Source organism: Vipera berus, assembly GCF_964194415.1.
Source record: "Vipera berus genome assembly, chromosome: 6".
NCBI classification, from domain to species: domain Eukaryota; kingdom Metazoa; phylum Chordata; class Lepidosauria; order Squamata; family Viperidae; genus Vipera; species Vipera berus.
The window spans coordinates 1,841,812-1,948,604 of NC_138208.1; the positions used below are offsets into that span (position 1 = coordinate 1,841,812).

Here is a 106,793-nt window from a genome sequence, read left to right on the forward strand (position 1 = left end):
TTAGTGCCTGGTGTACAGCATGTTGTCTTGGCTCATGAATTTTTTTTTAGAAAAAGTATACAATCAATACTAGTGAATTAACAGTCAATAATAATTAATTTTTACATTTCCATAATTAGTATATCAATTGATAATATATTTCCTTGACCTTCTCTTCTCCCAGCAGTATTCCCCTTCTTCAGCATTAAACAAATATGATTTTTGATATTTTCCATATATAAATGATTAAATAAAAACACTGGCTTCTATATTTATACCAACAGTAATAGCCTCCGTATATAGCTTTTTTTTCCTTTTCTTATCAACTTATGTTATTATTCGTAAAAGTCACCTTACTGATTCGCCATATATCTTATTTTCGTAAATCTTGTTTAAGTTCCATTTCTCCATGTCCAACCTTTTCTTGATTGGACGGAGCACCCAGCGATGGAGGCAAGCTTTTCCGTTGGTTAATCGCTCTCACTCTCAGGTTGCTTCTCTCTTTAACAAGTGTCCATCGCTTTGGAGGTGCTTTGGAGAATAAATCAATCTCCTGATGTTTGAGACAGTCCCTCGAGAACTGGAAGATCACTATCCGGTCACTTCCAATCCTTCTCTTCATTAGGCTGGACATACCTGGTTCCTTTAAAAGGGACGCGGTGGCTCAGTGGGTTAGGACGCTGAGCTTGTCGATCAGAAGGTTGGCAGTTTGGCGGGTCAAATCCCAAGTGCCGCGTAGCAGAGTGAGCGCCTGTTACTTGTCCCAGCTTCTGCCAACCTAGCAGTTGAAAGCACGTAAAAATGCAAGCAGAAAAATAGGGACCGCTACGGTGGGAAGGTAACAGCGTTCCGTGTGCCTTTGGCGTCTAGTCATGCCGGCCACATGACCATGAAGACGTCCTCGGACAAGCGCCGGCTCTTCGGCTTTGAAACAGAGATGAGCACTGGCCCCTAGAGTCGGAAACGACTAGCAGGCATGTGCGGGGAAACCTTTACCTTTACCTGGTTTCTTTAACCATTCCTCATATGGTTTGGCCTCTTATCATTTTTGCTGCTCTTCTTTGCACTCTTTCTAGGCTCTCAGCTTCTTCTTCTTCTTTTAATATCGTGGCAATTAGACCTGGGTGCAACATTCCACTTGTGGTTCCACGAATGTGGTATAAAGCGGCACTATCCCTTCTCCTGATCTTGATGCTGTCCCTCTGTTGAGGTGGCCTAGGTCCTCACTGAGTTTCTTTTTTTGGTAGCTGTTATTTTGGGTTCTTTGGCAGTTAGCTATTAATTTCAGAGATAGAAGGGAATAGTAGAGAGGGAGGGAGGGAGGAAGGAAGTAAAGAAAAAGAAGGAAGGAAGGGAAGGAGGGAGGGAGGAAGGGTGGATGGAAGGAAGTAAGGAAGGAAAGAAAAAAGGGAGGGAGGAAGGAAGGAAGGAAAGGAGCGAGCGAGGAAGGAAGGAAGGATGGAAAGAAAAAAGGGAGGGAGGGAGGGAGGAAGGAAAGGAGGGAGCGAGCAAGGAAGGAAGGATGGAAAGAAAAAAGGAAGGAAGGAAAGAAAAAAGGGAGGGAGGGAGGAAGGAAGGAAAGGAGGGAGCGAGCAAGGAAGGAAGGATGGAAAGAAAAAAGGAAGGAAGGAAAGAAAAAAGGGAGGAAGGAAGGAAGGAAGGAAAGAAAAAAGGAAGGAAGGAAAGAAAGGAGGGAGGGAAAGAAAGCATTATACTAAAAGCATTTAAATAACCCCCTTTCCTTCATTTTTTCCCATCCTTCCTTCTCCTTTGGATATATTTCGACTCATTTAAACTTTATTATTAATTTAAAACAATTGAAATGTCTGTAACATTAACAGCTATGGTGAGCCTTGTGTGACTCAAGATCTATTTCCTACAAACTTTGGGCAGGAAGGCAGAGAACTCCTGTTAGTTAAGCTTGTCGTGAGCCATCCAGAGGCACCCGTGTGTGAGAGTTGGGTGACCGTATAAATTTGTTTAATAAATAAATAGTAAACCTTTCTTTGTGTGGGGAGAACAGGGGAGGAACTCCTTGATCTACAGGAGGCTCTGGGATCGTACCTGGTGTACCGCTAGCAGGGCCCAATCCAAAAGAGGTCAGCTGCCAATGGCTTGCCCGTACCTTCTGCCGGGCCCCTTCCCCAGGTGCTCAGCTCCACCTGCACCCCAGAGGTGCCGCAGGAAAGCCAGGATGACGAGTCTCAGTAGGACTCCATGCGGGTTGTGAGGCTGGAGTTTTATGGTGCCTAAACACATCACTATTTGGGGGTAACTTAATTTTGTGGGCACTCAAATTTTCACCAGGTGTGCGAGTTTTTTTTTTATGTACGGTGAGTAATGGATGCACCTACAAGGGCACACCTCAGAGGGAGCACAGAATCAGAGGGGTAAAAAAGAAAAGAATGTGAGAAAAGAAAGAGAGAGAGAGAGAGAGAGAGAGAGAGAGAGAGAGAGAGAGAGAGAGAGAGAGAGAGAGAGAGAGAGAGAGAGAGAGAGAGAGAGAGAGAGAGAGAGAGAGAGAGAAAGCAACCAAGATGATCAGGGGACTGGAGGCCGAAACATATAAGGAACGGTTGTTGGAATTGGGTATGTCTAGTTTAATGAAGAGAAGGGTGAGGGGTGACATGATAGCAGCGTTCCAGTATCTCAGGGGCTGCCCCAAAGAAGAGGCAGTCAAGCTATTCTACAAAGCGCCCGAAGGCAGGACAAGAAGCAACCGATGGAAACTCATCAAGGAGAGAAGCAACCTGGAACTAAGGAGAAACTTCCTGACGGTTAGGAACAATTAACCAGTAACAAATTAAAAGAATAAATCAATCCATATGCAACCATGTCTAAATCAGAACATAATACCAATGAACTCCTGTTTGGCCTAGGACTTTCATGGATATCCCATTGGGATGGACATCGCACAATCTAGTTAATTTGGTTTTTACTTAGGACTTTGCATAGACCAGGGGTCTTCAAACTCGGCCCTTTTATGACTCATGGACTTCAGTTCCCAGAATTCCTCAGCCAGGCATGCTGGCTGAGGAATTCTGGGAGCTGAAGTCCATGAGTCATAAAAGTGCCGAGTTTGAAGACCCCTGGCATAGACCATCTTCCAATTTTCAAACACAATTCAGCTAGCAGTTGGTCATTAGAAATTGAATCATACGACTGGAAGGGACCTTGGAGGTCTTCTAGTCCAACCCCCTGCCGAAGGCAGAAGTCCTTATTCCATCCTGGACAAACAATGTTGGACCCTAGTGACTCATACTTAATCAGTGGTCCACCAGAACACCTAGATCGCTTTTACATTCACTACTATTTAGTCTGATAGTACCTACTCCATACCTATGCGTTTGGTTTTTCCTATCTAAGTGTAAGGTAAAGGTAAAGGTTCCCCCGCACATGTGTGCTAGTCGTTTCCGACTCTAGGGGCCGGTGCTCATCTCCGTTTCATAGCCGAAGAGCCAGCGCTTGTCCGAGGATGTCTCCGTGGTCATGTGGCCGGCATGACTAGACGCCAAAGGCGCACGGAACGGTGCGCCTTTGGCGTCTAGTGTAGGACCTTACTTTTCTCATCACCAAACTGCTTCTTGTTGGGTAGGACCAGCTAAGACTAGTCTGTCAAGCTCCTCAATTAAAGTTTTTATCCAGCATGACATTAATTTAGGCCCTTCCTCTGTTTTATTCCGTAATTTAAAATTTTGCATAGGAGACTGGGAGGAACCTCCTAACGGTGCTCAATCAATTCTGATAGCAGGGGTGTAGACGTTTGAAGTTGTTAAGAAATGTCTCAATTTGTTAAAGCAGAGAAGTGAAGTGAAGTGAAGAGAAGAGAGAGAAAAAAGGGGGGGAGAATACATTGACTTCCTTTGGTGCAATAGAGTATCAACTGCAAACCTCAGCTTTTTACTTTTACAATTTGTTAAATATTCTTAATTAAAAGACTCTCTCTCTGTGTGTGTGTATTATTTTAAAATAACCTCTTGATGGCTAGACCATTACTGACTGCATGTCAAATCCTGATTTAAACTGAGGCAGCCTGGAGGACTTAATGAAGTTTGTTCCTTGTACTATAACTAGATTTGGTGTGTGTGTGTGTGTGTGTGTGTGTGTGTTCTGACAACTAAATAAGCACTTTTGGGAGTTGAGGAACAGCAGGGAAAGTAAAATACCAGGACTTGAAAAAATGGCTGATATTCTTTTAATATCAGGACAAGTGCTTAAAAATTGAGCTTTGAATAACACCTACTGCGTACAAGGCTTCTTGTTGCACTGCACATTGTTTCCTTCTTAATTCCAATTATCCAAATGCACTAAATCACAGCTACCCTCATTTGCATTTAATTCTGGCACTTCTTCTCTAAAGCTATCTTGCCAGCTTCAATGTCATTAACAGGTGTCATTAATCATAGCAAGGCTTCGTTAGTCTGTCTTGTGCTTTGCAAAATTTAGCTGATTGGGCAAAGTTACCCATTCACACGGCTGTCAGTATGGACTGTTTGCAATGTAGGCAAAGATAGGTGTCCCAGGATAATGACGCGAGATCGAATTTGGGTCGGCCACAGGAACGAGGGAGTTACTCTTCCGAGCTTTCAGACTCATGCTGGAGGCCATATTTGAAATGTTTCCATTTTAATTTGGATTGATCAAGTTGTATGTACTTCATTGGTTTCATGTTGTCTTCATTCACAAGACCAATAGATTACCATAGTCCCCACGTCTCACTCTCTCCCCATTGTTCTTTTCTACACATACTTTTATTTTTCCTGAATGAACACACATCTCTTACTATTTATTTACTTACTTATTTATTTACTTGCTAATTTACTTACTTATTATTTACTTATTTACTTAAAAGTAAAGGTTCCCTCGCACATGCGTGCTAGTCGTTTCCAACTCTTTCAAAGCCGAAGAGCCAGCGCTTGTCCGAGGACGTCTCCGTGGTCATGTGGCCGGCATGACTAGATGCCAAAGGCGCACGGAACACTGTTACCTTCCCACTGTAGTGGTCCCTATTTTTCCACTTGCATTTTTACGTGCTTTCGAACTGCTAGGTTGGCAGAAGGTGGGACGAGTAACAGGCGCTCACTCTGTTACGTGGCTGTTAAATAGCGGGTTCTTTGGCGCAGGAATGAAGATGCAGAACAGAGTACAGGATAACTCATTGTTTATTTTGTGCTGGAACTGTACTGCGGAAATGTCTGCAACTAGCCGCAATATATAGTCTAGCCCCTAGGTGGCAGCCAATAGGTTTGAATCAACCATTGCTGCCTGGAGATAGCCAATTGCAGCACAGGAGACTTGGAGTCTGGGTTGCTGGAGAGCCGTTAGCTGCTCCAGCAACCCACGTGGTGTTTCACAAAAAGCCCAGTACATAACACCCCTCCCCTCTTAGATCAGACTATAATAACACCAAGTAGTCTCAACAATTGTCAAGACTCATTAGTTAACACACTAAAGTGAAAATAATAATAATAATAATAATAATAATAATAATAATAATAATAATAATAATAATAATAATAATAATAATAATAATAATAATAATAATAAAACCCCATGTAGGTTACAATGAGATTAAACAACGTCTCAATGAACAGGCTTCACACTTTGCACTATTAGACAGTTATAACATAGCACTAGTTTCTGTAGTCAAGTGGCAACAGGTTTTACAACAATATATAGCTCTTTATTTTACAACATAATCTGCAAGATATGAAGGAGGCTTGTGTGCCCTTGAGGAACATCTTGGAGTTCCCATCACTTTGTGGTCTACCAGCTTACCCAGTGGGCTGGGTAGACTTGTGTCCCTTTGTGCTCCTGAGTCAAGGGGATTTGATGCACTCTGGCTGGCCTCTCCAGGTTGGCCCACCCCAGAGTCAGACTGTTTGGCAGAGTAGGCACAGCGGTTGCTGTTCTGTTGGCTTGCACCTTCAGGGGGTCCATGTTGCATTCCAGGGCTCCCCAGTTCTCCCTCTGGTTCCACCTCAGTTAAGAAGGAAATGTCCTGGTAGTCCATGTGAGGGCTGACTTGGCAGCAAGTTTGAGGACCTTGGGAGGGACTTATGATGCAGTCATCACTTAATGGCCATTCTGGAAACCGTTTCCTGAGTTGATCAATGTGTCATCTGACAACTCACCCTCCCTCCGACCCCACTTCATAAGATAGGGGTCTGGATGCCTTGGTGAGTTGACCAGGAACCCACAGATTCCCATGACCATAGTTCCTGGCCCAAACCCCATTGCCCATGTGCAGCCCTCTCGGGGGTTTTGGTCGAGAGGCTTCTGCTGCCACTCTATCTGGATGCAATGTGTCCAGTTTAGTAATCAAACGCCTCCCCCAACGTAGCTCTGCAGGACTTTTGCCTGTAGCAGTGCAGGGCGTAGAATGCTGGCAGAGTAAAAAAAAATTGCCAATCTGTGATGCCAGTCACCTGTGACAATGTGCTTGAGTGATTCCTTCATTGTCCTCACCATGCGTTCAGCTTGACCATTAGAAGATGGATGAAAAGGCACAGACGTTGCATGTCTGATGAGATTAGCTCTAAGGAAGGCCTGAAATTCAGCAGCAGTAAATTGGGCCCCATTGTCTGAAACTAAGACATCTGGCAACCCATGTGTGGCAAAGAGTTTTCTCAGCACCTGGATGGTCCAAGCAGTAGTCATGTTAGGAACTGGAATTACTTCTAGCCATTTTGAGTGGCTATCCACTACTATAAGGAAGAGCTGTCCCTGAAAAGGCCCAGTGTAGTCTATGTGAACCCTAGACCAGGGAGTGTGCGTTTCCTCCCACCTGTGAACTGGAGCCTGTGGCATTTCAGGCCTAGATTGCTGGCATGTATAACAACCATGGACTTGAGCCTCAATGGCTTTATCAAGGCCAGGCCACCAGAGGTAGCTTCTAGCTAAAGCTTTCATTCTGACAATGCCTGGATGGCCTTCATATAATGATTGTAAAACCCTGTCTCTTAGGGAAGTGGGAATTATGACTCTGTTTCCCCATAAAATGCACCCTTTATGTGTAGATAGCTCATGCCTCCTGACAAAATAGCTTTGAAATTCTGAGCCTGGACTTTTTTCCAACCAGCCCGTGTATACCCATGACAACACTCTACTAAGTATTTTATCTGTGGCAGTTTCAGCAGCAATGTCCCCTGCATGGAGGGGAAATTCAGGTATGTCCTGTATGGACAATATTCTAGCAGCTGTTATTTTTGCTGTGGTGGTGGTGGTGGTACTGGTAAGATGTTTTCTATTTTAATTAGTGCATGCAGATGTCAACCCTGCAAGCATTTCCTCATATTTGATTAATAAGCCAACCTTCTGGTTGCAATCCTCATTTCATCGGGTATCCTAGGACGGTCAGAGATAACCTGCTGGGTAAATGTCCAGAATCCTGGGCTGCTACAAAAGATACTGGCCAGTTACAAAGTCGCGACTCAGAGGGGATGGATTGGATTGGAAGCCCACCACCCAGAATAGGGAAATTGATTCTTTTTCTTTGGTTCATTTCTCAAACTAAGAGAGAACTTAACAGGGTAAGCCAACTTTTATGGAAGGGGAGAAGTCAGAGGTCAAAAAATGAAGAGGGGTTATTTCTTAACACGTGGGCACATCCTTTTTAATCGACAGCCTTCAAAAGTCTGAAATAGGGACCTCCTCGTGGTTGAACACCCTTCTCATTTGAGCTGCCTGATGTTTTGTGAACGGAAGGAGAAGCCGGGCGAGAAGCTGGGGAAACCCGGGTTCAAACGAAACTCAATTGTCCTCATATCATTAGATGGTTTGGGGCCCAGTCCTTCTATTTTAGCCCAGTGCTGAAAAAGTGACCAAATATATACCGTTCTGAGCTTCTGGACAAAAAGTTTAAAAAAACGTAAGAGCCCCTGCGGATTTTACTCCACTAGTCATGGCCAACTTTAGGGAGTGGTGCTTACCTCCGTTTCAAGGCCATTGAGCATTGTCTGAAGACGTTTCCGTCATTAAATGGCCAGCATGACACCACAGAGCACTGTTCCCTTCTCACCAAAGTGGTACCTATTTATCTACTTGCATTTGCAGGAGCTGGAGCAAGGACAGGAACTCGCCCCATTATGTGGAGCTTGGGTCTTGAACCTGGGCTGCCAGATTTCCAGCCGACAAACCCAGCGTCTTATCCACTGAGCCGGCGTGCTGCCATTTTTGGAGGGAAAACAAGATAGAAATCTCATGAAAGAAACAGGGTGTGGTTATTAAAAAAAATACCCAAGATGGCAGCCACAGACATGTCATCAATGCCCAATCACTGGGCAGAGCTTTACGTCCACCACTGAGGCTTCCCTCTTGACGTTTTGGACCCTAGCCCTGTGGCCACCCTTACGGTGAACAAATCTTGACAAAGCAGCGATGTAAATGGGCATGAATCAGTTCCATCACCTTCTGAATGTCTGCGGTTCCACCTCTCTAAATATATCCGGAAGCAATCCGAGGGCTTAAATAAGGCAAACATTTCATCAGCTCATAGGACCATGCCTGAAGTGGGACAATTTAGACTGAACGTGACATCGTATCCAGGGTGGAGAAAGATGAGCTGGGTGGAGATGAACACTGCGGACTCTGGCGTGGGTTCCAGCTGGCAGATTTGGTCACCTCAGGCTCATGTGGAGACCTTCTCTGCTTCTCCTTGACCATTTGCAATGGCCAGTAGCCATCATTAGAGGATTAAATTACTAGAGGGAGCCTTGTTGGCCAGATCCCTCCTGACCCAACAAGCAACACACGGTAAACAGAGCCAGCAGGGCATTGCCAAAGTATGTGCTTAGGAAAGTTTATTAGGACACATGACTTGTGATATGTGTTTGTGGGATTTCCTAGTATGCTTATTGCACAACTGAAGTGTTTGAGGACCATCTGTCATTATACTGTGGTTACTGCCAGAATATTCCACATTATCATTTTTCCCCCCTTTTCTCACGTGTTCAGAAGCTAAGTAGCTTCTCGGTAACTCTTACAATCCCTCGGTTCAGTCTCCTGCGACTTTACATCAATTTACATGGGGGGTGGGTGGGCCCTTTGGACGTACGGCCACAGTGGACCCCAACATTTCTGTTGCTAAGAGAGACAGTTGATAAATGAGTTGTTCCCCATTTTGCGACCTTTCTTGACGCAGTTGTTAAGTGAAGAGCTGCAGCGGTTAAGTTAGGAACGCGGCTGTTAAGTGGACCTGGTTTACTCCACTGCCTTTGCTTGTCGGAAAGTCGCCAAAGGGGATCACGTGACCCTGCAAACCGTCATAAATGTGAGTCAGTTGCCAAGGGTCTGAACTCTGATCACATGAATGCTGCAAGGGTCGTAAGTGTGGAAAAGGGTCACAAGTCACTTTTTTCAAGTGCTGTTGTAACTTCAAACAGTTGCTAGATAAAGTGTTGTACCTGTACTTAAATATTTCCTAATACTTGGCAGCATGTTATTGATCCACCCCAAGAGAGCCAAACTAAGGAAACTGCTACCACATCTTCACATTTGCCACTAACATCCATTAGAGCTAACAGGGATGGTCTCAGAATTGGGAAGGAATTCCTTCCTCCCTCCCCACTCCTTCCTCCCTCCCTCCCCCTTTCTTCCTTTCCTTCCTTCCTTCCATGATGGTGCAATGGTCAGAATGCAGCATTGCAGGCTGACTCTGCCCACTGCCAGCAGTTCGATTCTGACAGGGCTCAAGGTTGACTCAGCCTTCCGTCATTCCGAGGTCGGTCAAAGGAGGACCCAGATTGTTGGGGGGCAAATATGCTGGCTCTGCAAACTGCTTAGAGAGGGCCGTAAAGCACTGTGGAGCGGTATATAAGTCTAAAGTGCTGTCGCTGTGGCAACTAGCTATCTGAAATATCAGGTCAGGGACAGGCTCTCATAAGAGTCGATCTACCTGCGTGATTGCTGAGCATTTGTTCTGTACCAGCCTGCTACCGGCCCTGCAGAAAAGGCAACCCCTTTACAAACGGCAAGAGGCTGGAATTATGCCTGCCAAATTTATTACTACAAAAACAAACAAGACACGAACCAAAAAACAGGAGCTTTTAAACACTATCCGAGCGGTTGCCTTCAGCAAACCAGCCCTCCCCACACATTCCCCTTATATAGAGTTCAGGGCGTGGCTTTTCTCTGCCTCCTTCCGAGAAGCCCCATTGCCTTCCTCTGTTTACTCCTAATTGACTGCCTCCTGCGTCAGGCGTCCTTGAACAGGGCCAGCTGTGGGTCATCTTCATCCACACTGTCAGGCTCACACAGCTGGGTCTCTGTGGTGACCAAGTGGGAGGGGCCTGGCTGAGGGCTCTCATCAGCAAGATCTTCAACCCCCTCAGCAAGGTCTTCAACACCGTCCTCCTCCTCTGAGTCGTCCGACCCAACTGTCGAACCCACAGGCTGACCCTGAATCACAACAGCGTTGCCTCTGCCTTGGTGACAGGGCACCCTGCCACCTGGTGGTGTCGGTAGCTCATTTCTGTGGAAACATCCCCTATATACATAACACTGCACACCTTGAAAGTGTGTGTGTGTGTGTGTGTTGCTGTGGCAGTAAACTGCTGCTGTATCTGACAAACCTGAGATTGGAGGTGTGCTTGGCCTTGTTCCATCGTGGTTGGCAAATGCTGGAACACAGCTTGAGTTGTGGGATCTCATAGCTGCAGCTGATCTGAAGAAACGTTGCCCAGGGTTGAGAAACAGGATTTTCTTTGTGTTTCCTGGCATTGCGCAAATATCCTTCTCCTTTGGATTGCAGAGGTATGTTGTAAAATTAGGTTTTCAATATTAATCTTACCTTGGCCAACTTTAATCCTGGGTTTTAGTTGCTTTGAGAATGGCAAGAAGCCAACAAACAGACAAGGGAGTTCCTTTAGTCAATTAACTTTCTGCTCTACCACCTACCATTCTGGGGGTTTTTTTGACAACCCATTGGATGTTACAAACTGTCTTTGCAAATATTCACACAACTAAGGGAGAGTGCATGCATTTCAAAATAATGTTAGAAAATCCCAGTTGTTTTTGACCTACTTTGTCTTTGCCCTGTTCTGCCACCCTCCCCTTTGATAATTTGCAGTTGGGTGACTGACAGCAGTAGTGATCCTGCCTCAAACCCAGGAGCTGTTGGCCAACTTGACTGGAGAAACTTACCTTTTTTTTTGTTCCCCCAGCGCCGTGCAATGTGTCAGAATGTTCTCCTTAGTTACAGGTTGTGTCTCTCTTGGTTAATTTCCATCCATTGCTTCTTGTCTTGCCTTTCAGTGCTTTGGAAACCAGGTTCTTTGTGGCAGCCCCTCAAATATTGGAACACTGTTATCATGTCCCCCCCCCCCGTCCTTCTTTTCTCTAGACTAGACACACCCAACTAAGGAGAAATTTACTGACAGTAAGAGCAATTAACCAGTTGAATAGCTCGCCTTCAGAAGTGGTGAATGCTCCAGCACTGGAGGTTTTTAAGAAGAGACTGGACAGCCACTTGTCCAGAATGGTATAGAGTCTCCTGCTTGACCAGGGGGTTGGGCTAGAAGACCTCCAAGGTCCCTTCCAACTCTTCTGTTATTTTGCATTGCTTAATTATTGTTTTATTTATTGATTATTGATTATTGTTTTATTTATTGGTTTTAAAGTCGTGAGCTGCCCAGTTGCTTCAGTGGGCAGCAACTGGACATCCCACAGTCTTTAATCTAGCCACATCATAAATACCACTTGCACTCCAAAAGACCCTCAATCCACGGGGCCCATCATTCAATCCATCATCCAATCTAAGGGGCCCATCATCCAGCACTATTTAGTTGATGATTTTATCCCTGTGGTTTCTGATATGAGAGAGAGAGAGAGAGAGAGAGAGAGAGAGAGAGAGAGAGAGAGAGAGAGAGAGAGAGAGAGAGAGAGAGAGAGAGAGAGAGAGAGAGAGAGAGAGAGAGAGAGAGAGAGAGAGAGAGAGAGAGAGAGAGAGAGAGAGAGAGATCCATTATAGCACATGTCAAACACAAGGCTCTTCCAGTGGACCGTGCCTTGGCACTTGCCACGGTCCCATCTCCTTTTGCCAGAGACCCTCAGATCTGTCCCTCTCCTGCCCAGGCCCCCATAGGCACCCTTGACGCAAATGATGTAGAGCTGGTCATGCCCACCGAGTAGGCCATATGCACTCCAGCCACACCCACCTAGTAGGCCATGCCCACCCTGGCCACACACCCCTGGACCCCTGAGGGCAACCACAGTGCTGATGCGGCCCTCAGTGAAATTGAGTTTGACACCCCTGCATTATTTTATTTATTTTATTAGATTCATATACCGCCCTTTCCCGAAGGACTCAGGGAGGTTTACAGGGTATTTAAAACCAAACCAATACAAAAGTTAAAAACAATTTTAAAAAAAGATTAATTCATCCCTAAAAATAAAAACCCGAGTTAAAAATTCTCAGCCAGGCCGGAGAGCTCAAAGAGCCAGGTCTTCAGATCCTGGCGAAATGAACGAAGGTTGGGGGCAGTCTTAAGCTCCAGTCCTAAGCTCCATTATAGTATTTAACAACACTTTTTGAAAAGCTTAGAGGCACACCAAGAGATTTATATGTGTGTTGTGGGTAATATATATACACGGCCATTTAACAAGTACAATTAACTGCCTAAACGACTACAGACTTATTGCATTAACGTCTATAGTGATGAAATGCTTCGAAAGACTGGTTCTCCAACACCTTAGGACATGCCTCCCACCGGACTTTGACAAACATCAGTTTGCCTACAGGAGGAATAGGTCGACAGACGACGCCACAGCTACTGCCTTACACTCTTTAGTTAGAAACCTGGAAACTATGCCAGGATGCTTGGTGGAGCAGTGGGCTAATGCCTCCTTAAGTAACACCAGCTGCCTGCAATTAGTGCAGGTTCGCATCCCACCAGGCTCAAGGTTGACTCAGCCTTCCATCCTTCCGAGGTAGGTAAAATAAGGACCCAGATTGTTGGGGGCAATTAAGCTGACTTTACTTTGTAATAATGCCGCTTGGGGTGTGTGTGAAAGCCCTAATAAGCAGGCATATACATAGAATGAACGCTACTGCTAAGCTTGTAAGCCGCCCTGAGTCTTCGGAGAAGGGCAGGATATAAATGGAATTAAAATAAAATAAAATAAATAAATTGACTACAGCTTGGCCTTCAATACAATCCTGCCGGGCATCCTTATCGAAAAGCTGAATGAGTCGGATTTTCCCTCTTCCACTTACAGATGAATGGTGGGGTTAGGGTTAGGGTTAAAGTCAGTGCTGGGATTCAAATAGGTGAACAACCGGTTTCTCTGCTTGGATGCCGCTTCCGGAAGTCCGTTCTGGGCCTGGGCGACATAAAATTAGCTACCGGTTCTGCCGAAGTGGTGCAAACCAGTTGAAACCCACCACTGGTAACAGCTAACCCCAGGGCTGCCTCAGTCTGTAGAAGCCGAATGTTGATGTGGAAGTCTATCCTGATCAAGCCAGGCATTGGGAAAGCACCAAGTTGATCTAAATTTATACCTAAGTTTGGTTTGCTTCTATAATACGGGCATGAGATTAAAGTAACTTTGATCTCCCAGATATATTAGAATAGAATAGAGCTGGAAGGGACCTTGGAGGTCTTCTAGTCCAGCCCCCTGCTCAAGCAGGAGAACCTATGCCATTTCAGACAAGTGGCTGTCCAGTCTCTTCTTAACAGCCTCCAGTGATGGAGCACCCACAACGTCTCTGGAGGCAACTTCTGTTCCACTGGTTGATTGTCCTCACCGTCAGGAAGTGTCTCCTTAATTCCAGGTTGCTTCTCTCCTCGATCAGTTTCGAACCATTGTTTCTCGTCCTTCCCTCTGGTGCTTTGGTGAACAACCTGGCCCCCTCTGCCTTGTGGTGGCCCCTCAGATACTGGAACGCTGCTATGTATTAATTTATGTTGGTGTCTATATATAACCTATAGGCAAGCACTTCTGGGAACGTTAAGGTTTCGATTTTCTGAGTCTTACATTCACAGAAGAAGGATGGACTCCTTCTTGACAGGACTCTCTCCTTAAACAGGTGGGCATGTTCAAAAGGATTAAGCATAACTGACAAACACAAGTTATGCCTCAAAAGGCCAGCCCTTACTTTTACAGCCAGACATGATTTAGTGAACTAATCCCACCGATGGGCTACAGGCCGTAGGACTGTTTCAAAGGTGGTTCCATAAGCTTCGGAGATTGAACTGTGTGCTTTGATGTGTCTTCCTGATAGATTCTGCCACCAGATCCTTCTTGGCAATGAAGGACACCACGTCTTTGGTTGGCGCTTACTACAGTGGGAAGTCGGTCCTTGTTACAGGAGCCACAGGATTTATGGGCAAAGTCCTGGTGGAGAAGCTCCTCCGTTCCTGCCACGATGTGAAAGCCATCTACGTGTGTGTGAGGCCGAAAGGTGGACGATCCATACAAACCCGAGTGGAGCATCTGCTGAAATGCAAGGTAGGGAACTCAACGGTGAAGAGAAACGGAGAGCAGCTGGTAGGGTTGTGCCATAGGTTCGCTGCTGTGGTGAGGAAGCATGTCTGGTCTTAATCCCAGAGAGACAAATAGGAGATTTGTGTATTTTATTTTATTTATTTATTTTTTAATTCCATTTATATCCCGCCCTTCTCCAAAGACTCAGGGCGGCTTACAAGCTTAGCAGTAGCCTTCATTCTATGTATATGCCTGCTTATTAGGGCTTTCACACACACCCCAAGCGGCATTATTACAAAGTCAGCTTAATTGCCCCCAACAATCTGGGTCCTCATTTTACCTACCTGGGAAGGATGGAAGGCTGAGTCAACCTTGAGCCTGGTGGGACTCGAACCTGCACTAATTGCAGGCAGCTGGTGTTACTTAAGGAGGCATTAGCCCGCTGCTCCACCAAGGCTCTTTCTATTTCTATTTCTATTTCTTGCACACATTTCTAGGCCACCTTAATCAAGTCCACAGTCACAAAGAAAACAAAAAGCATCTAATTACAATGTTAACAAGAATAGAATAGAATAGAATAGAATAGAATAGAATAGAATAGAATAGAATAGAATAGAATAGAATAGAATAGAATAGAATAGAATAGAATAGAATAGAATAGAATATGGAATAGATAGCAGTGCTCCAGTATCTCAGGGGCTGCCCCAAAGAGGGAGTCAAGCTGTTCTCCAAAGCACCTGAAGGCAGGACAAGAAGCAACGGATGGAAACTAGTCAAGGAGAGAAGCAACTTAGAACTAAGGAGAAACTTCCTGACAGTTAGAACAATTAACCAGTGGAACCACCTGCCTCCAGAAGCAGTGAATGCTCCAACACTGGAAGTTTTTAAGAAGAGACTGGGCGGCCATTTGTCTGAAATGGTGTAGGGTTTCCTGCCTGAGCAGGGGGTTGGACTAGATGACCTCCAAGGTCCCTTCCAACTACTACTTCTTCTTCTTCTTCTTCTTCTTCTTCTTCTTCTTCTTCTTCTTCTTCTTCTTATTATTATTATTATTATTATTATTATTATTATTATTATTATTATTATTATTATTATTATTATTAGAATAGAATAAAATAGAATAGGAATTGAGAATAGAATAGAAAATAGAATGGAATAGAATACAGAATATAGACTAGACTAGACTAGAATAACAGAGTAAGAAGGGACCTTGGAGGTCTTCTAGTCCAACCCCCTGCACAGGCAGGAGACCCTAGACCATTTCAGAGAAATCTTTGTCCAGTCTCTTCTTTAAAAACCCCAGTGTTGGAGCATTCGCAGCTTCTGGAGGCAGGTTGTTCCTTGTTCCTTCTCAGTGCAGACCTGTTTAATTTGATTACCAAGTTGTTTCTTTAGCTGACTCTGATCTGCTGTGCAGGCACTGACTCCGTGTTTTAGGATCTTTTCTTTGCAGCTTCCTACAAAGACTGCGATGGATTTGCTACCATTCTGCCCCTAGAGTATTTTAAAGCAGGAGGACAGCCTGAACCAAGCCTTGCAGTTGAAGGTCCCAAACTCCTGTCCATCCATCTTCCACTTTGCTTCTTAGGGCACCGGCACGAGGAGGGCTTTCTTTCCTTGTTGCTTGCTTAGGATCCAAATTTTGTTGTTGTTAGCTGCGAAGTCGTGTCCGACCCATCGCGACCCTATGGACAACATTCCTCCAGGCCTTCCTGTCCTCTACCATCTTCTGGAGTCCATTTAAGCTCACGCCTCCCGCTTCAGTGACTCCATCCAGCCACCTCATTCTCTGTCGTCCCCTTCTTCTATTGCCCTCCATCTTTCCCAGCCTTAGGCTCTTCTCCAGTGAGTCCTTCTTTCTCATTAGGTGGCCACAGTATTTGAGTTTCCACTTCAGGATCTGGCCTTCTAAAGAGCAGCCAGGGTTGATCTCTGCTAGGACTGACCGGTTTGATTGCCTTGCAGTCCAAGGGACTCGCAGGAGTCTTCTCCAGCACCAGAGTTCAAAGGCCTCAATTCTTTGGCGCTCAGCCTTTCTTATGGTCCAACTTTCACAGCCATACATTGCAACTGGGAAGACCATAGCCTTGACTATACGCCCTTTTGTTGACAGGGTGATGTCTCTGCTTTTTAGTGTGCTGTCTAGATTTGCCATGGCTTTCCTCCCGAGGAGCAAGCGTCTTTTAATTTCTTGACTACAGTCCCCATCTGCAGTGATCTTGGAGCCCAGGAAAATAAAATCTGTCACTACCTCCATTTCTTCCCCATCTATTTGCCAGTAATTGAGAGGGCCTGATGCCATGATCTTGGTTTTCTTAATGTTTAATTTCAACCCAGGTTTTGCACTCTCCTTCTTCACCCGCAACAAGAGGCTCTTTAGTTCTTCTTCACTTTCTGCCATTAGAGTGGTATCATCTGCATATCTTAGGTTGTTGATATTTTTTCCGGCAAATACAAATACAAAATACAAGATCCAAATACAAAATCTTAAACAAGGCGGGGACATTGAGAGGACATCATTTATAATCAGATATTTATGGAAATCAATTACTACTGTGGTATGTCAGCCCCCCCCCCCGCCTCCAGAGAAAGAAATCTTTTGCGGAATATTAAAAAGGCAGAATATTATATTTCTCCAGAGGAATAATGGGAGAAAATCTTAAGACAAAAAACCAGCCCCCAGAAGCCAATCCCCTCTCCTTGCCCCAAGCAGAAACCAGCTCTGTAGAAATGCAGATTTGATAACCCCATTCAGAAAGGTTGGAGGCAGGAAGCTGGAAGCTGACGAGATTAGAAAGACAAAGACCCCTAAAATTTACATACCCCACCCAAACTCTAAAAGGCAGGACCTTTAGGACATAATAGGATTATCCCACCACCATCAGAATAACAAAAGGACATGCTCAAAAGCCCAGGTCAAAGTTCATGCCACAGGAACAGGAAACAACCTCAAACACAAAAGCCCCAGAAGGTATAAAAACCCACCAGTCCCAGCTCCATGTGGTCAGCTGCTCCAGAGCCACATTTCTCTCTGCCTCTGCTCTTCAATAAACGACAACCTTCTTTCTAAAGCGGTCTGGATTTTGTTTATTCCCGGCTTGGACTGGATCCAGATGAAGATTTTTCTTTCAACACTACACAAATTGTCTTACTCCTTCCCTTGTTCCGAATTAAATTTCTCCTCTGGTTTCAATATGGTTTTGAGGGAATACAGTTGAAATCTTTTAAAAGGAACACAAATAATCAGATATTAATGATCAAAGTTGGCTGAGATGCAGCTGTCAAATTTGATTAATTACTGGGCTAATCATAGGGTCAAGTCAGAAGGTCATAAATTAAGGGAGTAAAAAGGATTTTTAAAAATATTTTTTTTTAAAAAAAATTGAAAAGTCTGCCCAGCACTCATTTTGGCTCTATCAGCTTAGGAACCTGGAGCATTTTTTCTTCTTCTTTTTAAAAGTGAATATTGGCTCTTGAACTCCAGGTGTTTGACAGAGTCCGGGAAGAGTGGCCAAATTTCCATGAGAAGATTAAGCCCATCAGTGCTGAGTTCACCAAGCCAGATCTGGCCATCTCTCCTGAAGACCTGGAGGAGCTGATTTCTGAGGTCAACGTGATCTTCCACTGTGCTGCAACGGTTCGATTTGATGAGCCCTTGAAGTAAGTTCTCCTTCCTTTCTTGTTTGTTTCAATATGTGTGTGTGTGTGTGTGTGTGTGTAGATCTTTGGTCATTCGGGGTTTTTCCCCACGTAGAATTGGAGGTATCAGGGCAACGTTTCGATGAAATCTCATCCGTCATCCTCAGGCTGGTGGCTTCAGCTTCGTTCTTCTGGGAGAAGTGTGTGATAGTGGCTGTTTTTTCTTCTTTTTTAAACTGCCAGAGGGGGTGTGTTCTGTGGGTGGAGGCTTGGCTGTGTTCTGATGGGGTGGAGGTGTGCTCTGATTGGGTGGGGGCTTAGCTGTGTTCTGATTGGGTGGGAGTGTGTTTTGAATGGGGACTGTGTTCTGATTGGGTGGGGATGCGTTTTGAGTGGATGGGCTGGTCTCAGCTGCCAGCCTTAGACCTGAGCTGGTGAGTTGTGCTGCTTTTGTTCGGCTCCGTGTTTGTGGTGGTGTCATGTTTTTATAGTGGGTGTCAGTTTGCTTATTGTGTGGTTTGGAGGGGTTTAAAGTGGCTAATGTTGCAGCTGTAGTTAGGTTTCTGTTTTGTGGTTGTGTGTTGTTATCGTTGTGGGTTCGGATTTGCTTTTTGAATGGTAGTGTGGTGGTGATGTCATGTGATGTTATCATGAGTTTGGGTCTGGTATTATTCTTGATCTGTCAATCAAGGCGGGTTTCCAAGTGGCTGGTAGGCAAGAGGTATCATCTCGTTTGTTCATGCTGTGGGGGTGTTTTTCTATCTCGATGGCTTCTCTGATTATTCTGTTGTTAAAATGTTCAATTTTGGTGATAGTTTTGGTTTTTTTAAAATCAATTTCGTGTCCCGTGGCTTTAAAGTGTTGGAACAGGGATGAAGTTTGTTCTCCCTTTCTGAGTGAGTTCCTGTGCTCTTCAATGCATGCACTTATTCTTCTGTTGGTCTGTCCGATGTATGTGGTGGTGCAGGTGGTGCATGGGATTTCGTATACTCCTTGGTTTTCTAACCCAATTATGTCTTTGGGTTTTTTTAAGATGGTGGATATTTTTCTGTCTGTGCAGAATGCTGTTTTGATGTTGTGTTTTTGGAGGATCTTGCTGATTCTGTCTGTGGTCCCTTTTAAGTATGGGAGGAGGTCTTTGCCATTTTCTTGTTCTCTGTCTTGGGTTTTTGTGGGTGTCTCTCTTCGGATTAAGTTGGTAATCGTGTTTCTTTGGAATCCGTTGGCTGTTAGTACATTAGTGAGAGTGTGTAGTTTGGTTTTTAGGTGTTGTTCGTCAGCTAGGTGTTTTGTTCTGGAGATGAGTGTCTTGGCTACGAAGTTGATCTGTGCTGGGTGGTGGTGTGAGAGTGCGTTCAGGTAGCGGTTTGTGTGTGTTTTTTTATGGTAGATAGTGTGTCCTAGGGAGCCGTTGGATTTCTTGTAGACTAAGACATCAAGGAAGGGAAGTTGATTGTTAGCTTCTGTTTCCATGGTGAATTGTATTTTGGGGTGTAGGCTGTTGAGCTGTGTGAGGAAGTCATCCAGTTTTTCTTTGCCGTGTGGCCAGATTACGAAGGTGTCATCTACGTATCTGAGCCAGAGTTTGGGTTTGTGGTTGGATTTTTCTAGAGCGAGGGTTTCAAAGTGTTCCATGTAGAAGTTTGCGATGACAGGTGAAAGGGGTGATCCCATGGGTGCTCCTTCCATTTGTTTGTATCTTTGTCCATTGTAGATGAAGTATGTGTTTGATAGGCAGTGGTTGGTCAGATCTAGGATGTGTTTTGGGGGGTTGTATTTATTTAGGATAGCTGTCAAGGCTTCTTTGATTGGCACTTGGGTGAAGAGGGATATGCCATCGAAGCTCACAAGTAGGTCACAGGGCTGTAAGTTTAGTTTACTTATGATCTCTATGAATTGGAATGAGTTTTGTACGTGTGAGGCGATGGAATTTGCGTAAGGCTGTAGTTGTTTGGCAAGAAATTTGGCTAGATTTTGTAGAGGTGAGCTTATGGAGCTGACTATGGGTCTGAGTGGGGTTCCTTCTTTGTGTATCTTGGGGAGACCAAAGAGCTTGGGACATCTGGATGATACACAAAGAAGGAACCCCACTCAGACCCATTAAATTTCCCTTATATAAACCGTCCCAACATTTTTATATTTCCGATATCATAAAAAATGTACTATGTTACTTAAGTATGTTTTCTGAAATGATAGGGACTGTTCCCAAAGAATATTTCTTTGGCTGATTGGTTTCATGAGGCAAACCAAATTCATTTCCATCCTTTTAAAGCTTAGCAGTGAAGTTCTCTGAACTTATGTTGGCAAAATTTGACAAGAGTGTGGCTCGGTTTTGGCAAAATCTGATTTGAAACTGTTCCAGGCAACTCTGGATAAGGTTTGGACCCTGGGATTTATATATATATAAATGTTTGTTAAGTATTTTGCTAGGCCCCAAACATGGGACAAATCTTATTGCCTGTTTCAGCCTAACCCAAGGCCATCCACAGGCTGTAGTCACAACAGTGACAGCTCATATTTGTGTAAATTTTTGGATTGCTAACAAAGAATTAAAGGGAGACTAATATGGCCATTTCAAATTTACATACATACATACATACATGCATAATACATACATACATACATATATATTCAAATTGTTAATAAAGAATTTTAGGGAGGCTGAAATGATCATTTCGAACTTCTTATGTTCTCGTCAGTCAGTCATACCCTTTTTATCTGAGATTATTAGCAATTTGAATAATTTACACAAATAATGAGCTGTCATCAGTTGTGACTATATCCTGTGGATAGCCTTGAGTTAGGCCAAAACAGGAAAGAAAGAGTTAATTAGCAAGGCATATTCAAATGACTTGACAAATATTTAACATATATATATTCTGCCAAAAATGAGACAGCTGGTTTCTTGGGAAATGAGTAATATTACAACGTGGAATTTGCTGGCCACTGTTTGCCTATTGCTGCTTTGTGTCAACCCTCAGAATTCTGCCCCAGACATTCTGGTTTGTGTTTTTAAGAAGAAAAAAAATAGAGCAACATTTTATCTGAAAATGGATTCGACCTGACGCCCTTTAGAGAACGTGAAAAAAAATACATTGCCAATATTTTATTCTTTTTATTCTTCGAACCTAGTTAAATGATTGGACACAATGCTGGAGGTTCAAGGGTTTTTTTCCCAGTTTTGCCCATAGGCAGCCTCCAAATAAATAGAAATAAAAGATACGTTCTTTAGGAACAATGAGAGAAGCTCTGATTCTCCCATTGCCAAAACGCAAATGGTCCAGGAACTGGGCAGAGTTTGTCTCCACTGCAGGCAATGCTGTGATGTTTATTTGTTTGGGTTTGTTTGTTTTTGTCAACTAATTTGCAAATTCAACCAAGTGATGGTCGTTTCCGATTCTACTAGCAGAGACCTCTCAGAAGGTGATGTAGACTACAACCTGTGGTCTTCTCCACACTATATGAGACATCTGTCCATCAAGATATCCTGAAGCTCCTGAGGTAGCTCTTGGGAGACCCAAAAGGATTGGTTCGGACCTGCTCCCACCCCAGCTGGACCTCATCCTAGCTTTTTGTGCTTCCTTGAGCAGAGATGCCCTTCTCCTGAATGTCTTGGGCACCCAGCAGCTCCTGAGGCTGGCCCACCAGATGAAGAACCTTGAAGTCCTCGTCCACGTTTCCACTGCCTATTCAAATTGTAATCGGAGACACATAGAGGAGGTCTTCTACCCTGTTCCTGTGGAGCCAAAGAAGCTTTTGGACATGATAGCGTAAGTAATGGAAACAAACCTTCCTCCTTTGCAATGTATTTGCAAGCATGTTGGAAGGGATCCTTGTTGTCTCGTCCTATGCAACTTCCTTCCAAGAGCGAGAGAGAGGATTGGTGGCAGTGAAGTTCCAGAAATGGTGCAAGGCTTGTCTAGAGTAGATGCACCGCGAGAAGAATCTATTTCACGATCTTTTTTTGACCCAATGTTCTGTCTTCCTCTTGGTAAACGATGATGGGATGGGCGAGACTCATGCGGAAGGATGAAAGGATGGATGGATGGATGGATGGATTGTTGGATGGATGAAAGGAAGCAGGAAGGAAAGAAGGAAGGAAGGATCTTTTAGGAAGACCTGCCATGTACATAAAACTTTAACTTTTCCAATGACATGCATATGAAAATGGACAATGGTTCAAATTTAATTTCCTCCATGGATATCTTTTATTTTTATTTTTTTTAAAAATTCCATTAGGTGGATGGATGAGTCCCTCATTGAAGAAATCACCCCTAAATTGATTGGAGACTGGCCTAACACCTACACCTTCTCCAAAGCTCTGACTGAGCATCTGATCCAGCAGGAAAAAGGAGACTTAAATGTTGCCATCATCAGACCTTCCATTGTGGGAGCTAGTTGGCAGGAGCCCTTCCCAGTGAGTATGTTTCTTCTTCCAGCGGTTGGTTCTCATTCAACGTATAGTAAAAGGGTTGGTTTGGAGCCATTTCCTAATGGCTAATTTTGTGGACACATTGAAACATTGAAAAACAAATAATGCTGAAAAACAGGCAGACAACACAATGAAACATTGAAAAACAGACAAACAATGTTGAAAAACAGACCAACAACGTTGAAAAACAGACAAACAACACATTGAAACATTTAAAAACAAATGAATTTGAAAAACAAACAACACATTGAAACATTGAAAAACAGACAAATGACGTTGAAAAACACAAAACATTGAAACACTGAAAAAGAAACATTGAAAAACAAACACATTGAAACATTAAAAACAGACAAACAACGTTGAAAAACAGACTAACAACACAATGAAACATTGAAAAAACCAAACGACATTGAAAAACAGACAAACAACACATTGAAACATTGAAAAACAGACAAACAATGTTGAAAAACAGACAGACAACACAAAGGGGCACGGGTGTAATCTTCAACCAGAAAACACGATCAAATCCCTTGTTCAGAGTGAAGCCCTTCAAATTCATTGCAACAACGGAACATCCCTTTATAGAAACTCACATCTGGGGCTACGCATTGAGTGCCTCTCAAACTCTACTCCCCAAACTACACAGAGATTTCTCAGAATGATCTACAATATTGGGCTGGGTGCCTCAGGGACTCTTTTAAGGAGAAACATGGGCGATTACGTGAAGAGTAAATACGGAAGAGAAGGTAACAGGAAACCATTTCTTCTTACGGCTTATGGCTAAAGCTACGGTGACGGCCAGCCATATCGGCCTTTTTCACATGCTTCAGATGGAAGCCTATGTTTGCTCACAGCCACTCAGCCTAAAAGATTATTAATTAATACTTGCATACTAATCAACAAGAACAAGCATGCCGTAACAACTTTGACCAGTAGACTGCCCACACATTCTTGTGTAAGAGCCAGCAGCCTCACTCAGGAACGCAGGGGAAAATAACTCTTCCATTTTCCAGTCTGATTTTCAACCGTCTCCCGGTACAATTTGTGCTTGGACAAACAGAGCTAATGTCTGCGAAATTCAGATTTTGGTCATGAAGTCTCTGCCTTTTTTTTCTGTTCCACAGGAGAAACACCCCCTAGTCCTAGCTTGAGATTTGTGTCTCTTGACCAAAATTCCAGGAGAAACAAAACTGGTATTGTCCGTATTAGTTTTCGAAGTTTGGGCAGTGTTCGTGTCTTCGTGTTACCACCATTTTACATTCTTTCTTGTTTGCTAGCTCTCAACAAGCCCTTAACAAACATTAGTATTTTTTTTTAACATTTGTAACATAAGAGCCATGCTGGCACAGTGGCTAGAGTGCAATAGAATAGAATAGAATAGAATAGAATAGAATAGAATAGAATAGAATAGAATAGAATAGAATAGAATAGAATAGAATAGAATAGAATAGAATAGAATAGAATAGAATAGAATAGAGAAATACAGAATAGAATAGAATAGAATAGAATAGAATAGAATAGAATAGAATAGAATAGAATAGAATAGAATAGAATAGAATATAGAAATACAGAATAGAATAGAATAGAATAGAATAGAATAGAATAGAATAGAATAGAATAGAATAGAATAGAATATAGAAATACAGAATATAATAGAATAGAATACGTAGAATAGAATAGAATAGAATAGAATAGAATAGAATAGAATAGAATAGAATATAGAAATACAGAATAGAATAGAATAGAATAGAATAGAATAGAATAGAATAGAATAGAATAGAATAGAATAGAATAGAATACGTAGAATAGAATAGAATAGAATAGAATAGAATAGAATAGAATAGAATAGAATAGAATAGAATAGAATACGTAGAATAGAATAGAATAGAATAGAATAGAATAGAATAGAATAGAATAGAATAGAATATAGAAATACAGAATAGAATAGAATAGAATATAGAAAGAATAGAATAGAATAGAATAGAATAGAATAGAATAGAATAGAATAGAATAGAATAGAATAGAATAGAATAGAATAGAATAGAATAGAGCTGGAAGGGACCTTGGAGGTCTTCTAGTCCAGCCCCCTGCTCAAGCAGGAAAACCTGTGCTGTCTCAGACAGGCAAATGTCAAGTCTTCTTGAAAACCTCCAGTGTTGGAGAACCCATGATTTCTGGTGGCAAGTTGTTCCACTGATTAATTGTCCTCACTGTTAAGAAGTTTCTCCTTAATTCTAGGTTGCTTCTCTCCTTGATTAGTTTCCAACCCTTGTTTCTCGTCCTTCTCTCTGGAGCTCTGGTGAATAACGTGACCCCCTCTTCTTTGTGGCAGCCCCTCAAATACTGGAAAGCTGCTATCATGTCTCCCATATTTCTTCTTTTCTTTAGACTAGCCAAACCCAAGTCCCACAGCCGTTCTTTGTATGTTTTGATCTCCAGGCCTTTGATCATCTTAGTTGCTCTTCTCTGAATTTTTTCCCCAAGCTCTCAATATCATTTTTGTGATATGGTGACCAAATTTGGCTGCAGTATTCCAGGTGTGGCCTCACTAGGGTTTTATAAAGCAGTAATAATACTTCGTGTGATCTTGATTCTATGCCTCTGTTTATACAACTCAGGATTGTATTAGCTTTTTTGGCTGCTGCTGCACACGGCTGGCTCATGGTCAAGTGATCGTCCACTAGGACTCCAAGGTCCCTCTCGCAGTGGCTGTTTTTGAGTACTGCAGGCTAATTGTGCTGACTCCTGGCTGCCAGCAGTTCGGCAGTTCGATTCTCATCGGCTCAAGGTTGATTCAGCCTTCCGTCCTTCCGAGGCCGGTAAAATGAGGACCCGGGTTGTTGGGGGACAATTGGCTGACTCCGTAAACCGCTTAGAGAGGGCTGCAAAGCACTGTGAAGCGGTAGATAAGTCTAAGTGCCAGTGCTATGTGCTCAATCAATCTCTGAACAGCAAAATTCTGCACGAGAGACTCAACTTTCAACCTCGAAGTTGAAATAAGCTGTGCATAATCTTAATGTAACGCATGCCTCATGCTTCACAACCATTGTTTCTCCTGTTTTTTGTTTTTCAGGGCTGGGTTGACAACTTCAATGGCACAAGTGGCCTCCTGGTTGCGGTAGGTAAAGATGAAAATAAGGACTTGGGTCTTCTCAGACTTAGGGGCGGCAAAGCCAGCCAAGGAAAAAACAAAGTGTGGAGTCCAGCTGTGGACAATTGTGACAGGAAAGCACCACAATGCTCACATCGCAGCAGTGGGAGGGCAGATTCTGGGGAGGGCAGAGGTGGAAAGAGCTTTGAAACGGAGGTAAGCACCACTCCCTAAAGTCGGCCACGACTAGTGGAATAAAATCCACAGGGGCTCTTACGGTTTTTTTAACCTTTTAGTCCAGAAGCTCAGAACGGTATATATTTGGTCACTTTTTCAGCACTGGGCTAAAATAGAAGGTAAAAGGTAAAGGTAAAGGTTCCCCCGCACATGCAGGCTAGTCGTTTCCAACTCTAGGGGCCGGTGCTCATCTCCGTTTCAAAGCCGAAGAGCCAGCGCTTGTTCGAGGACGTCTCCGTGGTCATGTGGCCGGCATGACTAGATGCCAAAGGCGCACGGAGCGCTGTTACCTTCCCACCGGAGTGGTCCCTATTTTTCTACTTGCATTTTTACGTGCTTTCGAACTGCTAGGCTGGCAGAAGCTGGGATGAGTAACAGGCGCTCACTCTGCTACCCGGCGCTCGGGATTCGACCCACCAAACTGCCGACCTTCTGATCGACAAGCTCAGCGTCCTAACCCCCTGAGCCACCGCGTCCCAAAAACCATGAACATAAGTCATCCTAAAAATACCTTCATCATAAATCACAAGATGCAACACTTAGTGATAGGCATAGAATATTCAAAGAAGCCATCAACATAAATCATTCTAGGTTACTAAATAAAATAATATAAATCGTAAGTTGCAAGCAACAAAGTCATAGTCGTAAGTGGATTAGGAAAAAGGTAATTGTCCTTGTGTCTAGTTGTTCTGGACTACATAAAGTCTGTGCTAAATAAGGAAGTCAAGTTATATAGGTTTAATTAATTGCTTTATTTCTAGGCTGCAAAAGGGATTTTACGGACTATAAAATGCAATCCAGCGGCAATAGCTGATATTATTCCAGTAGACTTAGCTATCAACTTAACCATCACTGCTGGCTGGTACACTGCAGTTCACAGGTAGGGCCTCAAAAAGAGTACTAATGATCAGATGGCTGCAAAGAAATACAATCCTTCCATTGTTTCCCCCCCCAGTCCCAACTGATGAAGCTTTTTGGATAAAAAGCTTTCTTCTTCTTCTTCTTCTTCTTCTTCTTCTTCTTCTTCTTCTTCTTCTTCTTCTTCTCCTCCTCCTCCTCCTCCTCCTCCTCCTCCTCCTCCTCCTCCTCCTCCTGGAAAATCAATCCAGTTGCCTTTTGAAAAAGCACCTTTGAGCAGACAATGGGGGTTTGTGTCATTTATTGAATCAGTTCCTTCAATGCCTTTACTATGGGATTGACTTACACCTAATGGAAAGGTGTAAGAGAAAGGGTTGATGAAAATGACTGGAAAGTTGTAAATATGAAGAAAAAAAAAATCAGAAAGATCTTCTGTTGACCATTTTTGCCCCAGAAGACCCAAGGGAAGAGAACAACCTGGACTCAGACTGGACCACCTGAACATTGGAGCACTAGGATGTGGGATCTGCATGGGATCTGCTGAACACTCCCTTCACAATCCTGATACAGATAAAACTGAAAATGACATGTTACAGGGGTGCCTGCAAAGGAGGGGAAGTAAAAAAAAAATCAAGAGTGGCTGAGATAAAAAAAAAATCTGCCCCTCTTTAAGAGTGATGGAGTTGCGACTTCCGGGTGGCTCTCCAGCGTTGCGGACGGTCGGAATCGACCACCGGTCCTTCGTTGCTGTTTAAACCGTGGAGCAGCTGACAATCAACTGCTCTGTGGCATGAAAACCCCACTCCTCGGGTGAAGAGGGGAGGGGGAGTTCCCAGGTAGGGGTAGAGCTCCCCTAGAGCCCCAGGGTGAGAGCCCCCCCAAAGCTTGGGAATCTCCGGAGCGGAGGACACTTCTGCTATCAGCAGAACAAGACACTGAATCCACTCCTGCCGGATCTGATTGACATCTAGAAACATTGTTGCAGCAGAGCGGATACAGGAGTCGTATAAACAGCAAGTACAAGGCTTTAACTCTTGGAAAAAAACAACAACTTTTTTTTCGTCTCAATAACTACTTGGAAAAGAAAGGGAAAATGGCGCCTGAGTGAAAAGGGAAAAGAGAGGAGAAGATTTTTTTTACAAGAAGCAAAGGGTTTTTTTTCTTTCCTCTCACACTTCTTTTATAGTGAAAGTGTTTGCTGGGATATTGAGGAGGAATTGGACTTTAAACTTGACCTGCTTAAATTTACAAGATTTGGTTTAAGCTGTTAAAGGAGAAGAAAAGTGAAAGTGTGAGCGGAGAGTTAACTGGCTATAAAATGGCTTCTACGCCTCCTAGAATCCCTGTTACTAAAAGTGCAGGGACATCGTCTGTTCAGCAATCTGGATTGCAGTCTTTGACATCATCCCCCGCAGCTGCTCCACCTGTAACTTTAAAGGACTTACAAGATGCTTTAAAAGTGGCTTTAGCAACTCAGTCTGAAAAAAATAACTGAAAAAATAACTGAACAGGTGGCTGTGCTTATTGAGGATAAGAACAAGGAAATGCGGGAGGACATTCTCTTAGCACTTCAGGGGCTGGCAGGATGTATTGAGACTCTGAATGAACGGGTGGAAGAGGTGAAACAAAATAATCTGATGTTGGAGGCCAAAATGGGTGAAGTTGAATATAAAATGGATAAAACGGAGGAAGAGGTTGTGATGATACAATACAGAGATATGGAGTTTGCTCTGAGGATCAGAGGTTTGAAAGAGAATCCTCAGGAGAATTTGCAAGAGACGCTGGCGGATGCCTTGGCACCTAATTTGGAGTTACAACCCGAAGATTTCTTTGGCGAGATAGATAAAGCTTATAGAGTTAACTCCTGGATTGCCAGGCAAAGGAAATTGCCAAGAGATGTGGTGGTGTATTTTACGAAGAGAAAGATAAGAAATGAGATTATTCAAATTTTTTATAATAAGAGATTTAAAATTGCTGGTCAGGAGGTTTTGATTCTGAAAGAGATTACCCCAAAAGTTTTGAGAAAAAGAAAAGATTTTGCTTTTCTGGCAGAAGAATTGAAAAAACAACAGCTTCAGTTCAGATGGAAGATACCAATGGGGATTGTGGTGAATTTTGCTGGAATAAGATACCGTCTTAATACAGTTTTGAAGGCATGAGATTTTTATACTAATGTACTGAAAGCAGGTTCACCTCCATCTTCAGAAGATAAAGAAGGAAAGGATGAACTCGGGCTGCATCTAGACGTAAGGCACAACAACAACAACAGGATCAAGGTTTGATGACTATAACTCAAGAACCAAGTGAAGCAGTGGGAGGAGCGAGGCCGAAGAGACAGATCTCTGAAGATCTTCAGGAGGCGCTCCGGAGGCTTCAAGTCGCAAAAGATGGTGACAAAATTCCTGACTTGGAATGTTAGTGTTTTGAATTCACCACAAAAGAGGAAGAAAATATTTCAGTATTTGAAACATTTTTAAAATGACGTTGTATGTTTGCAAGAGACGCATATTCGAGTTTCTGATCAGAAATATTTGATAAATTTGAGACTGGGTACACAATTTATTGCATCTGCTCCAGAGAAGAAAAATGGTGTAGTAATATATGTGAAGAAGGGTCCGATAGCTAAATTAATAGAAGCAGATATACAAGGAAGATATATTATTATTGAACTTTTGATTGAAGGGAAGAAAATACTTTTAATTGGAATATATGCTCCTAATCAACAACAAGAAGAATTTTATAAATTGCTACATAACAAAATAATTCAATGGGATTATAAGTCTTGTATCTTAATGGGAGACTGGAATGGTGTGCTGGACACGCAGAAGGATAAGAAAGGTTTTTAAAAAAATACTCCTAACCATGCTAGATTGCCTAAATCTTTCTTTGAGTTGAAAGATGATTTGGAATTGAGAGATATTTGGAGAGAAAGAAACGTGGATGAAAAGGATTTTACTTTTTTCTCAGACATCAATCCTTTTCTAGGATTGATTTTATACTAATTACTAATGATCTTTTTTCTAGGATTAAGAAGATCAAGATATGTCCAAGAACTTTATCAGACCATAGTCCAGTTTGGATGAGGTTGGATAAGGGTAATGCTGACAGAAGATCATGGAGATTAAATGAAAATTTATTTAGATATGTAGAAAATGTGGAAGAATGTAAAAAGCAGATGAAAGAATTTTTTATTATGAATATGCACAAAGGCACCTCTATTGAAATGGTATGGGATGCAAGTAAAGCTTATATGAGAGGAGTTTTAATATATTTGAATAATAAATATAGACGTAGAATGGAATTTAAGCATAAAGAATTAGAGGAGGAAATAAAGAGGAAAGAGAAAGCTTTTACTATGGATCCATCTGACAAGAGGCTAAAAGATTCAATTAACCTGTTAAGAGGTCAGTTTGATATGCTGATGGCGGACCAGGTGGCAACTAATTTAAGATATGCTAAACATAATATTTTTAATAACGCAAATACACCTGGCAGGTGGTTAGCTTATTTATTAAGGAAAAAACAAAGATCTCATCATATAGACAAGATAGTTTATAAGGGTAAAGAAGTATTTCAGCAAAATCTTATTAAAAAGGCTTTTGTCGAATTTTACTCTAAGCTGTATGCAAGGGATAAAAGTCAAGGTTTAGACACAGATAGTTATTTGCAAGGAGTGAATATCCCGTCGCTCACACAAGAGCAACGGGAAGAGATGAATCAATTGATAACCACTGAAGAAATTATTCTAGCAATTAAACAATTAAAAGTAGGTAAGGCACCTGGGACAGATGGATTGACTGCTACTTATTATAAAAATTTACAACTAGAGGTGGTGGAACCTTTAAAAGAATTGTTTAGAACGATTCAATCCGGAGGGGAGGTTCCTCCATCATGGAAAACAGCATTTATAACGTTGATTCCAAAGGAAGATCAAGATCCTATACAAACTAAAAATTATAGACCTATATTGTTGTTGAATACTGATTACAAGATATTTGCAAAAATTTTAGCAAATAGATTGATGAAGGTTACGCAACAAATGATTCATATTGATCAAACAGGATTTATAAGTGGTAGGCAAATGAAAAATAACGTGAGACATATTGTAAATGTATTAGAATATTTAGAAAGAAATAACCAAGTCCCTGCAGCACTGATTGTTCTGGACGCTGAAAAAGCTTTTGATCAATTGGACTGGGAATTTTTATTTAAAGTGTTAGAGAAGATGCAGTTTGGGGATAAGTTTTTACAACCTATTAGGGCTATATATCAAAAACAAACAGCACAAATAATAATTAATGGTAGCTTATCAGAAGCTTGTAAAATTGAAAAGGGTACAAGACAGGGATGTCCACTGTCGCCATTGTTGTTTGTTTTAACATTGGAAATATTATTGATTAAAATACGTGATTCAAAGAAAATAAAGGGAATTAAAATAAAAGATCAAGACTATAGATTGAGAGCGTTTGCAGATGACTTGGTTATTACATTAAGTCAACCAATTCAATCAGTTACAGATTTAATGGAAATAATTTTACAATATGGACACGTTTCGGGATTCAAGGTAAACAGACAAAAAACTAAGATATTGTCTAAAAATATGACCATAGAACAAAAGGTAGCCCTAGAAAAATTAACGGGATTTGAAATAGTTAAAAAGGTTAAATATTTGGGGGTACGTCTCTCAGTTTCAAATACTAAATTATATAAGAATAATTATGAATTTTCATGGTCAAAAATACAAAAAGAGCTAGATAGTTGGAGAAAATTACAACTCTCTTTATTGGGAAGAATTGCAGCTGTGAAAATGAATGTTTTACCTAAATTTTTATTTTTATTTGAAATGATACCTATACTTAAAAAAGATTCAAATCTGGAGGAATGGCAGAGAGGTATTAATAAATTTACTTGGGCAGGGAAGAGACCGAGAGTTAAATTTAAGATAATGCAAGATGTACGTGAAAGAGGCGGTCTCAAAGTACCCAATTTTAAATTATATTATGAGGCGGCAGCATTGTCGTCAATTAGTGATTGGTTTAATTTAACACAAAGGAGATTATTGAATATTGAAGGGTGGGATTTGTTATATGGTTGGCACGCTTATTTATTGTATGATAAAAAAAAGTGGACAAAGTTTTTAAAACACATATATTAAGGTCTGCCATGTTGAGAGTTTGGAAAAAATATCGATATAAGTTGAATTATAAAATTCCTATTTGGGCAATACCTAAACATGCAATAGAAAATATAAATGTGGGATTTAAACATGATGTGATAACATATAAAGAAATTCTTAGACTGGAAAAGAATGAATGGCAATTGAAGTCTTCTAATATTCTAAAAGAAGAAAGAATAGTACAAAGTTGGTTTCAGTATGGGCAGTTACAGGCCAGATGGAAAGAAGATCAGAAAATTGGTATTTCAATATCAGATGGGAATTTGGTAAAGATCAAAGTTGTGTGCATATAAGAAGGATATACTGTAATGCATTGATAGAAATTGACTCAGAAGCGGAACTGGTTAAGGATTATATGATAAAATGGGCCCAGAATTTTCAAGAACCAAAAATAATGGACACTTGGGAGAAAATATGGGTTAGGAATGTTAAATTTACGCAGGCACAAAACGTAAGGGAGAATTTTTACAAAATGTTTTATAGATGGCATTTAGATCCCCAAAAATTAGCAGGCCTGAAGAACTATGGACAGAGGTCCGCGACATTGTACAACAGGTAGCAACCAAAACCATCCCAAAGAAAAAGAAATGCAAGAAAGCAAAATGGCTGTCTGAGGAAGCTTTGCAAATAGCTGAGGAAAGGAGGGAAGCGAAAGGCAAGGGAGAAAAACATAGATATGCCCAATTGAATGCAGAATTCCAAAGAATAGCTAGAAGAGATAAGAATGCCTTCTTAAATGAACAGTGCAAAGAAATAGAAGAAAACAATAGAATAGGGAGGACCAGAGATCTTTTCAAGAAAATTGGAGAGATGAAGGGAACGTATAATGCAAAAATGGGCATGATAAAGGACCAAAATGGCAGGGACCTAACAGAGGCAGAAGAGATTAAGAAGAGGTGGCAAAATTACACAGAAGAACTATACAACAATGAGCTTAACGTCCCAGATAATCACAATGAGGTGGTCACTGACCTCGAGCCAGACATCCTAGAATGTGAGGTGAAGTGGGCCTTAGAAAAGCTGAGCAACAACAAAGCTAGTGGAGGTGACAGTATTCCAGCTGAGCTATTCAAAATCTTAAAAAACAGTGCAGTAAAAGTGCTACACTCAATTTGCCAGCAAATTTGGAAAACTCAACAGTGGCCACAGGATTGGAAAAGATCAGTTTACATTCCAATTCCAAAGAAAGGCAGTGCCAAAGAATGTTCAAACTATCGCACCATTGCACTCATTTCTCATGCTAGTAAAGTCATGCTTAAAATCCTACAAGCTAGACTTCAGCAGTATGTGGATCGAGAACTACCAGAAGTACAGGCAGGATTTCGAAGAGGCAGAGGAACTAGAGATCAAATTGCCAACATACGCTGGATCATGGAGAAAGCTAGGGAGTTCCAGAAAAACATCTACTTCTGCTTCATTGACTATGCTAAAGCCTTTGATTGTGTGGATCATAACAAACTGTGGCAAGTTCTTAAAGAGATGGGAGTACCAGACCATCTTATTTGTCTCTTGAGAAACCTATATGCGGGTCAAGAAGCAACAGTGAGAACTGGACACGGAACCACTGATTGGTTCAAAATTGGGAAAGGAGTCCGGCAAGGCTGTATACTGTCGCCCTGCCTATTTAACTTATATGCAGAGCACATCATGAGAAAGGCAGGGCTAGATGAATCAAAAGTTGGAATTAAGATTGCCGGAAGAAATATCAACAACCTAAGATACGCAGATGATACCACTCTAATGGCAGAAAGTGAAGAGGAACTAAAGAGCCTCTTGTTGCGGGTGAAGAAGGAGAGTGCAAAACTTGGGTTGAAACTTAACATTAAGAAAACCAAGATCATGGCATCTGGCCCTCTCAATTCCTGGCAAATAGATGGGGAAGAAATGGAGGTAGTGACAGATTTTGTTTTCCTGGGCTCCAAGATCACTGCAGATGGGGACTGTAGCCAAAAAATTAAAAGACGCTTGCTCCTAGGGAGGAAAGCCATGGCAAATCTAGACAGCACACTAAAAAGCAGAGACATCACCCTGTCAACAAAAGTGCGTATAGTCAAGGCTATGGTCTTCCCAGTTGCAATGTATGGCAGTGAAAGTTGGACCATAAGAAAGGCTGAGCGCCAAAGAATTGAGGCCTTTGAACTATGGTGCTGGAGAAGACTCCTGCGAGTCCCTTGGACTGCAAGGCGATCAAACCGGTCAGTCCTAGAGGAGATCAATCCTGACTGCTCTTTAGAAGGCCAGATCCTGAAGCTAAAACTCAAATACTTTGGCCACCTAATGAGAAGGAAGGACTCACTGGAGAAAAGCCTAATGCTGGGAAAGATCGAGGGCAATAGAAGAAGGGGACGACAGAGAATGAGGTGGCTGGATGGAGTCACTGAAGCAGTAGGCGTGAGCTTAGATGGACTCCAGAAGATGGTAGAGGACAGGAAGGCCTGGAGGAATGTTGTCCATAGGGTCGCGATGGGTCGGATACGACTTCGCAGCTAACAACAACAACAACAACAACATCCAAATTGTCAACCAAAATGTTGGGAGATGTGGTTGTGATGACGCAACGTATTATCATGTATGGTGGACTTGTAAAAAAGTTAAAGCTTTTTGGATCAAAATCTGGTGGAACATGCAGAAGATCTTTAAGAAAAAGATAAGATTTTCACTACAATTGTTTTTGTTGGGTATTATCACTGAATGACTGCTGTAGAAACTAAATTGATGCTGAACTTAGTAACAGCTGCAAGACTTTCGGTAGCGCAATACTGGAAGAAGGAGGATCTGCCTACTATAGAAGAACGGACTTTGAAAGTTTCGAACCTGGCAGAAATGGCCAAAATCTCGGCATATGTGAAAGATCATTCGTAACAGAGATATATAGTGGAATGGAGAAGATGGATTGATTATATTCAGAATAAATATGGGACTACAAAGTATCATTTAGCATATGAATAGTTATTAGTTATTATAATTAGAGGATATATTATTTATCTTTCCTATGGTTAAGGAGAGTTAAAGTGCGATAGGATTTAAAGAGTAATTATAGTAATTAGAATATTTTAGATTGAGATTGTGTGATGTAATACCCTGTACTCAGTTCTGGGAAGTCGGGGGGGGCGGTGTTGGGAAGGGAGGGATGGGGAGGGAGGTGGCGGAGATGGGGTATATGTTCTAAAAATGTATTTTAAAACTTTTCAATAAAAAAAAGAGTGATGGAGTTGCTATAGACAGTCTGGTGGGGCTTCACTTAACAGCCCTCCTCCTGAACTTTTTGACCTGCTATTATAACAACAACAGCAACAGTAACAACAACAACAATAATAAAGTTGGAAGGGACCATGGAGGTCATCTCTAGTCCAGCCCCCTGCTCAGGCAGGAAACCCTATACCATTTCAGACAAATGGCTATGCAGTCTCTTCTTGAAAACTTCCAGTGTTGGAGGATCCACAGCTTCTGGAGGCAGTTTGTTCCACTGGTTGATTGTCCTCACTGTCAGGAAGTTTCTCCTTAGTTCTAGGTTGCTTCTCTCCTTGATTAGTTTTCATCTGTTGCTTCTTGTCCTGCCTTCGGGTGCTTTGGAGGATAGCTTGACTCCCTCTTCTTTGGGGCAGCCCCTGAGATACTGGAAAACCACTATCATGTCTCCCCTCGTCCTTCTCTTCATTAAACTAGACATACCGAATTCTAGCCACCGTTCCTTGTATGTTTTAGCCTCCAGTCCTCTAATTATCACTAATTAATTAATTGTCCTCACTGTCAGAAAGTTTCTCATTAGTTGCAGGTTGCTTCTCTCTTTGGTTAGTTTCCATCCGTTGCTTCTTGTCCTGCCTTTGGGTGCTTTGGAGGATAGCTTGACTCCCTCTTCTTTGGGGCAGCCCCTGAGATACTGGAAGAGTGTTATCATGTCCCCCCTCGTCCTTCTCTTCGTTAAACTAGACATACCCAATTCCAGCCACTGTTCATCTTTGTTTCTCTTCTCTGCACTCTTTTTAGAGTCTCAACATCATTACAAACACCTCCGATTTTGCTATAAGTTTGTACTGCATACACTCCCGCTTATATAGCTGTTTAATAAACATAATATGAATATATTTTGTGAATTCTTTGGGTTTTTTTGTTTTTATTTCTATTCTTCTCAGGCCCAAATCGCCGGTGATCTACAACTGTACCTCTGGAGGCCTCAATCCATTTTCTTGGAGAGAATTACGTGAGTATTTTTTTTTTTAAAGAATTCAGAAAATTCCACCAGACTTTTTGAACGGAGGTTATCCTTAAGGGCTTGCCTTGCCATTGAGATTTCAAGGGCCGACATTCTCTGTGTGGATAAGGGATTGTCGTATGGAATTCTTCACAAGATGTGGTTAACATCACCGTACAATGAAGTTACAACTACTGTCTGTGCTTCTTGCGTGGAATATCTCGCAAGGCTTGCATGGCTGACAGTAGCGCAACTATTTATTTTATTGTTTTATTTGTGACTCTCTAAGGTCACTTTGTTGCTAATAGGTAAGCAGTGGCCTTAGACGTTGACCAAATAAAATCAGGGAGGCAAAACACTCTTTGTAACATCACACTAACAATGATAATAATTATTAACAGGACCAGAGGCTGGATGAAGACACTTTCTTTCCCAACAGTCACATCTAAATCATGCGACTGGAAACCACATCTGGTTTCCGGTAGTTCAGATGGCACTTGGATTTCTTAAGTTGACCTTTCCGATAATGGCCCCTTTTTCATCTAATTACCTCAATGGGTGCAGCATCTGTTTTCTCCCGTTCTGCAGAAATTCACGTGAAAAGCACCTATGAAAAACACCCACTGGACAAACCCTTCAGAATCCCTAATGCCTCCATGACTTCGAGCTACTTGGTCCATCAGTACTTGATGTTTGCCTATCACACAATCCCTGCTTTTCTCTGTGACCTCTGTCTGCGGCTGATGGGAAAGAAGCCACGGTGAGATTGGATCTCCATCGTTGGAGTGTGTAGGGGACGGTGTCCGAAAAAAGCCCAGCAGTAGAAGTTTTAGGGAAGCACCCTTAAGACCCTTTTTTTCCAAGGAGGACCACCTTTTCCGCCAATTTGACAGCCTTGGGGATTTATTAGAAAAGGATTCGATTGATTTTTGCAGCTTAGCTCATCAGCCGTTGGCTCAACAACAGCTCTTTTGCATCTTTCAGGGTAATAATCCTCCCAAAAGCTTACAAACAATGGAAGTGATTCCAATTAAAAATGCAATCGGCAAATTTAATGAGTAGGAGCCAATTGTGGTTGTGGCAGCCCTTAAGACATACAACGCCCTTGGTTCCCCAGCGGTCCCATCCGAAAGGTCTCGGTGGATGTCTTCGGGAAAGGCCTTGAGGACAGATATTCCAGGACTGGGGCACCAAGATGCTTTGCAAAGCGTCCTCTGCTCGATCTTTTTTGAGGAGAGATGCTACAATTCTATCTCTCTGAGATGTTTCTATTTTGCCTTTCAGGATGATGAAGCTTGTCGGTCACTTGGGCAGGACTCTGAGTCACCTTGAATATTTTATCAGCCGCTCCTGGGACTGGAGCTACGAAAATACAAACACGTTACTGAAAGAGCTCAATCCAAAAGACAAAACGGTAAGCCTCTGATCGAACCACAGATCCCGTCAATTAAAATTAAGTAGTTAGAATGTGCATTCAAGGCTAGATTTCAGCTGATTTTCAAAAGGGCAAACTCTTTCCTCGGAGCCCTATGCAAGAGGCCAGTCCCTGTGACGATAGGTGGGAAAGACCTTGGGAGATGCAGTGAAGAGATGTTGCTCAGAGAATGGGCAGATAATTATCTCTTCCTTCAAAAAAAAATTTTTTTCATTTTTCCAGTGCTGTGCAAATACAATCCTCACTGCTTTTAACGCATGTAATGTTAAATATACACTTTGTTGTATATTTGGAGGAAGAGATAATTAAGGAAATACTGGACTGGGTGGAAATGGATAGACGTACACTGAGAATTAAAGAAAAAAGAAGATAAATAATATTATCAAAGATGGAACCTCAATCACTTCAATATGAGCCAGCCATGTGCTGCAGCTGCCAAAAAAGCCAACACAGTGCTAGGCTGCATGAACAGAGGGTTAGAATCACGTGAAGTGTTAATACCACTTTACAAGGTCTTGGTAAGACCACACTTGGAGTACTGCATCCAGTTTTGGTCACCATGATGTAAAAAAGATGTTGAGACTCTGGAAAAAGTACAGAGAAGAGCAACAAAAATGATCAGGGGACTGGAGGCTAAAACATATGAAGAACAATTACCGGAACTGCGCATGGCTAGTCTAGTGAAGAGAAGGATGAGGGGGGACACGATAGCAGTCTCCCAATATCTCAGGGGCTGCCCCAAAGAAGAGGGAGTCAAGCTATTTTCCAAAGCCCCTGAAGGCAACGGATGGAAATTAACCAAAGAGAGAAGCAACCTAGAACTAAGGAGAAACTTCCTGACAGTCAGAACAATTAACCAGTGGAACTACCTGCCTCCAGAAGCCGTGAGTGCTCCAACACTGGAAGTTTTTAAGAAGAGACTGGACAGCCATTTGTCTGAAATGGTATAGGGTTTCCTGCCTGAGCAGGGGGTTGGACTAGATGACCTCCAGGGTCCCTTCCAACTTTATTATTATTATTATTATTATTATTATTATTATTATTATTATTATTAATAATAATAATAATAATTATATCATCATCATCATCATCATCATCATCGGTTGGAAAGACGGGAGAGGGAGTAAGAACGTAATTGGTATTACTAAACATAACAAATTAACCCAGACAAGACATTGTTCACTAAGCACTAAGGAATTGTAATAACAGAAAATTAATAAAATATTAATTAAGGTTTCTTGCCTTGCCAAACAAATTTAGAAATATGTTTTTGCCTTTGCTTGGATGGTACATCAATATAATCAGCGTAGGCAATGTCCAGAAAAGCCTATTTCTTATAATGTTGAGCTTAAAATCCAGACTGGAATGGTGCTTCCCCTCCATTACAATAGTCTTCTTTCTGCTTAATCCCAGGTGTTCTGCTTTGACGTCTGTCAATTGACTTGGCCAGAATACATGAAAGATTACTACTTGGGAACTAAGAAATATCTGCTGAATGAAGACATGGCTGGACTTCCTGCAGCCCGGCAGAATATCAGAAAGTAAGACACATACAATTTTTTTGTGTTAACTTCCACAACCTGAGAGCCGGATGAAATTGTTTGGTCACTACAAAATGGGGGCTTGGGCTGGATGCCACACACAGCTTGGCTTGGAATGACATATTAGAATCCTTCCCCCAAACGAAGAGTAGCCCAGATCGAAGAAGTAGGTAGAGCCAGGAAAAGAAATGAATCTGATTGATTAAAGAATTAAAGTAGGTATATTAAAGTATACATGATTAAAGTATCCATAATTAAAGCTGCCACGGAGAAGATGGGGGTCTCGAATTGTCACAAATTGTAGAGGGTCTCCTTCTTGAGAAGGGAGTTGACTAGAAGCCCTCCAGGGTCCTTTAAGCTCTATTCCGATTGATTCTGGGGTCAACCTATTTTCCAAAGCACCTGAAGGTGGGAGAAGAAGCAATGGATGGAAACTAACCAAGGAGAGAAGCAACCTGGAACTAAGGAGAAACTTCCTAATGGTGAGAACAACCAACCATTGGAACGGCTTGCCTTCAGAAGTTGTGATTGCTTACAATAGTTATTTAGGCTTAGGTTAGGTAATACAGGTAAATATCATGTCTGTTGCTTACATAATAGCCTAGATCTGATTGCTCTTCCCACGAGATGCAGTCTTAACATTCTGAATGATTAAGGGTAGGTGGAAACTGACATTGTTATTTGTAACTGCTCCAACTTTCTATCTAGGTTGGATGAAGAAAGCCCATGAGGAAAACCTTTAAAGATCTGGGTCACCAAGGCTGACTCTTCTGTTCGTGTCATCCATCCTCCGTCCCTAAGTGACCGCGATGATATGGATGGACCGATTTCATTTTGGTCCAGGGTGGCACATTTTTGATACATTGCCATCACACTCTCCGTATTCCAGCGGGTGGCTGATCTGTTTTGTGTTGTGAACTATCCAGCATTGGTATTTCAGCTCCTCTTCTTTCTCTTCTCTCTTTTGTCAGGCTAAGGACTATCCAGTGGGCACTGAAGGCCACTCTGCTTGTGATCGTCTGGCGCGTATTCATTGCAAAGTCACAAATGGCTCGGAATGTATGGTATTTTGTATTAAATCTCTGCTACAAGTTTCTTAGCTACGTTAGAGCTTCCAGCACCCTTAGACATTGACTGCGATTTTCTGGAATGACCTTGGAATATGCCTTGGAATAACCTTCAAGACATCAAATCAACTCCTGGTATCTGTCTTCTTCAACAGCAACAAGATATCTTTCAACTGTTTAAATCAGGGTTCTTCAACCTTGGCAACCTTAAGACTTGTGGACTTCAAGCCGGCTGAAGAATTCTGGGAGTTGAAGTCCATAAGTTTTAAAGTTGCCAAGGTTGAAGACCACCTCTTTAAGTCTTCAGATATCACAAGAGACTTACTCTAATTACTACTACCACCACTACTACTATTAAATTATTGCTGCAATGGGCATTGACTTTCTGTCTCGACATCCATCATATCATCCCAAGGAAGCTGCATTTTTCACAATGATGTCTCCCATTTTTGTTTCGTCCCAGTGCCCAGCTGAAGCCTGAAAACTGGCACTGGAGATCTTCCACCCAGAAATACTGAATGGTAAAAATTTCAGATGCTTCATACTGTACGTAAATCAGTTTGTATTCCGTACGTTCCTCCTGCGTTGAACCAGTATACTGTATATATATATATTGCATAATTAAGGTTCAGGCATCTCTTTCACTCAAACTGAAGACGGAAACAAACATGACATCAACAAAGCAACGACAACTGCTTTGGGGGTGGGTGGGATATCCCCTCCCTTCCATTCTTTTTTCAGAAGTTGATGTTTTGAAAGCTCAGAGATTAAATGCAGATTTAAATAGAGTTTACACAAATAGTTCACCACGTGCATTGCACAAACGTAAACCCTCTTTATACTGGTAATTGTGCCCTCTTTGCCTGGGACCCTTCAGGAATCTGACAACAACAACAACAACAATAATAAAAAGATGGAAAGGACCTTGATGGTCATCTAGTCCAACCCCGTGCTCAGGCAGGAAACCCTATACCATTTCAGGCAAATGGCTGTCCAGTCTCTTCTTAAAAACCTCCAGTGTTGGAACATTCACAGCTTCTGGAGACACGTTGTCTCACTGGTTAATTGTTCTAACAGTCAGGAAGTTTCTCCTTAGTTCCAAGTTGCTTCTCTCCTTGATGAGTTTCCATCCGTTGCTTCTTGTCCTGCCTTTAGGCTCTTTGGAGACAAGCCTGACTCCCTCTTCTTTGGGGCAACCCCTGAGATACTGGAACACTGCTATTATGTCACCCCTCTTGATAGCAATGAACCATACAGTTCCCCAAACCCTTAGTCATCCTCTGTCTACAACATTCCTTGGAAACATGGGTAGAGGCTGTGCCAACTTGAAAGGAATATTATGAAGGCCTTTCCTGCGCACACAGTCAGGATGATCATTACAGAGGTTGCTCTTTAGGTGAAAAACAATATTTTTTCCAGAATACAAGCTGCAATGGAAATTTCCAGGGAAATGATATTGACTAGTTACTTGCCTAATACATTTATATATCTAGCCATCTACCCAGGGAACACTGGCAAATGGAAATCAAAACATGAACCAAACTATCCAATCCCATTAAAACGCAACTGGGTCCAGGTCCCTAAAATCACACGATCAAGGCAAGAAACTAAAAGCACATCCACACCAAAGCTCCATCAAATTCTGTGCTTGGGAGAAGACCGGGTTTTCACAGCCTTCCAGAGGGTCAACAAGGATGGGGCTCCCACCTCTCTTTTACATGCTTGTGTCCTAATATTGAAAGGGTTGTCAAGAACATAGCAGCCAAACATCTTAAAATAGAATAGAGCTGGAAGGGACCTTGGAGGTCTTCTAGTCCAGCCCCCTGCTCAAGCAGGAGAGCCTACACCATCTCAGACAGGTGATTGTCCAGTCTCTTCTTAAAAACCTCCAGTGATGAAGCACCCACCATTTCTGGAGGCAAAGCTGTTCCGCTGGTTGATTGTCCTCACTGTCAGGAAGTTTCTCCTGAATTCCAGGTTGCTTCTCTCCTTGATCGGTTCCCAAACGTTGTTTCTTGTCCTTCCCTCTGTTGTTTTGGAGAATAACATGACCCCCTCTTCTTCTTTGTGGCAGCCCCTCAGATACTGGAACGCTGCTATCCTGTCTCCCCTATTTCTTCTTTTCTTTAGACTAGCCAAACCCAAGTCCCGCAGCCGTTCTTCGTATGTTTTGGCCTCCAGGCCTTGGATCAAATTAGCTGCTGTTCTCTGAATTTTTTCCAAACTCTCAACATTTTGGGGGGGATATGGTGACCAAAACTGGCTGCAGTATTCCAGGTGTGGCCTTACTCACCTCTGCAGCACCCACTTGGCTGCTGCATGCCTTCTGATCGCATTTCACTGCCTGCGATAACTGTTTCTGAGGGGATGTGAATTTTGTTCCCAGAGAAAGGTGTTGAAATGCAAGCTTGGTTAGCAAACCAGCGAAGGATGAAATGTATCTTAAGTCCACAGTGGACAAATAAAATTAGGGCCAGACACACACCTCCTTCTAGAATTCCCTAAACTCTAGAAGGAACGGATACAAATAACCAGCCTTGCAAAATTCTGCCCTTGTAGAATAGCAGAATAAAAATAGATTTAAGCCTATCGGTGGAATCCTTCTCTTGGTCTGGGTCTACCGAGTGGGGCTGACAATAGTGAATTTCCCCACTTGATTGTGTTGTGTTGTATTTCCCCCTTCCTCTAATGCTCCTGTTTATTAGGGAGATATCTGCCTGCACCCTTCTAAATATTATCTGTCAGTTATGGACTTAAGACATGCTTCATTTTTATTGCTTTGGTAATACAGATTGCATATTTATAAAAATGGCACCTTCCTTTCCCTCAATAAAAGATTTTCAAAAAAAAATCATTTCCTCGGGGCATCGTTTCAATATTCACTTAACAAAGCGAACAGGCTATTGGATGCATTGAAACTTCAGAATACCTTCCAGCTGGTTGGAGTCCACGACGTTAGTTATCATTCTTTACTGTGCGAGTTTTCTTGCCAGCCCTTTATAAAACCAGCAACTGAATCACCTCTTGGTGACTTGTGGTTGATATTTCTGTGGTGGGAAACGCTGCGTTTGGAAGAAGACAACCACAAATATCTGAGATTAAATCTTTCTTTCAACTGTAGATACATAAATCAATGGCAAACACCTCTTTCCGATTCAAGCAGATTGGAGATAGGATCAGCATAATTTAAAGATATGATTTGACTATAGGTCCAGTCTGGCTTTGCCACCATTGCTTTTCTAAAAAAAACAACAAAAAAAAAAACAGCTTCCTAGGGACACACCCAAAGAGGCATCCTTGGAGAGAGCCCTGTTTTGCATTTATTCCAAACTCTTAGGATGGCATGTCTAAGCAAATGATTATTAAAAATCAACCTTTACTTTAACCTGGTCACACCGTAGATAGCATGGCCTGATTCAGTGGGCAAGGAATTTTGGATATAACGTAATGCTCAAACAAGGGGAGAATAGCAATAGCATTTGGACTTATATACCACTTCACAGTGCTTTACAGCCCTCTCTAAGCGGTTTACAGAGTCAGCCTATATGCCCCCCCCAACAATCTGGGTCCTCATTTTACTGACTTCGGAAGGATGGAAAGCTGAGTCAACCTTGAGCCGGTCAGGATCGAACTCCTGGCGGTGGGCAGAGTTTGCCTGCAATACTTCCTTCTAACCACTGTGCCACCAGGAAGGACACAAGACCCATCACAGACCCTCACTTGACACTCCCACACCTAAAGCTCTTAGAGGCAGAAAAACACCAACAACGACATTCCCCCTCAACTCCGTTGAAGGTGTCACCTAGCCTGGAAACGAAACATTCGGAAACCAACCCACAAGCTTGGGGGACAAACCTTCACCCTCATCCTACAGACTCACTCCTGACCCATCACAAGACCCTCACTCAACACACCTGAGGCCCTTATGAACAGGAGAACACCGACACCGATATCCCTCCCAGCCAAACTCTGCTGAAGATGTCTCCTAGACCAGTAACACAACATTCGGAAACCAACCCGCAAGCTCAGAGAACAAAACTAGATACAGATATTCACCACTATTACATAGGCTGATCTCCCCACTTCATCTAGCCCACCCTGCATAACAGCACTGGCCTGGACCTAAATTAAAGGCCTGAGACTTTGGGCAGTCTCCACCAGCTGCCACTACCCCAGGCCTTGGCATCAGCTCTGGTGCCATCACTACCACTCAGGCATGCTGCCTCAGACCAGGCTCCAAGTCATGTGAGGTGTCAACACTGCCAACATTGGATGTTTTTGCATTGACAACAGATGGAAATGTAGCCATCTTTTCCCCTTTCGCTTTTAGAGTCAGATGATGCTGGGAAGGGGGGATGTGAATGAGAGTCCAGCTAGACATAACAACACTAAACGTAGCCTGAGAATCAAGGTTACTGAGCCCAGAGCTGATAAAGAATTGGCGGGCTGGAGAGCTGGAGAGGAAGCCCAAGCTTCAAGCTAATTGGGAAATGTGATTTATGACTGTAAATTGGAGGAGGGAATTGTGCTTTGATACTAGGTGCCCAGGGGAGGGGAATTCAGTTTTGGGCTTCGATTATGTAAGTGCCGATATTATGCTACATGAATAAAAGATCCTTTAAGGGAAACAATGCCTCAAGGTTCTTTTGAAGAGTTTCATCTGTCCGAACCATGACATGAGGCTTGGAAACAGGGTGACTGAGAAATGGCAGCAAAACCTTTTTCCCAAAGCCGCTATGGCAGCGGTCCCCAACCTTGGCAACTTTAAGACCTGTGGACTTCAACTCCTAGAATTCCCCAGCCAGCTGTGGGAGTTGAAGTCCACAAGGTCTTAAAGTTGCCAAGGTTGGGTACCCCTGCACTATGGAGTTAATTTTAGTATTGGGGCCTTGGCTGCTGACAGCTGGCAGAGACTGCTGAAGACCCCAAGTCTTTACTCCAGTCCAAGCCTGGCATTCTTGCCAATGGATGCCACCCTGCAGATCCAGAGAGCAAGGACCCCGCTTTTCGATGAGTTCAGATGCACAACCACATGATAATAAAGTTGGAAGGTACCTTGGAGGTCATCTGGTCCAGCCTCCTGCTCAGGGAGGAAACCCTATACCATTTCAAATAAATGGCTGTCCAGTCTCTTCTTAAAAACTTCCAGTGTTGGAGCATTCACAGCTTCTGGAGGCAGGTTGTTCCACTGGTTAATTGTCCTTACTTTCAGGAAATTCCTCCTTAGTTCTCAGTTGCTTTTCTGCTTGATGAGTTTCCATCTGTCGCTTGTTGTCCTGCCTTCAGGCGCTTTGGAGAATAGCTTGATTCCCTCTTCTTTTTATCTGGGTGCAGAGTGGGAAGATCTGCATGTGTGAGTCAACAAAGTCAAAGTGTTTGGGAAGCTCCTGACTCACGAGAGAAGAAATGGCTAATCTGTTAATGTAATGTGAAGACATGTTGAAGGTGGAGATTTATTAAGAATCCGGTTGTGCCTTTTCAGCCTAATCAAGCAAGTATGCACAATGTAAGAATGAAAAAAAAATCCTTTAGGATCATTAAAATTGCACCATTCCTCATAAGCTATGTCGCTCAGTTGCCAACCTAGAAGGACAGCCTGGATCCGAAAGTTTAAAACTATATTAACATGCATCCCTCATTCAATTAAAAAATGCTTTCATACAGCTACAGAATTAGCCTGCGTTTGGGTGGCGGTAGGGTGTTCATTTCAGAATTGGTGTCCTAGATTCTGCACAAAGCAAGACCTTTAAGCAACTTTCTTTGTCCATTTATCTGTTAAATATATTTGTTTCTTCGCTCAACGGACAAATCAATTATGAATTGACATACTCTGTTATGTACTGGGCTCTTGAGGAATACCACGTGGGTTGCTGGAGCAGCTAACGGCTCTCCAGCAACCCAGACTACAAGTCTCCTGTGCTGCAATTGGCTATCTCCAGGCGGCAATGGTTGATTCAAACCTATTGGCTGCCGCCTAGGGGCTAGACTATATATTGCGGCTAGTTGCAGCCATTTCCCCATTACAGTTTCTGCACGAAATAAACTATGAGTTACCCTGTACTCAGTTACACGTCTTCATTCCTGCGCCAAAGAACCCGCTATTTAACACTCTATCTTTTGGGTTCCAGAAATATCCAACTTTGATCAAATTTAAGCAGGGGATTTTGGAACAAGACATTTGTGCTATCCAATAGGGATTCTCATTCATCCAGGTCAGGGTGCTTTTCCAAAAGACAACTGGACTGTCTTTCTTTCTTTCTTTCTTTCTTTCTTTCTTTCTTTCTTTCTTTCTTCCTTCTTTCTTTCTTTCTTTCTTTCTTTCTTTCTTTCTTCTTTCTTTCTTTCTCTTTCTTTCTTCTTTCTTTCTTTCTTTCTTTCTTTCTTTCTTTCTTTCTTTCTTTCTTTCTTTCTTTCTTTCTTTCTCTTTCTTTCCTTTCCTTTTCTTTTCTTTCTTTTGCATTTTGGAAAAGCACCTTTGGAACTATCCAGGCCGATGATATCAGGCAAATATACATAAATCACACTGCTGTATATTCTGTGCTATATTTTGAAACTTTATCTCATGTACTGCTGAAGTGCCCATTATACTGTCAGTGGCAAATGGATCATGAGGCTCTGATTCCGTGAAATAAATCTCCAGAAATCTCGAAGAAGATTGCAATGTTTTAATCAGCAGCTCTGTCTTACCAAAGTCTTTAGGGTGCCTTTACAAAATCAAGTCTGTTTTGTAACTTTTTTAATGTTATCACCCACTTATATACACTTATATGCTTCTGTATTTGATATGCTTTTATGAATGATCTGAAATGACCTCATTGTTGCTTTTAGTGTAATGTGCTTTTTGAGAGCATGACTGCACTCATCCCCTAAAGGACATCACTTGTTTACACACTCATCACATAAGGTCACAACTGTGTGGCAAGACTCCTTTGGCCTGTAAGTCACCCTTGTTAGGATGACGGAGATCTGAAGATACTTTGGAATAATGACAAAACCTGCAAGAAAATAGCTGATGAAAGCTTGTGCCACAACTAATTAGCTTATTAAAACAGCTTTATTTGTCTTCTACATTTTGAAAGGCCAAAGATTGTGTAATTATGAATATTAGATTAATAGCACCCGTGATGATCTTGTCCTGGCACACCTATTATATAAATGAAGATTTAGAAATTGAACTGTGGAGATAGCACATTACATTTTCTCCGTCATTCTCGCAAGATATAATACTATACGCTTAAGAAGATCCACTTATATCTAGTAAGTAATGCTTATTGCTGGTTTAGTTTTTATAACTATTGTGTTAAATCTTCTAGTTGGTTGTGGCATTTTTGTGTGTGTTGTTCTTTTTTTTTTCTTCTTCTCCTTTTATTTGTAAGCCACTGAGTCATTAAAGAATCAGGACGTCTGGAAGTGGAAGCTGTCCAATAAACAAATATGTGTGGAGTGTTTCTCTGTGAATTTTCTGGAAAGTTTTTCTCACCTGGATGAGGAAAAAGGGCTTCCTCATTTAAGAAAGGTCTTAACTAGGCAAGGCCCCGATACTACAATTAGCTCCAGATCTCACGGAATCAGAGCCTAATGATCCATTTGCCACTGAATGTGTAATGGGCACTTTAGCAGTACATAAAGTTTCAAAATATAGCACAGAATATAAAACAGTGTGATTTATGTATATTTGCCTGATATCATCGTCCTGGATAGTTCCAAAGGTGCTTTTCCACAAGGCAAAAGAAAGAAAGAAAGAAAGAAAGAAAGAAAGAAAGAAAGAAAGAAAGAAAGAAAGAAAGAAAGAAAGAAAGAAAGAAAGAAAGAAAGAAAGAAAGAAAGGAAGGAAGGAAGGAAGGAAGGAAGGAAGGAAGGAAGGAAGGAAGGAAGGAAGGAAGGAAGAAAGAAAGAAAGAAAGAAAGAAAGAAAAAAGAAGGAAGGAAGGAAGGAAGGAAGGAAGGAAGGAAGAAAGAAAGAAAGAAAGAAAGAAAGAAAGAAAGAAAGAAAGAAAGAAAGAAAGAAAGAAAGAAAGAAAGAAAGAAAGAAAAAAGAAGGAAGGAAGGAAGGAAGGAAGGAAGGAAGGAAGGAAGGAAGGAAGGAAGAAAGAAAGAAAGAAAGAAAGAAAGAAAGAAAGAAAGAAAGAAAGAAAGAAAGAAAGAAAAAAGAAGGAAGGAAGGAAGGAAGGAAGGAAGGAAGGAAGAAGGAAGGAAGGAAGGAAGGAAGGAAGGAAGGAAAGAAAGAAAGAAAGAAAGAAAGAAAGAAAGAAAGAAAGAAAGAAAGAAAGAAAGAAAGAAAGAAAGAAAGAAAGAAAGAAAGAAAGAAAGAAAGTCCAGTTGCCTTTCGGAAAAGCACCCTTGGGACAACCCTGACTTGGATGAATGAGAATCCCTATTGGATAGCACAAATGTCATGTTCCAAAATCCCCTACTTAAATTTGATCAAAGGTGGATATTTCTGGAACTCAGAGAAACAGTATGCTATTCTCCAAAGCGCCCGAAGGCAGGACAAGAAGCAACGGATGGAAACTAGCCAAGGAGAGAAGCAACCTAGAACTAAGGAGAAACTTCCTGACAGTTAGAACAATTAAGCAGTGGAACAACCTGCCTCCAGAAGTGGTGAATGCTCCAACACTGGAAGTTTTTAAGAATAGACTGGACAGCCATTTGTCTGAAATGGTATAAAGTTTCCTCCCTGAGCGGGGAGTTGGACTAGATGACCTCCAAGGTCCCTTCCAACTTTACTATTATAAAACTTTTATTCATAAAACATGAACCTCAGTCAACTGAACACTCAAATTGACTGGCGCTAATGGTTGACACGGGTTGCTGCCAGCATCCTAGGTATCAACCAGGTATCTCCTTAAAATGTAAGATGTTCCGAGTAGCGCAGTTTTTTGTAGCTTTGCTGGAGTTATTGCAGGAAGCTGCAATTTCTTGATGTATTTTGCAAAGTTTTTGGACATCGTTCCCAGTGCCCCGATGACAATGGGTGTCACTGTTACACGTTTCATCCATAATCGCGCAGTTTCGATGGCCATGTCGCGGTATTTCGTAATTTTTCCAGTTCTTTTTCTTCGACTCTGACATCTCCTGGTACAGCGATATCAATCAACTGTATGCTTCAGTTCTCTATGACTGCGATATCTGGCGGGTTGTGTTCCAAATGGCGATCTGTCTGTATTCGGAAGTCCCACAAGATCTTCACCCTCTCATTCTCAACAACCTTTTCCACCCTATATTCCCACAACTTTTCGAACACAGGCAAGTCGTATTTTTTACACAATGCCCAGTGGATTAGTTTAGCAACTCGGTCATGTCTAGCTTTGTAATCAGTTTGCACGATTTTGCTGCACTCACATATTAAATGTGAAACAGTTTCAACTTTGTAGTTGCAAAGTCGGCAATTTGGATTGTCAGTGGATTTTTGTATCTTTGCTTTCATGGCATTAGTTTGTAGTGCTTGTTCTTGAGCAGCCAGTATTAAGCCTTCCATTTCTTTCTTGATGTTTCCCATCTTAAGCCATGCCCATGTCAAGTTGTTATCACATTTTCCTTCAATATTTTTCAAATGCTGTCCATGCAAAGCTTTGGTTTTCCATCTATTTAATCTGTCATCCAGCGGTTGTTTATTATTATTATTATTATTATTATTATTATTATTATTATTTGGTTGTGCATCTGAACTCATCGAAAAGTGGGGTCCTTGCTCTCTGGATCTGCTGCCTGCATCCCACGGACGGGGCCTTGCTCGTTTGCGTGGACCAGTTTTCTGGCATGCCACGGCCCGGTACTGGTCCACGGACTGGGGGTTGGGGACCTCTGGCCTAGAGAACAGTCTGATAAGGGACAGCATAGCCCACAGCTATTAACTGGGAGGAGGAAGACACTCAGAAGGGACCCTATGAAGGAGAGAGTAGATGAGCTGTTCTTTTAGACTTGCAAGATTCTGTTAATGACAAGAAAGTAGAGTTAATTTACCTGCTTTTGTTTCTTGCCTGGTCTATCTGGCAAGGCTATAATTCAGAGAGAGGGAAGACAGGAACATTTTATGAGCAAAGTTTTTTTTTTCAGCACAGTAACATAAAAATAATAAAAATATAACCTCTACTTTTTTACATATTTAGTATATACTGGCCGTGTGTCTCAAGAATAAAGTCTAGAAGTGGTTTCCAAGTAGAAACAAAATGCTTAAACCAATGTTTCATTTAGCAACATAAATTTTGGTCTCATATTGCAGTCGTATGTCAGGGACTACCTGTGCAAGGAGAAAGAGGGAGACGTACACGCTGCCGTGTTTGTTATATTTTTTTTTTACAAATGGTCTCAAACTGCAAACAAACTCAACTGACCTCATGACTGCTGGTAGTGTATTGTGATATATATATATATATTTAGACCATGCCTATGTTCATCCCCTAAAGGACATTGCTTGTCACATGGTCATCATGTAAGGTCACAATTGTGCGGCAAGACTCCTTCGGCTTGCAAGCCGCCCTTGTTAGGATCAAAGAGATCTGAAGATATTTTACAACAATGATGTGACCTTCAAGAAACTAGTTGATGAAAGCTTCTGCTACAACTAATTGGCTTATTCTCGAATCCTATTTTTCCTGTAAATTTTGAAACATCAAGGCTTACGAAATCACCAATCCGTGATGCTCTTGCTTGACCACACCTATTATGTGTGTGTGTGTGTGTATATATATATATAAACTGAAGTGTGGAGAGCACATTGCAGACTCCCTGTCACTCTCCCGACATACAATACTATAAGCTGAGAAAGATCCACTTATATCTGGTAAGTAAGGGCTGATATTGAGGAGAGGGTGCGGGGGGGAGGGGAGGAGAAGGAAGAGTTGCAGGTATTATAGTTATTGAGTTCATCCTCTGGTTGGTTATGATTTTACCTATGTGTGTTGTTTTTCTCCTTTTATTTGTAAGCCACTGAGTCATTACGGAACCAGGAGATCTGAACATGGAAATACTTCAATTAACAAAGACGTATGGGATGCAAACGGGCTGGGAATGGGGCTGAGGTTTTTCCAACCTGGCTGAGAAGGAGTTTCCCCCCACTTTAGGTTCTCTGATGTGGGCAATGAACTTGCCTTGGTCTTCAAGTGCACGAGGAAGAATGCTGTGCACACCATCCCAGAGGATGGCTTCTCGTTGCTCTCTTGATAGGCAGAGGGGTGTAAAGGGCTGAGCCTTAGACTTGCTGGGCAGGCATTCGAGACGCCTACCCAGGTATTAGAGACTGTGTTGGAGACAGCATTGCCTCAACAATCAAGGGCTAGCTCATTTTTCTCTTCACGGGGCATACGTTGTAGGAACTGAGAGGAAATTGTAGGAGTTGCAGAGAGCCTTAGCCACGCTTTATGCTGACGACTCCTTCTTTGCCTTCTCATTGTCTGAGGAGATGTTGAAGGTGGGCGTGAATGAATGGGCCAGATGAGAGCAGATGATGATAAGGGCAATCTACTTTCTTTCTGAGGCTAGCTCTGGAATTCATTAACAAACTAGCCCTAGTTTAGTTGACACTGCTTATGAACTATCTTCCGCTTTCCTGTGCTTGACAGACCTGCCAAATGTGAGGATCGGTTGTATAATTACTTTTTCATTATCTTCATAACTTGAACTGCTGCTGCACAAGGCAATCGTTAAGCGAGGACTACTTTGCGTACGGTTGGCTGGAAAAAGTCAGTAAGATGTCTACGGGGAGTTGAAGTCCGCAAGTCAGCAAAGGGCCAAGTTTGAAGACCCCTGTTTTAAAGGCTTGCCGTTGGGCAGCCAGAAGGACCCCCCCCCCCTCTGTTCAACTTTGCTGGTCTTACCCATTGCCAAAACTGTTTTGTCTGCTACATTTTGTGTGAATGCGTGCTTGTGGGTGTACCGGCCACAACATACTTTGCCTTGTCATGAGTCTTTTCTGTTCTTTTATTTCGTCTTTCTTGCATCAAAAAGTTATTGCTCCAATTGCTCTCAAGGATTGTCATTTTTACTTCTGGCTAAATTTCTAAAGCCCTAGACCAGGGGTGTCAAACTCAATTTCATTGAGGGCCGCATCAGCATTGCGGTTGCCCTCAGGGAGCCAGGTGGGTGTGGCCTGGGTGGGCGTGGCCTACTGGGTGGGCGTGGCTAGAGTGCGTATGGCCTACTGGGTGGGCGTGGCCAGCTCTACATCGTTGGCATCAAGGGTGCCTATGGGGGCCTGGGCAGGAGTGGGACAGATCTGAGGGTCTCTGGCAGAAGGAGGGTCTCTGGGCCAGGGCCAAGGCAGTGGGGGCCGTTCCGTCACTGTTTCCAGGATGGCTTGGCGGGCCGCATGAAACCACTTTGCGGGCCGTATCCGGCCCCCGGGCCTTGTGTTTGACATGTCTGCAACCCGCGGCTCCGGAGCCACATGCGGCTCTTTCAGCCGTCTCCTGCGGCTCCGGAGTCCTCTGCCATGTGCAGTCCAAAAAAAAAAAAATGGGACTAAAAAAGTTCAACCAATCAATTCAAATATGCAGGGTAGGTGCATATCTCACCTTGGCTCCACTCTTCAGTCAAACCCTGTTCTGCCCATGCGCGCATGTACGCGCATGCGCACACATTTTTTGCGGCTTCCAGTTTTTCCTTTTGTGAGGGAACCGGTTCTGAGTGGCTCTTTCACTGTTTCAGGTTGCTGACCCCTGCCCTAGACAGTTTTGCATGGCGACACATTCCAATGGCACATTGTGTAATAAAAACTCGCTTTAAGGCTAGATCGTACGATAAATTTCAGTCCCTTCAACCACACATTTTCCCATTGATCCACCTGTATATTATAATCACATCTCAGCCCATTTGATCATAAGCTTTTCCCTTCTTCTTACACCTACAATTTCAACAAACCTTGAGACAGCAATAACTTGTTTCATCTTTTCCACATATTTTTTCCCCCACACTCAGTCTTACATTGTTCAAAACCATAAAATCTTTTACCTACTTCTAAAAAAACAAACCTGTTTCTGATAATAGTACATAAGAAAGCCACTGACAAGTCAGATCCAGTAATTATGAAATGCCAAGCTGAATATAATCCATGGGCCTGAACAAATGTGTAGGCGAGGTTTGTCCTTTTGTTGCCAAATGGAGTAGTTTTTCCACAAAGGTAGGTGTTTGGAGAAACACGCTCCCTGGCTGTGTGATTGACAAATGAAACAGACTCCCTGGATGTGTGGTTAGGAAATCACATCTGCTGCTCACCACAGGATAGTCCTCAGAGATCCTTAACTATGCCCATTTCAACATATACAAGAAGGATCTACTAGCTATCTGATAGAAACTTTTTCCTAAAGTAGGTATAGACGTTATAACTCTGCATTAACAGAAGGGATAGAATCAAGTAGTATTAGTACTGATTTATAAAGCCTTAGTAAAACCACACAGAATCCAGTTTTGGTCACCACAATATAAAAAAGATGTTGAGACTCTGGAAAGAATGCAGAAACGAGCAACAAAGATGAACGGAGGACTGGAGGCTAAACCATATAAAGAACGATTGCTAGTGAAGAGAAAGACCAGGGGAGACAGGATAGCAGTCTTCCGGTATTTGAGGGGCTGCCACAAAGATGAAGGGGGTCAGCTTATTTCCCAAAGCACCCAAAGGCAGGACAAGAAACAACGGATGGAAACTAATCAAAGAGAGAAGCAATCTGGAATTAAGGAGAAAACTTCCTAACAGTGAGAACAGTCAACCAGTGGAACGTCTTGCCTTCAGAAGTTGTGGGTGCTCCATCACTGGAGGTTTTTAAGAAGAGACCGGACGGTCACTTTCCTGGAATGATATAGGGTCTCTTCAGTGGTGGGATTCAGCCGGTTCCCACCACTTCGGCAGAACCGGTAGCTAATTTTCTGTTGCCCAGGCCCAAAATGGACTTCCGGAAGCGGCATCCAGACAGGGAACTGGTTGTTTACCTATTTGAATCCCACTACTGGGTCTCTTGCTTGAGCAGGGGGTTGGACTAGAAGACCCCCACGGTCCTTTCCAACTCTGTTGTTCTGTTAAAAGACTTTGAGCTTTGCAGTTAGAAGAGTAACACCCACATGTCTTAGCAAACTAATCACACAGATGTGCTGCGCATCATAACGCTGTTGCAAAGGATGTTCCATCAGATTTGAACACCGCGTGGTTTGATTTCATGTGTCTTCCTGCTAGATTCTGCCACCAGATCCTTCCTGGCAATGAAGGACACCACGTCTTTGGTTGGCGCTTACTACAGTGGGAAGTCGGTCCTTGTTACAGGAGCCACAGGATTTATGGGCAAAGTCCTGGTGGAGAAGCTCCTCCGTTCCTGCCACGATGTGAAAGCCATCTACGTGTGTGTGAGGCCGAAAGGTGGACGATCCATACAAACCCGAGTGGAGCATCTGCTGAAATGCAAGGTAGGGAACTCAACGGTGAAGAGAAACGGAGAGTAGCTGGTAGAGTTGTGCCATAGGTTCGCTGCTGTGGTGAGGAAGCATGTCTGGTCTTAATCCCAGAGAGACAAATAGGAGATAGCTGGTAGGGTTACGCCGAGTCAGCCAAAGTCACCACCTTCTCCCCCCTCCCCCCTTTTTATCATTTATTACTTAGAAGAATAAGAGCTTATATTTTGGTTGGTTAGGTATTTTTAGCCATTATGAACATTGTTTCAGTGTGTTTCTGTTTAATGATAAAATTTCATTATAAAATATTATATATATATAATATTATATATATAAAAATATTATATATAAAAATTAAATTATTATTATTATTATTATTATTATTATTATTATTATTATTATTATTATTATTATTATATATAATAATCACAAGTGCTTAATATTTTATCAGCAGCATATTGTCTGGGTTCTAACGTGCCAAAAAAATATTAGAACAATTAACCTGTTCTGTACCAGCCTGCTACCGGCCCTGCAGAAAAGGCAGGGACAACCCCTTTTACAAGAAGGCAAGAGGCTGGAACTAAGCCTGCCAAATTTATGGATACAAAAGCAAACAGAACAAGACACGAACCTTGAAACAGGAGCTATTCAAGCGGTTGCCTTCAGCAAACCAGCCCTCCCACGCATTCCCCTTTTATACAGTTCAGGGCGTGGCTTCTCTCTGCCTCCTTCCGAGGTGCCCCATTGCCTTCCTCTGTTTACTCCTGATTGACTGCCTCCTGTGTCGGGCGTCCTTGAACAGGGCCAGCTGTGGGTCATCTTCATCCATGCTGTCAGGCTCACACAGCTGGGTCTGCGTCGTGACCAGGTGGGAGGGGCCTGGCTGAGGGCTCTCATCAGCAAGCTCTCCAACCCCCTCAGCAAGCTCTTCAACACCCCCCTCCTCCTCTGAGTCGTCCGACCCAACTGCCGAACCCACAGGCTGACCCTGAATCACAACATAACCGGTGGAACAACCTGCCTCCAGAAGCTGTGAGTGCTCCAACACTGGAAGTTTTAAAGAAGAGGCTGGACAACCATTTGCCTGAAATGGTCTAGGGTTTCCTCCCTGAGCAGGGGGTTGGGTTAGATGACCTCCAAGGTCCCTTCCAACTTTATTATTATCATTATATTTTCAGAAGGGAATAAGAAGGATTTTAAAAAAACATATATACAAAACTAATGTATTTAAGTTAATCCATAAATTTGAAAAGTCTTCCCAGCAGTCATGTTGGCTCTATTGGCTGGCATTTGATGTTGCTATTCAATAATGTCAAATGAATGAATTACCTGGTGGATTTCAACCTTAGGAACCTGGAGCATTTTCTTCTTCTTTTTAAAGTGAATATTGTCTCTTGAACTCCAGGTGTTTGACAGAGTCCGGGAAGAGTGGCCAAATTTCCATAAGAAGATTAAGCCCATCAGTGCTGAGTTCACCAAGCCAAATCTGGCCATGTCTCCTGAAGACCTGGAGGAGCTGATTACTGAGGTCAACGTGATCTTCCATTGTGCTGCAACGGTTCGATTTGATGAGTCCCTGAAGTAAGTTCTCCTTCCTTTCTTCTTTGTTTTATTGGAGATTACCACTTCGATATAACAAACTTCAGGCCATTCCTGAAAACCGTCTGAGGGGGGGAAATTAGTTACAAAGGAAGAGAGCAATGGGTGGTGTGGTTGGTTGTTATTGCGATGGTGGTTTTGGTTAATTAATTTGTAAATTCAACCAAGCCATGGTATTTCCAATTTCACAACAGAGACCTCTTGTAAGATGACGTAGATGGCGCCTGTGGTCTTCTCCATGCCACGTGAGGTACTACCGCTGCGAAATTATGTTCCTCTTCAATCCTCAAAGAGGTTCTCAGGAGACCCAAAAGGATTGGTTCGGACCTGCTCCCACACCAGCTGGACCTCATCCTAGCTTTTTGTGCTTCCTTGAGCAGAGATGCCCTTCTCCTGAATGTCTTGGGCACCCAGCAGCTCCTGAGGCTGGCCCACCAGATGAAGAACCTTGAAGTCCTCGTCCACGTTTCCACTGCCTATTCAAATTGTAATCGGAGACACATAGAGGAGGTCTTCTATCCTGTTCCTGTGGAGCCAAAGAAGCTTTTGGACATGATAGCGTAAGTAATGGAAACAAACCTTTCTCCTTTGCGATGTATTTGCAAGCATGTTGGAAGGGATCCTTGTTGTCTCGTCCTATGCAACTTCCTTCCAAGAGCGAGAGAGAGGATTGGTGGCAGTGAAGTTCCAGAAATGGTGCAAGGCTTGTCTAGAGTAGATGCACCGCGAGAAGAATCTATTTCGCGATCTTTTTTTGACCCAATGTTTTGTCTTCCTCTTGGTAAACGATGATGGGATGAGCGAGACTCATGTGGAAGGATGAAAGGATGGATGGATGGATTGTTCTGTGCACTTTCTTCCAAGAGAGGGAGGACTGGTGGCTGTGAAGTTCCAGAAATGTACAAGATTTAGGTAGATGCCTCAAGTAAAGATATAGTTACAATATAGAATTCTTTATTGGCTAAGTGTGATTGGACACCCAAGGTTGACCAGGGGGGCTTTCGCCCAGGTTCGCCTGGTGCGCCAGTTGCGGCCCTATCTGGACCAAGATGCCCTACGCACAGTCACTTATGCGCTTGTGACCTTCCGGTTAGACTACTGCAACGCTGTCTACATGGGGCTGCCCTTGAGGACCACTCAGAGGCTTCAGCTGATGCAGAATGCAGCTGCGCGAGTAGTAATGGGAGTTTCCCGATACTCTCATGTAACACCTCTTCTCCGCGAGCTGCATTGGCTTCCAGTTGCCCTCCGGGTGAGATTCAAGGTGCTGGTGATGACCTATAAAGCCCTAAATGGCTTGGGTCCGGATTACCTTAGGGAGCACCTGCTGCCAGCATCAGCTTCCCATCGTCCTGTGCGCGCCCACAGGGAGGGCCTCCTTAGGGTTCCGCCGGTTAGACATTGCCGGCGGGTGATTCCCAGGGGGAGGGCGTTCTCTGTGGGTGCGTCCGCCCTTTGGAACGAACTACCAATGGAACTTCGGACTGCCCCCGACCTTCGCTCATTTCGCCGGGACTTAAAAACCTGGTTGTTTGAATTGTCTGGCCTGGACTGAGGGATTTTAAATTAAATTAAATTAAATTAAATTAAACTAAATTAAAATAATTTTAAATTTCAATTTTAATGTTATCTTAATTTTGTGGGCTTGTATTAATTTAATTGTATTTTATTCTCTCTTTTTGTATTGTTTTTAACTTGCCCTGTGAACCGCCCTGAGTCCTTCGGGAATAGGGCGGTATATAAATTCAATAAATAATTAATAAATAAATAAATAAATAAATAAATAAATAAATAAATAAATAAATAAATAAATTTGTCTCTGGTGCAGAAGCTCTCGGTGAACATAGAAGCAACAAGTGAGCAATCATGATCATAATCATAAATATAATGGTTATATAATATAATGTGTTTTTTTTATCCTGGTAAATGGCGATGGAGGAGGAAACACACGTACTCTAACAAAAGTGCAACAACTATCATTGTGCTGCCTTCTTTACTCTTTGGACCACACCCTCAAGACATCCAAAGTCTCAATAGTCTACAACCTGTTAAAAAGTGCTCCCTTGGTAACTGATTGGTACCTGGAGCTTATGGGAAGCCTAGAAGTTACATGATGCCCTCAGACCCTGAAATTAACAGAAGGATGGAATCAACATCACATGAAGTGTTAATACCATTTGACAAGGCCTTGGTAAGGCCACACTTGCAATGCTGCAGCCAGTTTTGGTCACCACGATGTAAAAAAGAGGTTGAGACTCTAGAAAGAGTGCAGAGAAGAGCAACAAAGATGATCAGGGGACTGGAGGCTAAAACATATATGTAGGGAACACTTGCTGGAATTGGGTATGTGTAGTTTAATGAAGAGGAGGACGAGGGGTGACATGATAGCAGTGTTCCAGTATCTCAGGGGCTGCCCCAAAGAAGGAGAAGCTAATCTCCAAACCACATGAAGGCAGGAGAAGAAGCAACGGATGGAAACCAATCAAGGAGAGAAGCAACCTAGAACCAAGAAGAAATTTCCAGACTGTTAGAACAGTTAATCAGTGGAACAACCTGCCTCCAGAAGTTGTGAATGCTCCAGCACTGGAGGTTTTTAAGAGACTGGACAACCATTTGTCTGAAATGGTATGGGGTCTCCAGCCTGAGCAGGGGTTTGGGCTAGATGACCCTCAAGGCCCCTTCCAACTTATTGTCATTGTTATCATCATCATCATTATCATTTACAATGTCAGTGTGAGAAACGTGGGGTGGACATGACTAGCAATTTAGATTTAGCAGAGATTTCTAACTTCCCCTTTAGAGGCGAGTGGGAAAATTATTTTTCATTTTAGGTGACTATCAGCAGAATAGGATATGATTAAATTTGTAGAAGGCATTTCAGTTTCCTTGTGCCACAAGGAAGCTGATTTTTAAAATTAATTTTATTATCCTTCAATGGACATGAATACTTCATTTGAGTATAAGCTTCTACAGCGCGCAACGATTGTTCTATTTGGGAACAACAAACCTATTACATCCGTTATCTCAAATCCGAGATTCAATATTTTCAAACGTTTGCATTCTTTTCAAGTGTATTCTCATCACAACGTTACTCCTATTTCAATAGCTATGGACGATTGTAACGAAGTACGATTTTAATTCAGTGGAGGATTTATTGTACAATTTCTGCACACGTATGTGACAACGTGGACATATGCCCCATGTGTTTTTCCTTGTTTTAGTTTTCTGTTTTCATTTCTTGAATATATCAGAATCAAAACAATGAAAAGAATTACATGAATATTTTGTTCCTCCTCACAGACAGCCATTTCCGTTCATTTCCTCCTCCTTAGTTGCGTAAAGGAAGTTAAGCCATGTCACAGAAATTTAACTTTTACGAGGATATGCATATGAAAATACATCAGGACCACTGTTTTTGCCCCCCCACCCCGTGGATATCTTTCATTTTTATATAATTTTGAAAATAATCTTTGGGTGGATGGATGGGTCCTTCATGTAGTTTTTCCAGGAAATGGTGTATAAAAATAGGTGAGGACAATGTTTTTCTTCCCGTGCATATTTTTCATTGTTATTTATTTTATTTTTTAAAAATCCCCTTAGGTGGATGGATGGGTCCCTCATTGAAGAAATCACCCCCAAATTGATTGGAGACTGGCCTAACACCTACACCTTCTCCAAAGCTCTGACTGAGCATCTGATCCAGCAGGAAAAAGGAGACTTAAATGTTGCCATCATCAGACCTTCCATTGTGGGAGCTAGTTGGCAGGAGCCCTTCCCAGTGAGTATGTTTCTTCTTCCAGTGGTTGGTTCTCATTCAACATGTAGTAAAAGGGTTGGTTTGGAGCCAGGCCCTGTAAATAAAAAATGCCATTCACCTGTAGGAGGGAAGCCATTGCCAAGGAGCTTTAAAGCAACGGTTTGCTCCTGAGAGTAAAAAGTGGATGGGCTCTGTCATGGGACCTCATGATCAGGAGGCCACGAGGTCACATAATTCCAGAAGAACATCAGCGTGGTGGACCTCATTCTCAAGCCTTAGAATAGATTAATTTTATGGAGAGAACCGTAATATTGAAAAATAGATAAACCAAATGGAGGGATCCCAAGCTTGCTTTTCCGCGAGGCAACTGGACTTTCTTGTTTTTCTTTGAAGACGTTTCGCTTCTCTTCCAAGAAGCTTCTTCGGCTACGACCGGATGGTGGGGAATGGAAGGATTTATACTCCTTGGAGACAGCTGGTCCTTTGCCTCCTTTTAGAGAGGCGTTGAGGCCACTTGGAGGTTTATCTGTGTCCTCAGGGTCACCTGAGTGGTGCAAATGGGTGTGGAGCCTTCTTGGAACTGCTGAAAGGACTGTGTGGTAGACTGGAGATGGATGGTGTTGCATCTCTCCCCCTCTTGTTGAGAGAGGGATGTTCAGTTTTAATGTAGATGGCCTCTTTGACCCCTCTTTCAAACCGGCGGTCCTCTCTATCTAAAATGTGGACTTTGCTGTGGTGGCACAGTGGTTAGAAGGCAGTATTGCAGGCTAATTCACTCCCCACTGCCAGCAGTTCAAGCCTGACTAGCTCAAGGTTGACTCAGCCTTCCGTCCTTCCGAGGTCAGTAAAATGAGGACCCAGATTGTTGGAGACAACGTGCTGACTCTGTAAACTGCTTAGGTAAAAGGTAAAGGTAAAGGTTCTCCCCGCACATGTGTGCTAGTCATTTCCGACTCTAGGGGCCGGTGCTCATCTCCGTTTCAAAGCCGAAGAGCCAGCGCTTGTCCGAGGACGTCTCCGTGGTCATGTGGCCGGCATGACTAGACGCCAAAGGCGCACGGAACGCTGTTCCCTTCCCACCGCAGTGGTCCCTATTTTTCTACTTGCATTTTTACGTGCTTTCAAACTGCTAGGTTGGCAGAAGCTGGGACGAGTAACAGGCGCTCACTCTGCTACGTGGCACTCGGGATTCGACCCACCAAACTGCCGACCTTCTGATCGACAAGCTCAGCGTCCTAACCCACTGAGCCACCGCGTCCCTTAGAGAGGGCAGTAAAGCACTATGCTTAGAGAGGGCAGTAAAGCACTATGAAGTGGGATATAAGTCTAAGTGCCATTGCTATTTCTTACTCCACCATGCACCTTATTAACAAGGTCATAAATGCATGAATCCACACATCATAACTAACTACTGGTTGTTAATGGTCATGAACTTCTTTCATCTTTCCCATTTATGCATGTGCTGACAATTCCTGATGTTTTTTTAAAAAATAATTAATATTTCAGGAAATTATCTTCCCCCCCTGAAAATTGCTAGTCTAATATCTGAGAAATTCAGACGTTTGGCCATGAAGGCTCCATTTTCTCTACTGTCCCACTTGAGAAACTAGCTTGAACTTTGGGTCCCTGCATTAAAATTTACGGAGAAGCAAATCTGGTAACTTCCATATCAGTTTCCAAAGTTTGGGAAGAATTCATGTCTCCATGTTACTACCTATTTGTTTCTGGTTTGTTAGCCCTGAGATTAATATCTTGCTTGTTAGATTTTTTTCAATAATGCTATGAGCAACAAAATTCTGCAGGAGAATAGAATAGAATAGAATAGAATAGAATAGAATAGAATAGAATAGAATAGAATAGAATAGAATAGAATAGAATAGAATAGAATAGAATAGAATAGAATAGGAATATAGAGTAAAAAGAATAGAATAGAATAGAATAGAATAGAATAGAATAGAATAGAATAGAATAGAATAGAATAGAATAGAATAGAATAGAATAGAATAGAATAGAATAGAATAGAATAGGAATATAGAGTAAAAAGAATAGAATAGAATAGAATAGAATAGAATAGAATAGAATAGAATAGAATAGAACAGAACAGAACAGAACAGAACAGAACAGAACAGAATAGAATAGAATAGAATAGAATAGAATAGAATGAATGGAAATTAGAATAGAATAAAACAGAATAGAAAATATGGAATGGAATGGAATGGAATGGAATGGAATGGAATGGAATGGAATGGAATGGAATGGAATAGAATAGAATAGAATAGAATAGAATAGAATAGAATAGAATAGAATAGAATAGAATAGAATAGAATAGAATAGAATAGAATAGGAATATAGAGTAAAAAGAATAGAATAGAATAGAATAGAATAGAATAGAATAGAATAGAATAGAATAGAATAGAATAGAATAGAATAGAATAGAATAGAATAGAATGGAAATTAGAATAGAATAGAATAGAACAGAATAGAAAATATGGAATGGAATGGAATGGAATGGAATGGAATGGAATGGAATGGAATAGAATAGAATAGAATAGAATAGAATAGAATAGAATAGAATAGAATAGAATAGAATAGAATAGAATAGAATAGAATAGAATAGGAATATAGAGTAAAAAGAATAGCATAGATTCAACCCGCCAAACTGCCGACCATCTGATTGACAAGCTCAGCGTCCTAACCCACTGAGCCACCGCGTCCCTCTTAAAAATAGAATAGAATAGAATAGGAATATAGAGTAAAAAGAATAGAATAGAATAGAATAGAATAGAATAGAATAGAATAGAATAGAATAGAATAGAATAGAATAGAATAAAGATGGAAATAGAATAGAATAGAATAGAATAGAATAGAATAGAATAGAATAGAATAGAATAGAATAGAATAGAATAGAATAGAATAGAATAGAATAGAATAGAATAGAATAGAATAGAATAGAATAGAATAGAATAGAATAGAATAATAGAATAGGAATATAGAGTAAAAAGAATAGAATAGAATAGAATGAATGGAAATTAGAATAGAATAAAACAGAATAGAAAATATGGAATGGAATGGAATGGAATGGAATGGAATGGAATAGAATAGAATAGAATAGAATAGAATAGAATAGAATAGAATAGAATAGAATAGAATAGAATAGAATAGAATAGAATAGAATAGAATAGAATAGAATAGAATAGAATAGGAATATAGAGTAAAAAGAATAGAATAGAATAGAATAGAATAGAATAGAATAGAATAGAATAGAATAGAATAGAATAGAATAGAATAGAATAGAATAGAATAGAATAGAATAGAATAGAATAGAATAGAATAGAATGGAAATTAGAATAGAATAGAATAGAACAGAATAGAAAATATGGAATGGAATGGAATGGAATGGAATGGAATGGAATGGAATAGAATAGAATAGAATAGAATAGAATAGAATAGAATAGAATAGAATAGAATAGAATAGAATAGGAATATAGAGTAAAAAGAATAGAATAGAATAGAATAGAATAGAATAGAATAGAATAGAATAGAATAGAATAGAATAGAATAGAATAGAATAGAGATGGAAATAGAATAGAATAGAATAGAATAGAATAGAATAGAATAGAATAGAATAGAATAGAATAGAATAGAATAGAATAGAATAGAATAGAATAGAATAGAATAGAATAGAATAAAGATGGAAATAGAATAGAATAGAATAGAATTACAGAATGGAAATACAGAATAGAATAGAATAGAATAGAATAGAATAGAATAGAATAGAATAGAATAGAATAGAATAGAATAGAATAGAATAGAATAGAATAGAATAGAATAGAATAGAATAGAATAAAGATGGAAATAGAATAGAATAGAATTACAGAATGGAAATACAGAATAGAATAGAATAGAATAGAATAGAATAGAATAGAATAGAATAGAATAGAATAGAATAGAATAGAATAGAATAGAATAGAATAGAATAGAATAGAATAGAATAGAATAGAATAGAATAGAATAGAATAGCATGGAATGGAATGGAATGGAATGGAATGGAATGGAATGGAATGGAATGGAATGGAATGGAATAGAATAGAATAGAATAGAATAGAATAGAATAGAATAGAATAGAATAGAATAGAATAAAGATGGAAATAGAATAGAATAGAATAGAATTACAGAATGGAAATACAGAATAGAATAGAATAGAATAGAATAGAATAGAATAGAATAGAATAGAATAGAATAGAATAGAATAGAATAGAATAGAATAGAATAGCATGGAATGGAATGGAATGGAATGGAATGGAATGGAATGGAATGGGATTGAATAGAATAGAATAGAATAGAATAGAATAGAATAGAATAGAATAGAATATAGTAATAGAATAGAATAGAACAGATATATAGAAGAATAGAATAGAATAGAATAGAATAGAATAGAATAGAATAGAATAGAATAGAATAGAATAGAATAGAATAGAATAGAATAGAATAGAATAGAATAGGGAAAAAATAAGGAAAGGAATAGAATAGAATAGAATAGAATAGAATAGAATAGAATAGAATAGAATAGAATAGAATAGAATAGAATAGAATAGAATAGAATAGAATAGAATAGAATAGAATAAGGAAAGAATAAGGAATAGAATAGAATAGAATAGAATAGAATAGAATAGAATAGAATAGAATAGAATAGAATAGAATAGAATAGAATAGAATAGAATGGAATGGAATGGAATGGAATGGAATGGAATGGAATGGAATAGAATAGAATAGAATAGAATAGAATAGAATAGAATAGAATAGAATAGAATAGAATAGAATAGAATAGCATGGAATGGAATGGAATGGAATAGAATAGAATAGAATAGAATAGAATAGAATAGAATAGAATAGAATAGAATAGAATAGAATAGAATAGAATAGAATATAGTAATAGAATAGAATAGAACAGATATATAGAAGAATAGAATAGAATAGAATAGAATAGAATAGAATAGAATAGAATAGAATAGAATAGAATAGAATAGAATAGAATAGAATAGAATAGAATAGAATAGAATAGAATAGAATAGAATAGAATAAGGAAAGAATAAGGAATAGAATAGAATAGAATAGAATAGAATAGAATAGAATGGAATGGAATGGAATGGAATGGAATGGAATGGAATGGAATGGAATGGAATAGAATAGAATAGAATAGAATAGAATAGAATAGAATAGAATAGAATAGAATAGAATAGAATAGAATAGAATAGAATAGAATAGAATAGAATAGAATAGCATGGAATGGAATGGAATGGAATGGAATGGAATGGAATGGAATGGAATGGAATAGAATAGAATAGAATAGAATAGAATAGAATAGAATAGAATAGAATAGAATAGAATAGAATAGAATAGAATAGAATATAGTAATAGAATAGAATAGAACAGATATATAGAAGAATAGAATAGAATAGAATAGAATAGAATAGAATAGAATAGAATAGAATAGAATAGAATAGAATAGAATAGAATAGAATAGAATAGAATAGAATAGCATGGAATGGAATGGAATGGAATGGAATGGAATGGAATGGAATGGAATGGAAGGGAAGAGAAGAGAAGAGAAAATTTATTGTCACTTTGTATGTACACTAATCGGCATACATTAAAATGGAATTTCGTTGCATTGAGCTCTCAAAGGGGTCACTACCCTCCGATACACACTACATAAATATGACAAAAACAAACAAATAAATACAGAATGATGCACATGCCCACCTATATTATATGACACAGAGAAACAACAGCGTCTAGTTCAGCTTCGCTAGACATGTGCATGGAGAGTCTCGATTCTCATTCCTGAAAGTAGTGTCCCTCCCTCCCCTCCCTTCCCCCCCCAAATTTAGCAAGCCGAAATGAGCTGTGCCTGAAACGCGACAGGCTTCACAACAACCGTTTTTTCTGTGTTTCGATTTTCAGGGTTGGATTGACAACTTCAATAACATCAGCGGCATCTTTGTTGCGGTAAGTAGAGGGGAATGTAGGACGGGGTGGGTGGGTGTCTTCTGAATTTTGGGGCAGCAAAAGAGGGAAGGAGAACCAAATAGTCATCCTTATGGAGCATAGCCCAGGCTGGCCCGGAATAATAATACCATATCAAGGTGCAGAGTTCCAAACACACGTTATAGCAAAATGCCGTAAAGACAATTTAGAATGGAATTGGTTGAAATACAATTTAGAATAAGATAGAAATAAAACAGAGTTTAAAATGAAACTGGGAAGAAATACATTTTTAAAATGAAATTAGAATCAAACGCGGCAATTTAAGGTGCAGATAGATAAAATAGGATAAAAGTTACACCTGCTGCCGGCATCAAGCTCCCTTCGTCCTGTACGCTCCGACAGGGAGGGTCTCCTCAGGGTACCGCCGGTAAAAGATTGCCGGCGGACAATACCCAGGGAGAGGGCCTTCTCTGTGGGTGCACCGGCTCTTTGGAACCAGCTGCCGGTGGAGCTGAGGACTGCCCTCGACCTCCGTTCATTCCGCCGGGACCTGAAGACCTGGCTCTTTGAGCTTTCTGGCCTGGACTGAGAGTATTAACTGGGGTTTTAATTGTATTTTAATTGGGGTTTTATTCAAGGTTAATATAATCTTTTTAATTGATTTTAAGTTTTGTAATTTGTTGTATTGTTTTAAAAAACCTTGTGAACCGCCCTGAGTCCTACGGGAGAAGGGTGGTATATAAATCTAATAAATAAATAGATAGATAGATAGATAGATAGATAGATAGATAGATAGATAGATGAATGAATAAATAGATAATAGATAGATAGATAGATAGATAGATAGATAGATAGATAAATAAATAAATAAATAAATAAATAAATAAATAAATAAATATTTCGCTATTCCCCCCTACAATCTACCCCACTAGACTCCAGCTTCTGGGCTCCTTCCTATGCCTTTATAAAAAGTCTGTGGGTTTTATAAAAAGTCACGCAGGGAGGGAGGGATCGAATAAGTGTTGGAAGGGACCTGCGAGGTCTTCTAGTCCAACCCACTCCTCCACTGTTTTAGACAAATTTTGACACGGGGTTGTACTTACCCATTCAGCTGCGGGCTTTTCTGCTCTGCTTTCCAGAAGCTTTTGCAGGGAATTCTTTTTGGAATTCTTTTAGGTTGATAATTCCTTCCAAGCCAGACCCCGCGATCAGTTTTCTCATTTGGGAACGCCTTCCACAAATCCGTAAAAGTTTTCTTTCCCTATTTTAATTCAGAAGAACTCGTCCCTTCCCATTTATCTGCTTGAGAATTCAAATCGCAAAGGATACCCGTTCTAGGCTAAGTCAGGAAATCAAATTATGTATGTTAATTTCTTCTCTGTTTCTAGGGTGCAAAAGGGATTTTACGGACTATAAAATGCAATCCGGCGACAATAGCTGATATTATCCCGGTAGACTTAGCTATCAACTTAACCATCACTGCTGGCTGGTACACTGCGGTTCACAGGTAAGGCCTCTTTGTTGATCAAGAGATACACCATTGAAGCAGGAGGATTTTTCAAGGTTGATGCAGGTTGCCAGGAGCTGCCAAAACTGCAATTCCCTAGATCAGGGGTCTTCAAACTTGGCCCTTTGATGACTTGTGGACATCAACTCCCAGAATTCCTCAGCCAGGCACACGTGCCTGGCTGAGGAATTCTGGGAGTTGAAGTCCACAAGTCATCAAAGGGCCAAGTTTGAAGACCCCTGCCTTATATCTTCTGGGACGAGGGGGGTTTGTGGCATCCGAAGCAGAACATCCAGATCCAGTCACAGTTTTGTTCCATACAGTCTCAACCTTGTGAATTCTCAAGCTTCCTCTTTCCGCTATGTATCCACGATGGACAGTGATTAATATTTATACGTATTTATATGTAAGGGTGTAGGTCTATACATATCTTTCTATATGTCTGTTATGTATGTGTACACTTTTGAGAGCAACTAAATTTCATTTTTAATGTATGCCATGTGCTCACAGTAAAAAAATACAATAAAGATTCTATCTATCTGTCTGTCTGTCTGTCTGTCTGTCTATCATCTATCTATCTATCTATCTATCTATCTATCTATCTATCTATCTATCTATCTATCTATCTATCTATTTACCTACCTACCTGTCCATCCATCCATCCATCCATCCATCCACCCACCCACCCACTCACCCACCCACCTACTTATCTATCTATCTATCATCTATCTATCTATCTATCTATCTATCTATCTATCTATCTATCTATCTATCTATCATCTATCTATCTATCATCTATCTATCTATCTATCTATCTATCTATCTATCTATTTATCTATCTATCATCTATCTATCTATCATCTATCTATCTATCTATCTATCTATCTATCTATCTATCTATCTATCTATCTATCTATCTATCTATTTACCTACCTACCTGTCCATCCATCCATCCATCCACCCACCCACCCACCTACTTATCTATCTATCTATCTATCATCTATCTATCTATCTATCTATCTATCTATCTATCTATCTATCTATCTATCTATCTATCTATCTATCTACCTGTCCATCCATCCATCCATCCATCCATCCATCCACCCACCCACCCACCCACCCACCCACCCACCCACCCACCCACCCACCCATCTATCTATCTATCTATCTATCTATCTATCTATCTATCTATCTGAGGACAGATCACAGCTGAACCACTGTATGCTGAAATAATTGTCACCTTTGAAGCCTCCCCAAGCTGGGAACAGGAAGATTTTATTGCAGAAGTTAGAGGATCTTTTAACTACAGTGCCCCATTAATCGACACAGTGAGGGTGTAATCCCAAGAAAGTGTGTCAGAAGCCTGACTGCCCTTGATTGTATCTGCTTTCTGACAAGAAACAATGGTTGGAAACTGTTGGAAGAGAGAAGCAACCAGGAATTAAGGAGAAACTTCCTGACAGTGAGGACAATTAACCAGTGGAACAACTTTGCCTTCAGAAGTTGTGGCTCCTCCATCACTGGGGGTTTTTAAGAAGAGACTGGACAGTCACTTGTCTGAAATGATATAAGGACTCCTGCTTGAGCAGGGGGCTGGACTAGATGACCTCTAAGGTCCCTTCCAGCTCCATTCTATTCTTCACTGCAGTGCACAAGACAACAGTGCCCCATTAATCGACACAGTGAGGGTGTGTAATCCCAGGAAAGTGTGTCAGGAGCCGGACCGCCTTTGCAGGCTGTGATGTATCCATGATGGTCACCTGCTTCCAATCTGTCTGGAGCCAATTTGGCTGTCCATGCAAAGAAGGTGCCCCGCTCCTGCTCCAGAAGATAAACCAGGGTGTCAAGGGACAGGTTAAATGGCAAATAATGATTGATGGGAATGACAGGGAGAGTTTTAACTGTGAAGAAAACAAATCAGAAAGATTTCTTCCCCAGAAGCCTGAAGCGAAGAGAACAAGCTTGAGACAAGGAAAGACTGGATCCCTTGGACATTGGAGCACTATCATATCTGGGACCTGAAAGTGATCTGCTGATCACTCCCTTCATGGTCCTAATATAGAAAATCATTTCATATAAAGAGGGGGTCTGGAAGGCAGAACAAAAAACCAACAGCTGTCACCTTGTCCTTTTTAACCTGCTTGGCCAACAACTCTGATTTTGCCGTAATTTTGGATGTACGGCCTATAATCCCACTTATATATCACCGTAACAAATAACATATTAAGACATTTGGTGTATTTTTTGAATCCTGAGTTGTCTTTTATTTCCTTTCCTTCCAGACCAAAGTCACCACTGATTTACAGCTGTACCTCAGATAGCCTCAACCCATTATGCTGGGGAGAAATGAGTGAGTTGTTGTTGTTGTTGTTGTTTTCCCTAGCAAAGGGACAGAGATGTTGTTTGCTGTGTTACCTGTCTGGTTGCTTCTTCACAGCTTCTGCTCCCTATGTAACAGCTCACTAAAATTCATCTGCGCATTGCCTTTCAGTCTGAAATGTCTAGGCCGCTCTATCCTCTGAAACTCTGCTTCTCTGGAAGACTCCAGACTATGGAAGAATTTTAAAAGTTCTCTTTTGTAGATTCTAATTTGGGAGGTGTTTCACAAATATACATACATACATATTTGTTTTCTGAGGTTTTCGTGGGTGTTTGTATGTGAATCTTTGGTCATTCGGGTTTTTCCCCCACGTAGAATTGAAGGTGTAAGAGCAATGTTTCGACGAAATCTCATCCGTCATCCTCAGGCTGGTGGCTTCAGCTTCGTTCTTCTGGGAGAAGTGTGTGGTAGTGGCTGTTTGTTCCTCTTTTTTAAACTGCCAGAGGGGGTGTGTTCTGTGGGTGGAGGTGTGCTCTGATTGGGTGGGGGGTTTGACAGAGAACAAGAAAATGGCAAAGCCCTCCTCCCATACTTAAAAGGGACCACAGACAGAATCAGCAAGATCCTCCAAAAACACAACATCAAAACAGCATGCTGCACAGACAGAAAAATATCCACCATCCTAAGAAACCCCAAAGACATAATTGGGTTAGAAAACCAAGGAGTATACGAAATCCCATGCACCACCTGCCCCACCACATACATCGGACAGACCAACAGAAGAATAAGTGCACGCATTGAAGAGCACAAAAACTCACTCAGAAAGGGAGAACAAACTTCATCCCTGTTCCAACACTTTAAAGCCACGGGACACGAAATTGATTTTAAAAAAACCAGAACTATTGCCAAAATTGAACATTTTAACAACAGAATAATCAGAGAAGCCATCGAGATAGAAAAACACCCCCACAGCATGAACAAACGAGATGATACCTCTCGCCTACCAGCCATTTGGAAACCCGCCTTGATTGACAGACAGGTCCCAACCACCAAGAACGATACCAGACCCAAACTCATGATAACATCACATGACATCACCACCACACAACCATTCAAAAAGCAAATCCGAACCCACAACGATAACGACACACAACCACAAAACAGAAACCTAACCACAGCAGCAACATCAGCCACTTTAAACCCCTCCAAACCACACAATAAGCAAACTGACACCCACTATAAAAACATGGCACCACCACAAACACGGAGCCGAACAAAAGCAGCACAACTCACCAGTTCAGGTCTAAGGCTGGCAGCTGAGACCAGCCCATCCACTCAAAACACACCCCCACCCAATCAGAACACAGCTAACCCCCCACCCAATCAGAGCACACCTCCACCCACAGAACACACCCCCTCTGGCAGTTTAAAAAAGAGGAACAAACAGCCACTACCACACACTTCTCCCAGAAGAACGAAGCTGAAGCCACCAGCCTGAGGATGACGGATGAGATTTCGTCGAAACGTTGCTCTTACACCTTCAATTCTACGTGGGGAAAAACCCAAATGACCAAAGATTCACATACATATACATATACATATACATATACATATACATATACATACATACATACATACATACATACATACATACATACATACATATATATATATATATATATATATATATATATATATATATATATATAATGTTAAATGTTTGTTAAGTATTTAGAATGCACTTGCTTAGGTCCCAAACACGGGACAAATCTTATTTCCTGTTTCAGCCTAACCCAAGGCCATCTACAGGCAGTAGCCACAGCAGTGGCAGCTCATATTTGTGTAAATTTTTTGGCTTGCTAACAAAGAATAAAGGGAGACAGATACTGTATGATCATTTCAAACTTGAAATGATCATATCTGTCTCCCTTTATTCTTTGTTAGCAAGCCAAAAAATTTACATATATACAATGTATATATAATTACCTAGTAATGCTGGGGCAATTGTGAGGCTAAGTGTAAATCCTTACATATATATATATATATATATATGTTTTCTGAGGTTTTCGCGGGTGTTTGTATGTAGATTTTTGGTCATTCAGGTTTTTCCCCACGTAGAATTGAAGGTATAAGAGCAACGTTTCGATGAAATCTCATCCGTCATCCTCAGGCTGGTGGCTTCAGCTTCGTTCTTCTGGGAGAAGTGTGTTCTGGGAGAAGTGTGTATGTGTATACACATACATATACACATACACACATACATACACACATACATACACATACATATATACATATATATACATACATACATACATACATACATACATACATACATACATATATATATATATGTAAGGATTTACACTTAGCCTCACAATTGCCCCAGCATTACTCAGGAATTTAAGAGAGCCAAAAGAAACTCCTGAGTCGAGGTTTCAGCAAGCAAACACCATTTATTTTGATCAAAATAGAGTCGGGTGGCCACATCTCTCTTCGTGGCTGGTAGAGAGATGAAGGCAATAACCAGGAAAGAGTTCTTCCACCTTTTATACCTTTCCAGAACAAAGAGATCGGGTCTTGGTACTAGGAACCAAAAGGTACAGAAAAATAATTCCTAGATGATGACTCATACACAACAACCCAGGTTCCACCATAACTCCATTTCCCCCTCCCCTCACCATGCTCTTTTCATGCAAGCAATCCCCTGTACCTAAAGCATGAAACATTTGCTTTTATAGAACTAATTTCCCAATATAAAGCACCTTCAAAGCTGCTTGCACATAAACAAAGATGACAAAGTATCACTACTAATATCAATATTACTAACATCAACCTTAAGCATAGTAAAATCCCTTCATATATACAGGTATGTATGTATGTATGTATGTATGTATGTATGTATGTATATGTATGCATATTTTAACTCAGAAGAACTTATCCCATCCCATTCATCTGCCAAAGAATTCAAATCTCAAAGTACACAAACTCTATATGCTAGATAAGGAAAACAAGTTAGATGTGTTAATTAATTTCTTCTGTATTTCTAGGGTGCAAAGGGGATTTTGCAGACTTTAAAATGCAACCTAGCTGCAGTAGCTGATATTATACCAGCAGGCCTTGCTATCAACGTAACTATCCCTGCTGACTGGGAGAGATGCATTTTTTGTCTCTGAAGATTTGGTTAATGGATCATTACAATTAAGAGGCTAATAGGCAAGGGAGTTTTACCTTAGGCATTGACCAAGTAAAATAAGGAAGGCAAAAGACTGTAATACCACCACCACAATACTAATTAGTAGGATTTGCCTCTAGGACAGGGCTCTTCAAACTTGGCCCTTTTATGACTTGTGGACTTCAACTCCCAGAATTCCTCAGCCAGGCTGGCTGAGGAATTCTGGGAGTTGAAGTCCACAAGTCATAAATGGGCCAAGTCTGAAGACCCCTGCTTTAGGAAGAGCCATTCCACACAGACTATTTCCACTTCTTCACCTTGTCTAAATCATCATGTGACTAATAACCACATCTGGTTTCCTGATGTTCAGATAACTTTGCCTCGGCAAATTCACATTTCTGTCATATTTTCCACCTAATTACCTCACTGGAAGCACTATCTGTTTTCTACAATTTTACAGAAACTCTTGTGCAAAATAGCTTTGAAAAAAACCCAGTGGAGAAACCCTTCAGAATCCCTAATGCCTCCTTGACCTCGAGCTCCTTGATCCACCAGTACCGGACGTTTGTCTCTCACACAATCCCTGCTTTTCTCTGTGACCTCTATCTGCGGCTGATGGGAAAGAAGCCACGGTGAGATTGTGGGGTTAGGGTTAGTATCCCAACCAAATTAGAAATTGACACTATCCTTGTTAGCCAACAGGTTGAGCACCCTTTACAAAGGCCTGTCTGTCTGTCTGTCTGTCTGTCTGTCTTTATCTATCTATCTATCTATCTATCTATCTATCTATCTATCTATCTATCTATCTATCTATCTATCTATCTATCTATCTATCTATCTATCTATCTATCTATCTATCTTATCTACCTGCCTGCCTGCCTGCCTATCTATCTATCTGTCTGTCTGTCTGTCTGTCTGTCTACCTACCTACCCGTCTATCTATCCAATCTGCCTGCCTGCCTGCCTGCCTATCTGTCTGTCTGTCTGCCTACCTACCTACCTACCTACCTACCCGTCTGTCTATCTATCCAATCTGCCTGCCTGCCTGCTTGCCTGCCAGCCTGCCTGCCTGCCTGCCTATCTATCTATCTATCTATCTATCTATCTATCTATCTATCTATCTATCTATCTATCTATCTATCTATCTATCTATCTATCTATCTATCTATCTACCTACCTATTTACCTACCTACCTGTCCGTCCGTCCGTCCATCCGTCCATCTATCTAATCTGCCTGCCTGCCTGCCTGGCTGCCTCTCTCTCCCTATTCGTCTACCTACCTACCTATCTACCTACCTATCCGTCTGTCTATCTAATCTACCTACCTACCTACCTGTCCGCCCGTCTATCTATCTATCTATCTATCATCTATCTATCTATCTATCTATCTATCTATCTATCTATCTATCTATCTATCTATCTATCTACCTACCTACCTACCTACCTACCTACCTACCTACACTGGTGGGATTTAAATAGGTGAACAACCAGTTTCTCTGCGTGGATGCCGCTTCCGGAAGTCCATTCTGGCCCTGGGCAACAAAAGAATCTTTCGAAGTGGTGTGAACTGGCTGAATCCCACCACTGGGTATAGGGGATGATGTCAAAAAGAAAAAAAATCCAGATAGCAGTTTTAGAGAAGTACCCTTAAGAATACAGACTACGTTTTCCCCCAAGGACTTGTCCATCAATTTGACAGCTTTGGGGATTTCTTAGAAAAAGAATCGGATTGAGCCTTGGAACGGAGCCTCTAGTACAGGGGTCCCCAACCATGGACCTGTGGACTTCAACTCCCAGAATTGCCCAGCCAGCCATGGCTCTAGTAGATGATAGCCGCCTTAGATCCTAAAGGACCATGGCACCAAGAACTTACTTTTCCCGTGAACCTCTGCCCCATCGTTTTGAAGTAGGATGCTAGAATCCTACCTGTTTCTCTTCTGTCTTTCAGGATGATGAAGCTTTTTACACGCTTGGAAAAAGCAATGAGCCTTCTTGAACATTTTACCAGCCATTCCTGGGATTGGAGCTCTGGCAATACAAACACGCTGATGAAAGAGCTCAATCCAAAAGACCGAAATGTAAGCAAGTCACTGAACCACCGCATCATCACAGGTCATTAAAATGTGTAGATTCTGGTTGGTTTCCGAAAGGGCAAATTCCTTCCTCGGAGCCCTATGCAAGGGGTCAGTCCCTGTAACGGTAGGTGGGAAAGAGCTTGGGAGACGCGGTGAAGAGATCTTGCTCAGAATGGTCAGATAAGAGACAGCATAGCCCACAGCTGGAAAGTGGATGGGGCAAGAGGCTCAGAAGGGTTAGGGTTAGGACCAATCTTAGAATAGAATAGAATCTGGAAGGGACCTTGGAGGTCTTCTAGTCCAGCCCCCTGCTCAAGCAGGAGAACCTATACCATCTAAGACAGGTGGATGTCTAGTCTCTCCTTTAAAACCTCCAGCCCATGATTTCTGGTGGCAAGTTGTTCCACTGGTTGATTGTCCTCACTGCCAGGAAGTTTCTCCTTAATTCTAGGTTGCTTCTCTCTTTGATCAGTTTCCAACCATTGTTTCTCGTCCTTCTCTCTGGAGCTCTGGTGAATAACGTGACCCCCCTCTTCTTTGTGGCAGCCCCTCAAATACTGGAACACTGCTATCATGTCTCCCCTATTTCTTCTTTTCTTTAAACTAGCCAAACCCAAGTCCCGCAGCTCTTCTTCGTATGTTTTGGTCTCCAGGCCTTGGATCATCTTAGTTGCTCTTCTCTGAATTTTTTCCAAACTCAACATCTTTTTTTGGGATATGGTGACCAAAATTGGCTGCAGTATTCCAGGTGTGGTCTTACTAGGGCTTTGTAAAGCGGTACTAATATATACTTTGTGTCATCTTGATTCTATGCCTCTGTTTATACAACCCAGGATTGCATTAGCTTTTTTTTGGTTGCTGCTGCACACTCCTTAGTTTTTTGGCCTGTAAAAGAGAAAGCAGAAGAATTTACAGCTTGCAAAATTCTGCTAATGCAGCTTTACCATAAAGTAGAGTTATCCTATCTGGTCATATTTCCTGTGTGGTCTACCTAGAAAGGGAGACAGTTCCAGAGTTAAGGACACATTGGAACATTTTTTTTGTAATAAACACACAAATATCTAATTGAGGAAATGGAGAGCCACACACAGCCTCTCCTTCACCAGGAATTCAGCGTGCAAAAGAGGGTCAAGAAAATAATCAACTGGAACTCAACATCTATCTCACCATTTTTTCACTTGTCTTCGCTAGACTCAGATATGAAAGATGCGGGATACCCAAGGCCTGGAGCCCTGCTCTGGTTGGTGGGATCTGCTAGATTAATGTGGAACTTTCCTCCCCAAAGCTCACTTTATTATTCAGAAGTCATTTCATATAATATTCAGCGTAAATCAAGAATTAAATAGTCCTTCCACCTTTCTTTGATGTTCTCCCCTCCATTTCATTCCAGCTCTTCTCCTTTGACGTCTGTCAAGTGACTTGGTCAGAATACATAGCAAATTACTGCTTAGGAACTAAGAAATATCTGCTGAATGAAGACATGGCTGGACTTCCTGCAGCCCGCCAGTACATCAGAAAGTAAGACACACGCAGTATTTGGGTAAAACTTTCACAACCTGAGAGCTTTCGATGAATGAAATTGTGCGTAAGTCACCACAAAGCACGGTGGGAAATAGTTTTGGGCTGAATGCCAGACATGGTTTGGTGTGACATACTGGGGGTCTTTCCTCCAGAGAAAAACACGCCAGGACAAAGAATCAGGCAGAACTAGAAAAACAGCTGAATCTATAACAATAACAATAACAGAGTTATTGGAAGGGACCTTGGAGGTCTTCTAGTCCAACCCCCTGCTCAGGCAGAAAACCCTATACCATTTCAGACAAATGGCTGTCCAGTCTCTTCTTAAAAACTTCCAGAGTTGGAGCATTCACCGCTTCTGGAGGCAGGTAGTTCCACTGGTTAATTGTTCTAACTGTCAGGAAGTTTCTCCTTAGTTCCAGGTTGCTTCTCTGCTTGATGAATTTCCATCCGTGGCTTCTTGTCCTGCCTTCCGGCGCTTTGGAGAATAGCTTGACTCCCTCTTCTTTGGGGCCACCCCTTAGATATTGGAAAACTGCTATTATGTCACCCCTGGTCCTTCTTTAATTAAACTAGACATACCCAATTCCAGCAACCGTTCTTCATATGTTTTAGCCTCCAGTCCCCTGGTCATCTATAAAAGTATAAAAATTAAGGCAGTATTCCTTGGGTGTTTCCCTTTTCTGTGTTTGCACATTTCCCTTTTCTGTCTATCACTTGAAGAAAGTTTGTAGCCAAAGCTGCCTTCTCTGTCACAGAGGTAAAGTAGACCTGAATCACAACATTTACAAGGAGAAAATCCTTACCGTTACAGGCTCCGTGGTGGTTTAGGGTGTCCAGAATCATGTCTGATTCTTAAATAGTAATATAACTTGTGGTTTCCATTCTCACAACAGTTAGCCTTACGATATTTTGAATGATCAGGGATGGGTGGAAACTGAAATTTGGAACTGCTGCTAACTGCTCAAACCTCCCATCTAGGAGGGATGAAGAAACCCTTTAAGATCTGGGTCACCCTTCTAATCACATCATCCACCCTCCCTCTGATTTCCCTAAATTAACTAGGATTGTGTGGGGTGGAACATTGCCATTTTGCCTGAGATGGGATAGAAGAAAATATTTATCAATATGATTGATATGTGCTTCAGCTGCCAAAAGCAACAACCCCCAGTGCAGTCCTAGGATGCATCAAGAGAGGGATAGTATCAAGATCATGTGACGTGCTAGTGCCGATTTATATTGGTTTGGTAAAACCACACTTGGAACGTTGCGTCCAATTTTGCTCACCACGATGTAAAAAAGATGTTGAGACTTTCTAGAAGAGTGCAGAAAAGAGCTAGAAAGATGATTAGGGGACTGGAGGCTAAAACATAGGAAGAACAGTTGCAGGAATTGGGTGTGTCTAGTTTGATGAAGAGAAGGGTGAGGGGTGACATGATAGCAGTCTTCCAATATCTCAGGGGTGGCCCCAAAGAAGAGGGAGTCAAGCTATTCTCCAAAGCACCTGACAGGCAGGGCAAGAAGCAATGGATGGAAACCAATCAAGGAGAGAAGCAACCTGGAACTAAGGAGAAACTTCCTGATAATTAGAATAATTGATCAGTGGAACTACTTGCCTCTAGAAGTTATGCTCACTCCCATCACTGAACATTTTCAAGAAGAGATTGGAAAGCCATTTATCCGGAATGGTATACTGTTTTTTGCTTAAGCAGAGTGTTGGACTAGATGACCTCCGAGGTCCCTTCCAATTCTGTTATTCTATTCTTCTGTTCTACTATTGATATTCCATCTCACTCTCCGTATTCCAGCGGGTGGCTGATCTGTTTTGTGTTGTGAACTATCCAGCATTGGTATTTCAGCTCCTCTTCTTTCTCTTCTCTCTTTTGTCAGGCTAAGGACTATCCAGTGGGCACTGAAGGCCACTCTGCTTGTGATCGTCTGGCGCGTATTCATTGCAAAGTCACAAATGGCTCGGAATGTATGGTATTTTGTATTAAATCTCTGCTACAAGTTTCTTAGCTACGTTAGGGCTTCCAGCACCCTCAGACATTGACTGCACTTTTCTGGGGATTGTTTGCTACGCCTTGGAATAACCTTCAAGACATCAAATCAACTCCTGGTATCCGTCTGCTTCAACAGCAACAAGATATCTTTCAACTGTTTAAGTCAGGGGTCTTCAACCTTGGCAACTTTAAGACTTGTGGACTTCAACTCCCAGCATTCCTCAGCCAGCTGGATGAGGAATTCTGGGAGTTGAAGTTCACAAGTCTTAAAGTTGCCAAGGCTGAAGACCACCGCTTTAAGTCTTCAGCAGATATCACAAGAGACTTACTCTAATTACTACTACCATCACTACTACTATTAAATTATTGTTGCAATGGGCATTGACTTTCTGTCTCGACATCCATCATATCATCCCAAGGAAGCTGCATTTTTCACAATGACGTCTCCCAGTTTTGTTTCGTCCCAGTGCTCAGCTGAAGCCTGAAAACTGGCACTGGAGATCTTCCACCCAGAAATACTGAATGGTAAAAATTTCAAACGCTTCGTACTGTATATAAACTGATTTCTATTGCACTGGACTAAGAAGGCTAAAGATTTTGTTTTACAACAAAATCTGCACTCGGATTGAACATACAAAAATGCTGTCGGTTAAGCAACGACATCTCGCCTCTTTTCCATTTTTTTCATGATTTCTAAAGCCTAGAGATTAAATGCAGATTTAAATACATCACATATAAAATGCATGCCTTGCACAGGCTTAAAGTGGCTATATAGGTCCTACCGTCTTTGCAGGGGACCCTTCAGGAATTCCTCACAATAGCGGCCCCCAAACCCTTAAGGATCCTCTGTCTACAGCACTCCCAGGAAACCTAGGTAGAAACTGTGATACCTTAAAAGGAATATTATGAAGGCCTTTCCTGCGCCCCCAGTCAGGACCCTACCGTGGCTGATTTTCAGGTGACAAACCATTTATTTTTCCAGAACTCAAGCTGCAGGGGAAAGTTTCTGGGGAAAATGGTAATATTTGTTTACTTACTTACTTACTTAACACATTTATATAGCTGCCCATCTACCCAGGGAACACAAGCAGAAACCAAACCAAACTGGGGTCAAGGCTCCACAAATCGTATGGTCAACAAAAACAAACTAAATCACAGCCACACCCAAGCTCCATCAAGAGTTGTGCCTGGGCAAAGAGCAGATTTTCACCAGCAAGGGTGGGGCTGCCCACATCTCTTTTATCTGCAGATGTCCTAATGTTCAAAGGGCAGTCAAGGATATTGAGAGCCAAATGCCTCAGGTTCTTCATAGCCACCAAGCATGTTCTAATCCCATTTTCCAGCCTCTGGTTAACTTTTTTTGAGTGGATGTGAAATGTATTGCTAGAGCAAGGTGTTGAAATGGAGGGTATGGTCTTGACAGCTGTATGCAAGCTCTCGGCAACAAGAGACTAGGCATTCACCTTGTCTGAGATGGTATAGGTTCTCCTGCTTGAGCAGGGGGCTGGACTAGAAGATCTCCAAAGTCCCTTTCTATTCTATATTCTATATTCTATATTCTATATTCTATATTCTATAATCTATTCTTTTCTATTCTATTCTATTCTATTCTATTCTATTCTATTCTATTCTATTCTATTCTATTCTATTCTAGTTTTCTATTCTACTCTACTCTATTCTATGTTAGTAACACAGATATTCAGTAAATCTGGCTTCCCCATTGACTCTGCTTGTGAGAAGGGTGCAAAGAGTCATCATATTATACTGTAGCCGTCATAAATAGAAGCCAGTTGCCAAGCATCAGAATGATGATTATATCTGAGATGGTATAGGTTCTCCTGCTTGAGCAGGGGGCTGGACTAGAAGACCTCCAGGGTTCTGTTCTGTTCTATATGTATGTTAAGTTCATAGCAGACAAATAAAAATTATACACAATTATGTTCAAACACAACATAATTTGTTAGCCAAAGGATAATGATTATACTGTAAGTTTAGACCTTTAAAAAAAGAACAATTTCGTATATTCTTTGTAAGGCTAATTCAAGTAATTGGAACAATGATTAAGAGGCTGGAGGCTGAAACGTATGATGAACAGTTGCAGGAACTGGATATGTCCTCTAGTCTAACAAAGAAAAAGATTAAGGGTGACATGATAGCTGTCTTCCAATATTTGAGAGGCTGTCACAAAGTAGATATCCAGTTTGGTCACCACGATGTCAAAAAGATGTTGAGACTCTAGAAAGAGGGCAGAGAAGAGCAACCAAGTTGATCAGGGGAGTGGAGGCTAAAACATATAAAGAACAGTTGCTGGAATTGGGTATGTCCAGTTTAATGAAGAGAAGGACGAGGGGGGACATGATAGCAGTCTTCCAGTATCTCAGGGGCTGCCCCAAAGAAGAGGGAGTCAAGCTATTCTCCAAAGCAGCAGAAGGCAGGATAAGAAGCAACAGATGGAAACTAACCAAAGAGAGAAGCAACCTAGAACTAAGAAGGAATTTCTGACAGTTAGAATAATTAACCTTCCTCCAGAATTGGTGGATGCTCCAACCCTGGAAGTTTTTAAAGAGACTAGACAGCCATTTGTCTGAAATGGTATAGCCCCGTGGTGGCGAACCTATGGCACGCATGCCACAGGTGGCACGCAGAGCCCTCTCTGTGGGCACGAACGCCGTCACCCCAGTCCTAGGCCTTCAGCTGGCTTTTATAAAACCTTTTCGCTTTAGGCCTCTGCTGCCGTGTGCAAAAAAAAAAAAGGTTCAATGAATCAATCAACTTCTTGCGGGGGGGGGGGGGGGGAAATCTCACAAAGTTGGACTAGATTGATAAAACTTTTTAGTCCCACCCAGTCTGCCGTTACCACCGTAGCCACACCCACCCAATGGGCCACACCCACTGAATGGGCCACGCCCACCCAGTGGACCATGCCCACCTGGCACCTGACTATACATAAGTGGGTTTTGGGTTGCAGTTTGGGCACTTGGTCTCTAAAAGTTTCGCCATAGCTGGTGTAGCCTATCTGGAGGACGCAGCGTGGTGGAAAATGTTGAGAGGGGTCTCATTAAAAGTTACAAAAATCCTTATGATGGGGATATAAACGTATCTGACTTCTTTTGAAAACATTTAACTGTGGCTGGGAAGAGTTCCAATAATAGAAAAAAGAAGAAATAGTTTCAAATTTGAGTCAATTTCTTTCACTGGGCAAGACACTATGTATCAGAAACTATATTATAACATTTTAGCAGAATCCCTAGAAAGCAAAGCAAAGCAAAGCAAAACAAACCAGTCCTGGATTTCTTTTTCTTAAAGAAAAAAAGACTGGGGGGGGGGAAATAACAAATTCAAAATAAAACCAAGGGCTGCCTGGCGAGATTGAGACAGAGTGGAGAAGATGCAAACAAAAACAGAAAAAGAGCTTTGAATTTTAGCTGGAGGGGAACGACCGGTCACCAATCAAAAGGGCAATCTGTTGCAAAAGTGGCAATTCCCATCAACACCCCCCCTCCCAAGGCCAGCTAATGGGACCTGTAGTCCAAAGTATCTCCTACTTTATTTATTTTATTTATTTAATTGGATTTATATACCGCCCTTTCCCGCAGGACTCAGGGCGGTTTACAGAGCAATATCAACACCCTTCCCACCCTGGAGGTGGCTGATGGGACTTGTAACCCAAAGCAGTAGAAGCCCAAAGTCACCCTCTGGATGACTTTGCTCTCTGCTGCAAAAATGATGGGGATATTTTAAAAACTGGACTTTTGCAGCGGGGGGGGGGGGAAGGAGGCAACCTCCAACTCTATTCCGGCCTCTCATGCACAAGGAGAGACAGGCTGGCTGACTGACGGATGGGATTTGTAGTCCAAGGGTCCCCGAGTGGGGCGAAGCCTTGAGAAGGCATTACACACACACACACACACACACACACACACTCAGCATCGCAGCCGCCTAATCGCCATCACCTGTGCAGCCCAGGCCCACCTGGCCGTTTGGCTCGCTCCGCGGCCATCACCATGGCAACGGCTCCGCGAGCCGGCGAAGCAGCCGAGCGCCCGCACCTGTGTTTGAGCGCGCGCCTTTCCCGCCCAGCGCCCTCGGACCGCCTCGGGCTCTGGTCTGCACGCCCACTTCGCCCGTTGATTGGCTGCTCCGAAAACGCGTCCCTAGGATTGGCTGAGCGGTCTGTCCCCTCTCCGAGAGGCGGGGACATTTAAAAAGTCGGCGGGCTCCTCAGGCTGAGGTGCAAAAAGCAAAGCGAGAGACAGCGGATGCCGCTACCGCGTCTCTCGGTGCCCGAAAGGGACGATGCTGCGGGGCGCCGGGGGGGGGGGGCGGCAAAAAAAAAAAGTCTCTCCGGCGCTCCCGCGGCCCAAGTCCTCGAGCTCGAGGCCGGGCAGGGCATTTTGAGCTTTTGAGGTAATTTTAGCGGAGACTTTTCTACGTTGTGAGATACGGAGGGAGGGGAGCGTGAGTTCTTTAGCTAATTAATAGGTTATTGTTCAGGCTAGCACCTGTGGTAATTTTAAGCGCGGCGTGTATTCCTTGGAGTAAACCGCCAGGGGTGGCTGAGATAATATCTCAAGGGTTCTTTATTCAAAGGACGCCAATACCACAGGTCACTAAAGATACTTACCTCAGTCTTTCCCTCGGGCAATAATGCAAACCGTTGTGTCTCGAAGTAATTCTAGTCAAAGCGCAAGTTCTTAGAATTTTGCTGGAACCTGAGGTAATCTCAGCCATGTTCTTTTAAAAAGCACCAAAACACAGGTGAATTAAGAGTTAAAATTAGCTTTAAAGATAAAATTGACTCAGGAGCGGAACTTCCTCTCAGGAATAAAGGGAATTCTTAGGGCCTGAGGGAATTTTAGCCAGGACTTTTAAGTTCTTAGAATAAAATTTTGCTGGAACCTGAGGTAAACTCAGCCATGTCTTGTTAAAAAGGACCAAACCACTGCAGTTGAATAAGCTGAGGCAATTTTAGCCAGGTGTAGTTAAAAGGGGTAAACTACCACAGGTGAACCAGCATTAAAATTAGCTTAAAGGCAAAATGGCTTCAGTCCTTGGAGTTGCCCTTTCTTGAATAAAGTCAGCTCTTGGGACCTGTGGAAGTTTTAGTCAAGGCTCAAATCCTTAAAAGAAGCAAAACATGTAGAGGACTAGTGGCTTCAAGTAACTAAAGGCAAGAGTTAACTAAAATTACTTCAGGTCCTGGAGTTGACCTTACTTTCTTGAAATAAAGTCAGCTCTTAAAGTAATCTTGAGGTAATTTTAGCCAGGACGCAGTTTTTAAAATATTGGTGGAATCTGAGGTAATCTCAGCCATGTTCTTTTAGAAGGACCAAACCACCATAAGGCAAGTCAGAATTAAAAATATGTTCAGGAATTCTCAAGGGGACAATGTTCCAATTCATTGTATATTGTGTCCTTTCACTCATAGGATAAAACACAAAAATCCTCTTTGACTGCTTTTCTAGTCTCTGAACATAAGTTGGTCATTTGGTGATGTTGATTTTTTTATTTCAAAGGCATGAATCCATATAGACGAAGAAGAAGACATCAACAGTAAGAGACATGGTTTAATTCACTCTCCAGTATATCATGAAAATGTGGAAGCCTGGCAGTTACTGTTTGCAACATGTTTATTCCTGCAAAAATGTTTACAAAGTATCAATGGTAAAAAGTGGTAGAGCGTTCCACATACCAACAAGCATGGCGATGGTGGGGATGCCCCTATGGTGGAGGTCTTTCAGTCCCTGAGCTTCCACTCTGTGACACTCACACTGAATGAGCCCGGGAGTCAAACTGCTACCTGTCTCATTGAGTCCGTGAGCAAACACTGTGTGGGACTCACACTGGAAGTCCTCTCTGGGGTCACCCTGTGTGGCCCTTTCGGTCCCTGAGCAAGCAATGAGGGCGAATCACACTGGAAGAGTCAACAGTGCTCAGCTACAAGCCTCCTCCAGTGACTGAGGACCCCCTCATGAGACTCAAACCAGAAGGCAATCCTTTGGGATCGCCTCACAGTTGAAATAAGGCGTCCTTGGTGCTCTCTGAGCTTGGTGATTATCTTGTAGACGTTTCATTACCCAACAGGGGAACATCATCAGTGCTAGTAGAAGGGAGTGTGGTTTGCTGCCAGTTCATGTTTGAGTAGCTTCTTTCAGTGTTGTTGAAAATGGTCTTGGAGGTCCTTTGTTGCGCGATTTGTTGTTAGCTTCTTTGACCGTTCCTTGATTGCAGTATTGTTTTCTTGCCATGGCAATGGTTTTCAGAACCCTACATAAAACCTCAGTGGCCCTTTTTGATGCTGGCTGTGGCCGTAGATCGATGAAAGATGTTATAGTTTTCTAGCTTTGCAGACTGAGCGGAGGAACAATTGCACACCTTTTTAATCCTAGGCATGGCTATTGATGGATTATAGATTTTATACTTTTCTGCCTGGCGTAAATTGAGCCACGGCAATGGTTCTTAGAACCAGAAATAAAACCTCATTGGCCCTTTTAAGTGACCAATGTGTGGCCAGTACTTGGTAATAGATTTTATACTTTTCTGCCTGGCATAAATTTAGCCACGGCAATGGTTCTTAGAACCAGAAATAAAACCTCAACGGCCCTTTTAAATGACCAGTGTGGCCAGCACTTGGTAATAGATTTTATACTTTTCTGCCTGGCGTAAATTTAGCCACGGCAATGGTTCCTAGAACCAGAAATAAAACCTCATTGGCCCTTTTAAGTGACCAATGTGTGGCCAGTACTTGGTAATAGATTTTATACTTTTCTGCCTGGCGTAAATTTAGCCACGGCAATGGTTCTTAGAACCAGAAATAAAACCTCATTGGCCCTTTGTAATGACCAGTGTGGCCAGTACTTGGTAATAGATTTTATACTTTTCTGCCTGGCATAAATTTAGCCACGGCAATGGTTCTTAGAACCAGAAATAAAACCACATTGGCCCTTTTTAATGACGTGTGTGGCCAGTACTTGGTAATGGATTTTATACTTTTCTGCCTGGCATAAATTTAGCCACAGCAATGGTTCTTAGAACCAGAAATAAAACCTCATTGGCCCTTTTAAATGACCAGTGTGGCCAGTACTTGGTAATGGATTTTATACTTTTCTGCCTGGCGTAAATTTAGTCATGGCAATGGTTCTTAGAACCAGAAATAAAACCTCATTGGCCCTTTTTAATGACGTGTGTGTGGCCAGTACTTGGTAATGGATTTTATACTTTTCTGCCTGGCATAAATTTAGCCACGGCAATGGTTCTTAGAACCAGAAATAAAACCATATTGGCCCTTTTAAATGACATGTGCGTGGCCGGTGTTTGGTAATAGATTTTACACTTTTCTGCCTGGCGTAAATTTAGTCATGGCAATGGTTCTTAGAACCAGAAATAAAACCTCATTGGCCCTTTTTAATGACGTGTGTGTGGCCAGTACTTGGTAATGGATTTTATACTTTTCTGCCTGGCATAAATTTAGCCACGGCAATGGTTCTTAGAACCAGAAATAAAACCTTATTGGCTCTTTTAAATGACATGTGTGTGGCCGGTGTTTGGTAATAGATTTTATACTTTTCTGCCTGGCGTAAATTTAGTCATGGCAATGGTTCTTAGAACCAGAAATAAAACCTCATTGGCCCTTTTTAATGCTAGGTGTGTCCGTTGATCTATAGAAGATTTTGTAGTTTTTGAATCTCTAGGATGGAGGGGAGGAACAGTGGCACACCGGCTGCCAAATGTTCCTCGAAAGAGAGAAGACTTACTGGGGATGGCAGAGGAAGAAACAAAAGTGAAAGAAGAGAGCATGAAAATGTCACCAGCTCAAGCCCTGTTAGCCTTCGGTTTGAGGTAATTTTATCCGAGTCTTGTATTCTTCAAACTTTTAGGATATGGAGGGAGGTGGATGGTCTTCCACTACTTGATGGTCCTTCCTAAGTAAGTAACACCTGCAACTGAAGTAATAGTAAGCAGTGTGTACTGTGCATTCTTAGAAGTAAAACTCCAATGGCTGCTGAAGTAATGTTAGGTTTTTTTTTATCTCAAGGTCATGTGCTCTGCACCGCCTTAGAAGACAGAAGACTCAGTCGTCAGCCTGCAGTGTTGATGGAAGAAGAAGGAATGGAACCCAAGGATGAATGTGATCTCCATCAAGAGTGCTACTTCACCACCTCAATCACAACTGACATTTAGAAGAATCGCTGAAAGTGTAAAGGACATTCATTAACACATCACACTACACATTTTAGTGCTATCTGTTACCATTGCAGGATAATATCAAATTTCACACAGGGCCAGTGATGATCACAGCTGGTGGGGCAGTCGGGCGAGAGAATGTTGGGGGGTACCAGGGTGGGAGGGGCGGGTGCCTCAAGGGGGCTTCACAAAGACAGCTTGGCTCGCAACTCAAACGAAAGGGGAGGAGGAGCAAGGCTGGTGAAGGGGGTTAGGCTGGCGGGCTGGGGGGGGCACAGGTGAACAGATGGCTGGGGGGGTCTGTATTTGCGAGCGTCGTGCGAGGGGGAAGCGCATGCGAATGGCAAGGGCTGGGGGGATCTATTTGTGAGCGTTGTGCGAGGGGCGCGCACATGCAAATGGCAAGGGCTGGGGGGGGTCTGTGAGCATCGTGCAAGGGGGAAGCACATGCGAATAGCAAGGGCTGGGGGGTCTATTTGTGAGCATCATGCAAGGGGGAAGCACATGCGAATGGCAAGGGCTGGGGGAGTCTGTATTTGTGAGCGTCGTGCGAGGGGGAAGCGCATGTGAATGGCAAGGGCTGGGGGGGTCTGTATTTGCGAGCAACATGGGAGGGGCAAGTGCATGTGAATGGCAAGGGCTGGGGGGGTCTTTGTGAGCATCGTGCAAGGGGGAAGCACATGCGAATGGCAAGGGCTGGGGGAGTCTGTATTTGTGAGCATCGTGCAAGGGGGAAGCACATGCGAATGGCAAGGGCTGGGGGGGGTCTATTTGTGAGCATCGTGCAAGGGGGAAGCACATGCGAATGGCAAGGGCTGGGGGAGTCTGTATTTGTGAGCATCGTGCAAGGGGGAAGCACATGCGAATGGCAAGGGCTGGGGGAGTCTATTTGTGAGCATCGTGCAAGGGGGAAGCACATGCGAATGGCAAGGGCTGGGGGAGTCTATTTGCGAGCGTCATGTGAAGGGGAAGCACATGCGAATGGCAAGGGCTGGGGGAGTCTATTTGCGAGCGTCATGTGAAGGGGAAGCACATGCGAATGGCAAGGGCTGGGGGGTTCTATTTGTGAGCATCGTGCAAGGGGGAAGCACATGCGAATGGCAAGGGCTGGGGGAGTCTATTTGTGAGCATCGTGCAAGGGGGAAGCACATGCGAATGGCAAGGGCTGGGGGAGTCTATTTGCGAGCGTCATGTGAAGGGGAAGCACATGCGAATGGCAAGGGCTGGGGGAGTCTATTTGCGAGCGTCATGTGAAGGGGAAGCACATGTGAATGGCAAGGGCTGGGGGGGTCTATTTGTGAGCATCGTGCAAGGGGGAAGCACATGCGAATGGCAAGGGCTGGGGGGGTCTATTTGTGAGCATCGTGCAAGGGGGAAGCACATGCGAATGGCAAGGGCTGGGGGGATCTATTTGTGAGCATCGTGCAAGGGGGAAGCACATGCGAATGGCAAGGGCTGGGGGAGTCTGTATTTGTGAGCGTCATGCGAGGGGGAAGCGCATGTGAATGGCAAGGGCTGGGGGGGTCTGTATTTGCGAGCAACATGGGAGGGGCAAGTGCATGTGAATGGCAAGGGCTGGGGGGGTCTTTGTGAGCATCGTGCAAGGGGGAAGCACATGCGAATGGCAAGGGCTGGGGGAGTCTGTATTTGTGAGCATCGTGCAAGGGGGAAGCACATGCGAATGGCAAGGGCTGGGGGGGTCTATTTGTGAGCATCGTGCAAGGGGGAAGCACATGCGAATGGCAAGGGCTGGGGGAGTCTATTTGCGAGCGTCATGTGAAGGGGAAGCACATGCGAATGGCAAGGGCTGGGGGGGTCTATTTGTGAGCATCGTGCAAGGGGGAAGCACATGCGAATGGCAAGGGCTGGGGGAGTCTTTGTGAGCATCGTGCAAGGGGGAAGCACATGCGAATGGCAAGGGCTGGGGGAGTCTATTTGCGAGCGTCGTGTGAAGGGGAAGCACATGCGAATGGCAAGGGCTGGGGGGGTCTATTTGTGAGCATCGTGCAAGGGGGAAGCACATGCGAATGGCAAGGGCTGGGGGAGTCTATTTGCGAGCGTCATGTGAAGGGGAAGCACATGCGAATGGCAAGGGCTGGGGGAGTCTTTGCGAGCGTCATGTGAAGGGGAAGCACATGCGAATGGCAAGGGCTGGGGGAGTCTATTTGCGAGCGTCATGTGAAGGGGAAGCACATGTGAATGGCAAGGGCTGGGGGAGTCTATTTGCGAGTGTCATGTGAAGGGGAAGCACATGCGAATGGCAAGGGCTGGGGGGTTCTATTTGTGAGCATCGTGCAAGGGGGAAGCACATGCGAATGCCACGGCTGGGGGAGTCTGTATTTGCGAGCGTCATGTGAAGGGGAAGCACATGCGAATGGCAAGGGCTGGGGGGTTCTATTTGTGAGCATCGTGCAAGGGGGAAGCACATGCGAATGGCAAGGGCTGGGGGAGTCTGTATTTGCGAGCGTCATGTGAAGGGGAAGCACATGCGAATGGCAAGGGCTGGGGGGTTCTATTTGTGAGCATCGTGCAAGGGGGAAGCACATGCGAATGGCAAGGGCTGGGGGAGTCTGTATTTGCGAGCGTCATGTGAAGGGGAAGCACATGCGAATGGCAAGGGCTGGGGGGTTCTATTTGTGAGCATCGTGCAAGGGGGAAGCACATGCGAATGGCAAGGGCTGGGGGAGTCTGTATTTGCGAGCGTCATGTGAAGGGGAAGCACATGCGAATGGCAAGGGCTGGGGGGGTCTATTTGTGAGCATCGTGCAAGGGGGAAGCACATGCGAATGGCAAGGGCTGGGGGAGTCTGTATTTGCGAGCGTCATGTGAAGGGGAAGCACATGCGAATGGCAAGGGCTGGGGGAGTCTATTTGTGAGCATCGTGCAAGGGGGAAGCACATGTGAATGGCAAGGGCTGGGGGGGTCTATTTGTGAGCATCGTGCAAGGGGGAAGCACATGCGAATGGTAAGGGCTGGGGGGTCTATGCGAGCGTCGTGTGAGGGGGAAGCGCATGCAAATGGCAAGGGCTGGGGGGTCTGTATTTGCGAGCAACATGGGAGGGGCAAGCGCATGTGAATGGCAAGGGCTGGGGGGGGCTTCTGCATTTGCGAGCATCGTGGGAGGGAAGTGCAGGCAAAAGCCACACTGGCCTTGCTGTTTGCCTGCACATCCCCCCAGCCTGCCCCCCCCACCGGCCTTGCTCCTCCCCTCTTTCATTTGAGTTGCAAGCCAAGCTGTCTGTGTGAAGCCCTCTTGAGGTGCCCGCCCCTCCCTGGTCCCCCCCAACACACACTTGCCCGACTGCCCCCCCCCAGTGGCCCCAGCGGCTGTGACTCCTGCCACCACTCCCCCTCCCTCCGGTCCTGGCGAGAGAGCTGCAAGGCCCCAATTCCCGGGGAGCAGCCCCAGCCCACAGGCCCTGCGATCCCCCATCACACGCTGCCCCCGCAGCACCGCGGCTTCGGCCTGCCGCCCGATGGGCTGGGGGCTACTTATCCCTGCAGCCAATGGCCTGGGAGAAAAAGGGTTGGGTGAATTGGCCGGGCAGAGGGCCAAGGGCCCATTGGTGGTAGTGACTGGCTGGGAGAGGGCAGCGGAGGAGGGAAGCTGCCTGTCAATGGGCTGAGGCGAGTGGCAGCAGACGAAGGAGGCATCCATTCCCCTCCCGAGGGGGGTCTTCTAGACCCTGAGTTACCACTCTGGGACCCCCACCCTGAATGAGAAGGCAGCCAGTCGGCTCCCAGGCTCATTCGGTCCCTGAGCAGACACTCTGTGGGACTCACACTGGGAGGGAGGCCCTTTCGGTCCCTGAGTGAGCAGCCGGGGCGAACCACACTGGAGGAGTCAGCAGCCCCCGGTTGGAAGCCTCTCCCGGTCCCTGAGGATCCCCAGCTGAGTCTCAAACTGGAAGGGAATCCTTTTGGATCGCTTCCCTCCCACCCTCATACCCTGAGAAATAATGTCAGTAGCAGCCCGATCTCTTAGAAGCAAAAGTAAATCTGGTGTCAAACTTGGTTATGAGGTATTGCCTTCTCAATAAATTAATTTTTTGCTAGGGTGAGGCATTAGGTCCTCAAACCGGAAAATAATTCTGTGTGGCCCTTTTTAATTCTAGACATGGCCATTGAAACCCTGAGTAGATTTCTTGCCTGGCTTAATTGAGGCATGAGGTTGGTTCTTAGAACCAGAAAACATCTCACTGGCCCTTTTTAATGCTGGGTGTGCTGGAGATTAATAATAGATTTTATAGTTTTCTGCCTGGCGTAAATCTAGCCATGGCAATGGATCTTAGAACCAGAAGGAAAACCTCATTGGCCCTTTTAAATGACATGTGTGGCCAGTACTTGGTAATAGATTTTATAGTTTTCTGCCTGGCATAAATTTAGCCATGGCAATGGTTCTTAGAACCAGAAATAAAACCTCATTGGCCCTTTTAAGTGACCAATGTGTGGCCAGTACTTGGTAATAGATTTCTATTTTTCCACCTGGGAATAATTTTATCCTTGGCTGTTGTTTAAAATGTGTAAGTTATGTTTTGACTGGTAAATAATCATGACACACAGTATGTGGCTATCAGCTCAGTAATTTTGATTTCTTCTGTCACACACACGTTTATCTTTTTGTTTCTGAAATATCTCTAAATGGGATTCAGACTTGGTAACATTCTGTCTGATATGTATTTTTTGTAATAAAGCTGAGTTTTACTCCTGATTTACTGTTGTTAAGTAGTTGTGATGCTTATGGTAGACAAGATATTTCATCTTTTGCCTGTTTTAATGTATCCTTTATGTATCCGTTCTTATCACCATCTCTTCAGCAAGAGATGCCTGTTGTGATATTCATGTATTTGAACACTGAAGTTGTGTTTTGTTTTCTTCTGAGAGAAATCTTTTGATGACAACTGTTGTTTCTTTTCCACCTCAATTTTTTTTATCAAAAATGTCATTTTAGATCAGTGAACTATTTAACCCCATCATGGTATTTTATCAATGCTTTTGTACTTTTTACAATGATAAAAATGTGACTTTTTATCCTTAAAATATTGGATGGTATTTTTATGTATTTTATCTTTAGGACTGTATTATGTTTTGAATTGTTGTACAAATTGCTTCAGCTGGGTTATGCTTGGAAGATGTGATGCTTGTGTTAAACAATAAAGTGTTTGGAACTACTTGCAACTATATTTGTGATACCGCAGTGAGGAATTTGGACCTGTTGGGCACCTTGTGCTTCTGCTCTTTTGCTGAAGTCGCCGGGATCATCTTTTGTAAGGATTTGGGGTTTTGGTGTATTCAGAAACATCTGTTCTACCAAAATAAACTTCCAATGAAATTATTTTTGCACTTTTCATAAAATTATTTTTGAGATCTATCTCTCTCTCTCTCTCTCTCTCTCTCTCTCTCTCTCTCTCTCTCTCTCTCTCTCTCTCTCTCTCTCTCCTGCTGTACCTTAGGAAAAATGCCATGGACCTATCTGGCCACAGGAGGGCAGCATTCCATATTTTGCCATCCTCAAGTGTCCTATTTAGAAATGAAGTTTTAGCTCCTGGAATTATCTTTCGTATTCCTGCCAGCCTCTTCTGTGGCTGTTTCGAGCTTTCATCAAAGGAAGGAAATGAAAGAATAAAAATAAGCCACTCCAGGGCGTCTTGGCCAAATGTTACAGCACACACTGGCCACAGGAGGGCAGACTCTGCTGCTTTGACTAACCTCAGTTTTATGGGTGTTTGCTTATTATGTACATTCCTTTATCAAAGGTGTACGCTGAGTGCCCCTAGGAAAAAAAAGGACTGAGTTGTAGGAATCATAATAACTCCCTAGAATTCCTGATCAGGGGTTGATGAAAGGTGTCCATAAGGAGGCAGACTCTCCTGCTTTTACCAGCTGGGCTTGGCGTGAAGAGAATCAAAGTCCTGCCCCAAGGCCTCCCACTTGCTATTGGCACAGCCTCCACAAAACAACACAACTAACTCCATATTTTGAGCTGGAGCACAGGCTTGACCCGGAGGAGCCGGTCAAAGGGACATTTCCCCCGAATCCTGAATTAACCACAAATCAAAAGCTAAAAGGGGAATAGTTTCTCCTTATGTATGTTTTTCCTTATTAACAGTGGAAGAAAATACAGTGAACATTTGGTTTGGGATACAATAATAATAATAATAATAATAATAATAATAATAATAACAACAACAACAACAACAACAACAACAACATAAATAAATAAATAAATAAATAAATAAATAAATAAATAAACACATCAAGAAACTGCAGCTTCCTGCAATAACTCCAGCAAAGCTACAAAAAACTGCGCTACTCGGAACATCTTACATTTTAAGGAGATACCTGGTTGATACCTAGGATGCTGGCAGCAACCCATCTCAACCATAAGTGCCAGTCAATGTGAGTGTTCAGTTGACTTGAGTTTCATATTTTATGAATAAAAGTTTAATAATAATAGTAGTAGTAGTAGTAGTATAAAATAGAGCTGGAAGGGACCTTAGAGGTCATCTAGTCCAACCCCACCTCCCCTGCTCAGGGCAGGAAACCCTATACCATTTCAGATAAATGGCTGTCCAGTCTCTTCATAAAAATTTCCAGTGTTGGAGCATTCACCACTTCTGGAGGCAGGTTGAGAAGGACACATTTCCATAGGAAGCTTTTGGTTATCCAAATATAACTTACTTGGAAATTATAAACAATAGAGACATTTTGAATACTGATGGGAAATTAAAAAAAAAAGCAAAACCAGGATACCGATTGAATATATGGATATTAAGTGCAAACACAATTAAGATATGTTTAGGCTAGAAAAGTTATCTAAAACTGACATTGTTGATATTATGAGAAAAATGTAACAAAGATGTTTACATTTAGTTATATATTTATTGACAACGACAAGAATTCTATTTGCCTAGTGTGGGAAAACAGGTACTACCGGAAGAAGAGAGGAAACATTTTATGGTGTAACATTGGATCTAGAATGAAGAAGTTAATATATACCACTGAATTACTAATGGACCCAGACAACACGTCTATTAAGTATTTGACTGTAAAACTAGAAAATTAATAAAATGTTTATTTAAAAAAAGAAGAGCAGAATGGCTGCAATGAAACCGGGAGACAACCTTCCAGAATGTGATCGTGGTTATCCTGCTGTCACTAAGGAACAAAGATAAAAAAAAATAACCTTTCATGCCCATAGTGATAAACACTCTCTTTTGGCAACAGATTTTACTGTGTCATTCTAAGTCTAAGTGTTTTTTCTCTCTAGATATTTCTGCTTTAAGCAAAGGAACTTCTCAGGTGCCCAGGAAAAGCTACAACCAGCCCTCATTCTTATCCATCAGATTCAGACTCAATAGCAAATTTTACTTTCTTGAATATTTTCCTGTATAAAACCAATCAAATCAGAAGACGGGATAAACAGAAACAGAGCCTTGGTGGAGCAGTGGGCTAATGCCTCCTTAAGTAACACCAGCTGCCTGCAATTAGTGCAGGTTCGAGTCCCACCAGGCTCAAGGTTGACTCAGCCTTCCATCCTTCCGAGGTAGGTAAAATGAGGACCCAGATTGTTGGGGGCAATTAAGCTGACTTTGTAATAATGCCGCTTGGGGTGTGTGTGAAAGCCCTAATAAGCAGGCATATGCATAGAATGAAGGCTACTGCTAAGCTTGTAAGCCGCCCTGAGTCTTCAGAGAAGGGCGGGATATAAATGGAATTAAAATAAAAAAAATAAAAAAATATACAGTTTGAAATGGATTGTAAAGTTTTACTCTGTACCTGCTTATCTCACATATAGTTTTTGTTCCTAAAAGGACAGATGCAATAACCAAAGTTAAACCCCTGGTGCTCAGAGCTGTACTTTGTCCAATCAATTATTGCTGTTTTCAATTTTTCACATTTCTGTACCTACCACCTCCCTCAAAGACAGCCGACTTATTGGAGGTGAAAAAGAATTAAGACAGAAGCTAAACAGCAGCACAAGAGTCAGTCAGCGTAAGTCAGTATATCATGTTTATTTAATTAGTTTGATAGTGAACCTGCTTGTCAAACCTTATCAGGAATTTGCACTCTGTTCTCAACAAGGGTAAAAGACTATCATACAATAGAAGCCTCTTTCACAGCTTCACAAACTGCCCATTAGGGATACATAGAATATCAAAGAGGTTAAGCAATATTTTTAAGGGGAAGCATGTCTTCTCAAAGTAAGAAAAGCTAAAAAAAACAGTGAGGTTAAAAATACAAGCTCATTCTTTCAAGACTTCAAGCATTGGAAACTGGGCCTGAATTAAGACTTGATCTGTTAAACGTAACATTACTCAGCTATACATCTTGAAATGTGTGCCAGCCAGGGTTACCACCTTGCTGAGGAAACTTCTGTTCTAGGGACAAGGTCATCATTGGAGATGCTAAATCAGTGACAATCAACACAGACCACTCCTGAATCTGGATTTAAAACCTAATAGATCTGGTTAGCTGTGTGTTAGAACAGATCTTCTTACAACTGAATGTCGCAGAGTGTCTTTCCATTGATGTAAAGAAATCTAAAACAAAAACTCTGTGATTCAACTCTGAACACCAAGACAGATGGAACAAGCTTATGATCATTAGGTCTAAACGGAAACAAGATAAGTCGTATAATGCAAAGGAAATCTGCGCTAAACTTTGGGAACAGATACAACAGCTGAATCTGTCAAGCAAACTACATTAAAAAGATATTTAGGCTGGGCTGTAGACATACCGTTAAATTTGTTCAAAACCATCTAGAGGAAATGTTCGACAAATTCTAAAAAAAAAACCTGAAATTCATTGGGACCCCACGGAGTAGGGCACTCTATATTGGACTAAGAAGAGGAATGAGGTGTAGTTCCTGGAAGGAGATCCCTGGGATTGAGGAAGAAAGGAAAGGAGACAGATCTTGTTGCTGCGACCTGTTGGCTCAACAGAAGAGCAAGGCTGCAGACGTTGGAATTGATTAAATCGTTTCCAGGCAGAAGAACATCCAGTTGCTTCTGAATTCCTTGCAAAACTTGCAGTTGAGCTTGTTGGTTGAGGATAAGCAGATCAACGTTCTGCCTCATCTTGGTCACTGTGGAGAAAGAGGTTGGTATCATTTCCCATCACAAAACGCCACAAACAATCCAGCTGAATGTCTACACACTTACATTCCTCAAGCAGGAATTCAGACTGATCGCTTCCCACCTCGCCTGCTCTCCCTTCCTGGTCTACTACTAAAGGATATCCTAGATGGAAGCAGGGGAGAAGTCTACATGTTAAGGGTCACCATGGTTTGAAGCTTCAATAGTTGAGCTCGGAACTTCACAAACATTCAAGCAGGCAGTTAATAAAGTTCGTTTTCTGCCCTGGTGGACGCTGAGCTTCTTCACCCACAAGCAAAAGAGGTTTGCTTGTCTCAAGTAATGCATAAAAGTTTAACTCAGGGGGTCTTCAAAGTTGGCCCTTTTATGACTTGTGGACTTCAACTCCCAGAATTCCTCAGCCAGGCACACTGGCTGAGGAATTCTGGGAGTTGAAGTCCACAAGTCATAAAAGGGCCAACTTTGAAGACCTCTGGGCCTTAGTGTAATGTGTGAAAATCCCATTTCTCCCAAAGGCTAAAGGTCAACCATACCTGCTGGAGGTTTGCTTGGCGCTGATGGCGAATGGCTTTTCTGATGCTTTGCGAAATCTTCGTGAAGAAAAAATATCTTCACATCCTTTTGACAGCTGCACGTTCCCTCTTCTCTCTGCTTTCTAATGTGGCTTTTGACGTTATTGGTCATCTTCAGCAGTTGGCTTTTACTACAGATTGGAAGTTGTTCTCTCTGGGCATATGCAGTGTATGCCGAACGGTTTGAATTTGTGTGTCTCCACTGATGTATTAAGAGGAAGGATTTTTTGCTGAAGCTCTTCTCACAAATCACACACTTAAAGCACCTGGCCCTGATGTGTCCTTTCAAGGGTTTCTGTAGGCCAATTTCAGCACTAATGGTCATCCTACGCTCCTTGCCCTTGGAAGGCTTCAGCTGGGTAGATCTTCTGGACCGTGGGCAGAATCCTGCTTCTTGGGAAGGAACTGTACTGTTGATGCTGTTTCCAACTGGTTCTTCAGAAGCAGGAAGACCCTCGGGGACCCTCCACTTTTCATTTGGAGAAGTTGCCAAGACTTGTGCAGTTGCCGTAGGAGATTCTTCTTTGGGATGACTCATGATTCTTCCAGTCCACTTGTGGCTTTTGTACCAGCTGGGATTAAAAGAAGGTGGTTATCAACATGGATGATATGACCTATAGTGCCTGCAACAGACCGCGCCTGTCTTCAAGGGACATGGGACAGAAAATGTCAAGCAGCCAAGAAGGCTCCACACCCATTTGCACCACTCAGGTGACCCCAAGGAAACAGACAAACCTCCAACTGGCCTCAACGACTCTCTAAAAGAAGACAAAGGACCAGCTGTCTGCAAGGGGTATAAATCCTTCCATTCCCCTCACCATACAGTCAAAGAGGAAGAAGCTTCTTGGATGAGAAGGGAAATGTCTTCAAAGAAAAACAAGAAAGTCCAGTTGCCTCTTGAAAAAAACACCTTTGGGACAACCATGACCTGGAGGACAAAGAATCTCCACAGACGCCTGCAAGACAACAACCAAGCTCAGAGAGTATCGAGGACCCTTCATTTCAACCCTACAAACCTCTCTCCTTCTTTACAACCCTGTAATCCCTTAATTCAGGGTAGCTGGATGGAGCTGAGCGTTTACTAGCCAGATGCCCTTCCTGACACCTATGCGGAGTGCAGAGCAGATTTTTTTTTCTTTGTGCCCTAGGAGAGGAACATCTGCTGCTACCTCAGATGCAACCTTCAGAATGGGAGGCCAGCATTTTCACCATGCCCTTAAAGGACAATACCTTTAATCGGTTTTGCCGTAAGAAGCATTACCTGACTTCAAGCACCACCTGGAAGTGTCTTCAAAGTTGGAACCTTCTCAAGAGGTGGAACAGGCCCCAAGCTTGGAGAAACAGGGCAGATTCAGGGTTAGAATTGGAGAAATTCCCATCTGAAAGCTCTTCCAGCTCATTGCATTGCGAGCAGAATCAAAAATGGGGGTCTTCAAACTTGGCCCTTTTATGACTTGTGGACTTCAACTCCCAGAATTTCTCAGCCAGGCACACATGCCTGGCTGAGGAATTCTGGGAGTTGAAGTCCACAAGTCATAAAAGGGCCAAGTTTGAAGACCCCTGATCAAAAACCTTTACAAACCCTGGTCTGATTTAAATAGGTTGCTTCCCCTTTTCACTAGAGCAGTGTTTCTCCAACTTGACCCCTTTACGATGGGTGGACTTCAATTCCCAGAATTCCCTAGCTAGTATGGGAGTTGAAGTCCACCCATCTTAAAGCTGCCAAGGTTGAGCATGCTGGGTTTGGGGTGTCTCTCTTAGCACACACAATAACAGAACAGAATAACAGAGTTGGAAGGGACCTTGGAGGTCATCTAGTCCAACCCCTGCTCAGGCAGGAAACCCTATACCATTTCAGACAAATGGCTGTCCAGTCTCTTCTTAAAAACCTCCAGTGTTGGAGCATTCACCACTTCTGGAGGCAGGTTGTTCCACTGGTTAATTGTTCTGACTGTCAGGAAGTTTCTCCTTAGTTCTCGGTTGCTTCTCTCCTTGGTGAGTTTCCATCCGTTGCTTCTTGTCCCGCCTTCAGGCGCTTTGGAGAATAGCTTGACTCCCTCTTCTTTGTGGCAACCTCTCAAATATTGGAAAACTGCTATCATGCTGCTCATGCACTCACTCCCATTCCTGGATGAGAGCAAATTATTCATTCTATTTTATTTATTCAGTGCTGATACTACTCAATTCTACCCTACTCTGGCCAGCTCACAAAAATAAAAAAACAAAGTAAATTAGACCAAATTAAACTACAAAAATAGCTACAAAGTAATTGCAAGATGCAATCCAGACCATGCATCAAAACACAAAACATAACAAAATGAGAAGTAATAACACTGCACTGTGGGAACACATCCATTGAGGTTTATTTTGTAAACTGCAACCTAGTACATTGGGTGAACAAAAATCCATGGTTTTTAAAATGCGAGGATCAGGTGAGAATGAATAAAAATTAAAAAAAAACCTTGCATACGGGAGTGCACAAGAGGAACCGAAATATATTTCTCAGATGCAATGGAATTCTTGCCCTATTTCTCAAACAGCTAAATGAACACAGAGATAGTCAGAAAAAGCCAAGCACCATCTATTCTAAAGACATCTGGCTGTTTTGGAAAACCTACAAACCCATGTTTATCAAAACAGTGGCTTACTCATTTAAGTCAAGTGTGTGGGTACTTAAAGAGACGACCCACAAATCACCCCGTTAGGACATGCCCAACATACTTGGTTAAAATGTGGTTCTTTAATTTGCAGTTTCATGCAGTGTGCAGCCACAACCATTTAATCAAAAGCACACATTTCCACCCACCACCCACCCCCTGTGTTGCCAGTGTAAGTGCTCAGAGGATCCAGTTAGCTTAATATATACCCGAACTTTCCAGGTTTCCCAAAAAGAAGATGAGAGATGGACTTAAGAAGCTTTAGCAAAACATTCAAAGAATTTCAAGTTTGCATGCTTGCAGAGTAAAGTTAAAAACCCCAAGACAAAATCAAGAGCTGACAATAGCCCAGCCTGTTATTCCCCCCACCAAAACCCCCAGCTTTTAAATTCTCTTCCCAAAATTAAGAAATAAAAGTCACCAGTCCTGTTACTTATGGCCAACACACCTGATGAGAAATATCTAAGACTTTCCTTTTGGGTCTTCATAGGAATGGCTGTTCCCATACCCCTCCTCTTTCAGCTGCTGCCAATCAAAAGAACAGCCTCCTTAAATAGGCTTTGGCTGTAGGAGTGATAGCAATAGATCGTTGTTTTAAACTAGGGGGAATTTTAAAAAAAACACCTCTAACAAGGCTAGGACTTTCTCCAAGCTTATGGCTTAGCTTTAGGATAGGCTTCTCAACCTTAGCAACCTTAAGAGGTGTGGACTTCAACTCCCATAATTCCCTATCCAGCGTGCTGGTAGCCTGCTTAGCATTCAAGGTGGCTAAGGTTGAGAAACACTGCTTCGCGAAGATCCCATCTTAAAAGAAATGCCCAAACTATAATTCTTCACAATTTCTCTGTCTGCTTCAGAAGCCAACAGGATGGAAATCAGTTCTTATTTCCAGAATAAAGAGGTTGAGGGAGGGGGGGGAGGGGGGAGGGAATAGGGTGTTAATTAGTTGACAGGGGACGGCATAATTATATTTTTTTTCTTTCTTAAAATATTACTCATATTTCTCTCTCTTCTATTTTTTCCTCGCTTTGAATGTCTCGCTACACTGAAAAATTCTAATAATTTGCATGTGCGTGCACGTGTATATGTACATGTATGTTTATAACCATATACATGCATACACACACACTTGTACACATATACAGACACAGCTACAGTTTGAAATTGTCCAAAGCCCCGCAGGTTTATTTCCTGAACATGCTAAGGAAAATTCCCTTTCCACATGTGCATCCATACAGCAACGCGTGCAAAACAATGCAAAAAGAAAGAACGGATTGCTCCGGGTTAGGCAGGGAACTGCAGCCTCCACGTTTTATTTTTCCCCCCCGCAGAGAAGGGAGGTTAAGTTCGCACCCTATAATTTACCAAGCAACCCGTTTTTAAATTGGATTTATCGGGATGAAAACTGGTTCCCAGCGCTTGTGCAACGCAGAAGAGCAGTTGCCCATATAAAAGGGGTGAGAGATTATGCGGGATTGGGGCGCTTCAGCTGCAAATAAAAAGCTTTGCTGTTTGGCTCCAGGGCATGGAAGAAAATGCTGTCGGAGCTTGCACAGGTAGGGATGTTTGGAGTTTATTGTTCTCTAAAAGGATGTGTTTTTCTCAGGACCTAACAATCAAGACTGGAGTCCAACTGGAAGAAAAATGCACGGAAGTAGGTGTTGGTGTTTTGTTTTTTTTGACAACAGTATGGGACTCATCCTGGCTTCTGGACCCTGGCTTCATTTGGGACTACCGATTTCAATCTGGGCTGAGCTCAGCCAAGGTTAGTTAAATGCCGCCGCCTCTTGAGCCTTTGAGGAATCACAGATCCAATTCAGAAAGAGAGTATCGGGATAACAGAGTCGGAAAGGGACCTTGGAGGTCTTCTAGTCCAACCCCCTGCTCAGGCAGCAGAACCTATAGCATTTCAGACAGTCGGCTGTCCGATCTCCCGTGAAAAGCCAGCGTTGGAGCCCCCACAGCTTCAGGAGGCAAGTCGCTGACCCGTTCGTTGTCCCAACTGATTAAACCGAGGTGGTGAAACTTAAGGAGACGCTTTGAAATACTGGATCTAAGCCAGTTAATTAGCTTATCCCGGACCCGATTCTTCCACATTTTTGCCAAATGTACCGGAGAGTGAGAAAATGCAGAAGGAACTTCTGGCCTGTCCTGGGAAAGGAGAACACCTGGTTTTAGCTTACGTCCCAAAACCCCACTTCCCAGGAGGATTAGGTCGAAGATCATAATCACTGCTGTACGTCTGCGCCACGATTCCCGACAACTTGTAAGATGATGGGTGGACTTCAACTCCCAGAATTCACCAGCCGGGCTACCTGTATTTGGGTTGCTTTGATCGTTTAGGGAAGGGGGGAAAAAAACTGGGGGCCCTTGTGGACTTCAAGTCCCAGAATTCCTGGTGGGGGAAAAAATCTCAGCTGGGCATCTGAATGAACAAACTTTTTATCGTCAAAGTACAACCATGTATACATTGAGATTGGCTGAGCCCCTACCCCCCACCCCCCAGGCTTACAGTGACACAAACCCTCCCATCTTATTACACCACGTGAGCTAATTGCACAACGCACCGGCCTGGCAAGTCAACCGTGCGTAAAGTTGATATCAAAATGATTTCTCTGCGCTTCTGGAGGGCGAGCAGAGCACCGCTGCTTTCTTTCCAGAGTTTCTAGGCTGAGGAGGGGGCCTGGCTTGCGGGGGTGGCCCTTGGCACCCCTTCCTTCCCCCTAACCCCCCCCCCCCGGCAGCCTTCGCCGCTTCTCGGCCAGGCTGTCCCGAAGCCTCGGGGGCCACCGGTTTCCTCCGCGCTCGCCTTCCCGGCCAACCGAGGCTGCGGACAAACGGAAGCACGGCCGGCTGCTTCCCCAACGCCCCCCCCCCCCGCGCTCAGCCGCTGGTGCTGGAGGCCGGTCCGGGTTAGGGTCCGGTCTGGGGGTGGGTGGGCGAGAGAACCGACACCCCACCCTCCCCCGGGTTCTTGCCCCGTCTGCGGCCGCTGGAGGCACCAGGCACCAGGCGGTTGCGGAGAACCACCACCGAAAGCTCCTCTTGCCGCGCCCCCCCCCCCCGAGAAAAATCCTTGATCGCAACGAAACGAGGTTTTAATTCAGGAAAAGCTCCGGCTTAGCGATTAGCCGGAGCAGCTGCAAGAAAGAGCCAGCGCTGCACCTAAAAAAAAAAAGAAAGGGCGAATCGGAACAGAGCTGGAAGGCACCTCGGAGGTCATCTAGTCCAACTCCCTGCTCAGGCAGGAAACCCTGTACCGTTTCAGACAAAAAGGGCTGTCCAGTCTCTTGCTTAAAATCCTCCAGTGATGGAGCGCCCACGAGTTCTGGTGGCAAGCAGTTCCACTGCTTGGTCTGAGGGGTTTGGGGTTTTTTTAAAAATATTTTTTAATATTAATTTTAATTAATTTTACTGTAAGGTAAAGGTAAAGGTTCCCCCGCACATGCGTGCTAGTCGTTTCCGACTCTAGGGGCCGGTGCTCATCTCCGTTTCAAAGCCGAAGAGCCAGCGCTTGTCCGAGGACGTCTCCGTGGTCATGTGGCCGGCATGACTAGACGCCAAAGGCGCACGGAACGTAATTACTGTAATTGGGCTTTAATATTTAATTCTATTTTAACTTTTGTACACTGTATTTTTATTGTATTTATTGCCCTGTACACCGCCCTGAGTCCTTCAGGAGAAGGGCGGTATAGAAATTATATTATTATTATTATTATTATTATTATTATTATTATTATTATTATTATTATTATTATTATTATTATTATTATTATTATTATTATTATTAACAATAATAATAACAATAATAATAACAATAATAATAATAATAATAATAATAATAATAATGATGATGATGATGATGATGCTCATGGTCGGGAAATTCCTCCTTAGTTCCAGGTCGCTTCTCTGCTTGATGAGTTTCCAGCCGTCGCCTTCAGGTGCTCTGGAAAATAAGTTTGACCCGCTCCTCTTTGTGGCAGCCACTGGAATACTGGAATACTGGTGGGGGGTGTGGTTGCATGGTTCCATTTTCTAACTCAACCCCCACCCCTCCAAAAATAAAAATAAAAAACTACTCCTGTTCCTAAGCAAGACATGGGTTAAGTGAATTTTGCCCCATTTTACAACCTTTCTTGCCACAATTATTAAGTGAACCCCTAAGATTGTGGAGTGACACTGGCTTCCCCAGTGACTTTTTTTGTTAAAAGGCTGCAAAAGGGGAATCACGTTGTCACTGCATGTTTTTTTTAGTTTTGCCAGCTTCGCTCATTTCTAATTGTACATCTTTTTTTTTCTGCTCTGCACTGTGCGTTATCTTATCTTGTAACCATAGTGACTCCAGCTATGTCCAGCCAATGTTTTGGTTTTAAACTGTTTTGTGCGCAGGCCTAGAAAAAGTTCTCAGAGTTTCTGTTTTACTTTCTCCTTCTGCCTGATGAGAGAATGTAGTCAGTCTAGGTCTTTTGTTTTCTCATTAAAAGTTTTGCTATAGAATATGCCTTGGATTTCTTTTCTTTGATATTGACCATGCAAATGAACCACGGTCCATCCACCTCTGGTCGGACTGTTAATTGTTCCGCGACACATGTGACCCCGGGACGGTGCAACCATCAGTTGCCAAGTGTATGAATTGTTAATCACACGACCCCAGGAATGCTACCACACTTTTCGTAAGTATGAAAACTGGTCCTAAGCCAATTTCTTCAGGGCCGTTTTTAACTCTGTCTCTAAACAAACTGTCGTAAGTTGAGGACAACTTTTATTTCTTATACCCTTAGAAGGAGAAGTCGGAAATTAATTCTTTGCATACATTTTTCTTTTCCTTTCTCTTCTCTTTATTTCTGCAACTCTATTTCTCTCTTCTTTCTTCCTGATAGTTTTAAAGTTTTTTTTTTACTTTTTATTTGTGTCACAAACCAGTTAATAACATTATTACAAAGATTAAACTTTGCCGGCTAAGTTCCCTAGTCTATCATATTTCTTCTCTGAACACGAAGTTGAAGCTTCCCTGTTGCGACCAGCACAAATTATAAGGTCACCAGCATAAAATATAATGACACTCTTCTTTCTCATGTTTTAAAATAGATAATCCTATTCATGCAATCTAGAATTTATTTTTGCAGCCACAGTGTAGGCTGACTCATTATCAGACTATGACTGATCTCAGCTCCACGTTCCCTTTTGGTTTGATGTAATTTTACCATATATGCCTCTAATGTGTGTTAAGACCTGTTAGCAATCTTCTAATACCTATTCTCCAAAGCACCAGGGACCCAACCTAGAACTAAGGAGGAATTTCCTAGCAGTGAGGAAAATTAACCAGTGGAACAGCTTCCCACCAAAATTTGTGGATGCTCCATCACTGGAGGCTTTTAAGAAGAGACTGGACAGCCAGTTGTCTGGAATGGTCTCCTGCTTGAGCATCTTCAAGATCTCTTCCAACCCTGTTATTCTATGACTGCTAAGATCAGGGGTCTTCAAACTAGGCCCTTTTATGACTTGTGGACTTCAACTCCCAGAATTCCTCAGCCAGGCATGCAGTTCTGGAAGGTGAAGTCCACAAGTCATAAAAGGGCCAAGTTTGAAGACCCCTGGCTAAGATGGTGGCCACAAGGATGCAACCAAAGCCCTGCCCCCTTTTAAAAGGGGTGGGATTTTGATTATGCTGTTACAATATATACTTTGCTACTAGTGGAGTTACAATGTCACCGAAAAAAATGACTTATGTCATCACACACTCCTCCTCCATCATTCCACAAGCCCTACTCCCTTCTAGCACTGATGAGGTTACGTAGTTTGGGCCATGAAACGTCTGTAAGAAAACAGCCAAACTCAGAGAGCACCAAGGACCCCACAGTCGTCCTCGTCCTCGTCCTCCTCCTCCTCCTCCGAACTACATTTTTGGAACAGAGAATGAATTGCACAAATTTCACACCGTAGCCCTGCAAATTCCATCTTGCTCTTTCTTCTTCTGTTTGATATCATTGTAATGATTCCGTAGGAGATGACCGGCTGACCCCAAGGGTGGGGTCAAATGCATCATCCCTTTGGAGTGGTTACACTCCCGTAAATCAACCCGTTGTCCTTTTGAACTCTATCCTGGCTCCTGATTTCCTGCGCCTGACAGATCCGCTGACAAAAAACCAACAAAAACAACAGATTTTTCTCGTAACTTTGCACTTCCCTTCTGCTCTTCATCCCTTTTTGGATGACTTTTTTTTTCCTTCTTCTAACCACACGGGTGCAATTTTACCGCAGTCAGATTTTGAAATAATTACTATCACTTTTAAGGATGGCCCTGCTGGTTGCAATGAAGGAGCGGAGAGACCTACAAGATTCTGTTTCTATGCCGATAAATTATCATATGCTTTGGGGTACCTTCCCGCTATGCCGTCCTGAATTAATTCCTCATTTCCGTATTTGCATGTAAGGATAACGGGAACCCAAAAGTCTGCAGAAGATCCAGATGCTTAAAAACAAATAAGAGGAAATCAAGAAAAGCTTTGCAAAAGACAAGTGGCTAAACATTATTCCTGACCACACAATCAGGAGCTTACAAGAACTCAAAACAGCCAGTTTGGTCTAGTGGTTAAGGCACCAGGCTAGAAACCAGGAGACTGTGAGTTCTAGTCTCATCTTACCAATGAAAGCTAGCTGGGGGATCTGGGGCCAATCACCAGGAGACTATGAGTTCTAGTCCTGCCTTAAGCATGAAAGCCAGCTGGGTGACTTTGGGCCAGCCCCTCTCTCTCAACTCAACCCCACCTCAGAGGGTTGTTGTTGTTGCAGGGAAAACAGGAGAAAGGTGTGTTGCATATGGTCGCCATCTTTTTTTTTTAATCCCATTTATATCCTGCCCTTCTCCGAAGACTCAGGGCGGCTTACAATCTAAGCACAAACCAATGTGCTTAGCAATAGCCTTCATTCTATGTATATGCCTGCTTATTAGGCCTTTTGCCCCCCCAACAATCTGGGTCCTCATTATTACAAAGTCAGCTTATTGCCCCCAACAATCTGGGTCCTCATTTTACCTACCTCGGAAGGATGGAAGGCTGAGTCAACCTTGAGCCTGGTGGGACGCGAACCTGCACTAATTGCAGGCAGCTGGTGTTACTTAAGGAGGCGTTAGCCCACTGCTCCACCAAGGCTCCAAGGCACCAAGGTTAGTAATCTTGAATTACTCGTCAAACTAATAAAGGCAGGATATGAACAAAGAATAGAATGGAATGGAATATGAATAGGAATAGAGAATAGAAATACAGAATAGAACAGAATAAAATATAAGAATAGAATAGAATAGAATAGAACAGAACAGAACAGAACAGAACAGAACAGAACAGAATAGAATAGAATAGAATAGAATAGAATAGAATAGAATAGGAATAAGGAATGGAATAGGAATAGGAATAGGGAATAGAAATACAGAATAGAATAGAATAAAATAGAAATACAGAATAGAATAGAATAGAATAGAATAGAATAGAATAGAATAGAATAGAATAGAATAGAAATAGGAATACAGAATAGGAAATATAGAATAGAAATACAGAATAGAATAGGAAATACAGAATGGAACAGAATAGAATAGAATAGAATAGCTATCCTATCCTATCCTATTTTATCTAGTTTTTCAGCAGAAACAATATTCAATTTAGTTCATGATGAAATGAAACAATACCAAGCTGCAATGCAAATGTCAGAGGAGCTTAGATATTTCCCGAAAAATCTTGTCTTGAAATGTCTAATGTTTCTTAACCTTGGCAACTTTAAGATAAGTGGACTTCAACTCCCAAAGCTCCCCAGCCACCAAGACTGGCTGAGGATTTCTGGGAGTTGAAGTTGCCCAGTGTACAGGTAATCCTCGACTTACGAATACAATTGAACCTCCAACTTC

The 106,793-nt window shown here is 42.5% G+C and overlaps 2 protein-coding genes across 2 annotated transcripts; both read left to right on the top strand.

Annotated features, from left to right (window-relative positions):
* Window positions 1-14,226: 14,226 nt before the first annotated feature.
* LOC308669561 (fatty acyl-CoA reductase 1-like) lies at window positions 14,227-40,371 on the top strand (the record flags this gene model as incomplete). Its single annotated transcript, XM_081330327.1, has 11 exons — window positions 14,227-14,427; window positions 17,888-18,063; window positions 21,633-21,812; window positions 22,282-22,459; window positions 25,548-25,592; window positions 26,564-26,682; window positions 35,970-36,037; window positions 36,617-36,788; window positions 37,313-37,442; window positions 38,877-39,004; window positions 39,976-40,371. 11 exons carry the CDS (start codon window positions 14,227-14,229, stop codon window positions 40,136-40,138), a joined length of 1,560 nt encoding a protein of 519 aa, XP_081186453.1. The 3' UTR covers window positions 40,139-40,371.
* Window positions 40,372-54,260: 13,889 nt separating this feature from the next.
* On the top strand, window positions 54,261-78,435 carry LOC308670426 (fatty acyl-CoA reductase 1-like; the record flags this gene model as incomplete). The annotated part of the gene is made up of 11 exons (XM_081331928.1): window positions 54,261-54,461; window positions 55,852-56,027; window positions 56,426-56,605; window positions 59,646-59,823; window positions 65,767-65,811; window positions 67,179-67,297; window positions 69,580-69,647; window positions 73,250-73,421; window positions 74,738-74,867; window positions 76,255-76,382; window positions 78,273-78,435. The coding sequence occupies 11 exons, from the start codon at window positions 54,261-54,263 to the stop codon at window positions 78,433-78,435; spliced, it is 1,560 nt and encodes a 519-aa protein (XP_081188054.1).
* Window positions 78,436-106,793: the final 28,358 nt, after the last annotated feature.